This window comes from Parus major, chromosome 9, assembly GCF_001522545.3.
Source record: "Parus major isolate Abel chromosome 9, Parus_major1.1, whole genome shotgun sequence".
Taxonomy (NCBI): domain Eukaryota; kingdom Metazoa; phylum Chordata; class Aves; order Passeriformes; family Paridae; genus Parus; species Parus major.
Genome location: NC_031778.1, coordinates 14,429,653 through 14,547,194, shown reverse-complemented (window position 1 = coordinate 14,547,194; position 117,542 = coordinate 14,429,653). Strand labels below are relative to the sequence as shown.

Genomic DNA, 117,542 nt, shown 5'->3' with positions numbered 1-117,542 from the left:
GTTACGCGCACTCGCAGTAACTCGCTTTCCTGCACGGCGTGCCTCAGAACAGGCAGTGTTTCCGGGGTTTTTAAAGGGCTGATTGTTGAAAACTAACTATTGGTTCTCAGTCTGCGTAGGGGAGATTTGATCCCCTCAGAAGGGGGGACTGGGCTTCTAAAAATGTAGGATTACCTGTGTGTTGGGTACCTCTTGTTTTAGCTGCGTTACCGATGCTGTCACTTCTGGCAGCTTCACCTCCCAAGGATGAGCAACACTGGCTTCTGCCATCCCGTGGCCGTGGGAAAATTACCCTGGTTTGAAAAGCTGAAGGCTGAGTTGGAGTTTGGGACAGGGAGTTATCTTTTGCCTACTTCAAGGGTGCAGTGTGTGACGTGCTTAGGCTGAGTCACAGCAGAAATTGTTTCACTTTGGAAAAAGTGAGGTGCGAAGATTTGATCATATCACATGTGAGGCTTTGTTATTTTTCAGGGATGCATGTATGGTTATTAACATCAAAGCACAAGGATGGGGGTAATGCAAGAGACTGTCTTTTAGTTGTTATCTTCTCCACAAAGACATGAAACACTGGCTCTTCAGCTTTCCTCAGCTTTGCTCTGAGACAAGAAAGAAGGTTTTACTAAGTGACACCAAGCTTTTGTTTTATGTCCATGTACTGTACCGTCACTGATTAAGTGGATTTTGTGCTCCATCCTGAGGAGGATGGACCAACTAGCAGAGTTAAGCATGTCCCATCCCCAGTGTTTTTCAAACTGTAAGTCTGGAAAAGGACCTGTGCCCCTAACTGCAGGCATTCTTGGGCTCTATATCCAGTACAGACAGCAGGGAAATTACTACCTATGTGAACACACCCACCTTAATGGTGAGCTGGGTGCTGCTGGCTGGGGAGGTGTGGAAGTGCAGGCTTTAGCAGAGGATGTGCAGGTTTGCAACCAGGGCTTCCATCGCTAGTGGTTAATGCTTTAGGGATTTTTGTTTTAATTGCTACTGTTCTTGAACTGGCTCTAATCCCATTAGTTCAGGTATGCCTGCAGGAGCTGTGCTTGCACCTTGGATTGCAGGAGAGACATAGCCTTAATGCTGGGAACTAGAGCTCTGCCAGCCAAGCAGAGTTTTTGTTGTATCCTGTTTGGAAATGAGAAATTCTTTTGCGACCAAAGCTTTTGCATTGAGGATTTATTTTCTGAAGCTGCCAAGAGTGCAGAGAGGTTTCTACTTTTGCAGAGCAGGCAGGAGATGGGAAAGTGCAGGAGCAGCAGGGTTGATAGGAGGAACATGAGATTGCTACAATTCAGCTCAGCTCTGACTCACAAGGAAGAGTCAGAGGCTGTGAAAGATGAGTGATGCAGCAATAAACTCGGTTTACTGCATTTCTGTGTCTTCCATCAAGGCTGACAGTAAACGCTCTCCTTCTTAGGAACTTTCTCTCTGAGTCAATCTCTCCACACAGACAACTTGATTCAGCAAATCTTTTGCTTTGCTTCACATAGAGGAAGCCTCTTCTTTCATTTGCTGCTGGGCTGGTGCTGCTGCCTGTCACCAGCACTTCAGAAGTTGATATCCTGGAATTCTGTGAACCAGCCTCTGTGGCTTCTGATGTGAACACCTGGAAGATATGAGCAGAGCGTGAGAAAACTCTGGGATGGGTCTGTGGTGAGAGGATGAGTGTGAGCCTGTGCTAGAAAACTGATGGGAAATTGCAGGGAGCTCCCGGTCCTGCCCTCCTTCACCACCCTGTCCACTGCACAGCAGGGCTGGGGCAGACCTTCACCCACAGGGGATGTGGTCACCGAGGTTCCTGTCCCCAACCTGGGACTGACCCTACAGGGTGTGATGACACTGTGTGTATTTGTGGCACGGTTCTCTCCGGAATGCCAGACATGTCGTGTGGCAGCTGAATGGGGAGACCAAGCCTTCCACCTACACAGCTCTGCCACCCCTTTGATATGCAATCCTGACCCCATGGCAGCCCCAGCTGCCAGGAGCACAGTGGAGCCTCTGCTCGCTGTCCTGGGCACACACACCCACCAACACAATCCAATCCTGACCCCATGGCAGCCCCAGCTGCCAGGAGCACAGTGGAGCCTCTGCTCGCTGTCCTGGGCACACACACCCACCAACACAATCCAATCCTGACCCCATGGCAGGGGGTTGCCACCTGTCCTGGGGAGCTCTGGCCTCCAGCCCCACTTTAGGCCAGGCTGTGGCCCCGCTGTGTCTCGGGAGCGCCTGGAGATGTGGCGCAGCTGTGCTGATGTCAGGGAGGGAAATTCCCTCCCTCCCCGCCTCGGGTGGCAGGAGTTTCCCGTGGGAGTTGTGCAGTGGCCTGCCAGCTCTCAAGGACAGGGCAGGCTCTCCTGGGGCCAGAGGAGAGAGCCTCCTTTTGGCCTTGTTTCTGATTTATCACTGTAGTTGCTGCTCTGTGTTTTGCCTTCTTCACATGTACCTGAATAACCATAAGGCTTGGAAAGGGAGATTGAGAAATATTCCAAATTTGGTCTCTCAGACCTGCTTCCTTCTGCTCCCTCTTCATAGAGAGAATGCCCTGGTTTTAGTAACAGTGGAAAGAAACCTCTCCAGTGCTCATATCTGCTCTTTGCTGATGGTATTACCTTTATAGTTAGTTTATAGTAAGTTTTGTTTGATGACTCCTCAAAGAGGAGAGAATGGAGATTGCAGCTTCCAAAACACATGTTCAGCTTCAAGCCTGCTCCTATGCCATCTCCTTCCAGCTACTCAAAAACAAGGGCCAAAACTTCCTGCTGTCCCCACTTTTGGAGAAAGAAGGCTCAGTGTGGCCCTCAGTGGTCTCCAGGAGAGGGGACATCCATAGCTGTACTGAGGCTTAACCAACAGACTGTGACTTAAGGAGCTACAGCTCTGAGGATCTTGGTGGGGGGTCAGTGAGATAAAGAGGCTGATGGATTAGAAGTGAGGCCAGCCTCAGGTAAGCTTTTTGGCTTGGCCTGATCCCATGGAGACACAAGGAGTTTGTGGTAAGCCCAGAGCACAGCTCAATGAACTGCTGAGATGGGCGCTCTGGGTTTCCCCCTAGAACCAGTCTCTGCCCTGGGACCTGGAAGATGGGAAAGCCTAGAGCAAACAAAGGATGCCACTAAGTGCCCCGTGGGAGCTGTCTCCATAAGCACGTGGGACAACAGGAAAAGAGTAAAAAGTGCTTTTCTGGAAGCTGTGGGGTTGGAGTAGAAAGGGAGGCAGTGGGAAACTCCTGTGGTAGCTGTTCTGGGTTACTTGAAAGTTTCAGGGTTGTTCAAGCAGAGAACTATGGCATGCCCTGAAAAAACTACAAAGTAGGTGATGGTGAGGGATGAGAACATGAAAGACTTCAGCTTTTCCCCTCTGAGGCAGTCAGTCTTCCAGTCCTTGTCATCTGAGTTCCTGCTGAGACAAGATCCCAGGACAAACACTCAAGAAATGGTTTGTGCCTCAGGAAAACATCTGTTATCCCTGCAAAGGAAAATGCCAAACTATACTGACCTTTGCTGTGAGCAGATGATGCTCTGACACTACAGTTGTGACACAGGAGACACCAAAGGCAACCAGACAGCTCTGAAAGTAGTTCCCATTGTCCTGTTGAGCAGGGCTGGAACAGTGCCCTGTCATTTGTTTCCTCCTAACTCTGCCTAAGCAGTTGATGGCCAGCATGAGGCTTGTGCAGAGCTCCAGGTGTGTGGTATTCACATGGAGAGATGGCAGTTTGAGGCTGGTGTGTATTTTAAAGTCCACAGTTTGTTAGCACTGAGATGTTCATGTTTAGCTGGAGAAGAATATGGGGAGTGGTACATTAAGTCACCTTTGCCATCTCCACTCCAGATGTGTCTGTAGGGCTGTGCTGCACTGCTTGCTCACTGAATTGTCATCAGTCCTGGGCCCACACCTGGCCATCAGTGACCAAACATGACCTGCACAGATGTTGCACAGATGTGGGGAGCTGCTGCCTGGGCTCAGTCCCTCAGGCCCCACCAGCAGCTCTGTGCTCCCCAGGCAGGGCAGTGCCAGCATGGGAGGCCTGGGGTATGAGTGCCCTTCTTTACTGCTTTGTGTTTTCACTAGAGACAAAAGGTGCTGGGGGAAATGGGCAGCATCGTGTGTAGAATTGTGGTGGTTTTATTTATTAATTTATTTTGTAAGCTTGCTCTCCTCCCCAACCCTTGTCCTTCAATATGGAAGGTGCAGGGGGGAAGGCTTGGATGAACCAAAAGCCAGAAATCTGACACTTCTGGAGCAGTGGGATCAGACATTAGCTGGAGGCAAAATCTGAATTCTTAAGGAAGCTTCTCCAACATCACAGCATTTGGCTAATTCTTCCAAATCCTCTGAGGGTCATACTCCTGTTTCCTCTTTCCCTTCACTGGAGTTACTGAAAAGTTGTCTGTGCTTACTTCTGTTCATGAAACTCCTGAAACCTTAATTCCTTTGAAAGCTCTAAACATCCCTAATATTTAGTTAAAGTTGAAAAATGTGTTCAAAAGGCATACTGATGTGGCTTTCTGTTCCCTTGGATAGCCAAGCTAAAAGCATTTTATTGCTGGTAGGAGGGAAATAAGTCCTTCTCTTCAATTTTTCCTAACAAAAAACCACCCCAAATACCCTGCAGACTTCTTGCTCTTTAAAGAAATTAATTTTAACTTAAAAGGAAAAAAAAAAAAAAGGAAAGAAAAGAAAAGAAAAAAGCCCCACCGACAAACGGCCACAACCTCTCCCCTGGAAAGCCCGAGCTGTGAATAAAACGTTTCATCCCCTGGCATAAAGGGTGGGTTTGATTTCAGGCAAATCCTGAAGCCAGCAGTTGCAAGGGTGGCTCAGAACAAAGCCAGCATCTTCCTGACTTCTTCAGCCCCGAGTGGTTCAGAGGAGCCCGGAGCCGTGGAAGGGGACCGGAGGCACAGAGATGCCGGGAGGCTGCGGTCTCTCCCTTGTGCCATTTCAGGACTGGGGCTGCTCGCAGGCATCCTGGCCCTGACCTCGGGTGGCGGTGCGGAGACCATCACAAATCCCCAGCAGTCTCCTCCCGGGGATATAAATGTTTCCCTCTGCTAAAAGATAATCTCCTGCTCATCTCAGGGACAGCTTGAGCGGCGGGAGGGTGCACGGAGGGGTAAGGGGAGAGCATCCCCAGCTGTTTCCAGGCTGCCTGTCTCCCGCAGCCCGGGAAGCGGCGGAGCGCAGCGCAGCGCCACATTCCTGCCCACCTACACACATGCTTCCTGCGCTGTAAATCCGCTGTCCAGACAGATCCCTGACACCCCGGCTTCCTGCGGGACACGTGCCTGGAGCCGCCAGATCAGCCTCACGCTCGTCACCAGCAGGGAAGGCTCCTGGGAAGGGCAGTGAGCACTGAGGATGTCACTAGCCCCTTTTCCTCTTGAGGTCTGACGCTGAAAGAAGCTCCCCCTTCTTGCCCGTGCTCCCAGGATCACAGAATCATGGGCTGGTTTGAGCTGAAAGGGACTTTAGAGATCATTCCAGTTCCAAGCCCCTTGCTTACTTGTTCTTCCACTAGAACAAGTTGCTGAGAGCTCCGTCCTGCCTGTCCTTGAACACTTGCAGGGATGGGCTGTCCAGAGCTTCTGTGGGCAAACTGTTCCACTGCCTCACCACACTCACAGCAAAGAATGTCTCCTTAAAGTAAAGAATTTCTCCCTAAATAAAGAATTTCTTCCTATATGAAGTTTACTATCCTCATGTACTCACTCAGACCGCCCTCTGAAATCCCCAACTCTCAAACATCTCAGGGTCCATCTCCCAGCAGGTTTCCTTTAAGGCAGTGCAAATGAACTTGGCCAAACACCACTGAGCCCCAAGAGCCTCCCAGCTATGTATGGGGCACTGGCAACTCACACAGGCACACACCCTGTGCTTGTGTTTCCCTGCTGACTGTGCTATGCAGCATGCCTTGCAGCTGAGAGGAGCTGGATGCAGCCTCGCTGCACTGCTGAATATCTCTGCCCAAATTCCTGGTCCATCAACCCATAGCTAAGTGTTGCCTGGGAGCAGGAGGGAGGAAGGAAGTTTGGGTTACAGGAGAGAAATCAGGACAGTTGCTGGCTTTTGCAGGGAGCTTTTGTACACTACTGCCAGTGGGTTTACTTGGCTCTGTTTTCCATCTGGGAAAAGCAAAAGATAGACATTCTGAGCTACCTCAGAACATGTCCAGATCTCTGTGGGAAGCTGAAAATGTCCAGTTCCCTGGAAAAAGCAGGCAGCTGCTGTGTCCACTACCAAAGCAAACCAAACCACGAGCAATTTGCATTTACCCAACCAGTAGCATGAGAGGTGGTACAGGTCTTAGGGAGTTGGTGGCCTCTTTTGAAGTTTTTGTGGAAATGCCCTTGCTAGAAATGTCTCTCATTAGTGCCTTGAGAGTGAGAAGAGAACCCTGGTACAAGTCACTATTTCTTATCAGAATTATGTGCTCCTGCTTTTTTTAATTAATTTCTTTTTCAGAAGAAATTCTTCTTTTGGTGTGAATTGATAGCAGACTACCACATCTTAAATGGGGCACTGCAAGATGTGTTCAGCACTGCCAACAGGAGCCACAGGACTGGGGGTTTGGGCTGTAACAGACTTGTATTTACTGTGCCTGGGGTACCAAGGCTGTGCAAGCTAAGGCAGTTAAAACCAGAGGCCAGGTTCATCCTCAGAGACAGGGGCCACCCCAGCAGCAGCAATGACAGTTTTACTTCACAGAGCCCTTGGGATGTGTGATCTGGGCATAGGCCAGGTGAGCAGACTGGCCAAAACAAGAAGAGGGTCTGTCTCCAGGTGGGAGTTATTCCCTGCTGCCAATGCAGTGGCCATTGCACACAGGCCATTCTGGAAAAGACTCTTCTCCAGCTCCCATGAAGAAGTAGGTAGAGCAGGGTTTCACAAGAACAGCACTTTTCTCATGACATTTCTTTTGCCTTGTAGGTTGAAATCTATGAGGAAAGAGGCTGTTTTCCAGGCTGTTTGGAGAGTACACAATGCATGACCACTTTTCCATGAAGCCAGGCTGGAGGAGGTAACAGCTATTTCCACCGTGGACACGGTAGACGAGATCCAACCAGCTTCTGGTGTCTCTCCAGGAGCAAGCATGAGGTCTCAGCAGTGTGCTCAGAGCCCAGCCTGGTGTCTGTGTACAAGGTTGATTATCCCTACCCACATCCATGGGTGCAGATTGAAACCATGTCCTGGAGCAAGAGCATGAAGCCAAGCTCTTGCTCAAATGGTCTGGGCAGGGAGAGCATTTCCTTGCCGTGTCGTTGGTTAAAGGTGGATGCTCAAGGCCTAGAGCAGAGCCAGGCTGGCAGTATGGAACATGAATTGGCATGGCCCTCCTTGCCCATTCCCTGGAGGTATTTGCCCACAGCCCTGATTTCAGCAGATGAGGATGCAGCTGCTCTGAAGCTCTCCCTGGGCTGCTTTGTGTGAGTGCAAACCCTGCTGTGAATCTTCTTCTCTCCTCCCCAGCAGATTTGGAGATTCCCATACCTCTTCCCCAATAACACAAGCTACAAGGTTTGCTGTTTACTCCAGGGTTCAGCCTAAGAGAGAAAAGGTGTTTGATATTACTGTTTTCCCATGGTCCAGGCAGGGGAAGCAGTGCCCAGCAGAAGGGAGCCCTTAACTCCAGTTAATAAACACATCCTTCACTTCCAGCCTCTCTTCCTTGGTGAGTGCCACTTAGGGAAAGCTGCTTGGACTTGGCTGGAGATCAGCCCTGCGAGTTTACAGGATTCACAATTCACAGATGTTAGGAACTATCAGGCTGAGTGTGGGTGGAGAATGTCAAGTCTGAAATAGCTCCCCTGCCACCCTGGCACAGGCAGCAAAGAAAATGTTTCCACGTGACATTCTTCGAACTAACATTTCCTACAAGGAAAACACAGAAGGGAAAAAGTAAGAGGCAATTGCTGCCATCTCAGAGGGCTCCTGACTTTTGCTCAGGGGTGGCTGGAATTAGTGCAGACATTGGCACAAAATATGCACTATAGGTGAGCCATAGGACCGTCAGTCCCTCACACTGCTCCTCGTCCACACAAACGTATAGGTCTGCCTGAAGATGCAATCCCTCTGGTGCACAGATATGTGGGTGCTATTTTTTTCCTGCTGGAATCCATTTTAATTTAGCTCCTGATTCATATTTCATTCATTCTCCAAACCCACAAAACCAGGATAGGCTTACAGCCTGTACTATTTGGATAAATCATGGAGGGGGAAAAAACCAGGGGGACCAAACAGGTTGCTTTCCTGAATGATTTTCTGTGTGACTCAAAAGAGAGAAGAAGAAAATAAAAAGAGGTGGGTGGGAGAGAATTACAGCCATCTTTTCTTGCTTTCATGTTACTTCAGGAAAATCAGATCTGTATTTTACCTTTGATAGTTTGTTTTGGTGGACTTCACTCTTGATTCTCTAGGCTTTAGTGTCTGAAAAACATGTGATTTCTATTTTCTTACTTTTACTTTTTTCTCAAGATAATTGAAAATATTGGGGATTTTTTAATGCAGAAAATGTATATGTTATTTACAGAACACTGGAACAATGCAAGAATTTCTGTATCATCTCAATTATTTTGGAAAAAATGGCAAAAAGCTATACAGGGAAACATTAAAGATATCTGATAGTTTTCTTGCAGGGAGGAGGGCAGGAAGGCGAGGCAGAGGAGCAAAAGTTCAGAGTTAATTTTAATTGAGGAATTTCCCCATATTTTGTCATTCAGCTTTTGAAACTGTGACCACAACAGACTGTTTGAACTGTGGTGTGAGAGAGACTGAAAAATTCCCCAGGCAACTATGAGGAGGTACTAACCCCAGAGCTGACAAGGAAAGCTTTTTAAGTACGATGAAATTCAGCACGGGCGCTGCACCCAGCAGAGGAAACTCCGGCCATCTGGAGACGAGGATGACCAGCGGCCACAGCAGCCTGTAAAATTGCAAGAGCTGCCAAAATTAAACTGTGAAGTCAGGCAGGAAGGCAACCAATGACCAGCGAGATCAGAAGTTCAGAGAAGCCCCAGATGAGCTCCCAACAACAAGTGTGACCAGCGTACACCAAAGTTTATTAAGGATGTTGAGAGGAGGGGAAAATATCTGTGCAGAAGATGCCCAGCTGGCGAGGAGGGAGTGGTGGTGATGCTCGGGTAACTGGAGGAATCCCATTGGCCAAGTCCCCAGCAGATCCCACCCATCCGCAAGTGTAAAATAAATCTCTAAAGTTGTACCTCGTGTACCACTTGACCTTATTGCTTTTAGCCTGCTGGCTTTATATCTATTTATTTATTTTATTTCGGTTTGTCCCCAAGGAGGGGCTGGAAGGAAATGAATTTTGAAGCAGCACCTTTCACCACCTTGCCATACTACCCTGATCCCTGCATCCAGCGGTGAGTCTGAGCGTGACGTAACTCTCCTATCGCAGCTTTGATCGGAGTCTCCTGTGTAATTGTTAACTTTCCTGCTATCGGCCGGTGGCAGCTGGGCTGCACGCGGAAAAAATGTGCCGCTCTCTTCATGCTCAGTGGAGCTTATTATTATTTTTGGCTTTCTAACAGGTTACTGTTTAATTATAGACATCCGTTTAAGATATCCCCTTTTCCTCTTTGGCATTAGAGGAAAAAAATATATATGATAAATAACATGAAAGCTGATAGTATCTTTCACTGGTGTTTTGGAGCAGAAGGTTACACTCTGCTTTGGGTAGTACAGGAATGGCTTTAGCTTTCTGTTGTGTGTTTGCTTGTTTGTTGATGTGAAAAAACTCCTGGGAATAATATGAGCTGAACTATGAAGCCCTGAGATTTTGGAATTGAAAGGATAAATAGTTAATTTAAAAGATTCAGAGAAGAAAAAGCTGCCTTCTAAGAGAGAGCAATTTTCCAGGAATATTTTTTTCCTTCTGTCTAACAGCCAGTGTCACAGCCTGACAACCACTCTTATTTTAGCTTTGTTGTTACGCTGAGTTTTATAACTTTCCAGCAGATAAAAGAGCATGTCCACACGAGGTGTCACAGTATCACATTGTCGGTTTGTTTGTTTCTCCCAATAGAAGATACTATATTTAAGCATGCAAATGACATGTAGATGGTATTTTTCCAGTCGTAAAGTTCAGAGAGGTGAAATCCTCTGGGTACAGTCACTTGATGAGCTCCATTATAAGACTGGTTTCTGTCTGTCTTCTGTAAAAGCCCAGGCTGGTGTCTCATGGAGGCATTAATCCCTGGAAGAGTTAACTATTAACTCTGCATCCTCTGCAGGGTGATGGGGAAGGCTATCCTGCTGCACAGCTCCGTGTTGGAGAAAGGGCTTGGCCACCATCACCCAGCCCATGGCATTGCAGGCAGTTTTGTGATCTCTGGGTTTTTTCCCCACTGTTGTGCTTTGTAGCAAGGTTTGTGGCGGCTTTTATCCCCCCTTAATCTGAGTGTTTGGTGCCACCGCTGTGTGAAGGTCCTGGGGAGGAGAGTGGAGACCTGGCAGCGAGGAGGAGCCATGTTTGGGGCCAGCAGAGGGAAAGGAGAGAGGCTGGGAAATATCGCACGGTCCTTGGCCGCGCTGCCGTGGCACAGGAAGGTGGAACGGAGCCGGGGGTATTGGATTCCCCAGGGAGACCTTCCACAACACGAGCCCAGGGCTGGCCAGGCACATGCAGCCACGCTCTGATCTCCTGCAAATCCACCCAGCCTCGCTGACCCCAGCAGGGATGTGCCTGTAGCCAGGAGAAAGCAGCACAAGAGCAGTGCCCTCCCAGCAAGGTGGGTTTGGGCTGACAGCAGTGGAGTCTTTAGCACATTAATGTTTCCATGGCTGGAAGCCCCAGCCAGGCAAATTCCAAAACTGAAAATGAAGGAAAAGGAAAAAAGGGAAAACCCCTGATGCTGGAAAGCGTGAAGACACACTGGGAAGTGTACCTGAGCTCTGGGACAGCTTCCCAGCCTGTGAACTCCTGCCAGCTTGTATCTCATCTCATGTCAAATAACAGGTTCCAAAAATGGTACTGTGGCTCAGGCAAAAAAATCAGCTGGAGCATGAATTAAAGAGAAAAATAATCCATTGGCTGTATTTAGTAGAACTTTTTAAATAAGCCTTTCACCCCTACAAATCTGCCTCATCCAGCAAGGCAGGCCTCACAGTAGCAATGCTGCTCCTCACCACATATCTTAGCAGCATGATGAGTTTTGAAGTGACCATTGCAGTGTAGGAAGCCCCAGGACAGATAGAATTTGTGACACCCCTCAGTCATAAAACCTGTTTGAGGTGTAGCTTAGAGTAACAACATTTCTCAGCTGTTACATGGCATGTCATATAAACATGTCTGTTTATATGAGCCAAGAGTGGCATTTGTTCAATTATTAGTGACTGTGCTCTGCCACAGGTCAAAATCAGCTCAAAGCTGGTCCCCAAGATACTTTTCTCAGCCTGACATAGATGAGACATAGATGGTCTTCATCTTTAAGATCCATTGGTTGCATATTCATGATGTGTTATGTGACATTTCTCTGACTGCTTTAACAAATTTCAATAGTTTCAGAATTGCATTTATTTTACACACTTTGAAACACTTCTCCTCTGATGTGGTCAACATACTTTATTTAGCTAATACCAATGTGCTTCTTTTCAACCTTAAAATTACATCTAGTAATTATCTAACCAGCAAACTGATAACGTTGAGCTGATGTATGCTGGCAAAAAACCAATAGTGAAAAGCGTTTCAAACCCTGTTAAACTGGTGGTAGGGTCTGCATGTCACACAGATTTCCTTGTAGTTCAGTGTGGACAGGGAAACACTTAAAAATCCAAGTTAATTCTACGATTTGTGGCTTTGATTTACCCTCTGCTGTTTCATCTACTTATCTCTTCAGTTTGGGGGTGTCCAGCAGGCAGGACATGTGGGAGCCAGCTAAAATATTTCCTCTGTCAAGAGGTGAACACAGAGCACACCGAGGAGCATTAGCTAATGTGCCTTTATCATCCTCTCATGCCTTATGCCTGTCATTTCACAGGCCACTGTGAAACAATGTGTCCAAACAACACAGTAATTCAGTGCCACAGATGAGGAAATACAGCTGAGTGTCCAGACTCTGTGCCATGTGTGATTGTTTAGGCCACTCCAGCCTCTGTCTCAACAGCCCATTTAGGCTATTAAATTCTTTGTAAGTGTTGGTATCAAAGCAAAGCATCACCAAAAAAAATCATAGGGAAGTCAGCTGGGTCACAGGATAACAGCCTGCTCCTTCACAGAACACTCATTGCTGTGTGCTGGAGTTCAGTGCTGGAGCTGCAGCCCAGCTGACAGAGGGGCAGAGGACCAGGGGTGCTGATGGGGATGTACATCCTTTTGCAGAAGTGAAGGATGCAAATGTAGCTCGTGACTGAAGTGAGGTTGTTTGGACAGGTGTATCCTGAGTCTGCCCATCTTCTTCTTAAACAGAAAGAGCCGGGAGGTGCTAAAATTGAGCAGACCTCCAAGTCTTTCTCCTTTTACTTCCCCTGTCAAGGGAAATACTTGAAATCAGGAATATGCACACTCAGTGCTCTGGCTCCTGGGAAGTGCTGCTGTAATGACAGAAGCACCTGCACTGAAGTGCCAGGCCACTGACCCCCATGAATTACTGGCTTGGATGGTACCGTGGGAGCCCATCCTGTGCTGCAGAAAAACCAGGTCAGCTCTGAGTCATAAAAAGAGCTGATTATCTGAAACAGGCGGGATTTCCACCTTCCAAGAAGTGCCCACCTAGCTGCAGCTGAAAGCCACTAATGTAAGATGAAGAAGGCACTGTAATTATGATCAAAGTCCAGCTGTTGAGAGCTATGTAATTAGTGTCTCTCCCCAAAGCTGCTTTTTTTTCAGCTAATGCCTGGTTGGGGGAGTGATGTTTACAGATAAGTTACTTGTGTTCTTGAAAATAATGGTCATTATGCTGTGTTTTACTCAGGAGCCCTCTTCTTTGGGGGCTGTTGGGAATGCACCTGCTGGTGCAGTGGACTGTAGTCCTGCCTGCTCTGCTCCTCCCTCCCCCCATGCCCAGGCTAATTGGTGGCCTCGGGATTTCACATCTTTGCTGTGTTGAAGGTGTTCACCGTGGCTCTCTCTTCCCTTTTGAATGAAAGGGCTCTCACACAAGCTGCTCTTTCTCCTTTCATTTCTTGCTTTGTATTCCCAGTACAATGTGATACAGTCCAGCCTCTCAATTCTCAGTAATAACAGAGGAACAACCCTGAAATCCTCTGGTCTCTGCAGCATCTGTGCTGGAAGCCTGATTTCTCAGACATGGTCCTGGGTTTTGAGGAGGTTGCTAAAACCAAAAACTCAAACAAAATCCCTCAGATATGTAGAAAAAAAAAATCAATTTTTAGAAAACAATGAGGAAAACTGTAATAAATTACTTAAAGAAGATATTAGAAATTACTTAGAAAGAAGGGCAGTGTTTGGGCCATAGAAACATCATCTATTGGTTGCTGTATCTGGATGGATTTTGGTGAGCAGGGCCTAGTTCCAGCCAGTCAGAGCTCCTGGGTTCAAAGAGATCTTTCATCAGGAGCACTGCATGTGTCACTTCACCTTCCCTCACTGGTTCCCACCCGTATCAAACCGGGCTGGTGAACGGACTGCAGTTATCAGATAGGAGTCTGGCCAAGGTCAGTGCTGCAATACAGCACCAAGGTGGAAACTCACTGTACCCCGTGCTCATCACTGCCAGCAGCCTTCTCTCCCTTGGGCTGGGAGGGAACACCTCCAGACAAAACACGCTGGCTGCAGGCAGCACGGTGCTGTGTCCCTCATGGTTGTGAATCAGTGAATCACAGTAATCAGCTCTCCTTTCACTCGGGTACCAGCTGGGTGACAATGTGACAGTGTGACAGATTTGCTTAAGGTGTCATAGGGTCGGGTCCCACAGGAACATCTCACCCACGTGCAGCCTCTGAAGAATCCTTGCATTTGGGCAGCTGAACATTTTTTCTCTTTCCTCATATTATGTTTTGTTGAGGAATAACTGAACTCCTGCCATGGTAGTGGACAAATTTCAGTTGCCTTCACCTATGCAATGGGAGCCCAAATTTGCTGCGTTGGCAAAAAGACCTGAAGTCAAGTAAAGAAAGACATGATCTGGTATAGATCTATTTGCAGAAACAGCCAGTGATACTGCAGGTACTTTCCAGAGACCAAGAGAGGACCCAAAAATTGTTCTGAGCAGCTTGTGGTGTGCTGGAGCCAGATGCACATGAGAGGACAGCATTCCATGTACCAAAACAACTCTTGCAGAGCATCCTCCTTGGCAGGAGGGTTTGCAGAGCAGCTCTGCAGTGGACATGCTGCCACCATGGGACCTCTCAGCTGCCTCCAGCACCTCATCAGGGATATGTGCTGCTGGTGGTGAGGAGGGAAGGGCATTTATCTCATCTTTGAGGTCTATTCTTTGGCCACTGTCCTGTTCTTGTACTGCAATTTCATCAGAAGATGGGTTTAAAAGATAGAATCTTTGCAAAACAGTGCTCAAGAGTTGCACATTAAACCCTCTTCAGTTCTCTCCTCCTGGCAGAGCCCCTGAAGTCTGCTTATCCCTGCTGCCCTCCTCCATTCTGTCCCTGCTGGACCTCTTTACTCCAAAGTCACTGACAAGGTCAGCACTTTATCCTCTTCAAAACAGTACAGTCTTCTCAAGAAAATATTTGTCTGCTTGGAGGTCCTTTTAGTGCTGTTTAAAGCACTAAGGATTAAAGTGGAACCAAACCAGCCATTTTTTTTTTTCTCAGATCCTAAAGAACTGCAAGGATAATATGTGAAAACATTCATGGGATCCTTTGAACTGTGAGGAGAGGATACCTGATTCATAGTGCCTTGCCCAACTTCCAAAAATCCTGAAGAAATTAGTTAGCAGTTGATCTGTTCAGAGGTGTTTAGCATGGTCATGGTACATGTTATGATTCCATGCTGATTTATATTGCACTTTCTGCTACAAACTAATTTGCAAAAGCTCCTCTCAACACCAGGATTTCTGGCCTGATACAAAGCAAAAGGGCTCAGCTTCGATTTGGGGAAAAATAAAATCCTCTGCTGTTCAAAGCCTGTCCAAAACAGTATTGAAGACTTCCTTATAAAAAAATTTCAATCAGAGTAATAAGGTATGGGGGAGGAAGGAGGGTCTTTGATGAGGAAGAAATCAAGGAAACTTGGCTTTCAGTTTGGTGCCTGGCTCTCAGTTACTTTTGCAGTCACGTGAAAACCTTCCTGGAAACATGGACATGGTGGTGGGAGCCAGTGGTTATACTGCCATACAAATTTTGACTTCTTTTTACCTTAAAATTTTGTAGCTTATGATCAACACTGAAATAATCAGAAGGAAAATGTTTTGCTATAATAGATTTCTGAGGTTTGAATAGCTCTGCTGATAATAGATAACATCTACCCAGATAGCTTCATGAAAACATCTGTATCTGTTCTTAGGCCGTACTTGGGAGTTTTTGGTGCCTGTTTACAATCACTCCTGTGTAGCAGATCGCCTCCCCACAGGATTTTGCTGCTGAGTCATTTCCAATCAGGTGTTTAAATGCCACAGGTGGTCTGATGTGATAAATACCAGTACACAAAAGCAAGGGGAATTCGGTTAGTGCATGGAGCTATAAAGAGAACAGCCACCTCCCCAAGTGAGAAGGGGGAAACCCTGCAGTAAGTGATCAGGGCTTCAGCAGGTTCTTTGCAACATAAAAATAAGCCTGCTTACAAAACCTTGCCCTGGGAAGTTCAGTGCCTATGTGGTTTAGTAATGTTGATAGGCAAAAGTCACTGCAGGCTGAACAAATGCATGGAAAGAAGCTTGAATTGTGCTGGTGAGCTGGATGCTGCAAAGAGCAGTGCTCAGCTGTGTATTTCCAGCAGTGTCTGGGGAGCAGGAACTGGGGGGAAACAACAGTGGGATGGCTGGAACTGCTGTCAGTGGGGTAGAGGAGGTGGCAGTGACAGGTGTGAAACTAGTTCAGCTGGCTCTGAGAGTTAGGGCAAACATTACATAGTTAAAACTCTCCATGCAAAATAATTTTTTTTACACAGTTTTCCAAGTTTGGTTGTTCGTATTTGTGAATTTTCATGTTAAAAAATAGTGGTTGGAAACGTCATTGCTGTTTTTGATGAGAAGGGTGACGCTATATGTGCTCATAGCACTACAGCAGCTACAGCTTTAAGATTATCACAAGCAAAAATCATAAATCACATTAGGTGTGGCAATGTATTGATAAAATTATAGGGAGCCAACCCTGTAATTTCTTACACTTGGCATAGTTACAAAAGCAAAGATCCTGTGAGCGCTCCAGGTAGCATTCCCTTACACACCAGCAGTGTTCCTGACAAACAGTTCATTTGTTCCTGTCTTCCAGGACTATAATCTGCTCTTAATTCTTTGTCCTTCACCTGTCCTGTCTTGGAGCTATTTTGTGACACACAGAAAGGTCTTTGCAAGTGCTCTTATTTTTGAGAGAAGGATTCTCTGCCCTTGGGCTTAGGAATAGCTCCACAGAATTGCTACATGCTAAAAACTCAGCCTGTACGGTATTTAGCAGAAGAGCTCCTTTTCCTGTAGGAGTATCACAGCTGGCAAGGGTGAGGAGTGGCAGTTAATGTTTAGGATCCAAAACACACCAGATTTCACAGGTTGGCTGCGGGGATAACAAGTTTGGGGAGCTTCAACCAAATTCATATTACAGGAATCTGCACCTAACCCTGCTTTGCTGCTGTTTCTGTTTTGCATTTTAATTATTTACTGAAACCCAGGATGTTGCTGTTTACAGTTTCCTGCTTCTAAAGAGTTCTGGGGACTTTCTGTATTATCGTGATGATTTATTTGATATTTTTTTAAAATTCAACCTTTGAGAGAAAGCTTGTGAGAAGGATTTTATAAGTCCCCTGAGCAGTTCATAACGAGTTTTTTGTAACTGAAGACCGAAGCAGCTTTTGTAAGAGTAGGTACCTTAGGGAGCCAAATGTCTTACCTGGCTCAACACAAAATATCACAAAAGCCTTTTGCAGTAGGCAGTCTGAGAACCCTCCTGTTCTAAAAAAGAAGCAGATATTTCATGCTCCCTGTCTGTCCCTCTCTTCTCTCACTATATATATATGAGTAAATGCCCTGCAATGCATAGTTTCCCAGGGCTGAAAATCAGCGTGGGCTGCATGATTTCTCTTGCTTTGCTTTCTCTTGGTGAGGGGGACCATGCTGAGATAGGCCATGTGGGATGTCCTCTCCCTGCCACCTCCTCACAGTGGTCAAATTTGGGAAATGCCTGTCCTGTCCCCTATGTGCTGGGACAACAGCAGCTCAGCACCTGCTGCTCAGCGTGTAGGGGTGCCCAGCACCTCCCTGGAGGTTGCAGCTGCAGCACACCAAACACTTGGGCAAAAAAACCCCAGGAGCTGCTGGGGCAACCCTGGCAGAGGCACGATCCATCTCCTTCACATGTCAAAAAAGCTCAGATCAGAGCAAGTTTAAAAGAAGCTCCACTCTTGTCCGAGTGTGTTACTGTCCTTGGGACCATATGCCCTTAATACTAGTGGTAGTGCTTTAGCAGTGTGGGGACACTGTTACACCTGAGGAATTGAAGAACAAAGCTGGACGGGTCCCCCAGGGGCTGGGGGTTGAGCTTGGGTGTCCTGAACTCCAGGTCTGCATTCTAACTCTGGGCTTCTCCACACAGGTTGGGTGGTCTTCTGCAGGTTATGAGGAGTTTGTAGCCCAGACTAGGAAGCACCAATTGCAGTGGGCAGGTGGAGGAATTGCGATGGCAGTGCTTCACCTTGGTCAGGGCTGAGAAAGGGAGTGGGTGTCAGGGCTGAGCAGAAAGGAGGGGATGTCCGTGGCTGAGCTTCTGAGGATGGGTAAGAAGGGGGAGTCAAAAGCTGAGTGGGAGATAAGAGATGTCTGTGAAAGTTCACAAGATGCTGAAGGAAACCTTGAAGGAAAAAATTAAAAAAATAGGGGTTACAGTTAGGGGAGAGTGTCTCAAGTGCTGGTGGAGTGTTGAGCTGCCTGAAGCCCTGAGGATGAAATCTCTGTTATGCAAAAGTGGTCACTGTTGTCAGGCTGATAATAATGATATGTAGATAGCTGATTAGATGAGCTGTTGATAGGAGACACAGTGGGTTCGTGGGCTGTGGAGGTACTGAAATTGTTCAGCATCAAGAAGCCATTCCCAGCACTTTGCAGGGAGCAGGCCATGCATTGCTCATTCTGGGAACTCTAGTGGGAATGCAAGAAGGAGTTTTTTCCTCCCAGAGGAGCTCTGCAGCCAGCACTGCACAGAATGTACAGAGCACTGGTGCAGGGCACAGGGCTGCAGTGATATAACGTGCTTTGAGGGGCTGTCACAGAGTTGCAAATGTTGTATTCACTGCAGGCAGTCTTACTCAAGATGACTCTAACTGAAAGGAGATGATGAAAGGAGAAAAATCCCCCTTGTGTTTTGCAGCATGGTGAATTAGGAGGATTACTCTGTACAGCCAGTTTCACTTTCTTTGATATAGGTCAGTGTTGCCTGTGCACTGAAGACTGGAGTAAAGAGCCATCAGGAAGCTGAACTGTCCCTTCCTACCCCTTTCCATTCATCTCACACACATACGCTTCCAAAAGACAAATCTAAGTCAAAGGGAGATCAGGATGCACTGTTAGAGTAGATTCTAGCAGAACACTCAGCATATTCCTGTGAGACAGAACTGATTTCCTCTAAATACCATACAGCTCACAGTTGAAACAGTGTGTGCAGGACAAGCATCCTCTGCCTAGAGAGCAGGAGAAGCTGACAGTCCTCCCTGGTCTGTCCTTGGCAGATGCTGTAGGACACCAGCAGTGTCACAGAGCCCTTTGCTGCTGCCACTCCCTGTTCCTCCATGTGTTCCCCACACCTCCTTGGCTGTTGGCTACTTCTGAGATCACGGTTCACCCTTCTGGCAGTCATCTTCTTTCATTTTCTAATGCATATCCCTGTGCGACTCGACCACTTTTCTCACTGCTGCCCCTCCCTGTAACCCGTGCTGCTGTCCATGTTTTTTGTGAGAGACCAGATCTGTGAAATATCTGGCAAATGTAGGAACTGGGAAAAAAAACTGAACCGTAGGTGGAAGTTATATTCTGTCTCAAAAGAATCCTGTGTTGGTGTTTGCTATTCCTTACATTTGTCCTTCCTATCCCATGCATCTGTCAGTATTCTTTCAGAGTTATTTCCTAGGACTGGCACATAGGAGCAGCATTATGTGCAAAGGCAATCTGAAGGGTTTCAAGAACTTGCTGGAAGTCTAAATTTTAAAATGCTAAACCTGAAAACCCAGCTTAAAAATCGAAAGGAGGATAAACACTTGTGAGCTCAGTTCAGCACAGCCTGCCTCTGCCACGAGTCAGTCAGTGAGCTAAGACCTTGGAACATGGCATCAGGCAAAGAAAGAAGCAGGAAAAATGCATTCTGCAGTGCAAGTCATGCTGGGAAGAGAGGCTGCTTGTTGATGAAGTAGACACAGAAAGACATGCAATAGAGGTTGGTGAAATTTAACTGCAATCTTCTTGAGGGGGTAGAGAGCCTCTCTCCCAGTTGGCTTTCATTTTGCCTCCTGCTTAGGGGGTAGGCAAGGAACCTGTTGGATTTCCAAAGGTCTGTAACCTTCGGAAAAGGCCTACAAGGGGTGCTTCCAGGGTGTTCTCTGCTGGCTGAGGGTGGCTGCTCCAGGCACGGGGACAAGAGAGCTCACAAGTCGGGGAATTCCAGATGACATCGCCTGCCAGGCGCACGCTTGTCCCTTGCTGCCAGACCCCGCATCCTTCTCCTGCACAGCTGTGAGCTTCATTAGGTACCGATGTCTACAAATCACTGCAGTGTTACAATGCGGAGCAGGGGGAATTCCAACAGGACGAGGGCTGCCAAGTTCCTCCAGCTTTAACGGTGCGATCTGAATAGGAGCCCCCTCCCCACGCAAAAACTAAAAATACAACTGACACCAAGATTCAGGCATTTAGCTGTAGTGCTCGTGGACTTTAAATCGTTTGTTTACCACTGCTTTTGATGGGCTTCAAGGTGTAACTGGAGAAGGCAGGGACGAGCACGTGGATTGGGACTGCTGGAGTTGAAGCTGCTGACTCCTTTTGAATCTCTATCCAGCTCACACCCTGTGGTGGCTGGGGGCCAACATGTTAATATGCACATGGATTTAAGGAATTTTAAAGGGGTTAAATGCTGTATAAATTCAGGAAGGAAGATTAGGTTTTAGTCCGGACTGGAATTCTCCTTCCACCCTGAACTCTGTGTGTGTCTTAAAGCTGGTCACAGCATTTCTGCAGCCCCTTGATTTTCATTTCTAGGCATCAGCATTTTGGAAATTTCTTCATTTGGAAATTTCTTAGTGTAGGAGGTACAGTGTATAGTCTACCTGAGGAAATGCCTTTCTGAATGTCTCTATCTAAATACCCAAAAATCAGCAGTTCCTTTTAGAGTAAGCACCAGACTGGGACTCGGGTGACCAAAGTTGTATTTATGGCTTGCTGACTAATGGTGAATAATTCTATGTGGTGATTCTCCTGGTGCCTTAGTTTTCTCACAGGTAATATGGGAGTAATCATACTATCTTCCTTTGTAGACCACTTTGAGAACTATGAATAAAATGAAGCATTTTAGATATCATTATTTAGACATTATTAATCATTTGTTGGGTACATTGGTTTAAAATGGAAGTGCTTTCTTCATAAGAACAGATGTTCTCTCTGCATCAAGGTTTCCTGAGTACTCCACTAGCATATTCTTTAGGGGACTATAACTTTTTGTGAAAAAAGAAGGAAATTTGTAGCAGAGAAAGACTTCTCTGGCCCCATCTGCATATCCACTGACTGAGAACTGCAGGCTCAGTGATAGAAAATTGTACACCATTGATAGACATCTCATGGGGAGAAGCAGAAATCAACACCTTGTAGTTTTGTCAAGATGCAGAAAGAAAGCTCCGAATCGTTTTGCTTGTCCCTGCTGTAAAAGATGTGAAAGATTTAATGTTAGAAAATTTTACCGTGTGGCTTTTCACCAACATGAAGACACAAAGTTCTGCACCTATAAACCATACTGATAATTTCTGAGAACTTGCACACTACAGGAGAAACACAAACCAAACCAGAGCTCCAGTTTTTGAGGGAAATTATGGAGAAATGGAGGTGCTTGGACCTCTTGAAACCAAACAAAGCGGCTTCCCTGAAACACCTTACCCATTTCTGGTTTCCACATAAACCATGCTATTTATCCGGGAGCAGTTCAGAGTGCTGTAGCACCGAGCCCGTTTTGGACGAAAAAACAAAGGAAACCAGCTACCTCTTGGTTGCGCCAGTCTTTATTTTTGGAAGGAGGCTGCTGGGCTCACACACGTGCCAGCAGTGCTGGGGCAGCACCCTGTGTCACACTTGACCCTGTATCAGGGCAAGGAGGTGACATCTGCCTTTAAGGACCGAGGCTACCGAGGAGGGGCCGGGCCGGGCCGTGCATGCTCGGTGCCAAGGCTGGCTCGTGGTTTCCTCGGGAACTCGTGGCTTTTCCCCCGTGGTAAGTCCAACCTGGGTGCTTTGGTTTAAGCCCTTTCTAAGAAAGATTGTTTGCAGTAAAGGTGGCATTTTGGGTGAGAAGTGTTGCTGCGTTGGAGTAGTTGAGTTGAATAGCTTACTGTCATTGTTTCCTGGGGTGGAGAGGGGTTTCTTTTCTTTATCTTCAATCTCTTTGTAACGAAGGTAGGAAGGGGGGTGATGTGGTGAACAATGGAAGGATGCATTTAGAGTGAGCAGTGGGAGCAGGAATGGTCTTGTTTTCTCTCCACTTCGGCCCATTTTGTGTCACGCTGGGCCCAGCAGCCAGGCCTCCATTTCCTCCTGTGGTGGGCTCCGGGGAAAGGCAACAGCGCTGCGGCCACGGCTTATGAGAGGCAAAAGCAGTGCTTTGCTCGTTGGTTTTTGGAAGGGTGAGTTGCTTTTTGGTTTGCTTGGTTGGTTGGTTGGGGTTTTTTTGTTGTTGGTTTTGGTCCGGGGGGTTTTTTGTAAAGTTTAACATTCCCAGCCTCCCGGAAGGTTGTGAACAGAGTGCTGTGTGGGCACGGCTACAGGGACGTGTTGCTGCCATTGCTGTGTTTTGCAGAGATGTCATTTATCGGTGGGGTGGCAAAGGGGATCAGCTGGGACACGTCCCCACTCACACGGCTGTTCCACAGCTCTTCTGGGGCAGTGCTCAGGGGGCAGCACAGCAATCAGCGTGCCCGAGGCTGCAGCTCACCTAATGGATTTGGAGAAGTGCTTCCACCTGGACTCTGGGCTGCTCTTGTTTCAGCCAGATAAATAGGACCTCAGCGAGATGGCAGAGCTGCCTCAAACCTGGCCTGCGAGTCACTGGCACTGAAGTGTCCCAGCACTGCACAAAGAACGCTGCTCTTGGTGAGGTGCTGCTTCTGTGAGAAAACTTAACTTGCTATTAATAATCCCCTGGTGGTTTTTAAAGGAGGGGCTCGTGGATGTAATGTCCTGTTCAGCTTGTAGTTTGCTGGGGGCTGTAAATCCCCCTGTAGGTCCTGGTGCAGTTACTGCCCTCTGTTTGTGAAAAGCATCCTGCCAAATAGTTCAGTAGTTGGTGCAGGAACTTACCTTGTAGACTTGAAACAAAGACAATCTGGACAAAATTTAGTGCTATGCCTTGTTCTGTTGTATTTTGGTATAAGAGGCTATGTTCAGTAGTGCCATTTCCTGCGATGGCCTTTGGGATGAGCAGGATGTAGGTACAAGGGATGTTGTGTAAATGTCTGTTAATAGAAAAAGCATCTGGTTCATGCAAGCAATTTAAGCAATGCAATCTTCTTATTATCTTTAGGCACTCAGTGAATATTTTACTGAAAGTAGAGTATTTGCTGATGTGGGAAAAGACAGTTAACTAAAGTAGTGACATTTACACACAGATTTTTTTTTTTAGGCTTTAGATGTTATTTTCCAGTGAAAATTCAGACACTTAAGTATGTGTTTAATAGACAGAGTCTTTTCCTCTATGTTGAAGGCTGTTAGTTAAGGAAAATAGCACTAGGTTTAGATTCTGTTGAGCTCACAGGGAAGGAGACAGTTTATCTTGCATGCAGCTTTGTGCTGAGCTAAAGTTGGTTTTCTTACCTTTTGATAGCTTTTTCCCATCTGAGAACAGGGTGCACCAAACTGAGTAAAAAGCAACGTATAGCTGTGTCCTTAAATGGTGCAGTGCTTTCCAACAGCTTTGTTAGCTGCAAAGGTGTAGAGTAACAAACCTGGCTTTATCAGTCTGTGCAGCTGATAGCTCCTGCAGTGCTTGGTTGGGGCAGGTTTGTGGGATTGCAGCTGAACAGGACCACCAGGACCAGAGCGGGCAGGCTGAACTGGGACATTTTGCCTTTTTGAGACTGAAAACTGTGTCCAGCAGTGAACCAAATCTGAGGCATGCCATGGCATGCAGGAACCTTGTTGCACTGAGACTTTTTGAAAGAAAGGTCTCGTTTGGCTCTAGCTCTTCTTTTATTGACAATAGTTCCTGTCTGTGTAGCAATGAAAAGTGATTTTTAGTTTGCAAGTCAAGAGCAGTTGTGATAAGTGGCAAACAATCGTTAAAAATGAGCACTTTGATGGCTTGAGAGAGCCAGTTGTGGGGTTTCTCTGGCCATTCCTGGTGGCCAGGACTGGGTGCAGCAATTACTCAATAGGAACTGAGGAGGTTGCAGAGCTTACCACTGTGCTCCTCCAAGGCTCATGGTGGCATTGACCTGTAGTGTTTATGACAGGCTTTAGGCCAGATCTGTTCTGGGTTTCAGTACAGCATTCTTGAAAGTGTCTTACCTCACTGAAAGCATGAAAGGAGTAATTTTGGGTACTTTCTGGGATAACTGCTGTTCTCAGAGTATTTGTGATTATTTTTTCACATGTAGTGTGGGCATGTGTTCCCATCTGTGGGGCAAAGCTATTACCCATGAAATTCTGCATTTCATTTTTGTTTCTGGCTGTTCATGAACGTCTAAATTGTGCTGGAAGTTTTTTTCCTAATCACAAAAAGGATGAGGAACTGAAGTGATGCTCCAGGAGGCTTTTAAGCCACTTTGATTTCCTTTAGCTTAGAATAACAGTCTGCTCTTTTCTAAGAGCATGCAGTTCTGTGGATAGCAGAGGTGAGGAAAACCCAGCTTTCTGCAGACCAGAGCCATCCTCATAATGAAAGAGGCTATAAAAATTCAATAAAGAGAGCTAGATCCCTCTCTGACAGCAGCCAGAAGTAAATACTTCAGGAAAAGTGGAGTAAAACCACTCTAGTGTAATCCACCCTCTGAAGCACTCTTTCTTAATTTTGGCAGATTATTAAATTAGGATCTTCCATGCAATTTGTTTAGACCATTGTGTAAATCAGGACCAATATGTACCAAAGGAAATATTAGTTCAGTTCTCTTTGGAATCCAGTTATAACCTTGGCTCCTGCCACAGCCATTCCCCTGGCAGAGAATGAGGTCGTTCACTTGCATTGTGCTGAAATGACTCTCATATGGAAATTTTGCAGGACACCCCCAACCCTGTAGCAGGAAGGGTGGTCACCTGCCTCATACTCTGAAGTTGAACTGAGAGTTTTTGTCAACTGCAAATATCCTGGAGAAATTCCTCCCTTCCTCTTTACATCCCTGCAGCCGTCAAGTATTTTGACATGGGTGTAAAAGCTGCTGTGTTTGAATTTAGAAATTGGCCAGTGGGATGAGAATGTGCAGCTGTGGAAGGCATGAGTGCTCCAGCTCTGTCACTGCTCCTCTTGGGCCCACCTATTTCTGTGAGGCTTGTGGGGGCTTAAGGGGATAAAAATGGCCAAGGTAATTAGCAGATCTGGTGAAAATCAGTCTGGCTCAGAAATTGGTGGAAGGCAGTAGACAAGCAGATAAAATCTAATGTGATTGAACTTATTTCCATAAAAAAGAAAACAAAAATATTATTATTATTTAAATTAATAAAAGAAAAAAACCAAGAAAACCCAAAACAAACAAAAAACAAGTTAGTTCAAGATCTCAGCTGCAGTGGCTGGGTGTAGAAGTCACTTAAATCATTGAAGGACATGTCTAAATCATTTAGACAAGCAAACAGCCTGGGACAGTGGAATCCCACATTGCTTAGCTGCTTCACCTGCTGCAAAGACTACCTGCTTCATATGGGAAGCTGATTATTTGAGGGAAAATGGAAAGTAGTTTGTTCAGGGGTTTTTTCCCCACTCTGGGATTCTTATGACCAGCATCCCAGTGGATTCTGAGAGGTATTTAACTTACAGGGAAGGATGGCCAAATCCTCTTCCATCTAAATACAGCATCTGTAGCAGTGTGGAATGTGTGTTGTACAGCTGTGAATGTCTCAGGCATTCAGCGTGTCTCCTTTTTCACACAATAGCTTCTATTTATGGGTTTTCATCAAGCTGGACTCATCCATTCAACTTGTCTTTGTGTGTGTTTTTCTTTTTCTTTTGGTTCTTTTTTTTGTTTTGTTTTTTTTTTTTTGGTTTCTTTTCTGCCTTTGTTTTTTAAGGTTTGTAGAAACTCCGAGCCCCTTCTCCTGGAAGGAGAGTTACTGCCGGTCAGCCATGTCCCAGAGCTCTCAGCCCAGGGAATTCCTCAGCCCAGAGGTAATCCAGCATATCTGGGACTTCCTGGAACAGTAAGTAGCCCTTATGTGAAACATATGGAAGGTGTTTTAGTACAGGGGGCCTTTACAATTAGGCTGCTCAGGGGATTGATGCTGGGGAGTTTGGAGTCTTCTGTTGTTGATAAGATAGGGATGTGATGGTTGGATGTGTCAGTCTGTGGTGACTGACAGCTCTTGAGCTCTCCAGAGGTCCTACACCCAGGCTGTGGAGACCAAGTGTGGTGATCAGCAGTGACACTGATTCCCTGCCAGGCCTCTGGTGGCTGAGCTGGCTGCTTCCTAAGCCTTGTGGTTGGCATTTCCCCTCAGGAAATGGGCTCATCACTGTGTCCAGGCTGCATGTTTTCCCCTTGCTGATGCCAGGGAGGGAGAGGAGGTGAAGCTGGTGCAGAGTTCACCCTGTCAGGTCCATTGACTGTAAGAAAACTGACTCTGTTCCCATTCCTGACTTGCCATGACTGATGCTGAAACAATAACTGCTGTAAATCCTCCATGAGTTCTGTCTTTCAGTTTGACTCCTCTGCTCTTGCCTCAGAGTAAGTAAAATGTCCCTCTGGGCCCTGCTGTTCAGGGCCTGCTGTAATACAGTGGTGAGGAGTAGTTGTTCCTCAGTAATTCCTTATTCTGTCAGGAGACTGGCTTGTTGTAATGCCAACGTCCTGGGCACAGGGCAAGGGAAAGAAGGTGGGGTGGTGGAAAACAGAACTTGGCCAGTTTTAACTTCATTACTGTGTCCTTTCCAGGCCGATATGTTCAGTTCAGCCAATCGATTTAAACTTCATCGATGGCCCATCTGAAGATGGCTCCACAAACAAAATTGAGATCAGCATGGATTGTGTGCGGGTGCAGGACACCGAGCTGAATGACCCGATGTGGGTGAGTAATGAGAAACTTCCTTAACCTTTGGGGGAGAAGGGGAGTTTTTGCAGGAGCTATTCCAGCTGCACTGCCCCAGGGCCATCTTCCCACCTTGGCTGGCTCCTCACCTGCTCCTTCTGCAGCAGCAATAGAAGGAGGGAGGGACAAGGCAGCTAAACTGGCAGGAGAGCTGAGGAGCCTCTTGCACAGGCTACTCAACCATCCCTGCACTCTCCCTGCTTAGAGCTAGTTTGACCTCAGGGTTAAAATAATTTGGATTCTGAGCAGAGTTGCAATTTTGCTGACTAAGACCAGAGGTTCATCTCTGGTTTTTCTTCTCTTGAGTGTCATATATGAATGAAAACTTGTTTTAAGACCGTGGTTGGGTTCTTTTCCCCTCTTGTTTCTTCAGACTGGAGTGTTTGTAATGAGTCTTGGCCATGGGTGTCTCAGGGATGTGGCTCAGGACTGGAATGCAGATGAGGCACTGGTGGTTGCTGGTTCATTGCCTTTGGCACTAACAGACTGGCTCTTTCTTAGCTATAGCTCTTCTGAAGAGGCCAGGTACTTTTCTTGCAGGCTGGAGCTGGAGGTATTTCAGGAGTTGGAGCTGCTCATGTCCTGTTTCTGTTCTTCCTGGGTTTTGTATACTTCAGTGTAAAAATAAAGTGTAGTTTGAAGTTTGTGTTGGTATCTGTAGATTTTCTTGTACTGTTTCCATCCTGAGAAACTGCTGTCATTTAATTCTCTGGCTAATCGACCAGAATTTTTGATGTGCCCAGTGATGGTGTGTTGGCAGTCTATATCCTGGTTGTATTAGTGACCTGGAGGATTGTCTGCCAGGAAGGAGCTCCTGGGTCATTCTGGTTACAGTCCCTGGTGACAGGAGGTTTGCCCTGTCAGTGCTGCACTGGTGTGACTGCTAGGGAGGCTGCAGTGCTCTTCTCTTTCCATGAAGGTTGCAAAGGGTTAAAAAGCCAGTTTGAGGGTGGGTATATGTGTGGCTAATAGGGTGAACTAATCCAAGTGCACAAGGAGACATAAACTACATCACGTCTGATCTTTTGATTCGGCATTTGGTGGGCTGCAAGCCTTCCATCAGCATCTAGATCTTGGCTTTTTCCACCATTATAGCACAGCTCCAGTGAAATGGTGTCTCTTCAATAGTCCAAAAGATTCTCCATGTTTAGAGGGGATTCTGATTTTCAAAGTGGACTATAATGGTATGTTTGAACTATGTCCTCCTAAAAAACAATCCTTAACAGTTTAAAGGTCATTAGCAGTAACTTTTCTCCTTCAATGCTCAAATCTGGATTTGTGACATTGAACACAAGCTCACTTCCCCATCTCCTGTTCCTCCAAGCTGTCTGCAGAGCACTGCACTGGCTGTTGGGCTCGCTGAAGGCCTGTTCAGAGTCTCCCTCTCCTGTCAGTGGTGCAGTGAAACACGAATGGAAAGTCCCTTCCCGTTGTTCTCTCTGAGCACTGCTGAGGTGAGCACTGCTGCCTGGGAACGGGACAAGAAGCTTTCTCTATGCAGTTACTTCTTGCTGATGATGGGTTTGAGCCCAGCCTTGCAGGAGGCATTTCTGGAAGAGGCCAGGCTGCCGGGTGACTTCTTTTTAAGAAGTGTTTTTCACTGACGTGATAAGCTGAAGGGGGAGCGGGGAAATTCCATCCCATCCTCACCCTTGCCGTAAAGGCCGCAGCTCGGAGTACATTAATGTATGTACATTTATAAATGTTCCAGTTTGTCTTCAGTGGAAGACAGCACCTTCTCTCAGTTGAATGCTGGACAAAAGCTTTCACAAAGCAAAATATGCATTGCAAACCTGTGCAAACAGCCCGTCTTTTAAAATGAGGAAAGCTCTTTTTACTCCCCTTACCACCACCACCACCTCCCTATAAATTTGCAAACATCCCTGACAGGTGACAACTCCCCTTGTAGAGAAGTCTGTGTTTGCTTTGCTGTTTCTGGGGCTTGAAGCTTTCATTGGCAGAGAATGTGTAGCCTGGGGCAAGGTGTTTGCTTTAATCTAAAATACCTTACAACTCTCTTCCCCTCCAGCTTCTCTTTTCCTTTGGATGGCTTCGGGGCACGAGCTTCCCTTGCACCTGTCTCTCCTGTAACCTCAGCCATGTCACTTCTAGACACAAGGTGCTGCATGCAGCTGATTGCAGCAAAGGGTTGAAGAGGGCAGATAAACACAAAGGAATGCAGCAGAAACAGAGGGGCCCTGGGAGATGAGCACAGAGATCAAGACAGAGTGCTTTACAGTATTATATTTGTCTTAGGAAAATAACAAGGCAAATTTTTCTCCAAAATGCATCACCATGTGAGATTTAAATGGGTGCAGAGCAATTAAGAGTGGTTTATTTAAAGCAATTGTCTTTGTGTGGACTTCAAAGCAATTCCAATCAACTTTTAAAATCAGCATTGCACCTTCTCACAGTTTATGGCTGAGAAATGGAACTTGCCATCTTAAAAGATGTCCATCCTTGAGCCTAAGAGTTGTCTTGGTGAAACCTGTGGGGTTTTTTTGGTTTTGGGGGATATTTTTGGTATTTTGTTTTATTATTATTATCTGACTTTTGTGGGTGCAGGTGCTTATTCACAACAGATCTAGTAGTGGAGAAGGAGCTGCAGTGTCTGAAGAAACTGTCCTGGAAACGGGCTGGAAAAGGAGTACAAGTCCTCCCTTGCTGAACACCCATCAGTTGTGTTCATTGCCTTGAAAATGCAATTCTTTGGGTGGAAACCTGGGGAGGAAGGCTGGGGTGACACAGAAACCTCTCTCACCTGGGCTATAGCCCTGTCTCTTGCTGAGACCTTGCAGTTCTTATGCACTTGTTTTAAGGAAGATATAATCTTCCTGTGCCTGTGTAAGAAAGGGGTAAAAGAAACTGGTGATCTGCACTGCCTTAGGTTGAAAAGATCTGGAGAGGGTCAGGAAGAGTTTTCTGGGTCTGGTATAACGTTAGACACTTGGCACAACCTTCTCCAGCCGTGTGCCTTGTGACTGGCTCTTTCACAATGTCCTGGGTGGCCCATCCTGGCTGTCAGCTGTGGCCCTTCCTTTCCCCTGGTGTGAACCACAGGCAGACTGGGAAACCCCGGCCTTTTTTGCATAACTGGAATGAAGGGCTGGTGGTCCCTGTGGGTGTGGAGAACACTTATTTTCTGCCATGGCCTTGGTGTGGGAAGGAGCTGCGGATGGCCAGGAAGGTAAGTCGCATGTGTGTACTTGTGGGTCTCCTGCCATTCATTATGTGCACAAAGAAGGTGGTCCCCAGCCTCTACTCTGCTCAAGGATGTAGCCAGCAGCTGTGGGGTGGTGTCTGGTTCCCCCCATTCAGGATGAACACTGATTGCAAAGCCTGTATCCTGCAGTGCTAGAAATCAGGTAGTGTTATGGCAATTTTATATTTGTGTCTGACTGGTTAAATGCCCTGAGGCATCAGGGAGGAGGGGTCTGGAGATCTCTCTCTAGGAGAGGGTTCGTGGCAGTGCAATAACCCCTGCATTGTCCTGGAGCCCTTTTAGTGCTGTCAGCCTGCTCTACCAGGTGCAAAATCGCTTTTATTTACAATCTCTTAGAAGTCCTGTAAACTGCTCACTGATGCTAAGAGCTGCTGGTCTAGGCCCAAACAAAGCTGCTTTGGGCTAAGGATTTCAGCAGGAGCACTCTGGTAAAAGTGTTGCTTCAGGGGTTTGCAGAGTCTGTAAGTCTTCTGCCACCACCATCCCAACAGTGTGGCTCTGGGGACCTTGTTGGCAGGAGCTGGAGTGCTGTCCTGAGGGATGGAGCAGCTCATCCCCCTCCCCCTGTACATACCTTCCTGTCATGCCCCTGAGCGAGCCGTCCTCCTGCAGCCCCTTGTCTAACCAGTTCAGTGGAATGTCTGCTCCCCAGACAGTGCCGTGGTCAGAGTTTTCTTAACCTGGATCCATCCCTCCCCATAAAAGGCAGAGAGAATTCCTTGCCTTTTTTTTTCCTGGTTGTTGGTGTTTTTTAAGTTTTTGGGTTTTTTAAAATTTATTTGTTTTCCTTCATCTGCAAATAATTGTTGGGGATTTGCTGTGTGTGGCTTAATTAGGCAGTACTGAGCAGCCTGTGGGGTGGGTTTCTGCCCTGGGGACGGTGGTGTGTGTAGGGCTGGGTTTGGGTGTACAGCTTTAGGGGTATCCCAGGCCTGGTAGCTACAGAAATTTTGAAAGTGCAGCATGTGCTTCATAGTTCAAAACTGAGAGTTTCAGCTCTGTGTCTCTGTTGCTGTCCTTTATGCATAGAGGTGGGGGTAACAGTAGGCTGTAGGATGGACTGACTGTGGATGCATCTTGTGTGGGAGATGGAGGTGTTGAGGCTCTCAGCCTCAGTCCTGTTACCGATGACACATCTCAGAGTCGGTATTTGATACTTCCCAATGGAAACAAGAAACCTTTCACATATTTAATTTGCTGTAGAGGAGCTGTTCTGACCTAAGGTGGCTGCTGGCTGTCTTGTGTGTGCTCTCAGCCTTAGCACCATGTCAATCAGTAATTCATATTTGATGGCCATGCACTGAATTCCTGGTCCACATCACGTGACACCTGTGGTCAGGATCAGGGGGACCTGTACATCTGATAGACAGAAAAAGCTCCCTCCCTCCTGTCCTGCATAACTGTTGCATCCTATCCAACACTTCAATATTAGAGCACAGGCTCTGAACTCTGTTAATTTTAATTGCTTCTTAAAAGTGTTTTTCTGGGTCAGGAGAAGAGAGCTCTGCTTGTTGCAAGGTAAGGGCTGAAGAAGCAGATGAAAGCTGGTTATGGGGTGGTGGAACTGTGGGATGGGAAGGCTGTCCCTGTGTACCCACAGCAGGGCGGGGTACAGGAGCTGATGTGGTGAGCAGTGCAGGAATAGTGCCTCTGTACAGACTGGCTGATGACACGTGATGTGTGCTGCCACAGGCTCTGGCAGCTGCCACAGCCTTGCATTTTGATGGGAAATGGTTTTGCACCTGGAGGATGAGGCTGGTTTGATAAAGAGATGCAGCAAAGTAGCTTGTGTGGCCAGCTGTTTCCATGCCTAAGTATTCCAGGACTGACCGTAGAAAAGAGGGAAGGAAGGACTTTGTACAGCACAGGGATGTGATCAAAGCTTTTATTACCGTCTGGTTTTTGTTTGAGAGAGTTTGAGGCTTGCCAAGTTTCTCTTCTTTGTGGTTATTTATTCGTTCCATAGCTGTGCAAAGAAAGTTGAGATTATGCAAAGACATTTCCATAATGAGCAAAGGCATTATTCTATTGGAAGCTTCCCTCCAGCACCTCTCCTGTTTGCAGTTGAACTCAGAAGCTCTCCTAATTTAGGCTTGGCTTTCTAAGCCTGCTGGATGTTTAATCTTCTGCCATGTAGGTCCCTTCAAATGATCTAATCATCACATTTAGGGCTGCAGATCCAGATCTAGAAATGGTCAGTTCTTTCAGATAAGAATGAATATAAAGAATGTATCTGTATGTTCAGTTTAATCAAAGTCTGAAGACTTCCCTTGTGTGTAGCAGGGCTTTAAAGACATATTTATGTGTCTTTAAAATAAATTTTCCCTAGCTCCCTTTCCTGTGCTATTTGGCCCTAGTTCTAGCTGCCAACCATCAGTGGCTGCATTTCTTCTTGTAGGAATGCAGCCAGTTGATGAGCAGTATCCTTACACGAAGTGTTTTGTTTTTAATGTCATTTCCCAGGATTCTCAGTGGTAGTGGAGAAAACTAATGGGTGATCTGTCTGCTGTGTGATCATTTTGGAAAGTATATTTAAAATTTCTTTACATATTTCTTCCCTTTCAGCATCTAGCTATACATTCATATTGGGAAGGAATAAACTAATTTTAAGCTGCAAAGCACAAATCTACAGGGAGAGCAGTGAAATGGGGTGTTTCAGGAGGTGTGGCTTTAACTCCCTAGCTCTATTGCTATGAGCACCTGACATGGAAGAGTGTGGTAATTGAAGTCTTGTCCTCTGCCTATATGCAAATTCCTACAAACAAAAGAAGCAGTCACCTCAGAAAACATCTTCCTCAAGCAGCTAGGCCTGCCTGCAAAGGTTTCCACGGTGCTACGCGTGCTCCTGGAGCAAGTATGGAGCAATAATGCGTTGGTGCTTATTTTAAATCTTTAAAAGGTGTGCACAAACACTTAATTAAATGGCATCTTGATCTTGAAACAATAGATTGTAGGCACTTTTGCCTCTGGAGCAAGTTTAAGGTTTATGCTGTCTTGATGGGAACATCACTAGTTGTTTCTACCTAGTTGATAGGGTCTTCTTTTTGCCTCAAAATTTGCCTTCCTCTGGATGTTTTGTGTTGTTATTTCTTGTTCGTTTGGGTTTTTTCCTTAATTCTAAACCAAATTGTTTGAAGAAGGAACATAAGGTCCTTTTCTCTTTCTTACCTTTCTTAGCTGGAAGGGTGATGAATTGAGCTGTGCATATCCAGTCAAATGAAAACTTTGTGAAGCTTTATGGTACCCCTCTTTGTGGGGTGAGGTGAGTAGAGGATGGGAGGCACCTCACAGTGCTGTTTCAAGCTGCAGAACTGACCATGCTGGGGAGGGGTTTCTCCTTCCAGGCTAAGACAAACGTGGAGTGCAGCCCTGGGAGTGTCCTGCTCCCCTTCCTTGTCCAGCACAGCCAAAGTGTCTGTGCTGCAGCCAGCTGTGGGGTGTAGCTTTTGTTTTAAAACTTCTCTCTTGCATTAATTGGGATTCTTGCTTTGAAGAGAATTAGGCATCCAAAGTCTCACTATATATGTTGCTTTGTGGTTCTGCAGATCCTGCCCACAGTCCTCTTAATGACTATTATTTTTTTCCTCCAATATTTCATGAGGAGACTTCTGGACTAGGTAGTGTTTTCTACTGAATGTCTCTACCATCTGCTGTCCACCTCGCTGTCACTGATTTGATAGCGCTGAAATGAACGAGGGAGTGAATTGTCAGGCAGTCACAAAAAATTACATCTGTCTCTGTGAAGTGTAGATTTAAGGAGTGGTTTGTGGCCTGGGTTCATTTGCTCACTGCTGACTGAACTCTAATCAGCAGCTGAATTTGCAGAGATTAATGAAGGATCAGAGGAGTTTTCAGTAAATATAACTATCACCCTAAAAGCATGGACTTCTACCTCCAGCCTGTTTAAATAGAAGGTAAAAGTATCCTGAAGCACTTTTATTGCTCCTTGAGAGCATGGATGGGTATGGTGGACCTCATCGTGATGTCCAGACTGGATTAAAATTAAACAAGTTTGAAACAAAAGTGATCAATCTTCTGGGGAAGACCAGCACTGCAAAGTGCAGCATTTCTTCATAGGAAAAAAAGGCATAAAACAGGCTTCCAGGCTTCCTGCCTCGGGAAGCTGTCCCACTCCAGAGTGCCTGGGCAATATCGGGTAACAGTGATGTGCTAACAGGAGAAGTGTGAATGGCAGTGGGTTGCAGGGCCAGGGTGTAACCAGGCATTTGGAAGAATCTTCTTGAATTATTGCAAATTGGTAACTTTCTTTTAAATACTGGATTATTGTAAAAGGGCTTGGGTGGGCGGGAGTTGGCAGCAGAGCAGAGGCTGGTTGGAAAGAGCTGCTCTGATTGTGCGTTTATAAACAGTTGTGCATTTCATGAGACCAGTCTGTAGTTTATATAAGATAAGGAAAGAACAACACTTTCCCCTCAACTGCTTGTGCAAGAACAGTGCTGGTCTGTCAACAGGTGCTCCTTTCTCTGACTGAAAACAAAAGCTCTGTAATCTGTGGCTATCTCCTTCTCCCTTTCCCTGGCTAGAGTTTGGTCTGGGGGGGTGCAGGTTTGAGCCATAGCCCTGTCCTGTCTCCAGCTGGAGGCTGGGACTGTTTATGCCAATTAGGAGCAATTTTCATGAATTTTCTTATGTAACTTCCTCTCTGTTAACTTTTGGAAAGTATTTTATCAATATGGGGGTTTGAGCGTGGTCAATCGTGCTGTGCTGAGCATCCAAAGATCCTCATGAGGCACAAATGCAGTTTGAATGTTGAGGGGTGTTACTCCAACCAAAAGCTACCCTAGCTTGAACCCCCAGAGTCCCCTGGGCACATTTACATGCATGAGTGTCTACTGACCTGTGGGTTTGCATTCACCAGTGCAGAAGTTGCTGACTGATAGTTTTGCAGGCTTATGTGCTGGCTTGCCCCATACCTGTGTCCAGATGGTTTTACCTCTAAGCTTTCATCATGAAAGTAATTTTCTTTAAAAATAATCTCTAGGGTACAGTAAAAGTGTGAAAATTCGATAAAGGAATAAGCAGAAACACTTTGATAAATGGTCTGTATGCTTTGTCTACCTCCTATGTCATACACCAACTGTGTGAGGTCAATCACTGCTAGCACTTCGGTGGGAATGACCCTTGATGGAGTTGCAGGGTTTTTGGTTATGCAGACAGTGGAGAAGGTGTGGGGACCTTGCATCACCTTGGCTGGAGAACTGCATCTCTCTGGAGGAGTGTCTTGCTCTTTCTCATTAAATGGAGCTCAGCAGCCGGAGGGCAGAGGCCCCAGGGGCTGCGTGCACCCTTCCTAAACCAATATTGCACAGCGGTTGTGAAGGGAACTGGTTTTGTTTCACAATTCCTTTCCACCTTCCCTCTCCCTGCTCCCCCACCATGTAGCGTTATCTCTTGACATGATGCCATTAACTCTCTAATTAGCCCTAGGGGTGTTCTGGGGGAGATAACGAGACTGTAGGAGCTCAAATAAGCAGCGTGTGCAGATGTTTACCCAGGGTCGGAGGGCAGGGCTGTTGTGACAGGCAATTGCCTTGGGGAGGGCATGTTCCTTTGGGAAGGAGAAGCCGACCTGCACCATGGGCAAAGCGAGAAGCTGGGCTCTCCTGCCTTTGGCAAGTCCAGCTATTTACCCTGAACTTTTAAAATGTGGAAAAAAATGCAGTTAGGAGTCCTTAGAAGAAGGGATTGATCCTCAATACTAAACACTTGCAGATGGGACATGTTTGTAATGTGAAGGTTCATATATTTGAGTGCATTTCAGAGGAATTTCTGGGCTTCAGACCTGTCCCTGTGTCAGTGGTGAGGCAACCAGGAGGTTGGAATTTGTGCTCCCAGGTGCAGCAGAGAGGTTACTCTAAGAGCTGGAGGTGCCTGGTCCCTCCCTTGTGTATGGATCAGCTGCAGTTCCATGTGCTGCTGGGATGCACACAAGGCTGTAGCAGTCAGCAGCAAGTAGGATGCTGCCTTTTATACCTCATCTCTTTTTTTATTTGTAATGCCTTGCCATAAATGGTTGGATTAAAAACAAAAAAGAGGAAAGTCCCTGTTTCAGGGACTACGTTGTTTTTCCCTCTCTTCCTTGTGGTTTGAGCAGTGAAGATCAGCTCCTCATGAGTTTTCAAGAACGCAGGTTGATTTTTGCTTCTTTTTTTTTTCTTTAACCTGGCTTCCTACTATCACAGAGTACACATCTGTCCCTGTAGGATCTGCACTGGAAAGATGGTCAAAGCCAATTGGCGGAGGCTTGTTTTTTGAGCATTCAGCAGTTACTCAGAGGTAACAGGAAACAAATCCACCAAAAACTATGCTTTATTTTTTCCCTCCTCCTCCTGTTATCTCAGTCCTCATTTGTAAACATTTCTGAGTTAAGTGAATGTCACAGTCTGAGATGACGCAGTCTATCCAGATGCTATTTTTATATGAGTGGAGAGGTCTAAGCAGATTTTTTTTATTTGATCTTCAGGAAATTCTGCATGAACTGCCTAACATGCAGGCAAGTGTGTATGCACACACCCCCCCCTTCTACAAGAAATTACACAATCTCCAATTAACACTGCAGTTGTTGTGGTAATGACATTTTTAATTGTCACAATTTTGTGCACTTACCTTGTGACTTAGAAGGGTTATTGAGAACTTGCCCATGGTATTGGTGAGAGGAGCTGGGATGAACCATGTAAGAATGTGGGGAAAGAACATTCAAACAAAGACTCTGAATCAGCAGTTTGACTTGGCTGACAGCTCATTTTGGAAACTTAGGGGTCTTGTTTGCATTTTATTTTGTTCTTCGGCATACCAGCAGGAGCCACAAAGCATTGCCAGAAGCTTTCTAGAATATCTGAGTCAGACCTGGGAGGGTTGCAGCTGAAACTTTCAAATCTAACTAGCAATTATTATTTTTAGTTTCCTACAGTATTGGAGGTAAATTACTTTAAGGAGACTTCCTTTCCTGAGGCTGAGCTACTTTTTTAATTTCAATCCAACTGAGCATCCAGAGCATAAGTGCCAGGCTTTTCTCTCAATGCTTTGTTTTCTTTGTTTTATACTTTATTATTTTTCTGTTTGGGGTGGGGGAGAGCTTGTTGGACTCCAAAAATAGAGTTAAACCTTATTCATCGGGCCTCAGCATGAAATAATTCTAGTTAATGTGTGAAAGGAGGGCCTTTGCCTGAATATGTTTGCTTTTTCTGATTAGGCTAATTGGTATGATAAAGCATAATCTGTTTACAAAGACTGTCTTGCCATTACTTCAGACTATTACAGTTGATGATTCCCTTAGAGACCTGTCCAGAAGGCTCAGACAAGTTATAACTATCACTGTCCCACAGCTGAAAAGTGAGTGTGTAGTGTGAGGAGGGTAAGGGTGTCCTCCTGCTTTTATGACAGCCATTTAAGCATATGTATTTCAGGAAATCATGTTTTCCTCTGAAAACCCCAGAGATGCTGCCTGGCTTCTGTTAGGTTGTTGGAGGCTCATCTATATGAAAATTTTGTACCTGCAAAAGGAGAGAATCAAATGAGGGTCTGGGAACTTTTCTTCCTCATGATAAGGGCCATTGTTTTTTGCTTGTGCCACGAGTGCCAGTGTGAATATCTGAGGCATGGCAGCAACCTGTGAGACAGGAGAGCATCTTACGAGGAGAGTGCATTTAGATCTGAAGAGGGACACACTTGTGCCTGGGCTGTGATTCGCAAAAAGCCGCTTGTCCAGCATCTGCTTCAAGGTGACCGCACAGGGTAATGCATCTGAAACACAGCCAGGTCGGGGCTGTGTGTACAGAGGGCAGGGATTTGTGCTGACATGTCAATTTATTCATGCTATATACACCTCTCCTCGTGTTTGACATGCAGATCTATTTGGATAAACTTTCATGTATCTCTCCGTATCTGGGTGTTGCTTCACCCACAGCCACCTCCAGCCACCTGTGGGGCAGAAGATGGCAGATACCTCACACAACAATGCCCCATTAATGACCTGGAAAAGGAGGATCTTCTGAGTTTCATAGCATAGCTATGAAAGAGGTTTTTGCAATGACCTGCTGAAGTTGGGAGATTTATGTACATACCTTCTCCTGCTTTCTCCTTCCCCTTCATAGTTTTTGAACTCGTGGGCCAGTATCAATAACTTGACAGTATTTAGGGATCAAAGTGGTTATCTGAGGACAGCATAACTTTTCCTCACTGTTTAACAGCAGAAAATCCACGTGTGGCATGAATTCTTGCTTCATGTCCAGCTCTGTGTAAGCTTTGCAGTGGTGCTGTGAGGTGCCCTGCTCAGCTAACGGTGCTGTGGCCGCTCCCTGCAGACTTTACCTGGAGCTCCAGATTAGCACTGGTGCGGCTTTTTGGCTTGTGCCCATATCGGGTGAGATCAGATAAGCACATCGGGCACAGCCCCTGCTCTAAGGTGGTGCTGGGGAAAAGGGAGAAGAGGGCAGGGGGCTGTGGCAGAGGTCTGTTGAGCTGCTCCTGTGATGTGAGAAACTGGCTGTGTGCTCAGCAGCTCTTGCTGGCAGCTCAGGAGCACTGAAGGTGTGTGTGTGTGGCCCCGACCTGAGCTGGGATATTGCTGCTGTTGGTAGGTCGGGAGGGCTCAGTGCTCCTCTCTGCAGCCTGTTCTCGGAAGTGCCTCCTTGCGCTGGAAATTCTTCCAGCCTTTTGCTTGCACCCAGCAGCTCCGGTGAGCTCTGCTTGCGGGGTGAGAGCTACATCAGACCCCTGCTTCTTGCAGCAAGGGGCTGCTGCAGGGGAAGGGGGACACCGTAATCCTCTGCTCTGTGTTTCTTCTTGTTTCGCTTCCTACCTGGAGATGGTTTGGCCCCGTTTTATTAGTGGCGGCCATAGGAATGTGCTGCCTGCTCCAGCCTGGAATAGGCTGGTGAGCTTGCAGTGTCCTTTAATTTGCAGAGTGTGCCAGGAAGGCAGCCCAGGAGCCGCCAGCCCCCTGAGCAGCACGGCCCGCTGGCCTCCCGGTCCCCGTGGGCCCGGCTCCCTCCCTGCGTGCCCAGAGAAGCCGGGGTTAAATGATGCCCGGGGCGAGGCGTGGCAGCAGCGGCAGAAGCGGGGATGGCGCTGGGGCCGTGTGGGGGTGGCAGCCCTGCCAAGACCCTTGTCCCTCCCTGCAAAGTCCCTGTGGTCGCTCGCTCGGCCCCCGCAGCGGGAGGCTCGGTGTTCCCTGGCAGTCCGTGCTCTGCGTTTCGGCAGAGCCCTGCTTGACGAATTCAAAGTTCGGAGCGCTGTCATTAGGCTGGGCGGGCTGGGCCACGCTCTGATCTGGATGTTTGGTTTCCTCTCTCCCCCCTCCCCAGCCCTTTGGAAAGGTGTTCTGTTTCTCCTGGCTCGGTGCAGCTGCCTTTTGTTGTGCCGTGCATCCCGCTGCCCGGCCGATCCTCACGGGGCTCGGCTGCCGCCTGCGCCGCTCCGACCTCGCACCCGGCGCGCTCCGGCGGCTCCCTGCGGGACACACGGGCTTTGTCTGCTTGTCTGGAGTAAAATCACAGCGGGGATCTGTCCTGCAGATCTCGGCTAAGTGCTCTTCCTATCTTTTGAAAAGTTTGCCGTGGGCGTCCTGTCCAGGCGGTTTTTACTGAGCGGCACCCAAAAACTTCTCCCGTATACTAATTCAACACCGTGAGTCCATCTGGGCGAGCTGCAGTCTGTAACTTGTTTTTTCAGTCGTGATGCAGGTTTGAAGCAGCTGCAAAGGAGGGGGGGAAATGTAGCTGGAGTGATGCCCTGCAAACACAGGACCTGTTGACTGTGAGTGTGGATAGGAGCACACAGGTGCCAGAGAATGTAGCTGGATTATGGTGTGTGGAACCAGTGATGGATTCTCAAAAACTCCTTGGGGGTTTTGTCCCAAATCTGCACACAGCAGCAGACAAATACTTGGCTGCATTACTGCACCACTAGTGTCGAGCATTGCATCTGAATCCCTTCCTGAACGTTTTGGTTCTTGGTAGCAGCAAAGCCTGTACATAGAAAGAAAAAACAGCCCTGGAATCTTTGTAGAAAATAAATAGGAGAAATTTCTTGGAGCTGCTCCTTTAGAGCAATTCCATGGCTCTTTTGAGTTCCCAAACTTGTAGAAAAGTGACAGGGGAAAGTTATTGTTTCCTTTCTTTTCCCTGCCTGTCTTTTTTTTTTTTTTTTTCTCTTTTTTTTTTCCTCTTCCCCCCCCCCCCCCCTTCCCTTCCCTTTGCTTTTTAGAGATTGGTGATAAGGAATTCTAACTACTTAATGAGCTGGGAGAGGCCTCTCTCCATTGGAGTGGAGGACTCCAGGTGGCACTTTGACAGATTGGACAGGTAAGGCAGGAGAGCCCCACCTCCTCCTCCTTGCCTATAGTTAGGTATATAAGGGAAACTTCAATTATGCAGAGAGGCACACTCCGAGTCCTGTTATCTCCACAGTAGCATCACATATTTTTAGGGTCTTCTAGGGGGTGGGAGGTGTTTGTCAAAATCCTGGAGCCAGAAGAGAGAACAGCAGCGTTGATCAATTTGACTGCTAACATGTTGTACCTGGAAAACAATGCCCAGTCCCAGTATAGCGAGGTAAGGACTCTGGGTTTGAGCTGTGATATCGCTAATGTATTTTTATTTTTAGTGAATACTTGCAATTTCTTCACCCCTGAAGTTAGGTGCGGAATATACACTTGTTTTTGCGAGGCTTTTGCATTTTTCAATGGGAAGAAGTTTGTTGGACTAAATATCTGAATGAGAGTGAACTTCAAATCTTTGTTTGGGACAGTGAATTTGTTTTGGGAGCCCTGATCAGCCAACATAATTTTTTTTCAATGGAGAAGCAAAGCAAGGCAGTTGTTTATGGTAGGCAATGCACACAGATTGCATTCCTGTAGCAGTCTGAATACTAGCTGTGTTGTCTGCATTATAACTCTTTTACGAGTCTTTTATTGCCAAAATTGCTGCTTGTGGTTTAAAGTGGATGGTATCTAGGAAATAACTAGAAATGTGTTATAAATCCCTTCTTTGGTTACTTTTTTAAGTAAAATTAAACGCAAACAAAGGTTCTCCGCTGCAAATGCTGTGTTAGTGTCCACACCAATACCTCTTTTACTCGGTGCTGTTAATACCTCACCTCCTAACTTGCAGCAGCGAGGTATTTTACACAGGGTGTTTGTATAAGCATATTATGCGAAGATAAATGTGTGTACAATGGATGCATTTTGCTTTCTACAGCCATTTGCTCTTCATGGGCGTGAGTGGGACGCAAACTTCAGGTGCAGCTTTGATTTCATTTTTTAAAATTATTTATTTAGTTGGTTTTAAACCAGCTGGGTCGATTTGTAAGGTGGCAGTGGAGAGGATTGCCACACGCTGTGCAAATCTTGGAGGAAGTTACCAGGGGTTGAGGGAGATCTAACGACAATATTGGTTTACATTCCAGCGGAGACAGCAGCTGTGTTGACACTTGCCAGAGTGGCAAAGCAGCCAAAGCTCAGTGTGTGTGTTGTGTGCGTGTGTGTATTCCTGAAGAAAAGGCTTCAAGTGGAGGACACGGGGTACGAGCCCCAGTGCAGACAGAAGCTCAGCCACTTGGAAGAGAAAATAAAATAGAAATTGAAAGGCCGAGAGCATAGCTAGGGGATGAGACAGGTGGTGAGGAAAAAGTCTGTTGAAGTTAACTCGAGGCTTGCACGCCTGGGATGGCGAGTCTGTGACTCGGGGAGAGCCGGAGCTATACTGAAACCAGTGTGCTCTCCCTGGAGCCCAAACCCCTGTGTGCGTGGTTCCTTCATACAGGAGACCCAAATGGGTGACTGTTGTTTTTTCCCCTAGGTTAATTATAAACTCTTAAATGTGGAGAGAGCACTTCTTGGAGTGTTTGCTTGGTGTTATTTGTCTGCTGCTATCTGATCAACTTTCGCTGAATAGCAGCGGTGGGGCTGTGGAGTCCCTATGGTTGACTGGCTGGGCTCATCTGTCAGAAGCGATGCGCTCAGGAGCGTTCTCGCTCCGCTTAAATGCCACTCGTCACTGGTGCTGTCAGGGGCGGTTTTTAAAAGGCTTTAGCTCTTGATTTATTTTTTTTTGCCCCCCCACGCTCTCCCTCTTACCTCCTTGGATTTGAACAAGGTGCATTGACTTGGTTCATCCAGCAAAGCATTGTACTCTGGGGAAGGAAAAACCCGATTAGCATTGACGTGGCTTCGTTTCTGAGGAAGAGCAGCCTCGCTAATGACTTGTCTCAAAAGAGAGAGAGACTTGTTAATGCTCAATTAAAACATATTGGTGATGATGAACCTCACCCATCTTAAGCTTCCAAACAAGAAGTAGACTTTGGCATGATTTCCTCAGAAAAGAAGAAAAAATAAAAAGCTCTCAATGTGCAAATAGAAGCAGCACTTTGTTGTCGCTGGTAATTGCAGTTCAGATTTTAGAGCCATTGCTGTTGGTCACAAGGCAGGCATACCTTCCTACTCATGAAAAACTTAGTACAGACTAGCTTCTGGGTTTAGAAATGGACCTTTATTTAAGGGGGGGGAAGTAATTTCCCCCGTATTAAAATCAAGTTTTAAAATGAAGAGTAGGGAGTCCTTTCTCATCCCAAGCCCATTTCTTGGGGTGCTTCGCCCTGCCACCATAGGATGTTGGCTGTGTGCTGGCAGATGCCGAGCTCTGCCGTCCTCACACACTGGCTGTGCGGTGCATTCCGCCCTGGGAATGCATTCCCAGCCTGGGAACAGGCCATTGCACAAGCCCCAGTGCAGGCTGTGTGGTCAGGGCGGTGAGCTCGTACCATCGCCCCTGGCCCTGGGCCACCCGTGCCTGTGAGCGTGGTGCCCAGTGCCACGGTCAGATGGCTTCCTCCCAAATGGGTCAAATCTGCTTGGGAAAAGCTGAGAGATGGGAGAAGCCTGAGAGGCTGGAGGTGGAACCTGTTTCAACCACTTTTTCAACTTAATCTATCCCAGCATTTGATCTGGGTCAGCTGTAAGACCAATTAAGCTCTTTGTTGGTGGAGCCCTGGACTTGATGACCCTGGAGATCTGTTCTTGTGTGTTTGTGAGTAGGAGATGTGAAAAGGAGAGAGACTTTGGTTGGTTATTTATAGGATGATGAGGTGCTGATGAACAGGAGCCCTTTGAATGTCATTGTGTCTTCCTGCCTCACCTCCACATGTGGAATTTTGTGTTGTGTACAAACTTTTGTGAGGAAGCATGCACAAAATTGGGTGTGAAGGAGAGTACCTGCAAGTTTGTCTGGTCTTGTTCAAGTTTCCTGCATCCTTGTCTGGGGAGATGAGAGCAATAGAGACTCCCTTTAGGGACTCTAGTTTGTCTGCAGTTTGGCTTAGTGGTGATGCAGGGCTTGGAGTGCTTGCTAAAATCAAATTAAATCATTGCCAAAAGAATAAACACATCTTGTTCAAACACTGATAAGAAATATGTGCCATGACTTTTGATTATATCCGTCATCCTTCCCAAAGATCTTCCTGCTGTTTGTGGGAGACAAATTAAAGAATCTCTTTCCGTTAAGATTTTTATCGTCGTTTTGGGAGGGCTGGGGGGAAAACTAGTTCTATACTAAAAGAACTTGTGCACTGCTTTATGGGTTTTTGGCAGCATTCCTTCATGCTGAAAATTAAGAAAAGCTATATACGTATGTCTGCAAATATCTTTGAGGGTTAGGATAGCCTCCTCAGAAAGGTGCATTTTTTGTTTTGTTTTTCTTTTCCCTCTTAGCTTTTAAATAATAATTCAGATGTGTGTGTTTCAGCTGTAGTAGTCTGGGTGCAGGAGTACTACACCTTTCATTGTAGGAGCAGGCATGTGGGGCTCTGGGGTGGCCTGGGAGGATGTTCTGAGGGAACTGGACCTCCTTAGTGAGCATTTCTTGTGCCTATCTGGGATACTGGTTCAACAAACCTTAATCTAAGGTTAAAGAATCTGGGGGTTGAGATGTAACTGATGTTTTAGGCATCAGCTTCATTGGTGTGCAGTAAAAGTGTGTCTGGGGCTTATCTTTGCTTTCTGCCTGGATTTGGCTAAGAACTACCAGAGGACAAAGCCATGGCTTTCCTTGGCTGATTTTGCCACATGACATAGTCATCATGACTGCATTTGACAAAGGCTCTTTCCTTCTTCCTGCCCATTCTCTGTGGCCCTCAGCCAAAGCTGGGGTAAAGGAAGCAATATCTGAGAGATGCTGTCTGGTCCCTGCCCAGGTGAGCAGCTCATTGAGCTACCAGGAAGAAAGGATTTTCTGTGCAGTAGAAATGAAATCTCTGAGCCCCACATCTTATCCTACCCCAAGATGAAAACACTTGGATAGATGCTATATAAAGCCTATTTTTTTTTTCTCAAGGAAGGAGGCTTTGGCTAAATCTGACCCTCTCTCCTGTTTTCATATTTGTGATGCTATCTTGGAGTTCTCCTGGCTCTGAGCAGGCAAACAGTTCCCAATCCCTGGGGAAGGGAACCTCTCCCTGAGCTGTGCAGGATTCTGATGTGAGTTCTATGCCTTCCAGTGGCCTCTCTTTATTTAAATTGTATCAACACCCCAGGTATTTGGACAAAAGTCTGTGATTAGGAGCAGGAAAGAAATAGAGAGGTGCACAGGAGGTTGTGTTCCTTAATGTGTCCCTGCAATTCCAGCTATGCTTCTTGCACATTCATCCTTCGATTTTGCTGTAATTGCAGTTATGGGATTAAAGTTTTTGTCATGTGATGACATCTGTGCAAGCTTGAGAGGCATGTGTCTTATCCTTGGACTGCAAAGGTCTTCTGCAAGACTGTAGAGGGCCTATATAACCAGTTTCTTTTTTTCCAAGAAGTGTTCAAAGTGCGTTCCAGTTGCAAAGGTTTAATCAGAGGTAGAAAAGCCTAAGGTTGGAAGTGTGTTTATCTTTTGTTTGAAGAGGCTCAGTGGATGCTACTTGGGTTTGCTGTTTGGGTTTGACAGTGAAGAGGGTTAAGTGGACCAGAGAGATGGGTAGTGGGAAGCTGAGACCTGCCTCTTGCCATGTGCCCATCTCCCTCCCAGCTGAAGCAAGGGGATTGTGCTGCAGGAGAAACACAGGGAAGGGCAAGAGTTGAGTATGCTTCCAGTAAACATCCAGCCCCTCACTGCAGCAGGTTTGTCATGCCATGGGTGGCCTTTTGTTCTATCACAGGGTACCAAAACTTTTTTTGTGACCCCCATATTGAGCAGTGAATTGGGAATTTTGCCTAGAGAAATTCTCTCCTTGTTTAGGTGGAGGGATGGGACCTTAGCAGTCTAAGGCTATGGGTGTAACCCAGAAACAAATGATTGTAACCTTCATGTGGGTGGAAAGAATGAAATGTGTGTTTTATCACACAAAAATGAAGCCTGATGACATTGGACCATCTGTTCTGCTTGTGCAGAGATCAGGACTGTCTGGCTGTGTGTGAAGTGTTGGTACTGCTCAGTTGTGTACACGCTCTGGGGTTTGTGCAGTCGTGTAATTACACTTGACATCAGATTGGAAATTGCAGCTCCATTTTACAATTTTCCATGGTCAGAAGGAGGGCTAGTAAGCAGTATGAAATCAGGGACAGATAATCTTCTCAGTTTCTTGTTTCATTTGGCAAAAAATAAATAAAATATTTTCTAGTATGAAAATACAGCTTTTCAGTGTGAGAGATGAAAAAGTGCAGCCATTGTAGTGTGGTCAGGATGTTTTACATCTTGAAGTGGTTGCATTTGATGATGCATTTTGTTTGCTGTAAGTTGACCTTGGTTTTGACTGGATGAAATTATCCATATATATATGTGTATCCATAGTCTGAAAATGTTTTTTCCTTGGGGATTAGAACTGCTGTTTTGACCAGTTATTTTTATTGGCCTGATGGTTTGAATCTTCAGCAGTGTCACCAACACCTGATTTCTGATTTCTTCAGAACATAAGCCCATTTATGCTATTTCCTAGCTCCTTCAGGAATTATTTTTCTTTCTTTTTACCTAGTTTATTTTAAGTAATGAACTAATGGTTTTAAGTCGAGTGAAATTGCCTTCTTTTTTTCTCCCTGGGCGTAGAGAAACACCAGAAAGGAACTTTTTCTGCTGTGTGTTTCAACCTATCCAGTGACAACCTTCTGGTTTGCATTTGTCAAGATATGCCGTGTGGAAGGGTTTATTTCCAGTTGCAGCTCTGTTTACTGTGAGACAGAAGCTTCACTAGTTCTAGAAGACATGGCATCTGCAACAGGAAAGCTGTGGATGTGGGATGTGAGAGAGTGTAAACCATTTGCTTTGCACTTTTTCCTCTGGAAGGCATTAGTTATAACTAGTGGAGAAACTACTTATTTCATTATCGTGAAAGGCTGAATAAAAGCGGGTGTTGCCTGGCTCAAGGCAAATTTTAAATTTTATTTACAAAATGTTCCCACTGAAAAAAAAAAAATCTGGAAACGCTTCAGAAAGGAGCTCTTGCACCGATGGATTTGTGCTAGACATTGTTAAACCCTGTTATTTTTCTGGCACTGCCTCCAACGCCTCTTGAGAATGTGCAGAGTAGGCAATAAAATGAATGCAACTCTTTTAAAGCAAGGTTGCATAAATCATCAGAAAGGAGAGGAGCTTCTTGTACTCTAACAGCAGCATTCACTCTATCCTCTCCAGCAGAGAAGTGAGCTCAAAGCTCTTTGTGCCACTTGGCCTGGATTAGTTTTAAGTCACTTTTGGTATCAAGTAGAATTAGGAGGAAAATAATTTCTCTCCAAGGGTGTTAAGGTTCAGCATTTTTTCCCCTTTCATGTGTTTTCTGGATTCTCTGCTGCCTTGGTGCCATGATCCTTGCAGTCCCTTGTCAACTCTGCAAGGCTGTGATCTTTAGAGTGACACATGAGCTCAGCCATGGTCAGGCATGTGGGTGGGTCTCTCCAATGAATAAACTTGCTGTTCTTAAAAATCTCCCTATTTTGTTTTGGCTTCTTCAGTTACAGTAGTCAATGATTTCTGAGAAATCTTTCAGTCTTTAGTGTCTTAGAGCTTCCCATCAGAACTTTGCTGTGCTGGGAGAAGAGGTTGTAATTGTGAGATGGATCAAAGAGGTGCTTTTCAGTAGGAGCAGACCATGGCACAAAGCTTTTTATATAGCAGCCCAGAAGATACAAGGCTTTGCAAGTGATGGTTTAGCTGTGAGCTGCTGACAAGAAAGGTTCTCCCCTATCTTTCTCTGCACTATTTCTTATAAACGCATTGTCTCTTGTGAGAATCTCAGCTCTCTTCTAAAGGAGAGCCTAAGAGAGGCTGTCCAGGGTTAGCTTAGCTGCTTGAGCAAGGACTAAAGAGCAGGATGACATTTAAGGTAATTGGGGTTTTACTTATGTAGGCTACTGATATAAGGAGCAAACTAGTTAGAAACAACTGTTCAGGAAGTCTCAGATAAGACACAGGAAAGGTTTAGGTCCTTGGCATTGGCAAGGTAAACTTGGATCGTCTTTGGGAACTTGAATCGAAATTTAGTGATTTTATTTGAAATTACCGACCATTGTTATCAGCTCCATGCACAAGCAAGCAACAAAATCATGGGAGATGTGGGGGGAGAGCTTTTTGGTGGTTAGCTTTTTTGGGGGGAGGGGTTGGGTTTGTTTGTTTGTTTGTTTTGTGTTTGGGGGTTTTTTTTGTGCCTTTTGGTTTGTTTTTTTTTTAATTTGTACTAGGATTGAGTCAATTGGCACTTGATCCAAGAATGCTCAATGATATCTTGTATTTCTGGCAAATCCCCTGCCACTGCTGTTTCACCTGGGGTCTCAGTGGAACAACTGAAGGAGCTGTGTTTTAACCAGGATGTGTGTGTTAGTATCTTGAGTGGATGGCTTGAGGTGTGATGTATTTCTGGGCTTGTGCTCAGTCGTCCGCTCACTTTGGAAGTGGACCCAAGTGGCAAGGCTGAGCATGCTTGAAAATTAATGCATTGATTGGAGCCCAGCAGCCTCTTGGGATCGATTCCAGGGTTTGGATCCGGATTAAACTTCCCCCCAAGGACTTTGGGAAGTGGTATACAAGGGGACCTGGTGAAATTTGAGACGAGTCCAACTTCCTCAAGATGGCAAGAAGATGAATGTTTTTACCAAGGGCAAGAAAGTGGGAGGAAACGCCCAGTTTAGGGAGGGAAGGGGAAATATTTTATGGTGGGGTAGTGTCTGGGAATGAAAGGGAAGGATTGTGTCTCAGCAGATATGAATCTTTCAGTTTTAATCCACATCTAGGAAGTAAATACAAAGAATCTTGCCAGCTTTGGGGAGAGGGGAGGAGGTGCTGGGCTTTTTGGCTGTGCTCTGAGGCAGAAATCCCTGTGCTGCAGAGCCGTGGTCCAGCTGTGTCAGGGGATGATGCACAGGGCTGGAGCGCGGCGCCTCGGCAGCCAAGGGGAGCAGAACAATAGGAATAGGTGGATGCCAACAGAAGTGTTGAGTCAGCAACTGGATCTCTCTGCTGTATGAGAAATGACTAAAAAGTATATTTAATCATTTTGCTTGTTTGTTTTGGCATTTTTAGGTAATGTCATGGTGTCTTTGGGAATCACAGAAGTCTTTTTTTGGGGAGTAATGGCTCAGAAAAATAATAAAGTTCCAACTGAGTGCTCTGTAAAACTTGTATTCTGCAGATTTAAGTTGTGTCTCTGAGATTCTTAGTAGCCTCTGCAATCCTCTACTGTGATTTCTCACTGCTGCAGTTTTACTCTGGATTTCATCCATAGTTAAAGAATTGGCTCCCTTAGGGGTGCTGGTGGTGACCAACTAGAACTGAATAGATGAGTAAATTTCCCTCCACCTTCTTTCAGCAGCAGGAAAGTGTGCAAGAAGTTATTTAAAAGGAAACCAGAACATGCACTGGCTAGGTGTCACCAGTACTTTGGAAACAGGAAGCTACTGCTTGATGCTAAGGTGGGAAAGTTGTTGAGATGAACCTTGGTCAGTCTGCTGTGTTTTGTGTCTGAAAGGAATTGTAAATGTTCAAGTTGGAGGGGTAGGGAGTTTAATGTGGTATCAGATGGAAATTAGTAGGTATATTGTTACTCAAAAATCTGGAAGAACGCCTTTCTGTCTGGACAGGGAAAGGTCTGTGCAGCTGAATGCCTCAAATGTAAATTTCTGAAGCTATGCCTTGCATAAGTGACCGTGGCACCATGTGTTCTGGTGTTTGCTGAAGTCAGTAGTATTGGACAGGGAGGGAAGTACTGGAAACTAGGTTTAGTTTTGCTGTTAGATATTGGAGGCCCCATGCCAGGGAGCCCATTGGAAATCCTGATTGTGCAGAATATGTGGCAAAGTGATTTAAATAGTTGGGCATAAGATTCTTGATGTTTGTAAAGCTGATAGAGTGAAATCACTGTGGAAGGAGCAGTGTCTTTGCATGCATGTTGTGTCTGTGTACATTCACAACCCCCTCTCTCAAAGACCAGCTTTTGGGTTTTATGTGTGCACAGCCTGGCATCTTTGGAAAATGCCATATAAAGTTCCTTCTTGCCTCTGAGAAGGCTGCAGTAGTGATGTGAAGCTGTGTCTGACATGAACTACAGAGGCAAGGGAGGTAGGGTGGTCCCCTGCCTGTGTGTATCCTGCTGTACTGAACCCCAGCAGATCCTTGGGCTCAGGCAATGCCAGCTTGGTGCAGACCAGGAGCTGCTTTCATACAAAAAAGTAGTGTTGGAAGGCAAAGCACTGCCTCCTTTTGTTCTCTGCAGTTGGGATCTAATCGGAATTTGGCATCCAGTCCTCTTAACCCACCCCCCTGTCCTCAGTCTTGAAAGCTTTTCAGTGTGCTGTTTGGTGTCCAGGCTTTTGAGAACACCATCCAGGAGTGTTCTTGCTTGATTTGGATAGAAGAAAGGACCAAATTCAGAAAAATTAGAAACAAACATTAAAAAATCCAGTAGATATCCCTTTTAATCTATAAGCACTGTGATGCTGCTGTGTAACCCTTTTCCTCTGCTTGCTCTAACTTGTTTTAATCTGCCCTTTGCCCTCCTATAACTCTTCTTATGAATTCTTATATTCCATAGTTGCACCATGCTTCAAAGAGTGGGTGTGGGGGGTTTATGTGTGTGGCTTTTTTTTTTTCCTTTTTCTTTTTTTTTTTTGCTGTGTGTTTAACTGCTTGACTTATTTAACTTGCAGATGATCTGAATTTCTTGTTCTGACTAAAATGCTTCCTAGCTGGAGTATTTTACTTTCATGTCTAAAAGATGGTGCATTCAGATTTTATTGAGCGCAATGATGAATTTGGGAGCTAACTTCAGTTCCTGGTTCTATTCTGACCCTGGTTATTCACTGTCCTTGTGCCCTTTGGCCATACTTTGGTGGTTACTATGCCTGCAGCCTTTCACTGTGGATGACACACAGATATCCTGTCCAGCTAAGCTGCCCTCTCAACACAATAAAATGCTGCATGTCTGAAATGGCTGATAACATCAATGGTTACTGTCCAGTAAAGAGTTTAAGAAACAAGGCAGCTTTAATGAACTACTGGAGTTTTCCTTTCCAGCCCCTGCTGCTCCTCCCCACCTCCCCATTTATATTTTAATTGGTTCCTCTTCATTTTTAAAGGTCTATTTTTATTTTTTTATCCAACTTTTCAGTATTGTTGCACAAACGTAGCACATAGGATTTCTGGGCAGCTGACCAAGCTAGGATCTTACAGTTGTTCTCAGCCACTGAAATCAGGCAAAAAAAAAGCCTTGCTGAAATCTTGCAGTCTTTTCCTGGTTTTTCTGATGCAGGTCTTTGTATTCAGTTATGTTTACATCTCCTGGGAATGTGAGGTGGTGTTTTTCTGATTTGTCTGTACTTTATGGCTCTTCAGATCTTTGTTGACATTCTGTTGTCCAGCTGGTAATAGGAGACCGTAGGAAACTCTTGGCCTCTCTTTCAGTTTTAGGAAGCTGAGTGTTTGGGCTATGAATCAATTTCTTTTAAGATCATGGAGTTCTACTGTATTGTGATTCCATAGAGATTGTTGTTTGATTTCCTTTTTTTTTACTGCCTTCTTCTCTTTTTTGTTGATATGTTTTCAGATTATATGTTGAATAAATAGGTGAGCACAAGCTCAGGATCAAGAAATGACTGTGTGCAGTGGGGGTGGATCTTGGACTTTCCTGTTTTAAACTGTCTGAATTTTCAAAATAACTGAGCATAGCTGAGATACTCTAATGAAAGTGGTTTATGTTTATGAAAGGGATTTTTTTTTTAATGGAAGCTTTATAGTCTGAAAACTCTAAAGTGGTCTGACTTTCAGAAACCCATTGCTCAATATGCAAGTAGAACTTTTTTCAAAAGCTCAATTTAGAATTTTTTTTTAAGAGCCTAAAATGCTGCTCTGGGGAAGTCAAGGATATTATTTTTATATGCACTGGAAAATATTTAGAAGTACTTATACAGTGTAGCGTGTCCAGTCTCCTTAATATTTCTGTGAAGTGGGATGCACTGTCATTCTGACAATCCTCAAATTGGACAAGGTCTTTTATGTGAACCTGTGGCAGGTGGTAGGAGTCAGGAATTACAGGCATTCCTGCTTTGGGCTGTGCTTGTTTTAAAAGACACCCTGCTCCTGGCTGAAAAACACTTCTTGCTGAGTTAAATGAATGAACCAAGGGGCAAAACTCAAAGTTTAGCTAAAACAGAAAACTTTTACAGCTGGGGGGACAAGACAACTCCAAAGCTTACAGCCCTTGTGGGTGGACAGAAACTCACCTTCACATTGTTTTTCATTAATTTGTCTCATTCTCTGAGCCCACAAATGCTTGCTTATGTGGACTTTAACTTGAACATGAGGTTTTGCTGTGTTCAACAGTATTGTGGCTCAGTGAAATGTGACCTGCAGCCTTACAGAGTATGGTTCTTAAAACTGTGCTGCTTCTGTGAACCTAAAGGGTGTAGATATGCGTGCCTGCTGGAATAGCTCATCCCAGTGAAAATGGCACAGGCTCTTCTGCCTCCTCCAGTACACAAGCCAGATTGTTTTTCAAGTGTGATTCTGTGTGTGTTTGCAAATTACTGATGTGCACTGACTTCTCCTGTTCAGCTTCTGTGGTGTGTTGTTCACCAAATGGCTGGGATGGCTGGGAACAGAAGGGATGCTCTCGTAAAGTGGGCAGAGCAGTCATGTTTTTAAGCTTGAAACACAGTGGTATGATTTGAGTTGGTCATTTAATGGTGGGTTTCTTGAGGAGAAGAGAATAGTTGTGGGGGGTTGGGTTTGGTTTGGTTTTTTTCTCCTCCCCAGCTGATTGAAATGGAGTGTCTTCCTTAGGTTTTCCTTATGTATTTAGGTGGTGTTGGAAGCTATCCAGGCAACTCCTGGAGTTATCTAACTACTTAACATGAAGCACCTGTGGAGGAGGATTGTGTGTGTCACTCATGGGGTTTTGGTTTTTGTAGAATAAAAATACTAAAGAATAGTATTTTTTTCTTTATTAGTCTTGAATTTAGTTTCTTAAAGCTATGGTGGTTGTACATATTGCACAGCCCTGTAGATCTCAAATAGATTGCCTTCTCAATAGGAGAAAATGTGCAGAAATATTTGTGTTCCTTGCTTACAGGTGGGATTGAGCTGAGGAGAGGCTGTTTGGTTATGCTGCAGCAGGTCTAATTCCAGGATGGGAGTGATTGACTCCAGTGCTTCTTTAAATCCAATTCCCTCCATTGCACTGGGAACCTGTTATACCACTGAGATGGGAAATAGTCTCCTCTCTTCCTGGAAAAAGCAATGACACAACAGTAGGATTACTCAAATCAGATAGGTTTCCAGACACTATACTACAACAAATCAGTCTTGGTAACTGTTGGTATCTTTGGTTCAACTGAAGTTATTTGTTCCCTTGCTTTTCACATTGATTATATGGTGCACATTACCATTTTATCTGAGGGTTTCCAAGTGCTTAGTGTATTCAGCTGTACCAGTAGCTCTGTGGAAAAGCCTCTGCAAAATAGACCCACAGGATTTGTTTCCATTTTAGAACTGGAGCTGGAGGGAGTGTGGCTGAGCTGGTGTAGAATTGAGATGTGCACATCTTCCCCTCATCGTTTGGAGGGGACCAGAGCAGTTTAGGAACAAACTGAGTTTGTTCCTCATAAACAAATTTTTCAGTATTTCTCTCCCCTTTTTTTTTTTTAAATTTTTTTGGTTGGTTATTTTTGAGGTTTTTTATATGAGGAAACAGACTAGAGAGGCAAACCAAATCATAGCTTTCATTGTGATGAGTGAGCTGAGCTATCTCTGCTTCAGCTCTGATCTTAGCTGAAGGCCATGGGTGGAGCCTTTTATTTCTTGGCACGGCTCTGTCCTGGCACAAGCAGAGCGCTGACATGGGGTATTGTATCAGCTGCCATCTGAGCAACTGGCAGTCAGCAATATCTTGGTTAATAATTGTGATAGAAGCCCTTCTGTTGAGCTTAAGGGATTTATTTCCACCTACTAAAATCCTTTGCTAGGAAGGTTTGAAAACTTTGAAAATTTCTGGATATATTTGAGGTGTCTGTCATCTGATTTGGATAGGAAACATTTATCCTGCTGCTTTTAGGATCGATGTTCTCCAACAGGAATCTGAGTATTTCCCTGGGCCAGCACTGAAATATTGCTGTAAGTTGTTCATTAGTTGTACAAGAGTTAGCCCTAGTGCATCATTGTGGTGCAGTTAAGGACAAAGCACAGAATTTCCAAAATGCTGTGCAGATCTTGTTGCCAATAACCATGGTAGTTTATTAGTTTCATCATCTCATATCTTTGGAGAATAAGCACCAGGTCTTTTGCAAGGCTGTTGAGTAGTTGGACACCACTCTTGAGCTGCATAGATCTAGTGGTAAAAATTAAAATGCAGTCCATTGGTGTGTATGATAGTGCTTGTTTTTTTGGTATTAGGGAGAAGGGTTTTGGTAGGGGTGGAGGCATCTAGGTGTTCTACACCTGAAGATGGTAACTTTTTGTCTATTTTTGCATGTGGACAAACTCTCAAAACTCAGAAATGCTGCTAGCTGGGTAGCTAATAGCCGGAGCTGTGTATTTTAGGGGGTTTTTGGTGTGGAAGTCCCCTTCAGAGCTTTTCATGACTTGCATTATTTACTTCCTTTCCAACGGATGGTCTTTTTGCAGATTTTTCTCATAACCTTATTAATTAATACAATGGGCTTTGAGCCGGAGAGCCAGGGGTGGGTTCTTGCTGCAAGGCAGGGTGAGAAGGGCCCCAGTTTGGGTGGGCTGGGCATCTTCCCCTGCGGCTCTGCCGTGCCGCAGCCTTTGCGTTGCCCTCTGGTGGCAAGTGGCCCGGAGCCATCGGCTACAGGCTCTGCGCTACCTCGTCCCCCTGTTCCCGGGGCAGATCCACCCTCCCGGCAGCAGAACCGTGCTTAAACCACCTGCAGTTTGCACTCTGGCTTTAATTCAGCAACCCCGCCAGCAGAACCATGTTTCTCCTAATCCACAAGCATGAGAACCTGAAAGTGAAGCTGATTGGGATATAGGAAGCGAAACTGATGGTTCAAGATGCATTCTTGAGATGATGTTCGGAAATACATAGTCTAAGATCTAATTGTAGCTCGCTAGTTATTTGCAGTTAGACTTGCCTGGAGGTTTTTGTAATGGTTCAGTGATATTAATAGTTTCAGAAACTTGGTGGAGGGAACAAAATAGCAAACAAAGGCACTGAAAATTAGATAGTCTGTTCTTTCGGCTTTATATACAATTCAATTCTTTCCATCAAATAGCTTTCTCTTTATATCAGGAGTCGGTGGTCGGGCTACATTTCAGTCATTTAAAACGACCCCGGGGCAAAATACCAGCATGTGTTAAATTCTGGGCTCCCAACCTGCCGATTTTTAATTTCTGGATTAAATGCTGTTGCGTTCCTCTCTGTGGACGGTGAAAGGAAGCGGTGTGTGTGCAAACACACGCCCTGCAGCCCTCTCCTGAGGGGCAATACCTTGCAGACAGTCTGCAGCCTCTCTTTGTTCTCCCCATCCCCAGCGCTGCTGGGGCCAAGGGGCTGAATTCCTGCGTGTGCCTTCCCCGGGCTTGCTGCCCCTCTAATTGTCCTGTTGTCAGAAGGCGTGTGCCTCCCGAAGCCTTATCAGATTCCTCCAAAACCTTGCGAGCAGTTCAGGTGTTGACCCCTTGAGCGCAAACAACTCCGCGCCTGCCTTGGGGCATAGCTGCGAGACCGGGCTTAGTGCTCGTATGTGCAGACCTGGTGGCTTTGTCACCGGGATGGAGCACCTGCCTGGGGAGGGGACCCAGGGGCCGGGGAAGCTGAAAGGCTGGCGGGACTCGAAGGGGAGTCCAACAGCTGCTTGTGTCAGCATGAGGATAAGTGCAAGGAGATTAATAGTTATTTAAAGAGCAAATGGGGACACGGCATTTGGCTGTGGCATGTGAGCATATAAATGCAGTGGAATGGCTGCTCTGCTGATAACATTTAGACAGATGGTCCCTGGACTGAAAGGAATGAAAAGGATCTTGGAATATCTGAAGGATATCTTACATTTTAATGGGGCACTTATTTTATTATTTTTGTTTCTTTGGATCCTAGGCAGTACCTTCAACATTTCCAGGCTGTGCTGTCTTGTTAACACTGACCGCTTGTTTGGCCATCTTTCCCCATTAGCTTTAAGTGGCCTGGGATTAGAGAAATAGTTTTTAAGTGAAAGCTGAAACACTATTGTTCTACTGTCTGTATGTCTGAGCTGGTGTAGGAGATTGTTTTCATCACAGCTGTCTTCTCATTATTTGCTGGTTAGGGAGTGTGTCTGATTATAATCTCCATGAGGGATGAAACAATTGGGTGATAATTCTACATTTTTGAGAAGTCTTCAGGTCTCACTAAGATATTCTGGGGCAGGAGGGCTGTTTTTTGATGAAATGCAAAATTATTGAGCAGGCAAAAGACTCTTCCTGGTACAGTATGTCAGAATTCTGTCTCTTTCCATATGGAATTAGCCTCAAGGGAAGACATGTACCAAAAGTCCGTTAAATAGGTCTTGGCTGAGTGAATAGCCTGCAGGAGATGAGACATAACTGTCATCTGTGTTGCCAAAGCTGCAATCTCCTTTTGGAGAAGAAGAACCAGTCTGGATTGCTCTCTTCCCCCATCAACTATTTAGCTTTGAGTCCAATTAAATACAAACTCTCCCATCTAACAGGGGTGCTGGGCACTAATAACATCCACACTGCTCCAGAGGGGGAAACTGAGGCAAGGAGGGAGAATGACTGACTAACCTGAGTCACTGGTTCACCCAGGATTAGGACTCAATATGTAATTGCTTTTATTACTCTGCTGCCTGCAGGCCTGAGACAAAGGAGGCCCATTAAGTGCAGGGCTTTTTACATGGTGAGGAGCAATCCCTGCCCTGCAGACCTTGCTGCCTGCAGTAGGGTGAGGGTGGAGGGGGAGGAGAGGTGCCTTGCCCAAGGACACAGCAAGTCACTGGCAGGGAGGGAGGGAACCAACTCTCCCTTCCCTCTGCTGCCTATCACAGTTTCCAAAATGAAGTTTTCTGTGCTGTTCTCCCCTGCCCAGACCTTCATAGCACAGCTCCTGGTAGCAAGCTGATCCATCTCAGGAAGGTCCCATGTACCTTACTGAAGATCCTAGAGCACCAGCCTCACCTTGAGTGTTTAATAAAACCTCCAGAAAATATTAGCTTCTTCTAGTGAAAGAGAAACCTAAGGAAAAGCTGCAGTGGGTGGTTTAAATTTCTCTACTTTCATTCTGAAGTATAGCTGAAAGTGTGAAATCTTTGGGCTCATGGAAGACACTTCATCCTCTCAAAGGGACTATCCTGTTTTCCTCTGTGGCTGAAATGACTGTAAAGCTGGGTGTTAAATGGCTTATCCAAAGTTCCCAGGAGAGCTCAGCAGATAGATTGTGCCCTTCCCTTTTAGGCCTTTGGAGGGGTGATGTGCTGCTGGAAGCTTCAGTAAGGCTGCTGGGATTCCCAGTATTGAGAAAGATTTTTGTTACAGATCTTGCGGTTAGTGCTCTGACTCAGGGAGACTTGGCTGATAAGTAGAGGAATAACTGTTGGAAGGATGAGGGAACTTGTGAGCAGACTATCTGAAATACTGACAGATAGGTGAGCTTGATCACTCTGGGTGGGGCTGGAGCTATAGGATGTTGAGGGACATGAGCTGCTCAGAGCCTTGGATGAGAGAAAGAGCCTGAGTCTCTTCTGCTGTGTCATCAGTTAACAGCAGAACCAGGTGCCTTTATTGCTGCATGTTCTTGGCTGAGCCCAGAGCTACTGGGAATGGGCACCACAAACTTTTGGGATGCTGCATGCCCTGAGATGGGCACAGTTGGTGCCCTTTGGACACACACAAGGATGAAGCTGTGAACCCGATGTACCTGACTAAATCCCCCTTGTCTGCTGCTCTGTCACTCCGGCCAGTGCCATGTCCTCTGGAGGATTAAAAACATTTGGCAATTGTGTAACTTTCTCCAGAATACTTTCCAGCTTCCGAGTGTTGGTAGTTCAGAATTTTAAAATCAGATACACTTGTCTTGGTGGATTTTTCTCAAGCAGAACTTGTCTCCTGCCTTTTTGAACTTAGGCATTCAGCATTGTGACATTTTGTGGCAAAAAAAAATTTAAAAATCCATGTTTATTTGTAGGTTTTGTGAAGAATAACTCTGTTGTGAAGATTAAATGGTGTATTTAAGCCAAAATTCTGCTCAAGATGTTTGCTTATTCCCCAACTCCTCTTTTAAGAGAACATGACAGTTAATTTTGTAATTTTTGTAAATTTTTGCACTTTTTCTATGTTGTCTAGGAATTTATCCCCTTCTGTCATACTGAGTTCCACCTTTCTCCTCATTGACTTTTTTCCAGGCTGAAGAGTTGTCATCTAGTGCTACATTACGGGATGACTTTAACAGGATTTGCTTATTCTTTTCACTTTCCTCTAAACTGTGTTCCCCTCTCATCTCTTTGAGGTGGGGGACCACAGCTAAACATTGAATTTAGGGTATTAGATTTGTTTTTTCTGTTAACCTTTCCTTAATCTAACCTTTGCCTTTTCTGTACTCTGTTCTCAAAGGTTTTTGGTTTTGGTGTCTTCCAATTGTTTCACAAATTGTTTGTACTTGAAGGCTATTTTAGTGCCTTCCAGTTAAGTACTTTAAGTGAGCTACTACTAGTTAACTACACTTAGCTGTGCCACTGATAGTTCTTCAGCATGGGAAGAAGCCTTCCATGCTGTCTGTTTCCATTTTACTTGATGAGAACATTTATTCTCTACCAACATCTGTGACTGGTCACTGGCAGTTGAATATGTGGTACAGATAGGCAGGTGGCAACTAGCCGCTTTTCCAATGAGTCACATTTCAGCAGTTACTTCCCAAGGTCCTAACATCATCCTGTGTGGCAGGATCAGATCCACAGCCTTTGTGGAGAGCATTAGACTGTTGAAGATGGTGTAGCCTTGTAGACATTAGAGCCAGTTGCACTGTAGTAACCTGCTGATTTTTACCAGGTTGCAGCAGTACCTCTGAAAAGGCCTGAACTGTGTGTGACATAGAAAGCCTGTCTCCCTGTGATGGCTTTCTGCTCTGCAAATCACCTACTGGTTATGCACAGGCTCTTTTCCCAGCTCTGCTGCTGAGCCAGTGTGTGACTGAGAAGCTGTACTCCTTTCTGTTTCAGTCACCAGTGTAAAGAGGGGGATATCCTTTGCAAATCTCCCTCCTGGTGTGACACCAGTGGTGCTGAGATGATGCTGTGCATCCTCCATGGTGGAGGCTGTGCCATGTCTGACCACCTGTGCTGATACAGCTCCTGTAACGCTCCTGTGCATCTCTTTGCCTGCAGCCGCAGTACACGAACCTGGGGCTCCTGAACAGCATGGACCAGCAGATCCAGAATGGCTCTTCCTCCACCAGCCCTTACAACACGGAGCACGCGCAGAACAGCGTCACGGCCCCCTCGCCCTACGCCCAGCCCAGCTCGACTTTTGACGCCCTCTCTCCCTCCCCAGCCATCCCTTCCAACACAGACTACCCAGGACCTCACAGCTTCGATGTATCATTTCAACAGTCCAGCACAGCAAAGTCAGCAACATGGACGGTAAGGACACAGCATCCCTTCACTCCTTCGCTGACTTTGGTCCCCCTGCCCATAGTGACTTTATTCATGTCATACATACCCAGGCTTGTGCAAGAACAAAGTGACCCGGGTCCTCTGCAGGGCGTGATGTGTCACACAGAAGGGAGACATTTATCTTGATGTTGCTCTGAGAGGGTGTGGTGGGAATTTAACCCTCAGTAATAGCACTAAATCCCAGGAGACTAAAATGCCTTGCAGAAAGCCAGTCACATAGAGACCATGCATGATGACCAAGTGGCTCTCTTTTTTGGGCCCAGCAGGAACACTGGAGTAAAACCTGAGGTGGGCGTTAGCATTGCCTCAGTGCTTCCCTTGGCTTTCTTCAACATCTGTGGGTTTGTATGAGGTTTCCATGCAGGGCCATGCCAGCAGGGTGGAGGTGGTGCTCCTTGCTCAGACCCATGCAGTGTGTGACTGTCATTTTCTGTGTCCCTGTCCTCCTGCAGCTGGTATGGGAACCCCAGTATGTCACCAGCTCGGGTTAGCCCTGTGTGTTGTTTGGGATTTTGTTGAAGGGTGTGGGGTTGTTTTATTGTGGAGTTCCGTTGTTGGTTTGGTGTTTGGGGGTTTTTATTTAACACTTTGTTGTCAGAACACTACTTTTCTTACCAGAAAAATACAGAAGCTTGAAACCTGAAGCCCAGCTCTTGATCTTTGGTGGTGCTGGCTTGATTGTTCAAGCTGTAGAGGCTTCCTAGCTCAGGACTCAGCACTGCTGGAGCTGGAAGTCCAGCTGTTGTGTGTAGGGCTCTAGCACAGAGATGTTTACAATGGAGAATATTGCTATCTTCAAGATGTTCAATATTTGCCTTCCTTTCCTGTGGGCACTTGGAGTAGGTGCAGTGAATAATGTCCTGCCCCATGCTCCCAAATAAAAGCAAGGACTTAATTTTTTTTCTTTTAAGCAAAAAAAAGATAGACTTTTTACCAAAAGCTAAGAGCATTAAAATGGTGTGGGTTTTTTATTTTTCTTTTTAATCTGAGGAACTTCTTTGATCTCAGATACAATCTAGCTGCAAATGCAACTAAAAAACAAACTCCCAGCTACTGCTGCCAGCAAAGCATTAGAGCCCTTGTGCTCTCATCTGGAAAAAGATGCTCTATAACCACAGATCACTATAAGGTTACATCCCTTATTTTTTAAAAGCCTTTTCTGGTAAAATTTGTCTAGAACTGACATTAATAATTTTGTTCAGAGAATCATGTTAAGTGAGGTTAAAATGTGATAGGCCCAGTCACAACCACATTTTCATTTGTTTATGCATAAAAGAGTGAGGTATTTTTAAGTGAGGTTGAAATTGCATATTTTACTAATCAGCCTGGGGAGTGATGCTCTGCTGTAGTTCACACTTGTTTTCATGTCCTTGTTTCTTCTATTACGTTACACACAGTATTTATTTTCAATTCCCTTTAGGTAAGGAGGGTAACTGTTGGTCAGTTCTGCTTTGCATTTCTCAGGGCAGGCAAATGCTGGCTTGGGTTTTTGCTAGCTGTTCTGGAGAGGGTCCTTTGAAGGAAGTATGAAAAGACGTTCTCTTTTGATACATATGGTACAAAGAATTATCTAAAGCAGCTGCTAAGAGCCAGAGTGTTTGATGCTCTCCTTTCAACTGCGAAAAGCAGTCTTTTGAAATGAGGTTTGAACGTATGTAGTAGGTTGTTCCAGCAGCGATGAAGGCAGGAGAGCTACTAGCAATCTTAAGTGAGATGTTTCACCTCAGTGATAGTGGCTTTTTGGGGTAGAAGTGAGGGCTGAATTTTAATGTGGATCTAGGTAGTGGTCAAAGCTCAGATTACCTGCTGATTTTGAAAAAGAAATAAAATTTCTAAAATTTTTCTGATGACTACAGTCATCAGATGTGTGCAGCCTGGGGAAGGGCTCGTTTAGCCTTCCCTCTATTTCATTGCCCTTATGTGGACCAGCAGATGAAGGTGTACTCCCCATGCACATTTTAGTATGTTCAGGTCTAAATCCATGTGTTTTACTAAAGGAATGGGCTCTTAAACAGCTGTCTGATTAGGGAGGAGAGCGTGTGGTCCAGGTGCCCCTGCATTAGCTGTGACCAATCCAAGTGACCCAGATTCAGCTGCTCGTGCAGGAGCTGGCAGTGTGCTGTCTGCTCACACTGGATTATGCCAGTCCTGTGGGGCTGGCTGGGGACCTTCAATCAATACGCCTTGCAAAGTAGAGCATCTATCCATCTTCGGAGCTCTGCCCTTCTGCTAATTAATCCACCAACTCATTTCACATGAGCTCTTGAGCAGTTGGTAATCTGTGTTCGACAGCTTTATCAGTGGGGTGGGTGGGGAGGGACGTGAAGGCTCTCCTTCCCACTGTCGTCCTGAGAAGTGTGGAAACACGCATGAAATGTTGATGAAAGGAGGAACGATTGCCCCATCCTCTCAGCAAGAGCAAGTTCTTGTAGTTGCTCCCCCCCGTGTGACTTCATACACTTTGATTAATGCCTGTCGTCTTTTTTAATGATGGATTAGGAACTTACCCAACTGGAAGAGTTTCTTCCACTGCAGTGACCTATTAAAAGTTTAATTACTTGATGGCCCCACCCTTATTAAGAGTCCAAAACTTGAAAGCCTTGTTCTTAGTTTGTTTGGTTTAGTTTTCTATTTTTTTTTCCCCTGTTTTCCCTTGTGCAGTTCCCCGGATAACAATATTAAGTAAGGAAATCCATTTAGTTGGACTTTCCCCCTTTATGGAAGGGATGAGCTGGTCTGACCCACCTTCTGTCCTGGGAAGGGGTTGGTGGTGCCTGGCAGTGGATCTGCTGTCCTGGCTAACAGCATGCTTCACCAGAGCTTCTGGGCTGAGTCATGTCAGATTAGGTCATGGGAGTGAAGGCAGTGAGCTGGGTAAGAGGAATGGATTATTTCTCCAAAAACCAAGAGCTGCTTTCTTGGAGTGATTGCAGACCTGTGAAGGTGCTTCAGGTTTCTAAGCTACTTTGTGCATTTAGATCCCAAGGTTACTTCTGTTGGAGGTGGGGAAAGTGGAGAGTTTACTTGCTGGTTACTTAAATACTATGTTTCTGTCAACAGACCTGGTATAATTTGTTTTTTCTTGAAACTTTTTGGTATGGTTTTTTCTCATCCAAATTCTGCAGAGGGGGGGAGGCATATTGTCCTAGGACGGTGGATACCCTTTGCAAAATCAGCAGCATTTGTGTAATATAGGCTGGGAGGGAATCTGACAGTTTCTCTGCTTGGGGTTGTGATGGACTCCTAATTAGGGGGGTGGGGGGAAGAAAAAAAGGCCAAAATTACAAAGAGAAACACTAGCTGATGCTAGGTGACAGGGTGATTCCATATGTATGAGCAGTTCACTTTGAAAATATTGCAAATTTTCTCTCTGAAGTCTTTCATGACCTTAAGTAGGAATTCCAGTAAAACATGCTGTCTAATCAGGTTAGGTCTCATTTGTATGCAATGTTGATCTAATTAATGATGACAAATTGAGATTGGATTGCAGAGGACTTTATAAGCATCCTTGCTTATTTTTTTAATTAATGACCTCAGAACGCAAGTAGGATTATAAGCAGGTTAATCAGCCTTTTCAGAAAGAAAGTCTTTAACAATTGAAACTCTATTGAAGTGTTTGAAAACAAAAGCCTTTATGGTCTAAATTGAACAAAATTTCTCACATGCATCTTCATACAATAAAACCTTCTCTAAAACCATGCTGCAAAGAAACAAGCAGTTATTGTTTGTAATGATGAGACAGAGTAGGCTGTTGAGGTTGAGGGAGAAGCCCTCTGAATTGGGTGAAGTAAGAACTTAAGCAGAATAGGGTCTCATTAGTTGTGGGAGAATTCCCATATGCCCATGCATTGCAGTATCTCCTCGTGTTTCTGCAGAAGAAGAAAACAAGTAATTTCAAAAGTGTGCCACCTCAGGTTCTTCTTCTTTGTGGAAATTGCGTGCCGTCCTTCCCCACCCACTCGGAGTTCAGATAAATAAATAAACAACTGCACTCCCTTTTCCCTCTAAAAAATATTTGGCAATCACCTGCCACTAGCAGAACCTGTAAAATGGGGGAAAGTATGATTGCAGTAGGAAAATAAAAATTCAAATTGTATGTCAGGGTAAGTAAAAGTTAACATTACTGCCAAATGCAAGCTATCAAAAAATGAATCTGATCCGCCCATCCCCAAAAGCAAGATACCACCTTATAAGTCATGAGACTTTTTTAAAAGACAAAACAGGTTCTTCTTACTCCCTCCCAGGTTTTTGAGCCTTTAGGGTGCATCTGCTAAATATTTTATAACTTTTCTTGATAGTCACAAGAAGGCAGAAATTGCTTTAAGTTTTTTAAATGAAAACTGAAATTTATTTGCAAATTTTTGATTCTGCTGAAGGAAGACGCCAAGCCCTGCAAGACTTGCATAATTTAGGTGTTGGCTATACCTGGGTTTAGCAGTTTATTCTCATGCCCTGCAGTAGGTTGGAGCTGAGCTGGGTTGGTCCTTGCAGGGTTTGTTATGAAACAAGGCACTCTCCAAAGCTGCAGTCCGTGTTCCAAGCAGGCTCACTGGTTTTCCTCTACTCAGTAAACTCAGCTGTACCTACAACCATCAGAAAATGCTCAGATTTCAGACTCTCTTTGCTAGCAAAGCTGGATAATAGTGTGTGTGACATGCATGAAAGCAACTAAGTGGATTGTGCTGGCTGGGGTTAGTGAATTTGGAAAAGCTGCATTTTAAGGAAGCTGAAAAGAATGCACTTAAATTAGTCCACACAAGCAATAACAGGTTTTTGTGGCTGAGAGAACAGATTCCTTGGCTGGGCTATCTCAGTATTTCTATTTCAGATTGATTCATTCCATTTTTATTTTAAACACATTCTGTGTTCTGATCCACGTAGTAAACCTGGGACATTTTTTGCCAGTCTCTATAAAATGAATCAGAGGACTGTGCATAAGCATAGTTGAAGCAGTGAGAGGACAATTAGATGTGTACACTGCCCTGACTCAACAGTTCCTAATTATGTGTTCAGTGTTCTCTTAAATAATCTGTTCAAAGAGGGCATCATTTCAGTAACTCTGGTCATGTCCAGTATGTCCTGACTGCTGATTATCTCTCGGTATCATAAGTGAAATAATTTTTTTTTAAAGGCTGGTGACTGTCTCAGTGGCTATACGTGTAAGGCTGTGCTGAGTGGAATCTTAGCATTGTGATTCCTTGGTGGTGTGTAGGTCAATTTGAGCTTTCCGGTTTCACCCTTTAACACTGTATATAAGGCTGTTAGGGGAGTGGGATTGAACGTGGCCTTGTTGCAGGATTTTGGGTTTTCTTATTCTCAGAGGCTCCTAGTCAGCAGTGGTGTAGGCTTTGCCTGTTTGCAGAGGGCAGTTGAGAAGGGTCCTTGTAAGAGACTCATTTCTGCAGGGGGTTTGCAGCCCTCCACAAGCAGACAAATTGGTCACCTGTGGGTCACTCTGGTGGTAAATGTCTTCAGCCTAGCAGGTTCCCCAGCAAAGTTTATTTCACTGGTGATAGCCCCCCCTTGTTAGGGCAGAGAGGAAGGGAAAAGATGCTGTAATCCAGAGGGGAGAGGCAGCCTGGAAGGAGAAGGCAGCGGAGGAGGGGATGGGGTTGCAGTTTGGGATGCAGGTGCTGCAGGCTGATGCGCTGCTGTGAGCTGAAGCCTTCATGGCAAGTTAGCAGTGCTGCTGTACTTGGCCATTTGCCTCAGGTGAAAAGTGGCACAGATTCGGCTTCCTTAGGCCCTCAGCAGCTGTGCCTGCCTCAAGAGGCTGCTTCCAGCATGCGTGGGCTCTTGGCGCTGGGCAGGTGACAATTGCCACCATCACTCTCGTGCAGGGACAGGCGGCAACTCTGTTTTCTTGCTTGAGGAGCTTCTGAGGTGTGTTTCCCTCTGTGTGACATTACAGGGCCTAACATCAAGGCTGTTCAGGCATAAGTAACTTGTCCGAGGTCATCTGCCTGGAAAGAGAGGAGCCAGGCTTATTGTCTTTGAAGGAGGTGCCTTTCTCACGGCAGGGAGGTGTTTTCAAGCTCACAAAGCTGGGAAGAACCAGTTCACCTGTGAGAACCAGTCAGGAGGGGACTGCTGGCTTCTGTTTGGGTTTTTATGCTTGAGTAAAATGAGATTTCAGTGCACTAGGTTCCCATTAGAATGTAATTGTGTTTTTTCCCCGTAATATCTTTGTCATGTATATTTTGTTTTTATTACCAGTTATCATCTTCTGTTACTCCTTTCAAGCAGCTGTACAGACCTGTGGAGCAGTTTCTAGAAAATGCCTTGTGATGTAAGCTGCCTTGCATTTTTTTCCCTTTTTTATGTCCCAGATTGTTTTGTAAATCCTACTGAGGCAGTGTAGCCTCTCAGTGTGAGCAGGAGTTTTGCTCTGTGCTCTACAGGAGCAGTGCCCTCCGTGGTGACAGAGCTGAGCTGTGGGGCAGCACCACACTGTAAGGGACGGTCTGTACCCCGTGCCACTTAGTGGTGCCCAGGAAGGATGAGAAGGGAAGTTATGTACTCACTGAATGAACTGGTATTTGTCTGCACTGGGAACTGAGATTTTTGGTCTGCTTTGAGTGTGTGCCCTGATTTTCAAATAGCACAGGCAGTGTGGGGTGCGCAGCGTGCCTGCCCTGCTGGGAGAAGGCAGGCATCAGATGGTATGAATGATCTCTCCACACTAGGGTTTAGCTTCTTGGTTGCAATGTTTGTGGCTTATTTCCTCCCAATGTAACTGGAGATGAGTTAGAGCTCACTGCAGGGATCCTGCACTACTCCTGGGATCTGCAAGTGAAAAACCATCAGGCTTTAGAATATAGGATGTGGAAGGGTTGTTTCTCCCACTGAGGCAGAAGATCCTTCTGCTGTTTTGTACAAGCAATTTCCAGTTTATGGCATCAAAAATTTTTTTCTTCTTTAGCAAATTTGTTGTAGGGTTTCAGCTATTTTTGAAGGAAAACTCAGAGGGGAAAAATTAGGTGCAAGGAACTTTTTTTTTGTTTTTAAGGATACTTTTTTCTTGTCTATGTGGAAGGGAAAAAGCATAATTAAATATAATTTTCATCAATGCAACTTGCACAAAAAAAGCCCCACCTACTTTCATGAGAAAGGAATAAAGAGAATCGTAATCCTGGATTAGGTATCTTTCACTACACATATATAAAAACAGCACCGTGTGAAAAGGGGGAAAATACATATGTGTACATACACACACCAAACATAACAATGTGCCTCCAGCAGTATTACCAAAGGAATTAACTTTACAAGAAACAGCCACAGCCTGGAAAGAAGCCATTTTTTCAAATAAAAGCTGAATGAGACTTGTGGTTTCTGAGAACTGTGAGAAGGAAGGGTTAAAAAAACATTTACAGATAAGAATAGATGATGCTGGGAGATGAGTGAACATCTTGAAGTAGGGGAGGGTCACTATTTAAATCAGCTTTTCTTCTTTTTTTTCCTCCTCTTAGTTAAAAATTGGCTTCCACTAAGAACAACATGTAGGATTAATGTAGTTCTTTAAATCTTCAAAGTGCTGCACAAACATGACTTCCCTAATCAGCAAACACCTTTCCTTGGTAAGCAAATCAGGAATGGAGTCGCCATTTTAGAGAAGGGAAACCAAGGTGCCAGAAGTGCCAAAGTTTCTGAACCAGCAGTTTTTTGGAGTGGATTTTTTTTTTCTTTTTTATGCTTTAGTTTGTTGGTATTTTTTTTTGGTGTTTTTTTGGTTGTTTTTTTTTTATTGGTTGGTTTTGGTTTCCTGGGTTTGTTTTTTTTGGGGGGTGGGGGGGAGGTTTGGTGGGGGTTTTTTTGCAGCATTCAACAGTGGGACTGCCCCTGGGCTGGCATGTAAAAGCTGCTGAGCTCTCCTGGATTTCACAAGTGCTAGGCATGCAAAGCAGCCTGGCAGAGCTGAGAGAGGCATCAGCACAGTTGCCTCCTTACCTTTCCAAAGGTCACGGCTGCTGGCCCAGAAGGGAGGCAGCAGCTCCAGGGCAAGGAGGGTTTCCTAACACGTTGCCAGTTTCCCCCATGCCATTGATCTCTGTAACTTAAAACTGAGCACTGTTAGAAGATATTTCAGCCTTAAAAAAAAAAAAAAAAGTGCAGAAACTATTTGAGCGGCTGTTGAATAAGTTGCTTTTGGGTAAACTTTTTCAGGGAGGCTAGTACAAGAGGTGTTGCACACTGTGTAGACAAAGGCTGCCCATGGAGATGATCATTCCTTTCTTTAGGTCAGCTGAAACACCACATTTGTCATAGATATTATGTCCCTGCCAACTCTATACAGAGCACACAGCAGTTTGGAGGTATGCTTAGGCAAGAATAATTCTGTGTGCTTCATTGGTGGTGCTCTGTGTGCTGAGGGTTTAGCTGTAGTGCTTGGCAGGCAAAGAAATTCCTACTTTGTTTTAAAAAGAAGTGTCCTGAGTAGGGATGGCTTCTATATAGAAAGAGCATGAACTTTATTATGCAATGGAAGTCTTTTCATGAGGTTTTGCTATGTGCAGGTGTGTCAGATTTGTTATTGTAAACACAGCAGGATAGCTACCCAAAAGCTGAGATCTTAGATCCTCTTGCAAATAGACCTGAGTATTGATAGAAATGTTACCGTTTCCAGTTGTTCAAGATAACACTTAAACATTGGAACAAAACTTGGTGGAGCCACAGGAGGAGAGTGCTACTTCTCCCTCACCTGTTTTATTTTATTTCTTTTTAAATGTATTCTGTGAGTGATTATTTAACAGAGCAAAATATTGCATGTCTAATAAGAAGCAGTGTGGTATGGTCTGTTGATACATGTTAGCTGCTGAAGCCCATCTAAATTCAGCTTTGTGGAAAGCTGAAAAATGTGCTAGAGGAAACACGAAAGCAGCACCTGAAGGCTGACATGGCTTTCCTAAACAAATGAGACAGGACTTGGGTCTACGTTTTGTGGCCCTGTTGTTTTCCCCATTAGCCATGGTGGCCATGCTGCCTTGGGGCTCTCCTCCCCACATGTTTTGTGTCCTGGGGTGCACCACACTCTCCTCCTGGGGAGAGGAGATGTCCTGCTCAGGAGCAGCACTGCCTGCATTTGGCTCCCAGCCCAGCCTTAGAGCTGCTGCTGCCTTGTGATCTAGATGTGATCTGGGTAGCATTGTGCAAGTCATTCCCTCTACCTTTGCTCCCCCTCTTCCCCCTTAACACCCACCCACCCTCAAATACAGAACTGTGATCTCATGCTGTAAAACACTTAGACCCATGATGTGAGATGCCCCAGGGGGGCAACTGGACACTGCTGCTTGCTCTGTGTGCCCTATCACTAGCCTCAGCTTTCAGGCCTCTCATTTTGCTTTGTTTACAGGACATCAGAGTCTTTCTACAAACTAACTTTTGGGGCAACTGAAACATGTCTTGAGGCTAAAACTTACAGCCTGGGTCCCGCTTGGGTTATTGCTTCCCCTGCCTGAGATACTGAGCTTTACCAGCACTGGGCCTACCAGGTGTGAAAATTCCTGACACACAGGCCATTTGGGGGCTATGGCTAGAGGGAAAGCCTGTTCCTGTTGTGTAGGCAGATCGCAGTGCTGTACCAGTGCTGTGTTAGCTGTGGTGCTGAGCCTTAGCAAACTCACCCTGCCACTTGTCGGGGCTCATTAGCTCAACTGTGTGAGCTGTGGCTGGGAGAGCTGCCTCCCTCCTGACCTCACAGTGGGAGAAAAGTGAGTCCAGGTTTGCTGTCAGGCCTTCACCCAGAGCTCCTTGGCCCCCCACTTGAAAAGCAAGGCTGGAAGGGATTCCTGTGGGGAATGGGTGGGAGCAGTGCCACTGGGCTTGGTGCCCAGCCTGAAGGGTGTTTGCAGGGCCGGCAGCGGGGCGGGCAGTGCATCTGCTCTGTCTGCATTTGAGCATCAGCATCGCCACGGGTGGGAGAAAAAGAGTCTTCCCATGAGATGTTTGTCCAGTGTCTGAGCACTGAGTGATCCCTCTTTGTTAATCAGCAGGGTGGTGGCTGGTTTTGCAATGAGTTCCCTGTCTCCCATCTCTTCTTCTGCAAACCTCTCATACAACTCACTCTTAGTCATTATTTTAGACCCATCCTTGGTGAGTTCTTGTAGGCATATGAGCAAACAGGACTTTAACAGGAATCTGTGCACTTCTAGATATCCTACTAAAACCTCTTACGGTATTGGCACTTAGAAAGAAAGTGATGAGACCCTAGGAAAATCTTCAGAAATGTTCTTCAGAATGATTAGTTCTATAAGGTTTGACAAAGACAAAGCATGTGGACTGACTGCTTTGCAATCAGTTTCTATAAGGAATTCATAAATTTGACCTTTATTTGGCATTCCCTTTGTGTGCTGGCTTCTCTGATGAGTCATTTTTGCCCATTTCCTTTGCCATGCCTTTTGAGGTTGGAGTCTGTCTTTCTGGGCTGGTTTTCCAGCAGACTGATCAGTGCAAGATAAAGATGGGGAGAGCTGGGTTGTGCTGATGCTGCTGGCGTTCAGAGGGAGCGCTGCAGCACTGGAAGAGCAGCTACATGGGCGAGACAAGTTCCAGGATGAATTTGCAGGGACATGTGCTGGAAGAAAACCATTTCCATGCTGCATGTCTGGTGTCAAGAGAACAAAAATGCTGTGATGCTGTTAGTCACCCTGCTGATCTCAATCTGTTTAATGGCGCTATTTTGTTTCAGTGTAGTGATATTCTGATGTATGTTTTGTGGCTTGTTTCAGAAAAGCTTCCAAAACAGAATTCATGGGGCCTTTCTCTTAAGTGAGATGGCTTGGTAGCATATTAAACGTTGATAAAGCACCTTGCCAAGATTGATTCTGTTAGTAATTAGGAATGACTGATTTGTGACCTCCTCCATCTCCACCACACAGGTCAGAGTTGTTGGCAATCCTTGGCTCTGAACGGGGAGCTCCTGGGGTGCCCCTTGCACTGGATACCTGGGGTGGCACTGTGTCCACAGCGTGACCCCAGTGTGACCTGCTTGCTGGAGAAGTCAGCATTTCTCTGCTCCCTGGAGGAGCAGAACTGAGCATACAGGAAGGTGCTGGCTGCTGGGGAGTGGTGCAGGATGTGCAGGTATTACTGAATGCTGGGGTCTCAGGGCAGCTTGCTGCCTTCAGCCTGCCCAGCATGGCTCAGCAAGGGTGTAGCAGTTCACTCAGCTTTTTTAAATGTTTTTCTTCTTTTTCTTTTTTTTTTTTTTTCCTTTTTCCACTGGCCATACCAATCTGATTACACCTTCGAGGGATCATCTGCCCCTAAAGCTTAATTAAGGAGCTCGTCTGACTCGTCACTGACTCACCTGCCACTGTATGAGCTCATGTCTGACTTGTCCTAAGAAGATAGTGAAATATGTCAGGCTTCTCTGAAATATAGCAGATTTTTTGTTTTATTGCACCCCTGACATAGCTGTTGGCTCCTGCAGAGGTGAGCAGAAAGATGACTGCCCTGACTTGGTTACTTTTATCTAAACTTAGTTGCTTTCCTCTTCATGCCTTGAAAAACCAGATGAGGTTTTGCTTGCACAGCTGTAGGTAGGTTAGAGTTAAAAAAAAAAAAATTAAAAATTAAATAACCTTTGAGTTTTGGCTTCAGGCAAACTGGGTGAAATGATGTGTTTTGGAGATGAATGCTCTTGCAGGAGGCAAGATGTAGCTTGCAGGAGAACATCTGCAACCAATCCATTCTGTATGAGATGGGGCCAAGACTTGTTTGTATCTCAGTACCTGTTCAAACACGTTATACCATAGCAAAAAGAGGTTTTGAATGCACTGAGGAAGGGTGGGTAAGAAGGAAAAGAGACATCAAGCTGAATGTTTGCTTAATAGCCTTGATTTCTTCATTAAACTTTTAAGCACTTTAATAATCTGATTAGCCGCTTTCAGAGCGCGGTACCATTTTTTTTCTTTTTTTTTTTTTTTATTTTTTTCTTCCTTAAAAGAGAAAAAACTCTACTCATCTTGGTGCTGTGAGATGAGCTTGCTTTGTGACCTGGAGCAAATCTGCTAACTGTTCGCTACTTTTCTGTACTCAGCCTGAGGACTGTCAGTAAAAGGATGTTCTGTAATACATTTGATCAAAGACACTGCAGATTCAGTTACCAGGCTGGCTGCCTGGACCCTGGAATGCAGCTTCCCAGTCCAAAGCTCCTTGCCAGCTACTCCCATCCTTTGTCCTGTAGGAACTGAATGCAGCATGAACATCTTGCAACAGCAGCTTGCAGAGCTCATTTGCCTGCCTTTAATTGTGTACTTGAAATGTCTCATCCTGAAGGCCTGTGGCAGCAGAGAACAGTTATATGACTCAGGAGTGGCTGGAGTGGTGAGGTTGGCAATAGAGGCTCCGATGCTGAGGTTCTGCTATCATTGAACTGATGGTTCTCATCATCATGTTGAGATCTGTATTGTTTTGGGGTTTTTTTTGTAAGACAGCCCCAGTGATGTACATGCAGCTGTATTTCTGGTTTGCATGTGTAGCTAATGTGGGTGTTGAGGGTGCAGACTGTGTGACTGGGATTTGTTGTCAATGGAATGTAGCAACTGTTACTCAGATCTTTTTGCTAAGTCTAATGGGCTGAATTCCTTGCTGAGAGGGACAGAACTGATTTGGGCTGAGTAAGATGGACATTGTGAACACAGTGCCTCTAAAACCCTTTCAGAGGAAAGGGGCATGCATTCCAAGTGCTTTGTTCTAGGTAGAGATTGTAATTCTACCTGGGTAGAATTTTGCTAGTGCTTAAAATCAGCAGACTGTTTAGGTTTTTTCTCCCCTTTTCTCAAACAAAATCCTTCTGTGACTTCACCAAAAGCACTTGTGTAAGCAGGGCAGCCCTGGTCATGTGCTGATCTTTGTCAAGACCTCAACACAGAAACACATTAAAGAACTGCAAGATGCACAAATGCCTGTCCTTGGCCTTTAATGTTGACAGGGCTCTTCCACTGTGCATTGGCTCTTCAGAGGGAGGTTATTCTTACTCTTAAGCCTTCATGCCTTTGTCAAATCCCTGATGACTTGCTGCTGCTGTTCACATGTGTTCCCTGGCCAGCTACCAGGAAGGTCTCCTACAGCTTGTCCACACTTGGCAGATAAACACACATGGGTGGCATGGCCCTGGGCTCCGTGCAGCGTTGTGTGGACATGCAGGCTGTGCCTAGAAAGAGATGTGCTGTGTCTGTTTAGTGCTGCAGCTGTGGGCAGCATCATTGGCTCTGGCACACTGCAGCTGGAATGTCATAGTTTAGGGGCTGTGCAGAGATGGTTTGCTGTGCCTGAAGTTCTTTTCCCATATGTCACACACAGGGTCAGCATGTCCCAGCCAGTCCCTGTAGCTGCACCATGACCTTGCCTTGAGCAGGAGCACTGGTTGCTTCTGCCTTACCCTGCAAGACTCATCCTGACCCAGAGAGATGGTCAGGATTGTGTTCAGGTGCAGATTATACCTTGCTCCAACATGCTTAGGGCTTCAGACAAGAAGAATTTTGGTAGCCCTCTTGTCCTTCTTTGAGTTTGCTCTTGCTGGGGCTGCATGAAGTGCCTGATGTATATCTCAAGCTACCCAAATGGGTGTCTGTCCTGATGCTCTGGTGCTTTATGCAGTCTTCCATTTCTTCCTTCAGAGCTGGGTTGCTGTGACACTTTAGAGAGAAATAACAGGGCTCATCTCTGGAGAAATCCGCTTTTGAAGAATTTCCAAAGTGGTTGACTGTCAGGGTTCCTGTTTCCTTGCTTAGGAGCTCCCATCCCAAAATCACTGAGAAAGATGACTGAAGCCACTAATGACACTCTTTTAGCCAAGCATTGGCTTGACACTCCAGTTTTATCCATGTCCTGTGCAAACATTGCCTTGTTCCCAGAAACCTCTGTTGGCTCTTCATCTGAATTGGCTAGTGTAATTATGCCTCCCAGCCCACTACTGCAATGGGAAAATGGATCCCTCTTGCTTCTGCAAGGAATTTTCAAGGAGCTTGCTCCTTGGAGAAGCACACATCAGCCTCTGTGGGAATGGGGTGCTGGGGGGGTGTGTTTTGTTTTGTATTTTTCCCCTTGGCTACACGAGCAGCTAAAACCTGTAACCTACAGGAGTTGGAAGCTTCATGCAGAAAATTAGCTTAGGTTAGTGGAAGAGTTGAGATTGCATTTTTCTTGGCTAATTAAAGGATTAAAGGTGCTGAGATTTAGAGCGAACTGTCAGTGTGCTACAGAAGAGAGCCTTTGATGGTTGAATCCAACTTGAGATTAAACAAATTGCATTTAAATAAGAAATACATGGCAACAGTTACAGTCTAGCTGGGCCTCTATTCCTTGATGTCCTTCAGGATCAGGTAGATGGTGTGCTGTGGCTAGGGCTTCTCCCTCATGAGCTTCCTTCTTCCCAAGTGCCTCCCTCTGGAGTGCTTCAATCTGTTGCCTCCACACTTTGTAATATTGGGGTTTTTTTCTTCTAACCTCAGTGCTTTGTGCAAAGGAACCTTGCACTCTGCCTTACACAGTAATGAACTGCTGTCTGTGATAGCAGTAGTATGGTTACATCCTTGTCGTGTGTTTTTAGTATCTCTGATCCTATTTAGGGCTTTTCTGCATCCTGGTGCTTTGCCATCTGCAGCTGGAGAGCTAAATACTTATTCCCCTGTGAACTGTTGTTCAGTTGAGAAGATGGTGGATGGAAAGAGGTGATTGTTTAATGGTGTCTTCCTCTACATAGTGGCTGGTAAAATTCTAGAGAGATATTGAACTTGTGTAGATTCAAAGTCCTTGACAACTTTGACTCCAGTTGATCATCTTTGATGGGCTACACTTGGAATGGCTTGCTGCTGCTTGTCCCAGCCCTTCTCCTGCCTTTTCATTTGGATATCATTATATTCAGAGCTGCTAAGGGGATGCTTTTAAGTGTTACCCTTGACAGCACTTGCAGTGGTGCAGGCTTATGAGATTTGTAGTAGCTATCTCAGAGCAAAGCTTGCTTTCTGCTAGGGCAGGAATTCATCTGCACAGCATCGTTCTGTGGGCAGCAGCCTGTTCTGCCCATGGAGACTTTGCACTTTTCTCTGATGCGCCACATACGAGCTGTAGGAAAATGGGAGTGCCAGACAGTGTGAGTGGATAACTTCTGATGTTGCAACTCTGTCTTGTTTTGTTCCATTTGTTTTACTCCTTTTTAGTGGGGAAGGGTCTTGCCTTTTGTTACCTGCCACCTACATAATGTCATGAGGGGGTTTTGTTTCCTTTTTTTGTTGTTGTGACAGTAGAGAAAATCAGAAAATCAAGACTAGTAAAAAATCTGCCGGGATTCCATAATAACTCAAAAACATGGCATTACTTACTAATTGGGTGTGGTTAGTTGGGAAATCTGACTTTAAAATTATGTTTCCCAGGGAACTATTCCTGTTCTCACTGTTATCCAGTAACAAAGACTACTTTTTGGTTGGGAAAGCAGTCTTGTTTTGAATGGGCAAGCTCTTCTCACAAAGCATCTGTTGCTTGGGGTCTTCAGAGCTTGCAGTTTGCAAATGAAGCAGTGCAGAATAGTGAGGTTTTCAGGGACCAAGGGCTGTTTGGTGTTTTCCTTGGAAAGCCATCTTCAGGTTGTGGTTGCAAGGATTTGCATCTAAATCCACATTAATTCCTGTTATGTTTGCAGTTAGATCATACAGATGACATTATTATCTTTGCTACCAAGTGAAATAAATCAATTGCTAGGTATCGAGAGACTTGATGTAATCTATTTCAAATAATTTATCGATTTGTTACTATGTCATGGAGTATTTGGACAGTCCTTCCTTTTGCATTTACCTAGCAGGCTTTTGTAGATCTCCCTGTGATGTGCATCCAGGTCCATGCAAGCTTGCTTTATACACTTGAGCTTTCTTGCTGAAATTTCAAAGCTGCCTAAAAATCAGAGATCTGGACTATTCTTTGTTCAAGCCTTCCATTTCTTCTGTGGCATGTTACTGCACAATTCCCTTTGGCTTCCACAGCAACTCCAATGGGATGTGACATTCTACTCTGAGGGGCCAGGAGATGCAAAACCAAAGATTTATTTCTCTGAGGGGTAGGAAGGACTGTTGCTAGCATTTTCTGAACTCACTGCAGACCCTCCTCCCTTTCTAAATGCTGCTCTGTGGAACAGCTTTCTTCTCTTTGCTGCAGCCATACAGCAAAGTATGAGAGTATGAGACAAAATGAAGGAGTACCCTAAACCTGGTTTGGGCTTGTTGATCTTCCTAGCAGAGAAGATGCCACAGCATCGACCTCACTGGCTGGCTGAGGGTGAGGTGCTGTGTTTTTGAGCAGGGAATGTCCTGATGGCTGCAGCAGCAGCTCTGCTGTGTTCCTCAGTATGAAACTTGATGAGTTGTTTCCCACGGTACGTAGGAAAATCAAGGTCTCAGTTCAGTAAGGCTCTTGAGTGAGTGCATAACCTCTAGCACGTGAATATTCCCAGTGAAATCTCTTGGGTTCTGTTGGAGTCAGCAAGGCTGCTCCCAACCTTAAAGGTAGGCATCTGCTTAAACACCTTGCTGAATCATGTCTTGACTTTGAAAGTAGGCTCAGGAGAAACCACATGAGTTGACTCAAGGACTGTGCTTGGCTAGGTCATTGAGGATGGAAGGAGAAGGGTGAGAAGGAGGAAGGGTCTGGGCAAAATACAGATCCTAGAACCCTGCAAATGCTGGTAATAGCTGGTGACTGTTTTTGCTTGACTTTCTTGCCATTGATCCCCAAAGCTTAATTGTATGAATAAAAGGTTTAAAGGCTTGACTTAGTCACCATTCATCCTAAGTTTTCTGGAGCTGCTGTCATGCTTCATTGATCTAACTTAGATTTAAGTTACTGCATCTTTATGTTCTCACTAAAACTATGACTTGCTCAGTTAAGTGTAATTTTTGTCTTTCCTAATCCTTGTTTTCACTGTGACTCAGAACTAGAATGTGGCTTTGTTGGGTCAGTAATTCCAGAAAACTGAAGGATGTTTGCAGTCAGTCTGGATTCTCTATTGTCAAGGAGAAGGAGAGGGCCCTTTTCTGGTGGTCTTCGTACAGAAGAACACTTGTCCCTGCTTGGTGTCTCTGTGTGAGTTTGTCACCTCGCTCACCATCCTGGCCAGAAGAGCTTTGCTGGCTTTTCACTTTAATTATCAATGAAATGCTCGACAAGCAGGAGAACAATATTTGCATAGATGTAATTCTGGAAGTTGAGCGTAATGTGATCAGGAAATGGGACAGGCCCTGGCTGTTATCATGGAAGAGACTTGCTGGTACTTGCGCTTAGTTTAAAATGTAATAAGATCTGACTCAGGATAGTTTCCTGGACGTTAACAGAGAAGACTCAATGCCGTTTTGGCAAGGGTCTGGCACTACCCTTTCTGCACAGGAACAAAAGAGATTTCTGGCAAATTCATAAATTTGTTCTGAAAGGGCTTCTAACAGAACGCTGAAGATTTAGAGGGAAACGGTCTCCTTTGGAGCAGAAAAGCAGGGGTGTGTGTCTGTGTGTGTTTTCAGGACTTTCTTTTTCTGAGGTAGAAGCCAAGGAACAAGGCGCTTGCGTGCTGTGCCAGTGAAATCTCCCTGGGAAGACATGATGCTACTTGCAAGGTATGCACAAGACAAGACCAGAGGCGCCGCAGCGCTTGATTACTGTCAAGGACTCAGTTGGAACTTGCCTTTGCTCTTTGGCCTGCAGCATTTATGTAGAAATTGGGGACGCTGCTGCTTGCTTCCAAAGCTTTGCCTTGATGGGTCCTGCCCACATCTAGGCAGGGAGGAAGGAGCGGGGGGGCTCAGAGCCTATGAAGTAAACAGGAAAATTACTCACCTTAATGATGCATTTCATTGGCACTGCCACTTTGAGAGCCTGTCAGATTTAATACTTTCTGTCTTCCCTTCCATCGCCTCCCATAGGTGTGATTAATAGTCTGTTAGAAGGATGGAGAGGTATCCATACCTTCCCTCAGGTGGAATAAACAGGAGGGGAAGCAAAGTGAGTAGGAGAAAGGGGATCACCTTTGTCCATCTGAGCCATGCGGTCTTTGTTGAGAGTGCACATCCAGAAGAGCACTCATTTACAGGCTTGGTTGGTGGCTCCTTGATTTATTCCAGTTCCCAGCTGAGCCCCTTGGTCCCCCAGGGGCTACCAGCCCTCCTCCATGGGGTGCATTGGCCAGTTCCCCACTCCAGAAACAGGGAGCAGTCCTGTACTTGGTCACAGCATGACAGCAGTAGCATTGTAGGAAGGCATGGAAAAAAATAAAAATTATTTGTGTGTGAATTTCTTCAAGGATTATTTGCCCTTTTTATAGAGTCCATTGAATCTGAAACCTAAGTCAAGAAAGAACAAACAGGATAGAAAATGTATCTGAGTATTTAGTATGAGAGGTCACAAGACATTAAACCTGGTTTTAGCTTTGAGTTGCTTGAACTTTCTGTCCTGTATCAGAATGAATGTGCAAAGACTGGTTTGCATCTCCTGTGAGCCTATTCATGCCCCAGCTAGGAAGATGGGCCAGTATTTGACGTAAATACTCTTATCCTTGCAACGTGCTGACCCTGTGGTATTTTACAAGTAGGCCAGTCCTTTGGCATGAGCTGGAATTTGGGTGGAAATCTGTCACCATCTAGTAAAGTGTCCTGCTTTCCAGGGTGTTGAATGGCTGGTGCAGTCTGTGGCAGAGTGCCTGGTAGTTCTGGGACTGACTCTGCCACTAATGTGCAGGCTTAGGATGTTGCTGATTGAAAAGACTATATTGCCAGACCAACTTTGTTACGTTGTTGGGTTGTTTTTTTGATGTGTTCTCTCGTCCAGCTTGGCTTCCCTCTGGTGTAACAGATACTGTATCAGTGACTCATTCACTTTCCTCTGAGTTATTAATGAAATCCCCTTATTTGTAGATGAAGGGACTAAAAGGAGTTTAGTCCTAATGTCTTGCATTAGGCATTTCCTTGTACCCTGCTTCTTCCCCTGATCTTTAGCTGGTGTGGAGTAACCTGAACCTTTGGCTGTATCACAAATTGCAGAGGACCTAAAGCCTCTGTCTATTCTCTATGGGGCTGTAAGATCTGACCTGCTTGTCTGGGACTTCTACTGCTGACTCATGTTTTTGAAACCAGGTTAGAATTGGTGGGATCAGACTAATTTTGGAGAGCTTTGAGATTTTTGCTTTGCTGTTTACTTCATCTTAATTGAGCAACCTTTATGTATTGCTGTGCTTCTTCCCTCATGGTTGGAGTTTATCACCCTTTGACTTTCAGCAGGGGACAGAAGTGATGGGGACATGCACTAAAGATTGGTGTCCAGTTACTCTAGATGATGTTTCCTCTAGCTGAGAAGAGTTTTTGGAGTTTGGCTGGTAGGATGGAGCATGCTGCAACATGCAAACTTGAACAAGTGAGGCTAATAGGAAACACACAGCAGCTTTCCTCTTTGTCTGAGCCTGGGACAGATGACATAGAAAGCTAAATCCCCACACTGAACTAGGAGAAGGTTTGAAATGGCCAACCTGGACTTCACTTAAAGTAGTCCATGAGCAGAACAGGTTCTGGTGCTCAGTATCAGAGGCCAAAGCATGTGAGTCAGAAGCAGTATGTGGTGGGGTGGGTTTGCTGTTGGGAGCCTGAATACGTTCTTTTCAGCTAATTTCTGGAGTCCTTTATAGCAGAAATTGGAATTCCATTAAAGTACAGATAGAATCGGATCTTAAATTCAGGTTTGAGTTCACAAATTCTCTTACACAGAGGCACACTGACTCGAGAGGGTGGTGCTTAACAGTGCTGCCAAAATTTAAGTGTATGCTGGTGATGTTTTTGCTAAATCAAGTCCTGGAGGTTTTTGCCTGCAGCACTGGAGTATACATTCTGGTGTCATGAGTAGAATTGTCTGGAAGGACTGTTGCTGGTTATGTCACTGTTGCAGTGTTCAGCTATTCTGATGCTTGAGGTCGTACAATCAACTTAGTTTCATGTAGGAAAACGTGTGGTCATATGTGTACTGTGCACTCACTTGCATTACCTGCAAGCAGGTGTGTGTATTTTATAGAGACACCAATATTTGTAGCTCCAGTGTAGTGCTTTGTTAGCAGTGGGTTACCCCCTTGCTAGGAGGATGTGAAGTAGCCATGTGACTTTGAGAGTTGCAGGGCTGTGGAAGGAGGGAGGAAATGCAATGGGGTTATTCACAAAGCTGCTTTGGCAGTCAGTATAATTGTTAAAAATTTTGCTGTTGATTTTTTTTGGCTTACTAATGAATGCTTAATAATCAAAGTGGATGTTTTCCAAATCCAATTTTAAGTAATTATTTAGACTAACATTGATCACCCCTCACTGTTCTGCTGGAATTAAACACATCATAGCCTGCAGATGAGTTTGGGTAGAATGAGAATGAACCTCCTATAGTGTATATTTCTTAATGGTATATTTTCTGTGGTAGGCAAATAGATTGCTTATTTGTTGTGCATTCATAGTGGAGAAGTCACTGGCAGATGTAGATATTGAGGAAGATGTTGTTCAGCAGCAGATCAGCAGATTAGCTTTCCTTTCAGCAGATTTTCTCTCATTTCATACATCTACCTCACAAAATTTCTGCTGCAAAGCAATCTATCAGAAATGTAAATTATTAGACATTGTTAGCATCTGAAACTTGTTTGCTACTGCTGAAGTTTTGGTTTAGAAACTGACAGAGAAACTGAACACAATACACAAGCAGTGTGTGAACGGACTGCACAAGCTAAGGCCATTTGACTACAGCAGTGTTATGATTTTGGTTTTAAAACAACTTAATTTCAAAAATATTTAAATAATAGTCTAGCAAAGGAAGAGAACTTAACTCACAAAACCAAAGAGTAAAGACTTTCTTTACACCTATCACTTTGTATCAAAAAATGTGTAAAGCTTGCCTCCAAAGTTTTCCATTGGAGTTTTTTTTTCCTCTTGATACAGGATACTTTTCAGTTGATCATTTTTTGTCGTTGTTGTTTGTTTTTAAAATGGTTTTCAAGCTGAACCTCAAGAGATCCTTATTTGTTGATGAAGTAAATCTGTAGATATGAAACCAAAATGTAAAAGCCCACATAGGTAAATTTTTCAGTTACAATAGTTTCCTAGTGCAAAAGCAGTATGGGAAATTATCGGTGTTATTTCTGTTATTATTGTGGCTTTCCTACAGTGTTAGGTAGAGACTATACATCCTGATGGGAGGTAGTTTTGAATTAAAACCCCTGGGGAGCCTCAAGTGAGATTCTGAATATTGTCATATGAAGGAATTATGTCTTTAGGATAAAGATGTGAGAATCTAGCAGATGCTCTCAATTCTGTATTTTTGGGAATTTCAAGAGGTTTTCTATACCATGGCCACATGTGCATGTCCCCTTTCCATCCCTGGCTCCGAGTCGGGGTGTGTTGCAGGCGGTGGGGACGGGCGGGGAGTGCTGCTCGGAGGGTCCCGCCGGAGCTCCTGCGGGAGGCGGATGGCGGAGCTCCCGGGTGCCTCTGCCCGAGGGGCAGGGCTGCCGCTCCGGCCCTGCCTGCCCTGCGGTGCCACAGCTCCGGAGCTCGGGGGCTCAGCCCCGCCGTGCCGGGCAGCGGCCCTGAATCCCTGTCCGCAGGCTACGTTTCTCCGCTCTCCTCCCTGCCACCCCTCCCCTTCCCCGTTTACCTAAGCAGGTCATCACACACACACACACAGGCAGCCATATATTTATTTTTTTCGCTGGGGTTTGCGAGGCGCAGCAGCTGCGGGCGCTGGGAGTGCCGCCCGCCCCGGGGCAGCCCCGCCGCTCCCCCGTGCCCTGCGCCGCTCCCGCGGCCCGTGGGTCGCGTTCCCCCTCGGCCGGGGGGACGCGGGGCCCACCTGCCTGATGTCAACATCCCGGCGGGCGAGGCCGGCAGGAATGTGCCGCTCCCCGCCCGGCGCAGGTAATTAATCCCCGCGACTGACAGGTGGCAACAGGCGGCCTTTGGCTGCGGCTCCCGGGGAAAAGCGCTCGGAGGAAGGATTTTAATAACTCGTCAGCACCGTTCGTGAGCGCCTGGCGAGGCGGTGGGGACGGGGAGGGGGCAGAAGAGCCCCAGGGGAAATGAAGTTTTAAGTCTTTGCAAAGGCGGACGCCCTTGGGTGATTCACTGCCCTTCCTCAAGAGGGAAGAAAGTGTGACATGGTTTTTCCTTTGCCCCGGGGTGGAGAAATTTAGTAAATGCCTGCAAAGCACTCGTGGGGCTGCATCAGCATCCCCTCCCACTGCCGTGCTCCCGGGCATCGCACGATGGCTTCCCTTGCAGATGGGGATGCTCACAGGTGTGTCTGTGTCCCTGGTGCCCCGGGCTGTAAGGCCGGGGGTTGTTACCACACCTGATGGGTCTGTGTCGCTGGACCTTTTGTGCCCATGGTTTGAATGCCAGCTATACCCACTAAGCAGCAAGCTGTCCGCTTTTCCCTGGAGCCTGGTGAGACAGATGACTTCAAACTGAAGCTGCAACAAGTCAGCTCACAAGCCAGGGGGTTAAGGTTATGCTGAGCTGAAGGTTAAATCTGGAAGATGTTCATGTGAATGGCACTCCTGGTACAGCTCCTTTTCACTGAGTGTCCTCTGAGTACAAGCTGGTTCCTAAGAGTGTGTGTGCACATTTACACTTGTGCCCCCACCTGCTCCCAGCAGTTTTTTGTAAATGAAAAGTAAAATCATGGTGTAGCATAGCAAAAATATTAAAGGTGCTTTTGTAAATTTCAGTTTTTATTCTTAGTTGGTAGCTTCCTTTCATCTCACTGCCTTTTGTTCTCCTGAATAATTAAAACATATTCAAATTATTTTCTGTTTCTTTGTGACTCTCCTTATTTTCACCTGTGAATACTTTGGTGCAGATAGCTATTGCATTCCAACTCTTCTAACCTGTTCTTTTTTCTCCCCTTCATAGGGAGTTAGTTTGGTAGGGGAGAAAGCATAGCTGATTGACAGCTTTGAAAACACCAAGTTTTCAAATGAATGTAGTTAACTGAGTTGAACTAAAACATGACTACTTGAAAGAAGCTTGCAAAATATTTGAAAGACCTGTTGATCTGAGCAGGAGAGGCTCAGGGAACTGTAATGCCTTAAGCCAACCTCTGGGATCACCTTCAGGCTGACATCCCATCAGCATTTGTAGAGCTGACTGAACCCCACTCCTTTTAAAGATTTAGGAGCCATAATCCCTCTGCTGGATCAGATGGTAAAACAGATATTAGAGGTAGATTTCAAAAGTAGTCCTTGGGGGGATTTCACTGCATCAGGCTTTTGCAGAGGAATTGAATACTTGGTAAAAAGCCATTGTGGCTTGTATTGCATTGAGCACTTTTAGGAGACTACACTCCTTTCTAGCAAAAAATTTCCATTTGAGAGTCAGGAAGTGTTTAGATTTTGCCTTTCAACCCTTTGTTGACACACCTTCAGTAGAAGGGGCTTACTGAGAAATCAGACAGGTGTTGCCTGATGGTAGCTGGTGTGTGTATTGTGATAGTGAATTACCAGCCAGAGTGCCAAGAGTGGATAATACAATATGTCTGCATACTGTAGGAGAGCAGAGTTGCAGGCATTGGAATGTTTCTGTCTTTCCTTTTAAAACATATTATTAAGCAAAAAGCTAAATTCATGGCAGGCAGCAGTCAAACTCCAAAGAAAAGTCTGAGTTAAAGCTTCTTCCTCTTCAGGAAGATATTCAGAAGATAACACATTTCCAGGCTCAGCTCTTTTGTTTTAAATGGCTTTCAGGTCTGTACTCAGGTGGAAGTGGTGTTGCACTCCGTAGGCTGTTGGCACAACCTTTGTTCCTACTGCCAGATAATGGTTGTTGTCATCTTATTAACTGATAGACTTGTTTGTTTGGTGAAACTCATTTTTTATATTTGTATTCCTAATTAATTTCATTTTCCTGCTCAAGTGTGTTGATTAAGTCATGCTTTGGATTTCTGGGAATTGCTCACAGTCTCACCCCTCATACGAGTGTCAGTTCACAGCAAAATGGTGAGCAGGGGATGTGTCACCTCCTGCAGGGTGGGATGGTTTGGGACCACTGAGGAGCAGCACCTGTGCCAAGAAGGTGATCCTTTCTTACAGGCACTGAGGGCACAAACAGCTCCTGCCTTGAGTTTTCTTTCTGAAGCGCCTTTGCTTTGAAATCTATATACAATATCCTGTCTTGCTCTGTGGATATAGCGATTATCACTGATCCAGGACGAAGTCACCATGACCTAGTTGTTGGCATCTATTTATGCCAGTAAATGGCTGTGCATCAGGTTACTCCTGGTTGCAGCAAAGTTGGTTGGGGTGAGAAACTCGAGCCCCTCTCTGTCTGACAGCAGGTACCCCGTGGACAGATTTACACCGGTGTTAAATGACTGTCCCTTCAGTGATTACACGCTCACAGGCGGCTGTGCCTGGGGTGGATGTGAAATCATGGCTCTGTGCCATGTCCCTAAGCCCTGTGCAGTGCCTGTGAGGCTTGAACTCCTCTTGCAATCAGGTGACAAAAAAGGCAGCTCAGCCCCCGTTGCCTCTCTTGACTCTGCTGGCCACTGCTGCCTAATCTTCCCATGTCCTGTCTGTGCTCCGAAGCAGAGGTGGGCTCCTGGTTACCCTCCTTTCCTGACATGCCAAGTTCAAGTTGTTTGCCATAACCTGCAGTTTTTTGAGTCTGCCCTGTGTTTGTTTGTTAGATGGTTTGTTCATCATAACCATTATACTATAATCATTAGCTCTTTGCTTTCTGTGAATTTAGGGTGTGGGTCCAATGCCTTCCTTGCTGGTCATAGCCAAAGAGGCCCAACAGTTGGGGTGCCAAAGGGTGGGTGGAGGGCAGATCCCTCCCTTTCCCCACTAGTAGAGGAGCTGTGCTGTTTGATCACAGGCCTCAGTATTTGTGCTGGTTTTGGGTGCATCTCAGTCTTTCCAAAAGCGGTGATTTTTGTTTTCCCCCTCGTAAGCCCAGCTTTCTCTCTTTTAAGATGATATATATAAGATTACAGTCAGCACCACGATTCCTGATCAGTGACTGAGGGTGAGCATCTCCTTCCATATGTTTAATTCTCTGGATGCCTGCAGGCACTGGACACGGTGCCTCCTGGCGTGTGCTGTGCCCTCTGTGCACCACTGCTCTTCAACATTTATGCTTGCATTTCAGCCCATCACCTTTGGGTGCCCAATTTCTTTATGCTTCAGTGATGTTAAGGCATCCAAGTGATTAGTTGGCTTTTTGAGATTTTTGAGGCTTTCTGTCCTTGAAACCTTCATACTGCTCTGAGCAAACTGATGCGTTGAAGGAAACAATGCTTTACAGATTCTCTTCCTTTTGAAATATATGTGATTCTTTTTCTACCTCTTGAGATGAAAAGACAACATAGTAAGCTCACTCTTACCTTCAGTAAGGAATTGCTTTTTAATTAAAAAACAATGAGGAATTTCACATTTAAAAGATGTACGATATAAATCACCATCTAGATCTGTTTCGCAACTTTTTTTTTGTAATTGTTTGGCATGTTCCCTGTTTCCGCAGGCTGGGTAAATCCTTTGTGGGTTTAATCTCTAGCCTGCAGGCACATAAAATACATTGCACAATTTGGCCTTTGCATTTTAAAGAAATCTTTTTTCGTATCTTAAATACCTGTAGCATCTTCTCTGCCACATGGCAGGATGGTGTTGAGTGAGGAGGGAAGGGACTGGCTTGGCTTAGGTTTAATCCCTTTCTCCTACCCAGTGTCTCCTGCAAATTTGGTTTTTCCTGTGTTAGCAGTGTGTACACTCTGAAATGCAAATAATCCCTGACTATCACTAGCTAATCCTTTTGCTGCTGCATCATCTGCCACCCACCCATGCACGTGCCAGTGGGGTCCATGGCCACAGTGTGCTCTTGACCAGTATGAACCTGTCACTGCTGTGTTTGAACAGCTGGGAACGGGGCTCTACTGGCCCACAGCTGCTAGAGACCTTTTCTTGTGAGGAAATAACCACCTTGGGGCTTTCACTTTTCTTTGTCTGCAAGAACAGAGGACATGGAGATGGGGAAATGCCAGTAATTCCTGTGGGTTATGTTGATAGAGGTACAGCGAGAGCTCTGCACTCATGAATGTCTGAATACCAGGAGGAAACTGAATAACCCTGGAGTAGGGTTCTAAAAAACCTGATGTATTTTGGAGCAGCCCTGTACAGCAGGGAGACTGGAGAGTCTCCTTTATGTGAGATATCCAGGAAAATGGATTTAGGTTGTACAGTATTGAACCACTTGGGACTTTCCTTGCCATCCTCCCTGCTAGCAGATGCCTTTATTTTAGTGAGGGGTTTTGAAAAGAAACCACCAACTTCAGCCTTGATATTTTGCTGAGTAAAGGTTTCCAGATGTGAACATGCCCCATGAAAATGCTGCATTAGTTTACTGTTTTAGTGGGGAACATCTTAAGAGAAATCTAATTTGTCCAAATTAGCACAGTGAATAAGAGCATCTTTTTCTGTTCCAAGTGCTCATTGCATGGTCATAGCCTCCTTTTTGGAGCCAGCTTCTGGGTTATGCTCTAGGTTCTGGTCACCATGGGCTGGTATTTGGTCTGTTCAACTCTTCTGGCCTTCAGAAAACAAAACTGTTGTTTTGTTGGGTTTTTTTACCTCCTTTTTGGATGTAATGCTTTGAGTTCAGAAGTGAGGGGATTACTACAGAGATGTTCAGTAGATGTACAAGATGGTTTTAAAAGATGACTGAAGTGTCAGATTTGGTATAACTCCCAAATTGATTAGGGCCTTGTTTTCAAGTACTGTTCAGTTCCAAGGTTTATGTTTTTATTTAATCCCTCTGTAAGAGTAGGAGGCCTTCTTAGAAAACAGGATGAAACACTTTTGTCTGTGGTTTTGAGTGCTTCCAGGATTACAGGATGTTGTGAGAAGAATAGCATCTGTTTTGTTAGGTGGGTAATGTATGTCCTTTACAAGAGGGAGTGTGTCCCCAAGAGAAATAAAGGCTTTATTTGTTCGAGTAAATGAAGTGCTCTTTATCTGAAGATTTTTGCCTTTGGGAAAGCTAGTATGTAGATTTATACTCTGCTATTTTACAGCAAGTAAAGGTCATGGGGTTTTGTCACTTTTCTGGAAGCGTGGCTGTTGTGCAAACAAATGCAGTGCCCAGGCAGTGGTTGGTGCTTTTGGTTACATGTGCAAAGCAGTCTCCATGTTTCTGGTGTGCCTTTATCCCTAGCTGAACTTCTGACTCTCTTTTGGTCTGTTACCCATTCAGTATTCCACAGAACTGAAAAAGCTGTACTGCCAGATTGCCAAGACATGTCCCATCCAGATCAAAGTGATGACCCCACCACCTCAGGGAGCTGTCATCAGGGCTATGCCAGTCTACAAGAAAGCCGAACATGTCACCGAAGTGGTCAAACGCTGCCCGAACCACGAGCTGAGCCGGGAGTTCAACGAGGGTAAGGAGGGCAGTGCTGTGCTGGCAGTCCCTCTCCAGAGCTGTTTGGCTGATGACTGGCCACTGAGGGATGTGACAGCAGCTTCAGAGCAAACCTTCTGGAAACAGACCTCCCTGGGACACCTTGTGCAGCTTTTTATTTCCCGTGCTTGCCAGGAAGGATCATGCAATGCTTTAGCTGTCCCTGTGCAAGCTCGTCCTTGAGGAAAGCACTGAAATAAACCTCGCGCCTGCCCAGGTTGGATGGATGTCTGTGCCCGTGGCAGGCACTGCCCCTCTGGCAGCCTTTCTCTGCTCTGCTTTTGCTCCTGCAATGAGAAGCAGCTGTTCTTGTGCTCAGGAATGAGCTTCCATGTCGCTGGGACAGGGATCTAGTAACAGGATGCAATATCATCTCCAGTCCTTGATCCACGCCTCAAAGACAGAGGGGCTGTTTATCTCTGGCAGGGTAATGCTAAGTGCCAGCATCAACTGTAGGCAATGTTCTTCTACATGTAACAGTATTAATGTTTTAATCTTTTACTTGCTTCTCCTTATGTTAATGAAGTAGCAGCTGTTTCTAAAACATCCTTTGGTTTTCTGCAAGCTCAGGGTCTGGGTTCCATTTCGCCTTGGCCACATAAGTTCACCTAAGTTCAGAGCATCTGTTTTATTCTGTGTACATTATTTATCTCCTACTGTAAAAAAACCCTGTTGGTGTCAGTTAGCAGGATGTCTTAGGAGCCTGAATCTCATTGCTGGTTACAGTGCAGCCAGCTAGACAAACCCCAGAGATACACAAGAATTTGGGAGTATAAAATCAGAGTAGACTGAGACAGTTCTTCAAAACAGTTTTTTATATTAAAAAGTGCTTTTCTGATGGGACTGGATTTATTAAGGCTTGACACCATTCAATGATGGAGTTTTAAGAAAGAATTTATAGGGGATTTTCCTTACTCTGAAATTACTACTTCTCTAGAAATAGGCTGTGTTTTGAGTAGGAAATTAAGTTTATACACAAAACAAATTCTTGAGATGAACCCATAGCAGACTTCTCTCATCAGAATTTAGTTGTATGTTGTAGAAACACTGAAGAAATTCTGTAGGAAGGAAGCTTTTAATTACTGGAAAGTGGCCTAGGAACCAAGAAGATCACGTTCCCTTCTGCTGCTGCTGTAAGCAATCTGACTTTTCAAGCTCTCCATTAATTAAATGTATATTTCGCTTGCTCCTTGAAACTTTTTTTTAAGAATCAAGACTGATGGAAGGGATCAGAAGAGGGCTAGCAATTGATTGGAAAAAGAGTGGGAATTGAGACTTGAAAGAATTTGCTTTGTATATGCATTAGAGGGAGAAAAATAAAGGCTTTCAGCTGGTGTGAAAATCCAGCAGAAGTTATCTGCTGGAAGAACTGCTGTGAGCTGCCATTCAGTTCACATTTGGGCTCACTTAGTCTGGGATCTTGGGAAGCCCTTGTTCAAGTTTAGCCACAGATGTCCAGAGTGAGCTTGAGAAAGCCTGTGTTGCCTTTGGTGTCTGGCAGCGGGGGTCATGGGTAGGGGTGCTTCAAGGGCTACCCATGTGTGCTCTGATGCACCTCTGGGGCCACATGCATCTCCCTTGATGGCAGATCTTGCCACCCTGTGCATGACCTTACTTCTTGTTTTTTCTCTTTGCCCTTGCAGGGCAGATTGCACCTCCCAGCCACCTGATCAGAGTGGAAGGGAACAGCCATGCCCAGTATGTAGAAGACCCCATCACCGGGAGGCAGAGTGTGCTGGTCCCCTATGAGCCACCCCAGGTATGTTTGTGAGCCTGAGCTGGTGGCATCCTGGCACAAAAGGGGTGGAGATTGTAACCCTGGGCAAAGGAATTTGGGTCTTGGGCTGTCCCTATCTCATCACAGTGAGTCCCTTCTTCCTTTCTGTCAGAAATGAGCTGTGAAACACCCTCCTTATTCCTCTAGATAGATGCTTATCCCTCTAGATCGATCCTCCATAGAGCAGGGGCTCTTAATTTCTTTTAAGGAAGCTTTGTAGTGAGGGCCTATTTCATGCTGGTCCAGTTGCAGCCCAGCTTGGGAAATACAAGAGAGCCTGGAAAAAGTGGAGTTTTGTATCCACCATCTTTTGTGCTCATCGCCTTTGTCTCATCCAGGTCGGAACCGAGTTCACTACTGTCTTGTACAACTTCATGTGCAACAGCAGCTGTGTTGGAGGGATGAACCGCCGCCCGATCCTTATCATTGTGACCCTGGAAACCAGAGAGTGAGTTGTGCATCATGAGTATAACCCTTCTGGCTCCTCTTCCACTTAGGGCAGCATTCCATATCCTTAAGAGCAGCTTAATTCAAGGGGCTTTAGGGTATTTTTTAGGTCTGTGTAGGTGGGAGTTGCCCAGCACCCGGGAAATGCAGACTGGGAAATGGAAGGTGCACAGTGAGGTGTGAAGTTGAGGGGAACTGCTGGCCATATCCAAGCTGCCAGCTGATGTTTCTCCTCACCTCTCTTCCCAGCGGGCAAGTCTTGGGCCGCCGATGTTTCGAAGCCCGTATTTGTGCTTGCCCAGGCAGAGACCGCAAGGCAGACGAGGACAGCATCCGCAAGCAGCAAGTGTCTGACAGCACAAAGAATGGTGATGGTACGAAGCGCCGTAAGTAGCTGGCAGAGCTGGGCAGATCGCAGATGGGGCTGTGTCTGGGTGCTTCTGCCACGGAGACAGAGTGGTGCTGTGCATGGGCTTGGAGGCAGGAGGGCATTAGATGTCTGTTCTCCCAGGGTGAATCAGCCTAAAAATGGAGCTGCTGTTCACAAAGCAGTGTTTGACAATGTGGGTTTGGGGGCTCCCTTGCAGCATTGCTGGTGTTAGATTAGTCCTGCCAGTGGTGGGTGGAAGGGGTGTTTATTTGCCACCTTCCAGTTGTCTGTCTGGAACTCTAACCTTTTGAACCTTTGCTGCTTGTTTGGGGTCTTGCTGTTATTCTTTGCTTCATCTAGCCAGCCTTCTGTGCTGTGGCAGGTGTCTTCCAGCCACAGGGATGTAGACTGAGGCTCCACACAAACCCTGCTGTGCATTGGAGACACTCTGCCAAGCAGCCTCTCAGTGCTCTGAAAACAGCCAAGTCCTCCTTGGACATGGAGGATGTGGAAATCCACTTTTGGTTTCCCCGGTACTCAGTGAAGGCAGCGGGCTGAACAGCAGGGCACGGGTTATGACAGGAGGCAGACTGGAGTGGGGCTGTGTTTTCTCACTGAGTTCTGCTCCCTGCCAGTGGTCTCGCCTTCATTGATCACTGATTCACCAACAGCTTGTGAGCCCTGTAATACCAAAACTTTCTGGAACTTCCCTGTAAAGAACCAGTGCTTATTCTATTTGTGGTTTGCCAGGGTTTTGTCATATATCCAGCACTCCTTGGTCAATGTGTTTGCCCAAGTGACATGGCCAGCCAGCATCTGCAGTCCTGTCTGACCTAAGGAGCCAGGAGCTGCAAGGACAGTTCTAGAGTGGCTCGGGCAGAGATCCCTTCAGAGCACTACAGATCTGAGCTGGTCATACACTTCATATCTCTTCTGTATCTCTCTTTTTGCCGTACTCTTCTTTGTATGCTCCTTCCCTCCCTCTGCCCCCTCCTTCTTTTTTTTAATGGGATGCCTTTGGGGTTTCTCTTCCAGCTTTTCGACAAGGAACTCATGGCATACAGATGACATCTATCAAAAAAAGACGTTCCCCAGATGATGAGCTCCTGTACTTGCCAGTGAGTTCTCTATTTACCCTATGTTCAGTATCTTCAGTAGTGACTCAAGGCTCACCTAGACTTCAGAGAGAACTGAGGATGGGGTTGGGTTGTGAAGGAATAATTTTTAATTTCTTTGATCACATGTGCTACTAATATTAAATACATATTCTAAATTTAAAAAAAATATTAAAAATTCCACTAGGTGCTAAGAATGGCTTATGCAAGACATATGGAATATCCCAAGGAATCTGTCTGTCCTGGTGCAAACACTGTCTTTGAGATCTAACTAGGTTTCCTCCTCTGTCATTTCTGGGTCTGTGGCACGTGACATTTCTCTAGAAAACTGGGTGATGTCATACTAATAGGTAGATGCTTCTGTGGCTTTTATGTGTATTGCAGTTGTAATGCAGTGGCAGAAGTGAAATATGCTGTACTGAGTGCAGACTCAGGGCAAGAACTATCTCTAACTGGCCATTTAGCCCCTTGCCATGTGCCGTGTTTAGTTGGATAAATCACAAATCATGGAGTGCTTGGAGGAGAAGGGAGAGACAAACCCAGCTCCCAAATTCAAGTGCTGTCTTTTCTGAGGGCATGTAAGATTCAGCACCAGATCCGCTTACATCTGAGGCAAGTAAAGACATTTTCTGTCTAAATAGGTTGGATCAGAATGTTGCTTTTGGCTGGCATAGATTCACACAGAGTCATATGACAACCCCAGGATGTTCATCAGCCTGCAGTGTGAGATTATCATTCTTTAACATTATTTGCTGCACCTCTAGAACAAGGCTTAGCAGTTTTATTGTGTGAGCATACTGTATAAACAGTGTATTTGCATCCTGCTCTGGTTGTTTACTTTTTCTAAGGTGACTATCAATAAGGTCTATAAATGCAGTCCTTTAAAGCTTTTCTTTCCCCTCCAACCCCCTTTCCTTTTCCTGTGGTCCAGGTGAGGGGGCGAGAGACATACGAAATGCTGCTGAAGATCAAAGAGTCCCTGGAGCTGATGCAGTACCTTCCCCAGCACACGATTGAGACCTACCGACAGCAGCAGCAGCAGCAGCACCAGCACTTGCTCCAGAAGCAGTGAGTACCAGTGTGCTTGCAGTGTCAGTGCTGTGGGGGAGAGAGGAGAGAGACACAGAAGGCTTCTGCACAGTTGTTCACAGGGACACAGTGCTCAGTTGAGGGCTGAGCAGTGGGACAAAGAAGTCCTCCTTCCCCAAGCACATGTCCTGACTGCTTGTAGGGTCCCTCTCTAGTCTTTCGTCCCACATATTTCAACTTTTGGCTTTAGATGGTGAATGAGGATGGGCTCAGTGCCTCATTTCTGACTTTTAGCCAGAGGCACAGCACAGCGAGGCTGAGCCATTGACAGCCTGTGGTCAGAAACCTGCTGCGTGTTCCTGGGACGCATAGACTGGGTGCATTCCTTTTCCATCTGACCATCTTGCTAATAGTATGTAGAGCTGGGACTGTGAGCATGAGCTCAGCTGAGTGCTTGGACCCCCTTCAGTGCATCTCTTGTGCATTGGAGGCTTGGTGTCTTAGTGGTACAACAGCACTTCAGGCTATAAAACAGAGAGCCGAGAGCAAAGTTGAAACACAAAAAATCTCCTTTGCAGCTAGAGGGCACGTCAAAGAAAGATTCTGTACACACTTTTAAAGTACTGTCAAAAACTGCAGTTTGCCTGATGATTCTTCTCATTGCTCATGAGAAATTTTCCATCCTTTCTGAACTCAGCTGACAGGCCTGCACTGGGATTGTTCTGGGTGCTGTAAGCCTGATTAGGATGGGGAAAAGAAAGGCCAAATAGGTGTTTGGGTTGCCAAAGCTGTGCACTCAGAGACTTGTGCAGAGAATCACTTCCCAGACGGGCTGTAAGCAGTGTCATTCATGGGCATTGCTTCACCTGCTGTCTCGGGTGACAGAAAATAGCCCCTGGGCTGTAGGTGGCTGCCAGCGGTAGTGCTTCGGATCTCGCGCGTTCCTGCTGGGAAGCTCTCGCGTCAGGAGGCTGTGGGTATAACTCAGTCCACTGCAGAGGTTAGCTTGGGGCCAAGGCACCACATAAGTCCCACTTGAGCCTGTAGGGATTTATTTCAGTGCCTTGGCCTTGTCTCAGGACTTCTGCAATACCACAGCTTTCTGCCAGATCTCTGTATGTGTTCGCATTTCGACCTGTGTGTTTTTAGTGTCAGCTGGAGTCTTGTGGAGGTGTGAAAAAAGCCTTCTGCCAAAACGTCTGGAGCATCCAGGGGCTCTGGACTCTTTTTTGGGGCACTTAAAAATCTCATTATTATTATTTACTTTCATCAGTCATCTGTGCTGATTGTGTATACTATAGCTTGTATTTACTAGCTTCTAGGCATTGTGGCCTTTGTGTGCTCTGCTGCTTGTTTTCAAAGCTTCACCTGAACCACAGCCATTTCAGCTGAGAAATGGTTTTGTAAGCAGAAATGGACAGCAGCAGATGACAGCTTTCCATTGGTGCTGACAGCTGGCTTTGCCATAATGACTTTTTTCATTCTTTCTGTATCAGTAGGATGGGTTCTTGGCAAATGAGGCTGGTATTTGTGTTACCTTTAAGGACCAGCATGTAGGAGTGCAGCCATTTAATTTAGTGAGACTTCTTTTGGCATGTCTCCTGGCACTTGTCCAGTTATATTCTCATTTTTCTCAATTTCTGAGTGTGCTCAGATGCAGGGGAGAAAGATTAAGAGCTTCTAAGGGTGTCAGGAGTGTGGAGAAAAATAACCTTCAGTGTTTGTCCAGAGCTGCTGCAGTTGTCTCTGCCAACAGCCTGCTATCAAGCAGGGTGCTCTGTGCTGAAATGCATATGCAGGCAACAATTTCTTGGGTGGACTTTGGGTTTTGGTGCTTTTTCCTCAATAATCCATGGTATGGCTTACTGTCAGAAGGAATGTGCTCCGTGCAAGGGGATCTTTAGGCTGAAAAGACTCCAAGATGTAGTTGCACCCCAAAAAAGGGGCTTCAGGTCTCAATGTGAGAGTGGGGAGAGCAGTGCTTTGTAGGGAATGGTTTGGATTAAGAGCAGGTTGCTGGAAGATGTCTTGCAATTGCTTCCTTTTCAGACTGGCCAAACTCAAGAGCACAGGGACTCCTTCCTGAGTCAATTCTGGCCTTTCACTTTGTATGCAGGGATGTACTTTAAAATTTTGGTCCTGGTTCACCTTTAGTTCATCACACATAAGAAAAGTGGGAGCTGGGAAAGTGTGTATGCTGTGACCAAGGTGGAATGTGTTGGAAGGTCCCAGCAGGGCTCTGTGAGAATGGAATGTTTGAAAGTTGTCTTTGGCTCTTCTTTCTCAAAATGGAAGAGCATCCACACGTGCCCCAGCGTTGCACCTTGGTGGAGGAACTGCTGGCTTTTTCTGTTTATTTTTCAGGGCAGTGATTAACATAGAAAAGCTGTCTAGGTGTGTGGAAAGAGTTTTCCCTGTCACTCCTACAACATGGAAAGCTTTTTTGAAGAATAGGAAAAGCAAGGTTGAGATGATCATGGTGAAAGGTAGTTCTAAAAATCTGTCATTTTGGAAAAGACCTGTATTATGGCTCTTGTGTACATATAGACCAGCATTGCATTTGACAGGCCAGCAGATGCAGCTGTCTGACTGTTCTGGAATAGAAAAGACAAATCTGGTGACAATTAAAATTCTGGTGTCCCACTAGGTGACCAAAATACTGCAATGCTCCACATTTTGCCAGACCACAATATTTCTCTGTCTCATCTCCTCTCTCTGCTTGCTCCTTTGTGCATGGTTTTCTCCAATTTACTCTTATGCCAAATACCTTCATGATCATAGGTGGGAATTTGTTGGCTTTTGTTTCAGGTTCTATTCTTCCTTTCTCACTGGCAGATCCTGGGGCCCATACTTGAACTGCAGCACACACATTTGTTTAGAAGAGTTTGTAGTGTGCTGCCATTTGTGTGAAACATAGATTTGCCAGATGACTACTGCTGCAAGAGGTATCAGAGGTGGCTCATGCTTTGGGGAGGGAATGTTTCCTGCTGTGAAATACATTTACCATATTCAATATTCCCAGGAAGCTACCTGCACAGTCTTTAAGGATTTCACTAGAGAACACTTCATGTGGTGGGTTTCAGTCTGCTGAGCACTTTTTTCAGAACTGTCTGTATTTCAGTTTCCTGCAGCAGAGAATCAGAATATTTTAAGTTGGAAGGGACCCATAACGTTCATAAGGAACACCAAGCCCAACTCCTGTGACTGCATAGTTTTCACAAGGCCTTCCAATAGCTACCAAGGAGAGGGCCCTTGGGATCCAAGTGGGATCTTGTACCCCAGTAAATATTTCTTCCCTATCAGCAGGGCTGTAGCTATGAGCCCACTGGCTGCCTTTCAGTCTAGTGAGCAGCACAACTCATCCAGATGAGAAGGAATTCACCTCATTAGTGAGCTGTGACAGAACTGAGCTATCCAATGCCTGGAGTGCTCCAGCTGAGCTGTGAGCTGCAAGGATCCCCGGTGCTTGCTGTTGTGGGAATGGGGAAGGTATTCTTTGTACCTTCACCTCATTAATCTCACTTTTGGTGTGAAAGCTAATAGTGGATTTTTGCATGATTTGTTTTGGTTTTGTAGTGCTGTGCTTGCATGTGAACTCCAGGCACCTGGATAGTGTTCTCACTACAGAATGGCCAAGATTAAAGGAACCAAGTAGAAGTGCTTTGTGGACTTGAGGATACAGTGCCCTCTGCATCAGCTGGTGGCCCCAGAGACCTCTCAGCTTTTCAAAGGGAGGAAGTTGAGCTGTCATCAGTATGGCCAATAAGCACTGTTCCCCTTCTCTAGCACCAGCTTCTGGTTTTGAAGTGACTGTAGTTAGAAGTGGACTCAATGGAAGCTGCTACTCCTTTTCTCCTTTGGTTGAATGTTTTTTGTTCCTCCTGTATTTGTCACTGGAAACATTATCAGGGCCTTATTTGTACCCATGAGACTAGGACAGAATCGGATTTCCCTGTCAACTGATTGTTTTCACTTCCTTGCCAAACACTTGTTTGTGCCTGGGGCTTTCCAGCTTTCTAAATCTCCCTGTTACATGCCCTCACTGTAGGTGCTAAGACATCTGCTTTTTCCCTCTGAAAGCCCATCCTGTGATCATGAAGGTGAAAAGTGACTGTTTCTCTCTTGGTGGCTGGCAAAGGGTTCTGTACATTCATCTTTCTCTTTTCTCTGGTTCCTTCTTTACAGTCTCCTTTCGGCCTGCTTCAGGAGTGAACTCATGGACTCAAGGAGGGACCCTCCCAAACAGACCGATGCCATCCTAAAACATTCCAGCCCCCCAAACCCATCAGTGTATCCCTAAACTGAGCTGGCAGGGTCACTTTGCCCAGCTGGCAGGACTAGGAACAGTGGGGCAAATACACAGCCTGACAGCAGCAGAGTAAATAGTGAGAGTAAACTTTTGAAGGGACTCAAACTTTACAAAAACAACAGACACTTCTACAGACCTCTTAGCTGTAGCACATAGCATTGCGAGGTCGGGAACCACGATGTCGTCTCTCTTGGTGTAACTTTTTCCCTGTTTTTGTTGTGTTGATACTCTTTCTTCCTCTGTATTTGTGAAACTCAGTAGGGTTTCTCTGAGCAGGTCTCAATTTTAAAATGCCTTTTGTCTTGTTTAAGTTAAAAAATGTGTCCGTGGACTTGGGGGGGCGGAAGCAGAGGATGTGTTATATGGTCTGTGATAGTCAAGTTGGCCTGTTTCAGTGTTGGTCCTGCACTAATAGTGTAAGTAGCTGATGTATTTTGTACTGCTGGACAGGAAGAGATAATAATTATATGAACTGGCACTGCTAAGAAATCAATTTTTTTTTTCTGTAAAAATGCCCTCAACTTTGGCATGTTGTTTCCACTTATTTCCAACCATAGAGGGTCTGATCAAAACTGTAAGGACAGCCATGGGACTTTGACTTTTCCCCAGCACTGCTGACATTGATCCAGCTTTACTGAACTTAGGGAGTTCCTCCTGACTCTGTGGGCTCAATCCAAGTGGTGGGCTGAACTGCACAAGTTGAATGTGTGGTAGAGTTGTAACAATATCCATGTGTGCCCAGTGTCCCTGTCCCTTTGCAGCTCAGGATGTAAAGGGTAGAGTGTCCAAAACTCCCTGGTGCCCTACCTGTGAAAAGGGGCTGGAATTTGCCCCTTTCCTTACAGATGTTCAGAAGCTATTAGATGCTGCCTTAGCATTTTCATCAACCCTGCTATGGTTAGCCCCTTCTCTCCAAGCCTCATAGTTCAAAGGAAAGCAGTGCCATCACAAGTTGCAGTTCACTCAGCCAAGTGGCCTCAGGCCATGTCCACCTTGCCCATTAATCCTGCAGCCAGAGGGTCTTGCTAATTGTGTCCATGAAATGCAGCTGGGTTTAGCAATTCCTGCACAGAAGACATTTTCTCAGGAAGGACTTGTAAATTCTCACACTGCTTTTATGAAACTCTGTCTCTGAAAGCCATTCATGTGGGGCTTGGCTAGGAAGGGTCTGCATCAAGCCCAGTGTCACAGATGACATGCCATGGAGTTAAGCTGGCCACGTTCAGCATGGCACTGGATGTGGATACTTCCAGTGAGAAAGGAGGGGTTTGAGGGTGGACATTCTGCCCACTGAGAGGTGCTCAAACATCTTTACATGAAGAGCAGGCCCTGATGCTGAGACAGAAGGGTTCTTCAATCCACACTCTCGGGCATTGCTTCTGAGGAACCCCTCCAATGTTCACAGCAGCAAGACATAGAAATGTGAGGAAGTTACTGCAGGTACACCAGGAACAGCAGCTGGGGAGCAGAGACTGGTTGCAAGTGCCAGTGATCAGCAGTTCCTGACAAACTCAGGAGGCTGTTATAAATTCTGCTGGGGACCTGTGTGCCCTGCAGTGCAATCTGCTGGCTTTATCTGGGGCAGATGCATGCACAGCTCTGAGAAGCTTGAGGCTAAGCAATGTGAAGAGAAGGTGCCTCCCAAGCACAGAGCAGACCTCCTGGCCACCCACCGAGGGAAAAAAGCCTGGTGCAGTCGGAGAAGATGCTTATCTCTGAACATCACATCATCTGCTTCCAGGCAGCAGAGCGGGGATCCAAGCAGGTGGTGACTCGTACTGACATCTCCTTTGGGAGCCATAGCCCATCTCTGGGTATCTACAGTGTCTTGCTCTACCGTAGCAGTGTGGAGGAGGGCTGATGGCAAAGAGCCCCCAAAACTGGGGTTAAGTATATAAATAACAAGTAATTAAGCACCAGCAGTGTGTATTTCATACAGAGTTGCAGCTCTGCCATCGTTGCTTGTGTAAAGCTAATCAAAATCAAGTGCCTTGTTACCTTGCCTGGAAATTCCAGGAAGTTCTTTGAGATCACAAAGCAGATCACTGTTGTTCTGTATCTTTTTATTTGGAAAAAAAAAGGCAGTGTGATTCCTTTCCCTGTGAGAGGTGGGAACCTGAACTGTAAATGCAGCCCAGACATAGGATTATGTTTGGCACTGTCTTCTGTTCTTCCAGTGAAGGTTTATTCCTGGATTTTTGCACTGTCAGCTTCTGGATGGCAATATGGAAGTACAGTAACAGGGAAATACTGATCTGTACCTAGAGCACTGCTCCTGGGCCTGTCCACCAGCAAGTTTGAGGAGGCAGCCCACCAGAAGGTAGAAGGCATCCACAGCCTGCAGTGGAAGATTCCAGTTCATCATTTGGTGTGGCCTTTAGGAAATGCCTTGCACTGTAGTGGGCAGTACAACATCTCAGACTTCCACTAAACAATAATGTAAATTATTTGGATCCTATTGTTTTCTGGAAAGCCTTTCTGGTTTGTTCCACTTGGCTATAGGAGGATGATGATTGTGATGCTGATCTTAGTGATGACTTGATTTGCTTTCCAAGTACCAGGTGGTTATATTATAAGGTGCTATTCTTTTTTTCTTTTATCAAATACCTGGAGTTGAAAGCAATTTGAGTTGCTTTGTAGTCTGTCCTCTGCAGATAAAATGAAAACTTTTTCCCAGCTCTCTTTTCACTGCTTCTTTGCCATCTCTGTGTCTTCAGAAAAATGTAAGCCTTTTCCTTTCAAGGAATAACCAAGTGGACTAATTTGGCCTTATCAGGTAGTCAGGTTATATCAGTCTGTGTCAACTGCTTGATGCATATCCACTCCCTGTATTACAGCTTCATTCCTGGAGAGCAGATTGCATCCATGGCCTGCCTTGAGAAATTCCCATACCTGAAATCTAAGGGGAGTCATTATTGCCACCCTGTCCCTGTGCTATAGTTCTTGTCTGCCCAGTAACTACTGGAGCTCCTCCTTTCCTTGCTCCCAGTGAGGTACCAAGCCTTCAAACCACTGGAGTGATTGGAAAGATGCACTGTTTGCTTTAGAATAGCAGCAATTTGGGATGTGGGGAACAAGGGCATCTCTCTGCTCTTTAGTGTCCTGCTGCTTCATGGGCCTGCAAAGCAGATGAATGAAACTAAGCATCATCTGTGTCACTTGGGTGCTATTATTAGACTACATCAGTGACACCCCAGTGCTATGCAGCCCTGTGGGAAACTTTGCTTTAAAAACCATTGTCCATGAGCACATGTGTGAACCTGGGATGTGATCCTTTGGTGTGGCTTCTGAAAAGGAGGGCAGACACAGAACTGGACAGCTCTGATTCTACTTGTGTGTCTCTGCACTGACTGGCTCTGGGTCTGCAGGAACAGCAAGCCGTAGGCACAAGGGCTTGGGTGAAATCTTAAACTCTGAGCCTGAGCTGCCCAATTGCATTTAATGGACCTTTGATGTCATTTAAGGATGCTTACATGGATGTGTGCTCCTCTAGTGAACGAGGACTCTGGTCTGCTCAGTCACGTAGTTGGTCTGTCCCAGCAATTGGCTGCTGCTGGTGAAGGGCTGGTATCCAGAGCTGGGAAAACGCAGTTATATGAGGTAGCCTGTGAACTGAGCTCCTGGGACAAGGAAGTTCCTTCCTGACCTCTTGAGATGATCAGTATATGCCTTGAAGCTTGAGAGACTGATTGCCCTCATATGAGCTTGCATAACTGCAAATGTTACTTGCTAAATAATTACATAGCCTCTTGAAGAGAGAAAACTCAGTTGCAGAATGTGACTCAGTGCCTTTTGTATCAGACTGTTCCAAGAAGTATAATAGTCTCTTAATTGAAGTCCTTATACCTTGATATTAAAATGCATTTCACTGGCATTGATATCAAAGAAATGTTAATGCCCTGACTTCTAATCTTTCTTGAGACTTAGTAAGTACAATTTAAATGAAAATCGCTGTGCATGACATTCTTATATCTGTTTTAAAAAATCAAGGGGAAAAAAAAGCAGTATCTTTTAAGTGGGTCCTCAAACACCATGTAGTTCTTGTGCTTAATACCAAAAACATTCTCTTGTGTTTCTAAGGCTCTTGCTATATTGATGTGTGACATTAATTTTCAATAAAATTTTGCATCTTGGTTTATTGTGCGACTTCTCTTTGGCTAGATGGCTTTCTGTAGGCCTTTTAAACATCTGCTCATGTGATGGAACAGCTTTGTTGAAACTAGTGTCAGTACAAAGAAAAATACTTTTGTTTTCTGTTTTATTCCCTTGAACTTGATTGTGTTAATCTTGACTCTTATGAGTATGAATGAGATAAGAATGGAGTCCATAAGTTATATGTTAAAGTATGCATTTGTTTTCTAAAGTGTTTTCTAAAGCTTTGGGTTGGCTTGTGTTTGATTGCTTTTTGTTTTTGTTTTACCCCCAAAATTATTCTGTAGTCTCCTAATTAACTTTGCTGAGATCACTATTGGTGGTGGAGGGAGCAAAGACAGGCCCACTGCTCACCTCAAAAATGCAGCTCAATGTCTTTTGGGAAGCCTTTGTTGATTTGATATGGAATTTTGCTGTGTTCATTGACCTCCTCACTTGCAGATAATGCAGATTTCATTGTAAGAGACTCTTCATGTGTGTATTAATTTCAGCTGAAGCTCAGTTAAGTGCCTGAACCCATGAAGTAGAAATACGCATTGGACCTAAATCCAGAAGCCTTTTAGGCTAAGGATGGTGTCAACTTGACTTAAATTTCATGGCTGGCCTCAGCTTTCATAATTGGGGGAATTGAAATCTCAGATCTGAATCATTCCCTTCACTCTGAAGAGTTGGATCTGAACTTCATGGCTGGGTTTCACTTCCCCTTGGGAGTTGCTGCCATTGTTAATATTAATTTGTGAAGCTTCTTGTGCTTTCCACTTCCTTGAGTCTGTGAAGTTTGCTGGATCTTGTCCTGCATCTTCACTGCCAAAGGACAGTTCACACCCTTCTGTACCTCCTGTAATTGTGTAATTAGGTAACATTTCTTCAGGGCCTTAGATACTCTAGCCTGTTAGCATAGATGTTTTCTCCACCCACCACTGCAAGTCTTGAAAGTGCAGGAAGCTGGAGACAATGTAATTGTATGGAACTTGACCTTGAGTTCTGAAGGTTTTAATAAATTGTCTAGGAATAAGCCTTTTCTTTCCTTTTACACTTTGCTTATTTGGAGTAATAATTACTCTATTTGCATAGAAGAAAAGCCAGTTCCCAGGAATTGGTGTAACCAGTTATACCCAGATGGGAACAAGTTTCCCAGTGGGAAATAAGATGAGAATGTGCCCTTGGACATTCACCACGGGCTCAGTGTGATATGAGTGCTGGGTTCTGTGGCTCTGCAGGGTGACCATGGCTTGAGGGTACTTGTGCCTGGGAAGCGTGGGGAAGCAGGCACATTTCCCAAACCTTTGCCCAGTCCTACAGATGGCCCTGGTGTCAGAGAGAGAAGAACCTGCTCCCCTGTGGCATGGGGGTGCTGTGCCAGTTGTGCTGTTGGACTGGCTTTAATGATAATTTTCTGCATATCCCACATAAGACCCCACTCCAGATGGGATGCCACAGCCGTAACTCGATCTGGGAGCTGGGCTGCCGTTCAGATGCAGCCCAGTCCTGGCAGTCTAGATCACGTACATGGCAGGATTGCAGCTGGGACCCTCAGGGCTGGGCAGCAGGAAGCTCTGGCAAGCCTTCTGGGCCCACTCCATGAATATGCTGGATGGAGTTTGGGGCTGGATGGACTTGAAGGGAGGCTAGTGCTGTTGTCAGGTGGTAGCAGGAACCTGATCCTCTTTGCAAGCAGCCTGCAGGGTTTGGATACCAGGTTGGCCTTAACACCAGCAAAAGCTGCCTGTCGGCATCCCAGGCAGCTCTGACCATCTCAGTAGTGGTCCCTGGAATGGTGCATGGAATCTGTCTTGAGCAAGGAGGCTCTGGCTGTTACACAGGCACCTGAGAATGGCCTGATTATATGAATAACTAGGAATTTTGGAAAAACAAGGTGATAAGCATGACCCAATCTGAAAACTGTTTCTGCAGTCAGGTTTAAGAGGTATTTAGGATGGTTTGAGATGGTTTCCTCAGTTCTTGTTCCTATGAAAAAGTCCTTGACCACGAGGAGAGTTTAAGTTAAAAGTACTCTTTAAATCTTGGCAAATGTTTGCTGGCTTTCCATATATTCTTTTCAACTGAAAAACTTCAATAGACACTTCTCCTTAAATAAAAAATTTCAACCAAAAGTTAAGCTTTCCTTTATTTGGTATTTCACTTTTTTAAGTGCTGAGAATATCTGGGAAACCTTTTATTTCCTGTTGTCTCATTCTCTGGTGATCTTTATCTATGGTACTCCTATGGTGTCAGTGATTTCACTGGCAGTGTAGCCCCTTGGGTGCACACGCAGCAGCCAGCTGTTGTGATCCCTGTCCTAACATCTCCTTGGTTTGCAGGACCTCCATGCAGTCACAGTCCTCCTATGGCTCCAACTCTCCACCACTCAGCAAAATGAACAGCATGAACAAGCTGCCCTCGGTCAGCCAGCTCATCAACCCCCAGCAGCGCAATGCCCTGACCCCAACCACCATCCCTGACAGCATGGGAACCAACAGTAAGAAACTCTTACTCCTCCTTCTCCTGCTCCCTGTGTGCTCCCTGCTAGTCTGGACAAGGAGACTTGGCATCTCCATGTGGCTAGTGTTAAGCTGGAGAGCCTGGAGTCATTTGCTGTAAACCTACAGAGCCAAATAAATATTGCTTGCTGGTGTGCCACAGGGCAAGGCTTCAGCATCCTGCTCAGAGCCTCACAAGGTGAACAGAGCTGCTTCATGCTGCAGATCTACCTGGCTGCACTGTCCTCTGGCTTTTGAGACCTGATTCTTCTTCCTTTCCCAGTACAGGAGATGCAAATGTTAGCAACATTTTTCTCCCTCAGTTCAGTTAAGACAGTTCTTAATTTCAAATGAAACATCTCGCAGTTCTTTTCCTCCTGGCTGCTGCTATATGCTCAGCAGCCCTGTAAATCCAGGATGACAGACATGGTTCTGGGGGCTGAGTTTTGTTTGGGCTTTTTTTGGTTGGTGTTTTGTTTTTTAATTTATTTCAAAACAGCTGGACTCATGCCCACACCTGTTGCTGAGCCCTTTCTGCTGCTCTTGCTGCCTCAGAAAACAAAGCTGTTTGGCTGCTGTATTAGGTTACTCTGCTGGCTCTGTCCTGCTGCTCTCCTGTGGCAGGGCAAGCCAGGGTTTTTATCCAGGCTGTCTGGGAGGGAAGGTGACGTGAGGGTGGCACTTTCTCCTGTGAGGGGAGAGCTCCAGAAGGACTGTCTGTCATCTGGTCCTTGGCCCTGCCTGAAACTTCTCATGAGCTCACCCTGTGCAGGGTTTTACAGGGGATTTCAGGCTGCTTCAGGTGTGGGTGTGCTGTCCTTGGGTGCCGTGCTGGGGGCAAAGCTGGGGTCTGGGCATGCCTGGGTAACGATGTGCTCCTCCTTCTCTCCTCCAGTTCCCATGATGGGCACCCACATGGCCATGACCGGGGACATGAATGGCCTCAGTCCCACGCAGGCGCTGCCTCCTCCCCTCTCCATGCCTTCAACGTCCCACTGCACCCCCCCTCCTCCATACCCCTCAGACTGCAGCATCGTCAGGTGAGCGGGAGCAGGCTGCCCGGCACACTGCCCACACGAAGGGGGCACAGCCCTTGGGTCAGGAGCCTGAGTGATCCTGGAGCACCAGATCCCACGGTCCCAAGGCTGGCACCCTCTGGGCAGAGCCTCAAATCCCCACCGTGTCTGAGCAGCTGAGAGAAACAGGGATGTTAGGACTGCAGGAAAGCTGAGGGATGCAGCATCTGTTGGACTGATTGAGTTTGAGGGTGCCTGGCTGTCTTGCAAACATTTCTTGTTTTTTCCCTTCTGGCCACTTGACAAGCCATGGCTGGGGTCAGAAGCCCCTCTGCCCTTTGTGAGGTCAAACCAGTTGAAAAATGCTGCCCATAAATGAGGAATCCTTTACACTTAGGGAAGAATGTGCTGACTGGCAGTGCGTGATGTGTCTGAGCCCTAGACCCCATGCCTTGCTGAAGCCCTCTGTGCATGCACCAGGCTGCCATGGGCTCAGCCACCTTCTGGGTGAGGTGCCCTGGCAGGAGGGTCTTTGTGAGCCTTCCTGCCTCAAGACCCAGGCTGTGCAGCACTGGCTCTTGACTAAGGCAAGATGCTGCCATGAGGGCTGTCTGCTGGGTGCTGAGCTGAAGGACTCCCTCGTTTGTTTGATGTGGCAGCGATGTGGCTTGCTGGTCTGGGATGTCTTGGAGGAGGTCAAGCCAAGGGTGAAAGCTTTGTTTCCTGTTGCTGCAGGTTGGCTGAGTGTTTGGTTTTTCTGTGGTTTGGGCTGTTGCAGCCAGGGTGATCCTATTTTCTCTCTCCTTCCTTCCTTCCTCCTCTGCAGCTTCTTAGCGAGGTTGGGCTGCTCATCCTGTGTGGATTATTTCACGACCCAGGGGCTGACCACCATCTATCAGATTGAGCATTACTCCATGGATGTAAGTAACTCCTCACCATTTCCTTTGTTTGCTCTCTTGGCCCTGCTTTAGGAACAGGTCAGAAATCCAGACTCAGTATACTTTTATTTTTACACAATTAGTTTGATTTAAGGTTGTTGCACGTAGAGAAGAGATGTTGTGAGGTGAAGAGAGGCTGGACTTGGGGCCAGCACTGTAACTGCCTTGCCTGGCACAGAGAAAGAATGTCTCCCCTTCCCCAAGTCTGTCTGAGCCCCTGAAGTGGCCCCAGCCCACGCGCCGGTTAATTCTGAAAGGCTCGGTTTCAGTTTACATCTCACTCGCCTGCAGACAAGTAGGCCCTCCAAAAGTGGTCTGCATTTTTCCCTCCCTGCTTCTATTTTCTGGCCTTACCTTAATCAACTTCCCTTGCCACTGGTATCTCATCCCTGTTCATTGTTTTCCCTTTTTTACTCTTGCATGGCTTTTGCTGCAGGGCTGCTGCTTCCTCTCCAGGGCCATTGCTCTCTTCCAAGCTGGCTGTCCCATTTTTTTTCCACAAGACTTTGGGAGACTGTGGTGCTTTTGCTCCTTAGCCTTCCTTCTGCTGCTGGTCTGATTAGAAAAGCTGACCCAAATTAACTGAAGTTGGTTGCTAATTTTTTTGGAAGCTGATAATGTGTATCCCAGAGTTTAGGTAATGCAACCCTCAGGTTTTGCACAGAAATGATGGGGCCTCAAAATACAAGTTTTCTAAGGCTATGTGTGTTATTAAATTTGGTTATGTTAAAGTAATTAAGACAGTTCCTATAGAGTTACACCCTGATCTCTGAATACTGGAGCTCAGGCTTGGATTCTGAAATCCTTTTGCAGGCTTTGAAATAAACATGGGAATTTTCAAAGCCATTGACCTTCAGCAGCCCAGCATCCCCCACCACCGACAGCCAGCAGATTTCCCTGAGGTTGCCTTTGGAGGCCTTGTGGTCCAGTTAAGCTTTTAGCTTTAGGTCACCATGTCTTACTGAACAAGTGTTTTGTCCAACTTAAAAATAAGACTTTGTGCCTTTAAAACAGTCCATTGCTGCCTCATGGCCACACATGCCTGTTCTAGAGTGAGCCACCACTTCTAGGAGCAGTGCACCATGGCCACCTGGGTTTTAGCAGCTTTGGTGGTTCTTGGTGGCCCAGAGGCTGTGTTCACTCCTGGAGCCCAGCTTTCCCCGTGATTCCCCTGCTAAGCCCCACACCTTGCCTTGCAGGATCTGGTGAGCCTTAAGATCCCGGAGCAGTTCCGCCATGCCATCTGGAAGGGCATCCTGGACCACCGGCAGCTCCATGACTTCTCCTCCCCTCCCCACCTGCTGCGCACCCCCAGCGGCGCCTCCACGGTGAGCGTGGGCTCGAGCGAGACGCGCGGGGAGCGGGTCATCGACGCCGTGCGCTTCACGCTGCGGCAAACCATCTCCTTCCCGCCCCGCGACGAGTGGAACGACTTCAACTTCGACATGGATGCCCGCCGCAACAAACAGCAACGCATCAAAGAGGAGGGGGAGTGAGACCCGCGGGCCCCCCTCCGCCCCACCCCGGCCACAAACTGCTCAGCCCTTCATTTGTCTTCCTTCTGCTTGGTACTGCACCCCCGGACGGAGGGCAGAGGGAACCTTCTTGCTCACTCCTGCTAGGTCATGCCCTGGGTGCTGTCTAGGTCGTGCTCCTGGACTGCAGCCTCCAGCGCAGCTCTCGCAAGGGGAAGAGCTGAGCGAAGGGGGAAGGCGGGTAGTATTTCCTTGACAACCACTGACCTTCTTGAGAAGGCCAACTTGTTATGTGTTTTCCTTTGGGGAGAGGGATTCTTTTCTTGCCTTATGAATCTTCACACACCTTGTGGGTGCCCTGACCTGCAAACATGTTTCTCTCACCCAGCGATCCCACTTTGAAAAGCAGGAAGGTTAAAATAAAGTTCTAAAAAGCCAAAAAAAAAAAGAGTAAAAAACCCCAAGTAACCGAACACACCCCAACAGCAAAACCAAATGCAAAAACCCCAAAGCAATTCAACCCTGAACTGATAGTTTATATGAAAAATAAATGGGAATCGGTCTGCTGAACGTTGCACTTAAACAGCCTCTTGCCCTGGAGCTGAGTGCTCTGTTCATGTGTAATATTCTCCAGCGGAGACAGCACATGCACTTTGCTGGGCAGGCCAGCGCTTACAGCACCTGTATCCTACTTTTCCCTCACCTTCTTGGGAAAACCAAGCCTGCTGTCTCTTCTTGTTTTGGATGTACATTCATATGTATGTCCTGGTTTGGTCCATTCAGGCTTGAAAATGTAAATAAAGCTACTGGTCACTCTTGAACTCTGACCCCACCTCACTTTTAACCATGCTGTAATACTACTGACATTTAAGCTAGCTATAGAATTAGGCTTTGCCATGCATGCAGCCTGGCTAGTTTAGCATAAGGATTTGCCCACCCAGCCTCCAGTTAAATGGAGGAGTGAGAGCTGGATTGTAGGGCTTCAGCTATCCTAAACTCAGACAACCTTTTGTTTAGACCAGGCTTGATTGGTTTCTTCCCAAGTTAAGTAGACTTGTCTTTAGATATATCTGTAATGGGTTGGAACCTGTTGTGTTTGTTGCCATAGGTTAAGTAACAAGCAACTGGAAGTGGAGACTGAAAAAATAACCACCAGCTGCCTTAAAACAAGGACCAGTTCCTGGTACTATGAGTGTTGTTACTGCAATAAGCCATGTTTACATGAGAAATTGATTTTTCTCTGGTTTTTTTCTTTACTGGTTCTACCACAGTTGTGCTCTGTGGCATTTCCTCTGACTGCCAGAGGTCCTGTGGACAAGTAACTGAACAGTGTGTGTTTTCACATTTTTATTGGCCAAGGTAGTGAGACTCTAAGATGTACAATCAAATCTAAGCTGAGGAGCGAGGCTCAGCACAGCTGCTTTCAAGTCAGCTTATTCTTTTTAACAGTAAGCCTGACTTTTTTTTTTTTCTTTTTTTTTTTTTGGCTGGGGAAAGATGAAAAAAGCAGTTTAAACAACTTGTTATCCTACCTTGCTACAGCTGAATTTTCCTGTTTCAATGCAGTGGCTGTTTGTGGGCCCTGCTCTGTGCCACGCATTTCATTCAAGTCCAATATGGTTAGCGTCCTCCATCTGTCTGTTGTGCCAGGTCTGTGTTGCATTCAAAGACTGCCTTTTGGTAGCTGTGCAAGCCTGTTTTGGTTAGCTATAAATGGTAATGCCAGATGGTTACACTGTAAAGTCTGTATGTAAATATTTTTTTTTGTATGTGTAATTTTTTGTTTTCCTACCGCATAACGCGACAATTTTTATTTCTTCTTGGGCTACTGGGTCTGACAGAACCACAATAAAATGTTGTTGTTTGTTTTTCTGTTTTTTAATTATTATTTTTATGCAGAAGGCTTACTGTTACAAATCGTGTAACAAACAACCAGACACTGGATGAATATATTTGTATTTTTCATACTGAGATTACTGTGTTACTTTGCAGTTGAGGGGGGAGGGAGTGCATACTGAAAGCCTGTTGTATCATTTTATTTTGTAACACTTCAGAGATCAGTGTCCTAGATTTCAAAGTATTTAACATGCTCAGTGTGAGAACTTACTCTATGTCTTTATATTTTTTTCTATATGGTACAAAAGAAGCAAGTCATTCTGCTCTTGACTTGTTGCAATGATTAATTCAGCAGGGCAGTGTCAGTGTGGGGGAAGTGTTAGTGCAGATACTTTACAAATCCCTGGAGGTGAATTAGGCTGTGCCCTTCTCACCTCCGAGGTTTTGCATCTCCGTTGTGTAGTCCTGAGCTGCTTCAGTATTGTACATACATTGATGCAAAAGACACGGTCATTTTTAGGATCTAGGGAGCTTCTGACTATAAAGGTTTAATGCAGTTAATGCTGTGCCCAAAGTACAAGAACTTCAGTATCTGCTTTTCAACTCAGCAGCGAGATGGAGCTTTTCTGCTGCATCACTAATGATCAAAATATATGCTGTGAAAACCTTTCTACTGTATGCCACTATGGATCCCACTTCGATATAACTGGAATCTTCAAGTGAGTTTGAACTGCTGTAGCTTTTGCCCTCCCCTGTAGAGCTGTGATTTTGTTTTGTTTTGATGCATCAAAGTGTTATGGCTTAATTGAGCTGAGAATCTGCCAATGCTTGTAGCAATGACAGTGTTGCCTGCACCAAGACCTCGGTGTGTTCTGGATCGCCTTGTTGTTGAAGTGAATGAAAATAAAAGCCAAAACTGAAAATTACACTGAATTCTCAAACAACTTATTTTCCTCCCTGCGCGCCTTCTTGGAAATGTCCTCCTGTGGGCAGCCGGAGCTTCGTGTCACCTTTGCCCATAGGTGCAGTTTTCTGTCCCTACAGAATCTGTGGCTTGAGGGTGTGCTCCAAGGTGCCATCACACATCCCTCTGCTGCCTTTCTGTCAGGTGCAGCAGGTCAGCTCCATAAGCCTCTTGCTGAATTGCGAAGTCTTCAGCCTTTGGCATGGCTCTTTTCTGCCCTTTCCTCAGATTTCCCTATTTTGTTTCTAAGCAGGGCACCCAATAGTGCCCCACATTCTGCGTCCTGCTGGAGGGAAGGAATGTGTGCTTGGAGCAAGAAGGGTCAGTGCTGCCCTTTGGTATCCACACTTGGGAAATAGCATTGCACCAAAGGCTTTGTGCCTCACCTTGTGCATCCTCTCCCCTAGCAAAGCCATTTCCTCCTCCTTTGCACCTCAGTTTTTCTTCCAAGGATTTGAAGTAAGAAACAGCTTGGCACTAGTGGGGTGACTGTTCTGAAGGGAATGGGAGTGCTGTCCATGAGCTGGGGCCTTCAGTCTGTCCATGGACCACCACATTAACAGCCCAGCTTCATCAGTGGCTTCTGCCCATGGCTGTGTCTTACAGTTATGGTTGTTATGGGTTATGGTTGGGGGAGGATGCTTAGGAGTGGGGAAAGTGGAAAGAAAACCCCACAAATGCCTTAAAAGAAGAGGCTGTCCCAACTTCCCTTGGGAGCTGGTTTATTGGGGTAGGGAGTGTCTGCCTGATTTTTTTGGTTTTGGTCACTGTTGCTTTTCCCAAATGATTAGAGTAGTTGACATCAGATACCAATATCTAGAGGTAACAGCACCCTGGTTGCACTCTGGCAGTTGGGGATTGCCTGAATGTGGTATTAAAAATTAGTGTGTTCTCAAAAGAGAGAAGTGCTGCTAGAACAGCTGTGAGAACTTGCTGTTTCAGCTGATGGATTCTGCCTCTAGATGAGCAAACTGGATCACGTAAAATAAGATTTCAGTTTCCATTGAAAAGGTAGGCTTCAAATATGGTTGTAATTTCTGACTGCTGTGATCCACTGCTGGAGTGGGGAACCTCTGCATTGCTTAGCTTACAGCAAGGGTTTCAGTGAGTGAGGAATCCCAAGCTGCTGCTCTCCCTTTTGCCCTCCACCCATACCCACTGGAATTTCATCTTTGGATATTGGAATGCTTCATATGTAAGAACGAAGTTTTCAGGGCAGGGATCCATCAGGAGCTTCCAGCTGTGTTTTGCAAGCCTGGGTGGACCTCTGAAGATGTGCATGCCCTTCTCTGCTGCTAGTCCTAAGTGTGCTGAAGCTAGCAATCCCTGGCATGAAACTTACCTGGACACAACAAAACTTGGCAAGTGTCCAATTGGAGCCTGTGGAGGGTGTTTTGCTCATCGTGTTCTTCCTGTCCCGTGTGCCTTAGCAAGCCCCTTCCTGATGGCAAGGCAGCTGCCTGTGCCATGGGAGAAGGATTGCAGGACCTGGCCTCCCACTCTGCTTCTTCCCAAGTTGTTTCTCCTTGGTAAAACCATGTGGGCAGGCCAGCCCTGCACCGAGTCAGAGCTTGGGCTGTTGGCCCTTCTGATTTGCTGAGCTGTGCAAACTGGTCAGAGTTGTTTTTTGGGGAGTGTGTGGGGGATGGACTGGTTCTGTTAAAAAGTTTTGACTTCCTTGCAAACACTCCTAGTGCTGTATGTTTTATTCTTAAGATCAGTTCTGCCTTCATGGAATAAGCCAGGTGCCTGGGGCCACAGGTGAGTAAAGGAAAGACTTTGTGGGATTATGGGGCAGGAGATGCAGGAACTGGGGCAGGACAAGGGACCTGCAGCTACAGGTCCAGGGCACAGATGAGCACTGAGACATCACCGAGGGTGGTTGGTATACAGTGGCTGTGTAGCTGTAGCATTGAAGCCAAGGCCTGAAGGGTCCCTACGACACCAGAGGACACTGATTGTGCCCAGTGTGCTTCTGCCTTGGTGACTGCAGTCACAGTAGTGCCATGCCCCACCCTGCTTCCACAGCAATATCTGTAAAAGGCCCATGGACAGCTGGATTTCAATTTGAGTGCTCAAGGATTGTTTGGTGAGGGTCTCTGTGCACCGTTTTCAGCTGATTTTCTCACTCTTGTTGCAGTGTGCTGCCTTTTGCCTCTGTGTTAATGTGGGCACAGTGTCTTTTTGGCTGTGCCACTGCCCTGGATGGTGGGGATACGTGCTCCAACAGGAGGTGTGTGCCTGCTGGCACGCTCAGCAATTACTCACCAGCAGCTGGGCTGAAACCAACCATTACAGCATGCAAGGGAGATGCTTACATTGTCTCTCCCAACAGCCTAGGGTAGGAGATTAGCTTCTCTACATCATCAGTGGCAAGAAAGTCCCTGGGGAGCCATTCAGACCATATTAGATTCCCACTCTGAATCATGCCCTGCAAGATGCAGTCTCATTATTGCTTGCCAAGGCCAAGGGAAGACTAAGCTTGTTTGTTAATATTTAGCAGGGTGGCTCTGTCTGTAGAATCATCCTTGCTGAGTTCTGGAAGGTTGTGGCTGCACTGTGAGAGACACCGTCACGGCACAGCCGTGTGCAGCTAAGAAACTGCTGCAGGGGCTGAAGGGGAAAAGGGGGACAAAGAAACAAATCAGTGGGCCTGGAGAGGAGATGGTGCTTTTCCTCTTCTGTTCAGCTGCCAGCAGCCTCAAAATGAGTGTCTTTGAGCAGTCCGGAAAAAAAAAAAAAAAAAAATAGAAAAAGGAGAGAGAGAAACTGAGAGGGAAGAGGTGAGGAGAAGTGAGGAGAGCAGAGAACAAACCCAAACTTATATTAAAAAACAAAAACAAACAAACAAAGACAACTGAGACAAGGTGAGATCTGGCTGCACATAAGCCAGGAGTCTCCCCAGGACAGTGTCCCCCGGCTCGTGGGTTCCCTGTGGAGGGATTTGCGGAGCAAAGCCCCACAGAAATGCCAGGGAAGGGAGAGTGCGGAGCCGCGGGCGCTGCCGGGCAGCCACTGCCCCCTGGCGACCCCGGGGCTCACAGAGCAGCCACGGCTTTGTGAAGCCTCCTAAAGCCTCTCCCCAGCCTCTGCAGCCCGCCAGGGCAGCCGCAGCCCTCCTGCTCGGTCATTTTACACGGCCGGAATAAACAAATGGCTCGGGGTGCTCCAGAAGAAGCCTTCCTGCGGCCGCCTCCTGGGAAAGCTGCTGCTCTCCTGTTCCTTACCGTGCACACAGCGATCCCCCGGTCTTGTGCCCATCCCGAGCCACACCAGCACAAATGAGAAGTTGAGAAGATGAAAACCAAAACCCATCGCCTGCCAAACCAGGAGAGATGACTCGCCCCGGCAGGTGGCTGAAGCTGTGCCCTCCCTTGGTGAACCTCTGCCCAGAGATGCTTTCAGAGCAGAGCCTGCCCACCCCGGAGGTGCATTTGGGGCAGCAGCCCTGCATGGGTGCCCTGTGCTGCAGCATCCCCCAGCCAAGAGCAGCGTGCCCCGGGCTCCCGGGTGTGCCCGGCCCGAGGCTGCTCCACCTTCCCTTCACGCACACACAGAGCCTCGGCTGCACAACTCTTCCGTGCCGGAGAGATGCACATCGCTTCTTCCAGCTGAGAGAATACCACCGGGTGTTTTGCAGAGAGCAGGCAGGAGCTCCCAGAGCGGCAGCTGGCTGCAGCAGGGCACGGCTCCCACGGAGAGCCCGGCAGACACCCTGTGCGGCCCCAGGCTGCTGCTGCCAGGGCTCCCCGGGGCTGGCTGCACCCCAGCTGGGGCTGTGTCCTTCAGAGCTCCCCCTGGCACATGTGCGTCCTGCTCTGGGGGGGGGCAAAGCGAGAGGAGCCCCCAGAGCTGGGCGGGCACCTGCTGCAGCTCTGGGCTGCGCCCAGAGACGGTGTGCGGCTCCCGAGGAGAAGCTGGGGAGCTGGAGGGGATGGCACCGTCCTGGCAACCATGGGCAGTACTCATGTGCGGCCACCTCGGCTCAGCAGCAGGTCACCCCCACTGCTCACCCCTGCCTCGGTCTCCAGGTCCCAGCCCAGCTTTCCTGCCTTCAGGGAGCCTGGAAAGAAGCTCCCATGTGCACTCAAAGGTGTGGACAGGTGTTTATCAGGCATTTCTGGCCAGGTGTTCAGCATTCAGCCCAACCATCTCCAGGCTTTACCTGCACTTCCCCTCTCCCCATCAGCAGCACTAACATGAAGCTGGGCAAAAGAAAGTTTGAAGGGGAAATATGTTGTGGTGGTCCCTTGGAAAGGGTTTTTAGCACTGTCCTAGAACAGTGAACTCTAGCAAGGTGTTTCTGTTTTTTAGAATCTCTGATGTCTTCCAATTTTTCCTGAGCTTCCTAAGTGAAAGCCCAGGAAATCTGCTGACTTCTTCCTGTTTTCTTCCTGAAGTTGTTTTCATTTGTTGGCTGTCTCTTTCTAATTTTTGTTTTGTTTTCACAAATCTCTTTGTGAGCCTCTGATTAATTCAGCTTCTGATTCCTTGGCAGTCGCCTCTGGAGACAACGCTGAAGATTTCCACACATGTGATCCATCTTCTTCTTGGCTTCATAGCCTTTAGTGCTGGAATTGGGTAAGAAATGTTACAACAGACCCTTGTACACTGTAGCAGGGATGTTAGGAAATAAAATATTGCACAGTGCTGCGTGAAAAATTCTTTGATTAATTAAAGGTGTGGGTGGATACACAATTGCATCGAATTATCCACGCGCCGTGGCAAAATGCGAGATAAAGGCACTGATTTCTTATTCCAAGGACACGGTCAAGCAGCCCTTGCTGAGCCTGCAGAGAGTGGCTGCCCTGAAGGTGAACAGGAGTATTTCCATGGGGATGTCTTGCACAGAAACGGGAGGTAATGGATCTTCTGCACCATGCTGTGCCTAGAAGGTGCCGCAATGCCCGTGTGTGAGAAGCCTGGCCCAGAGCAGTGCCCAGTGCCCTCCCCTCAGGGCAGTACTTGGCCTCTCAAGGCTGATGCTGAGCAAATACCCAGCCCTGAGCACTGGCCTGTGGGGGCCAGTCTCAGCCTGAGCCTCAAACCCACAACACCCTTTGCAAATCCTGAGCAGGGCTTCCCTTAGCTGGAGGAGCAGCCTGTGGTGGTTTCTTCCTGCCACTGAGGGTGATTTTCTCTCCTTAGAGAAAAGTTTTATTCCAGCTTTAATTAAGTGACTGCAATACAGTTGCTTCTGTTATGGTTTATATTCTGGTTTCCCTGCTGCTTAATTAGTGATTGAACAGGAGGAAGTCAGTTGTTTTGGAGCTATCAGAGGGCAGGATTGTGCTGTGCTTTGGAGGTTTAGGGCTCACAGTAAAAGGGCATGCACCAAAACCACACACAAACTTGATTTTGCACAACTCTAACAGCTTGCCTGGAAGAAGAGACAGCTTTATGTGATCCACCTGGCCCAGAACCTTATCATTTCACCCAAGGGTAAAATATTAGCGAGTAACCATTAAGCCAAGTATGCTACAGTCAGGCCATGGGCAGCAGCTGTCTCAGGTTATTTCAGCCTTGCCTCAGAGGTGAGGAAATCAGACACGACTGAAAGCCCTGTCAGGGTTGCCAGCAGCCACACCAAGGTGGGCAGGGGAGGAGGTGAAGGATCCTGGATCCTACACAGGCAGTGACCAGCTGCTGTCTGAAGAGGCCCCAAGAACCAGAGAGCTGAATGAAATTGGAGTTTGTTTGTTTGATTGTTTGTTTGCTGTTGTTTTTTAGTAGTGCCCCCATGACCAGGAAGCAGAACAGAGATGCCAAGGTGTTTCACAGGAGATGAAGCCCATCCAGAGAATCTAGCTGGAAAGAAACTGTGGTTCTTGAGTCTCACATCTCCATTTGAGGTGATGCTGGGCCCAAGGAGCATAGAGATTAACCCTTGCATGCCTGGTTAGATTAGGACATCTGGAATGGCTTTGACAAGGGTCTCAGGTAGTTGAGACAGCCAAATCAAACACAATGAGGCTGCAGGAAAGGATGCCAAAACAGACATCTATACCAATACAGGCAAATTTCCTAAGCCTGATTTTCTTCCTGTTCATGCTGCTGTAGCTGGCTGTGAGCACCCCCACTGCAAGTGAGAGAAGAGCAGTGCTGGCTGGGGTGGCCAGGCATGGCAGGGAGAGAAAAGCTCAAGGTGATGCTTCCAGGACTGGCCTGTGTTCCCAGACAGCACTCTGCCCTTTTCCCCCTCCTGGGTTAGAACAGGATGATCCCTTTGGTGCATTTATCCCTGTTTATACCAAGTGTGCCTGCAAGGCAGAGCTGCCTTCAGACTACCATGGCACACGGTGGCTATTGGCTTGCAGAGCTGCCGAAGGAGGGGAAAACAAAAAGTCCTGTTGGGTTTTCCCCCAAAGCTGCAGGTGTTTAGAAGGAATTGGCAGCAGCCATGTCATTGCTTGGCAAGGGTGGAAGGGCTGGAAGTGAGATGAATTTTGAAGGCAGCTGGGGAGAACTGAAGGCAGTGCCTGGGGTGTGCAGCACATGGGTCTCCCCAGTGCTGTGCAGTGCTTACACTGGGAGCAAGCTGGGATTGCAGCTCTCCTCCATAGCCTGGAGCATGGGCTACCCCGCAGGAGCTTCTGACCTGGAAATTTCCTTTTGCTGCTAGGCCCACCACAAGAGCAGGAGAGATGTTTGTTATCTTTTGTCTGGTGGCGCCAGCAGTTGAGCAAGAGGAGTGGGAGGCTGGCTGCTGGTTCCTGTATCCGTGCCATCAGGAGCTCCCACCTCATCCCGCTGGGTGGGAGACTCATGGGCTTGGTAGCATTCTCCCCTTTTGTTTCGGTGTAATTAGTCTGAAAAGGGAGAAGGGATGTGGCATTTTCCACCTCAAGGGGACCTGAAGTTTCTCTAGCAGGGTGCGGGCTGTGGCTGCAGGGGCAGCAGCACGGCAAACAGGGAGGGATGTGCACGGTGCCAGCCCAGCAGGGCAGGGTGTGTGCTCATCAGCCGGGATTTCTCACTCCCTGCAGCGCCTGGCTTTGGTGCAGGCACGTTTACTTTGCCCGCAGCCTCTCAGGAGGCTCCAGAAGGGTGGGCAAGCCCAGGGTGCCAGGAAAGCCTGGCGGCAGCACCGTGGGCTTGTGGAAGGCAGGGTGGAGCTGGCAGGTTGCTGGGCACAGAAGAGCACAGCACATCATTTGCTTGTGGCTGAGCTTTTAGAAAATGCACATGGACATCCATCTCTTCATAGCCGTGAGCGAGATGGGAAAGCCCTCCTGGGCTGCTGTGCTTGCAGAGGTGCTGTGAAGGCTCCATGAGTCATCGGGGGAAGCACAGGGTGCAGCCAGGCTCCAGAGAAAGTCCAGATACCCTTCATCCCATCCCCCAGACCACTGTCTGGGACACGTTTTGATGTGGGGATGGGTATTCTGAGAGTGTTTGCTCAGAGCAGCTCAGGGTGCCAACCACACACAGCTCAGGGCTTTCCCTGGGCACTTCAGTGACAAATCCCTTCCCTGCAGCTCTGCAAAATGAGTGCAGCCATCCCCCCACTGCTGGTGGGGAGCTCACAGCCTGCCCCATCCTCTCACAGTGACATGGAATGACTTCATTTTTCCTCTGATCCGCTGGCCAGAGGAAGGAGGCTTTTTCCAGTGTGGTGGAAATTTCCCTTGGTGGGGGGGAAATGCTGAGGGAGGTGGCTGAGGGCTTTTCCCACCTAGACAGGGAGGCCATCCACCCACACCCAGCTCTGCCTGGAGGAGCCAGGCTGTGCCCTGGTGCTGTGGGCAGAAAACTGTCACAGAGTAGATAGGCATGAAACTATTCAGCTTCTTCTGCCTCACCCAGGGCCAGAAGGGTTTTTTGAAAACAAAAATAAAGGGGAAAATACAGTCTCCACCCTTCCACCCATTTTGGTTGGCAAATCAAATAAAACAATCTCGGAGCTGGCACCACAGGAGCAGTGAATGCCAGCTCCCAGTCTCTCACATGAGGTGTCGAAATGAAAGGAGATGAACAAACAATCCCCAGGTGCCTGGGGGCTGCAAACTGGTTTTAAGATCCTGGTGGGTTGTTTTTTTCCTGTGTGGTGGTGGGAGCAGCCCCCCACAATCTCCACATGATTGGGAAACTGCCCCCTATATCAATTTGGTCACCCCTGGGCTATGGGTACACGTTGATTTGGCTCAGGGAAAAAGGCTGAGTGAGAAATGCATCTCACCACAGGTGGTTTTCATGGACATCCTGGCGCGGGGCAATGCAGCCAGTGACAACATGGGATGTCAGGCTGAGCCATCAGCTCAGATATGCCCAGTGGTGGCAGGGAGCCCTGCAGGGATAAGCTGTGTGCCAAGGTGCCCCACAGCAGTGGAGCTTCTGCCCTGGATGGATACACTTGGCCCATGTGTGTTTTGTTGCTGTAACTAATATGAGTCTTTAAAATACAGGTGTGGGATTTTCAGTGGTTTTACAAACAAAATCCCCCTGCTTCGGGCTGTGTACACCAGAGGTGGCTCTGGGTTTGCCATGAACAAATCTTGTCGTGGGTCCTATGAAGAGTTTTTCAAAATTTGTCAGAGGATCCTCTCTGTGGGGTGGGAATCCTAAGACAGCTTCTCCACCTTTGCTGCAGTCCAGTGACAGCACTGTGAGCAGCAGGGAGATGCTCTGCAGGGCAGTCACACCTCACAGCCTCTGCCACAAGTCAAATCAACCACTCATTTCTTGCACTGGGGCTGCCCAAGGCACACTGGTGGCCTCATATCTCACCAGTAAGGCAGTGATGATGGTAAACCTGATGCTTTCAGCTGACATGGGGTGCAGAAGCACTGCAAGGAGGGGATGTGACACTGGGCTGTGCTGGGATATCAGCACCACTGCCAGGATCAGGCCAGCCAGCCCAATGCAACATTTTACCCCTGAGCTTAGGACCATTGCAAAAAGGCCCTGTGTGATGGAGGGGTGGTTTTCCCTGGTGTTTTTCCCCCCATGGCTCAGCTGCTGGGCTGGGCAGGAGGTGCTTATCAGCTCACCCCATCGCAGCAGCAGCAGGCGAGGGTGCCCCGCCATCTCTGCTGCTAATCTCATCACAAATAAAGGAGCAGCAGAAGCTAAACTGAGCTCATATTAATTCCCCCTGCCCTGCCCTGCTCAGCTTCAGGAAATACCTACCAGAACTGCCATTCTCATTATCCAAACCATCCCTGGATACAATCATTAGCTGACTTGCCCCTTTGCCAAGCGTGTCCATTCACCATCCTGCTCTGCTGATCCCCAAGGTGCCTGCTCCCATCAGTACACACACTGCAGCTCCTGCTCCCATCAGGACACACACTGCAGCTCCTGCTCCCA

At 46.2% G+C, this 117,542-nt stretch overlaps 1 protein-coding gene across 5 annotated transcripts; it reads left to right on the top strand.

The window, feature by feature from the left end:
• The first annotated feature begins 9,294 nt into the window (after positions 1–9,294).
• TP63 (tumor protein p63) lies at positions 9,295–108,195 on the top strand. 5 transcript variants are annotated; one of them, XM_033516788.1, is made up of 14 exons: positions 9,295–9,383; positions 25,548–25,676; positions 26,408–26,540; positions 58,592–58,846; positions 86,119–86,305; positions 87,969–88,084; positions 88,441–88,550; positions 88,799–88,935; positions 89,955–90,037; positions 90,966–91,102; positions 101,846–102,003; positions 102,900–103,044; positions 103,847–103,940; positions 105,158–108,195. In XM_033516788.1, exons 1-14 carry the CDS (start codon positions 9,322–9,324, stop codon positions 105,452–105,454), a joined length of 2,043 nt encoding a protein of 680 aa, XP_033372679.1. In that variant the 5' UTR covers positions 9,295–9,321; the 3' UTR covers positions 105,455–108,195. The 5 variants fall into 5 exon arrangements, with proteins under 5 accessions (XP_033372679.1, XP_015493811.1, XP_015493812.1 ...); XM_015638325.1 differs by lacking the exon at positions 9,295–9,383 and adding an exon at positions 21,474–21,549; XM_015638326.1 differs by lacking the exon at positions 9,295–9,383 and adding an exon at positions 21,474–21,549 and having other exon boundaries at positions 88,799–88,923; positions 105,158–105,676.
• Positions 108,196–117,542: the final 9,347 nt, after the last annotated feature.

What these genes read in the sequence shown, in the direction of transcription:
- TP63 (XM_033516788.1), top strand. Translation starts at nt 9,322, where the DNA reads ATGAATTTTGAAGCAGCACCTTTCACCACCTTGCCATACTACCCTGAT. An exon ending in AGCTGAATGACCCGATGTGG is followed by an intron (nt 26,541 to 58,591) that starts GTGAGTAATGAG and finishes CTTTGCCTGCAG; the next exon opens with CCGCAGTACACGAACCTGGG. An exon ending in GAGCCGGGAGTTCAACGAGG is followed by an intron (nt 86,306 to 87,968) that starts GTAAGGAGGGCA and finishes TTGCCCTTGCAG; the next exon opens with GGCAGATTGCACCTCCCAGC.